The following is a 126,625-nucleotide window of genomic DNA, read 5'->3' on the forward strand; positions in this document are numbered from 1 at the left end:
AAAAGATCCAAGTAGAATCGAGTGTGGGAAGTGGGATAGACACGAGGTATTGATAGGCGTCGCTGCAGCTTTATCGCCGGCTAGGAGCGTATGATTTCTGAAGCGGAGTATCTCAGGTGATTACAAATCATGAAGGAGAAGTCAAAATCTGAGAGAATTAGAAGGACGTGATGGTGTTTCTTCACTCGGTGCTGGAGACCTTTCAACTTTGACGAAGTTACCAAGAGAATAAAAAAGGAAGATGTGAAGGGAGGCAAGCCACGATTTACAGAAGGGGTAAAACAATATTAATATGGAAAAGTAACATAGTGTATAGGACTGTTAGGAAAATTGGTTAGTCTGTGAATTATGCGTTTTTGTTTGGTTATACAGCCTAATACCCAAAAATTTAAATGATCCAGTATCAGTCCTGGTTTACTAAAGACTAAAAGGTAGTTAATAAAAAAAAAGCCGATATTAAACAACCTTTGGCTCGAATTTGGTTTGTTGAGATTCAAAATAACATTTATACCACTAAACTAAAGATACTTTAATAAAATAGCGGCCGAAATTAATATAATATTTTAGAGGGCTGGAAGCCCAAGCTACTATGGATTCTTCCAAAGGCAGGGCATGAACCAATCTTGCGACGGGCTGCATGTGTATTTATGGGGCTTAAATATGACACCAGCTGCTCTGTAGTTTATGTCGGTTTAATGATGACATTGCGGTTGAGCTTTTAGGTTCGTTTTAAGACAGTGGTTGAGATTATGATTGGGCATAAGTCGATTTTAAGATGTCAAGAATGTATTGCTTCAATTTCTTTCTTTAATATGGCGGGTATGATGAGAGAGTTTCTCTCCATCTCAGAATTTATTGAAAGGAATGAAAGCATCATTTGGTTCGTAAACTAAATTTGATCCCTTCTCACTTGGTACATTACATACACAACATTTCATAAGGTCCAACTCTAAATCAGTAAAACATTCTTACATATTTTTGGGTGTTTCTTACGAAGTGTTTTGTCGTGGTAATACAAAAACTTTTCAGTTTTAAAATTTTGATGGTGCGAGTTTCGCTTTCCACAAGAATGAGATTGAGAGATGCAACTTCTTCCTTAGAAAATTAGACATGTATCGTTCTTTAGTTTGTTAATCAAATGCAAATGTGATTAAGGAGTGATTAGGAGGACTTTTGGCAATGCTTATTTTATACATGCAAAAATTGCGCATTAAGAAGATGTCACTTATATCCATAACGTACCTGGACCTATATATATACAATCTTTAATAATTTTAAACTAGGATAAGACATGCGTTTTGCGCAAGGTGAGTTTATTTGTATATATTATCGATAATTTTTTTATATATTTGATCATTTTATTTATATATATACAATGTTTTTTGTTGTTATTATATAATATTTTTCTGATGAACCGGATCAATTTTTATTAAAAATTGTTGATCTAAATATAATGAATATATCATGGGTTGATTGGATTGGACATTAAACAAATTATGACATAAAAACTTTACTTTTTTCCACCGAACACATTCTTAAAAAAGTGAACAGTACTGTTTCTAGAGTTGAATTATTTTAACATTTATCTTCCATATGATTTTGAAAGATTTTCAGATCAACCATCGAATTGATACATATCATTTATATGCTTTTAGTCGTATGCTTAAGGAAAACTTACATTTTTTAATTTAAAGTCGTTTTAAAAAATTTAAAATATAACATATAAAAAAATCTAACATATAAGAATATATAACATATAAGGTTTCCTCATTTTTGTAATTTAAATTTGTTTAAAAAAATTTAAAATATAACATATAAGATTTCCTTATTTTTGTAATTTAAAATCATTTTAAGAAATTTGAAATATAACATATAAGAAAAAATCTAATTTTTTATTATATAGTTAATGTGATTGTTTATTTTTTTAATAATATAAAATTAAACAAAAATGAAGAAAGATGAAAAAATTGTTATCAAATCTTTATTATCCATAGTCATTATTTGTCATATATATGTTAATCATATTAGGTAATTCCGTAGCTTTTATTTAATTAAAAAATACACGCTTCTTATATTTTGGATTAATATAATGTTTCCTAGTAATTGGATTTGGACCAACATTTTTTCAATTAATTCTTAAGCTGCCACGTAAGATAAATTGTCATTCTAATTAAGTGACACCTAAGCAACATCTCTTTTTAATCACTACAAAAAATGAAGTGAATTGTATCACTTAATTTATATCACAAAATTAAATGATTCTATTTTAAATCATTTATTTGTAAATGAGACAAATATATATAATTTAACATCATTTATAAGAAAGTGATGTTTTATTAAATTATTTGGCATCAATTCAATAAAATGACATATTTTTGTTGTAAGTTGTATCACTTTAACAAAAAATGATACTATTTTACAAAGTTATATCAATTATATAATTGATGTATTGATTTTGTTGTTGACATCACTTATTAAGATGATACTAAATAAAACTGATGCTGTTGACAAAAATAAAAATAAAACTGATGCTAATAACTTTTTTTTTTAGATCAGAAATAATTGTGTTAATCGACTTCAATTAATATCATTTGTTACAATTGATACATATTGACATCACTTAGAAATTGATGCAAATATTCATAATTTTTACATCAATTATTGATAAATTGATGTAAATTATTTGCATCACCACTTTCAGAGTCATTTATATAAGTGATACAAAATTCTTTTACATCATTTATAAGTAATACAAAAATACAAAATAAATGATGTTAAACCATCTTTTTTTGTAGTGAATTAGTACAAACGTAAGGTTGGAGATTAATTTAGAACGCAGATTTACACGATGTCTTGAGCATCATATTCGACTACAGAATAATGTATGTTATTAGAGAAAATGTTTATTTTCATCAAAATTAATAGTGAATTGAATTAGTCACTCTCTTTATAGTTTTACAAAGATATAAAACTTTAACCTAAACTAACATTACCAATAATCCTTACAAGAACAAGTCCCACCCACGAACCGATGAAACCGGTTATTGTCTCTCACAATGATATCTCTCTTAACACTCCCAGACACAAACTTGAAGAAGCTGTGACAATCTCCACAGATCCTAAGGTTCTTTGTGATCCTGATGGGAACACCGAGTGGTAAAGCTAGCAAGCCAAACGCTAGAGCCAGTTTCTCACTGTGGTGCGCGACTTCCGCTGCTTTCTCCTCTTCCTCCAGATCGTAAAGAGAGAGTTTCAGGTCGGGCTTGTACCCTGCAGCCTCCATCTCATTCCTTAGCTTGGACAGCATTGTCTGGATCTCTTTGTTCATTCTGTGTGATATGTCCTTAGCTTGAAACGTATGGATTTGGTTCTTTACTGTGACCCAACTGTACCCGGTTCCTTTCCTGATTCCTACCCCTTTCATCTCCTCTCTCACGGTGTTGGCTTCCGCCCACCTAACAAACATTGGTTATAATGTTGTTTGATCATGCCATCGTGAAAATACAATCTTTTGGTTTAAATCCACTTCAATAGATTCACTTACCTTCCAGCTGCTGCAAACGTATTGGAAAGCAGAACGTGGTTGCCAGAATCTTTAGGGTCAAGTTTAAAAAGGTTCTCAGCTGCCAATACTCCGAGGTGTGGCTTACTATGCATCCTACAAGCATTCTGAAGAGCGCCCCAAACCGAGATTGTGGGTTGAATTGGCATTTTCTTTATGAATTCGTATGCTCGTTCCACCATCCCAGCTCTCCCTAGCATGTCGACAACGCATGAATAGTGCTCAGCTCCTGGCTCGATGCCGTAACTGCTCTTCATCGAATCAAATATCTCCATACCGTTTTCCACATCCCCTGCTCTACTACAAGCTGAAAGCACGGACACAAACGTCATATAATTTGGAGCCGGACCGGAACCACGTGGTGCCATTTGATCAAATAACGCCAATGCCATATCAACCTGACCCTGATGAGCATATCCACCGATCAGTGAATTCATCGTCACTAAGTTCTTTTCAGGCATCTCATCGAAAGCTTGTTCAGAATCTTCTATACATCCGCATTTTCCATACATGTCAACTAGTGCACTTCCCACAAAGATAGTCCTTTCAACGCAAGCTTTCACAGCGTGAGCATGTACCGATCTCCCCAACTCAAGACCTGCCATACCGGCACACGCACTCAGAGTGCTTGAGATCATAAAATCAGAAGTCTCAACAATCTCCTTCCTTGAACGTAGGAACAACAAAGACGCCTTCTCATCTTCATGATTCTGCACATACGCAGCCACCAAGGAACACCAAGAAACAGCATTTCTTGTCCCCATTTCAGCAAACACAGTTTCACTGCAGTGAATCTTCTTACACTTTCCATAGAAATCGATCAACCCATTACACACTGACACATCTGTATCGAACCCGCTACAAAACACAAGCCCATGCAACTGCTCACCTAGACTAAGTAACAACCCATCTGAGCAAGCATTTAGGAAAGCGCAAAAAGTTATGGAATTGGGGTGTCCACCAATCTTCCTGAACTCAATAAAAGCTCCAACAGCTTCCCTAGGCCTTCCATCAGTGACAGAGTTAGACAAAAAAGCATTCCAAGTTGCAAGATTCCTCTGAGGAATTTCATCGAACATCTTGCGAGCATCACCCCTAAGCTTGGTCTTACAATACATATCAAAAGCACTGCAGCCAACAAAGACATCAAGTATACGTCCACACTTGACAGAAAGCGCATGAATCTGTTTCCCAGTAACCGGCCACCGCAAAGAAGCCGCGGCTTTGAAGGCGCAAGGGAAGGTGAAGTCGTTAGGGAAAACACCTTCCCGTCGCATTTCCAAGAACTCAAGCAACGCGGAGGAGAAGTGACCGTTTTGAACTAGCCCGGACACGAGTGACGTCCAAGAGACGACGTTCCGGGAAGGAGTTAGGCGGAGAAGGAGTCGAGCCGAGTCGGGATGGTCGAGTTTGGAGTACATGTTGATGAGGTAGTTTGCCAGGAAGGGAGGAGGAGGCGAGTCGAGGGTCTTGACGATTCGCGCGTGGACGACACGGCCCAAACGCATAGAGCTCGTGGAGATTGCATTCGCGAGAAGTGAGCCGAGAGCGTTCGCCGTGAGGAGTGTCATAACAACCTACGCCCCCGGTTTGGGAGATCATTTGTTTCTGTTAGTGGCATTACTGTAATTTTTCACATCTTTCAACCCAACTAAAGGGTATAATGGTAATCTCCTAATATGTGAATTTGATAAAGCTGTGTACAGGCTAGTTTTCTTTCTCTCCAAAAATTTCTAAATTTCGATTTGTTTGATAAGAGCTGTTACTCCATCGCAGGACACTAGGGTTTCGGGTCTGCTCCGATGGATACGGATCAAGAGATGAGTCAAAATCCGCCTGGGTAAGTCTTAATTCGAGATATCATCACAGTTTGTATGCTCTGAAATTAGTAGGGATTGTGTCAATATTAGACATGATCAGCTTTGTTTTGGTCTGGACATGATCTTGTTTGTGCTTCTTATGTTTCTATTTTCGAACCTGCACAGATTTGATGGTGAACAAGTCCCAGTCAGTAACCACAACTTTTGGGAGAACACATTGTTTGATGGTGATGATCATGTGAAGAGAAGCTCCTTTACTCCTGGTGAAACGGATCTGAACCAACTCCCAGCGATTCCACCGGTTTCTAGTGGTCAAGGTTTGCCTTTTGCGCCTGTTGATTTCCCCAGCCCCGGCGATGTCTGGACGTGGAGAGTTGGGAGGAGAGTGAGTGCTACTGGGTTTCATAAGGATAGGTTCCTCATCCTCCCTGAGAGGCTTAAGATGAAGAATGCACCAAAGTCATTTGCCAGCAAAAACACTCTTTCTCGTTATCTCGAGACGAATTTCCCTGAGATGGATGTTAATGCCTTCTTTGCATCTTTTAGCTGGAACATCCCTGCTTTGTTTCAGCCCTCCGCCGATAGAGGTTGTTAGTAAAAGCTCTTCTTTTTTTCATTAAGCCTGCTGACATATTGATTGATTGATCATGTTTCCTTCCTTCTATGTAGTTGATGCTGCATCTCTCTTTGAAGAGACTAACAAAGAAGGTGAGAATGTTGAGGATGGGAAGAATGAAGGTTCAACTTCGCGTTACAGCCAGAGGAAGAGAAAACAGGTGCAGACACAGACTTATGAGCCTCTTCAAGTTAAACCTAAAGCTATCGGCAGGAAAGCAACCAAACAGAAGCCATCCTCTTCTTCTAGACGCTCCACAAGACAGAAACAAGGCGATGTGGTTGACTTGGAAGCAGAAGAAGAAGAAGAGAAGGAAGCAGCTGCAACAAAACCCGGCAATAGAATGAAGAAACGCAGAGGTAGCGCTGCAGAGAAACAAGAAGATGCTCCGATTCCTCATGTCTATGTTTCTCCTATGAACGGTGTCCTTGCGGTCTCTCACTCCCCTGTGGAGATCAACCCGGAAGAGTTTGACAATTATCTTAACACACTGGAGAATCTTCTTCAGCAGCAGCCTTCACAAGCAGGACAGGAGTCTTCTTCTTCTTCTTCTCTTCCTGTTACTGCAAGCTCTCCAGTGAAAGAATATGAATGGGCAGAAGCTCGGATGAAGCTTTCATCGCTTCTCGACAAAGACTTCTCTTCCTTGCTCATGTCTAATGAAGCTGCGGAGCTAGCAGCCTTGGCAACAAAACTTAAGAAAGATCCAAGCCTCTCAGCTGAAGAGATTGTGAGGTTGAAGCTTATCGAAGAGATTCCAACTTTCAGCCAAGTGTTTCAGGAGAACAAGAACGTGATAGTGGAAGCTGATAGATTCTTCTCTGCTCTCGAGCTTAACAAAGCCAAAGTCGCTTCTCTCAAGTACGAGTACAGCGATTTAAAAGACAAGCTAGGCAATATCCAGACGGAAGTTGATGCAAACTCTGAGACAATCCGTCAGATTGACGACCAAATCGCTCAGCTACAAGCTAGACGCACTGAGCTGACCCGTTGTATCAGTAAAAAGGAGAAAGAGAAAGTTGATCTGAGCTATGGGCAGAAGATGGTGGCTAACTCGATTCCAAAAGTGGTGCAGGAAGTTCAAGCAGCTAACTCCAAGAAACCAGAATGGGAGATGAAGAAAGAAAATGCTGTTAAACGCGAAGAAGAGATCCTCAATAAGTTCGCCTCTCTCAAAGGTTTTTATCTCTAAAAACCTATTAGATTCTTATAAGTATTGTGTTGCATAAGGCTAATAACACCTATGTTTCATATTTTCACGCCAAAGTGCCTCTGTAATCATTTTCTTAATGACATCTATAATAATAAAGCTGAGTTTTCTCTCACCTCAGCCCTCCACATCAGTACATAGCATGGGGCTTTTGTTGACACCTGTCCAAAAAGCTTAGCCAATCAAAACCTTTGGCAACAAACAGGTCATTCAGTATTGAGATGCGTTTTCTCCTACGCTTCGTTTTCTCTAATCAAAACTGTAGTCTATCATCTCGCTTCATATCCTTGTCGATGGCTCAGCCTTTCCTGTCACCTCTTTCCAAACTCCCCTTTCGCTTTGATTTTCTTCAGGCCCTAACCAGCAATCGAGCAATATATCAGGTTTCCTTTCTAAATCTAATACCCACCGCTCTACACTTCATTCCGTCGAAACACTTTCCAGGGTTTCTGTTTTGTTGTGTGATCATGAGACTCAAGAGATTGAAGGTAGACGACAAGAAGCTAATGAAGTATATAAAGACCCATGTCTTTAGATTGTCGAGTCTATATATGTTAGCTGTTGTCGGCTAGCTTGATAGACAAAAATATATATGTTAGCTATAAGATGATTTCTCTTACATATCAGTTTTTTTAATTTTCTGATTGTTTGTTCTTTGTGGATTTTGGCTTTCAGGAGCGACCTTATATGATTCTATGTCTACGATGAGGATGAGTTTGATGACCCCAAAACAAATATGAAACAAACGATGATATTTATTGATTACCGCCCAAGCTTCACTCTTTGTTTTGTTTTGTGTTTTTTTCCTTTGTTACACTCATGCTGATTACTTCCTAATTAATTGAGTTCTCTGTGGTTTATTATTTTTTATGTGTGGAAAGGATCTCACTTTGAGTAATAGCTCCAGCAAAAGGTACAACTTCTCTTTTGAATTTGATACTTGATCTGCTTTCATTACGGGGACTCCAAATCAACTTATATTAGGCTAACAATCTCTCTTGCCTGTTCAATTGCTATTAATCTCGATTCTGGAGAGTTTCTCGTCGTCAAACAGGTTAATTTGAAAACTGTCTGATTTTGAATACTGTAATTTTACTCTGCAATTTGTTTTAAATTCCCCTCTCTCCCTGAAGTTTGATTCTTATGATGAGTTTTTCGGTGATCTGTGGGCTCTCCAAGCTCATTCGTTCTACATCTCATCACCTTAATTTGTTTAATTACTCACGTATTCTATAATTTTTTTGGGTGTTTACTCTAGCGTTATTATTGTTGTTTTTATTGACTGGATTTTAGTTGCTAATAAACATACATGTTTCTTTGTTGATATTGTCCTCCGACTTCTCTTTCATCATATTATCTTAGTTATTTTTTCTCTACAATGATTTGATTTATTCATGACTTTCCTACTTTTGTTCATCATATTCAGAAGCTGGAAAAGAAAGTTAAGCTTCTCAAGAATCACTCACATCCAAATATAGTTGTAAGCAATAAAAGCTTTTGTATTTCTTTCAATGTTTGATAGACCCACCACGTTTTTGTTTCTTTTGTAACTTTTATTCTTTTGTGGGCACTGAAGGTATTTACGCACATTGAGAGAATGAAACTTTGAACATCTTCTTCCATATCATACTATATTCCAGAGCGTCGAAAACCATGGCGAATCCTCAAGTTCTTTTGTATGAGTTGAACGTTGATTGGCGCAAGGAAATTGCAGAGGCCAAACGTCGGTGTCAGTGTTTTGGATAGATTTGCCAACCTCCTTTATATATGGTTCCTTTACTTGTATGATTAACGATTGTTAGTTAACTTTTTAGACACAGCAACATCCTTTATAACGTATGTGTTTTTAACAACTTAGCCACTACCGACCACCACTTCCAGACTTTGGAGGTCATGTAAGTACAACTATCGACATAAACTGATCTCAACTAGCCTTCTTGTCTTATTAATTATTTTGCAGGGAAGGGATAACCAGCCTGGTGATGACATGCTTGGAGCTGGAGCGGTTAAAACCAATCCTACTGATAGGTTTAACAGTGCATCGCCTGAGAAAATACCTGATGGTGATAACGCTGGAATGCTTTAAGAAAGTGCTGTCGGCCCTGCTCTTCCAACTGTTCTGTCTCGATAAATCAACAGATAAGAAATTAAGAATGAACCACTAATGGAGGAGAAGGTTGAAGGGAAGAAGCCACACGTGACTTAACTTCACAGGCTTAGGAGAGCCAAAGGTCAGAATGGACAACCTCTACTCTTTCGCATTTCTGTTTTTAAATGTTTCCACTTTGACTTTGTCTACTGTTTCCTGAAATTAAACCAGCTGCTGGTTGTGTTTTAACTTTTAGTTGTAGTTGTTACAAGGGAAAGGTATTCGTTATATGTTCATAAATAAAAGTTCCTTTAAATCCTCTACACATAATCTGCTTTTATGTAGTTGAATAATAAACTTTAGGAATATCTAGCACAGACTGGGAACTACCAGCAAAAACATTGATTAATTAGTTGCATTATTGTTTGTTATGTGTCTGTGATATTTTTAGTAGTAAGAGTGCAACTAATATTGCAGCAATGCTGTATCAGTAGCGTACATGCTGCCCCACAATATGGGTGTTTACCAAATTGTGCCTCCCCACGTCAAATAGAAACCCAAAAACGCATCATAAATATTGATACAACAGTCTTTAATCCATTATATGGCCAGTACGGAGATTCAAGTTACATAGTAGGCTACCACTATTTCCACATGAGACTATCATTTCATCTGCTGAGTTTTCTTATAGTACCAAAGCTGACAAATGGGGCACGCCCAACAATTAGAGAAATATTACAAGCAGTTAAATAAAAAAAAGCAATCCCAAAAGGCTTCCAACAAATATATGAATTCCTTAACTCCCAGTTTTCAAAAAAAAAAAAAGAATGCCTTAACTCCCATTTTATTAACCAGTTTATGTGTTTTTTCATAACATACTTTCGTATCCTTCACTGCAATAGCACCATCTCTCTCACAAGATGACTAGAAACCCTTCCTCGAAGAACCGATCACTCACTCAAAGCTCCAAAAACACTCAGCGTGAAACGATCGCCGCGAGCTATGAGAAACTATCACATCCAACGCTACATCTAACGCTACACCTGAAGGACTGCACGAAACAACATTAATCCCATCGTGCTTTAATCACGGGCTTACCTCCAGCCTTGAAGACTATACCATTGGCTCATGCTAACAACAACACATACCACAATGCATTGTTGAAAGGCACAATATAGGAGGACGAGAAAGGTAAGATATTAATATCATATGTATGAGAACGTGTTCACATACTTGGCGTGTATGAAGCTCTATGGGCTCAGCTTCAAGCATGTAAGAAACGAAGCTCCATTATAGGTGGCAATTTATTCTGCACTACATGTTTTCTTAACTAAAAGTCAACTACTCTTAGTAACTTACAAGAGTACACAGAGCACGCAACAATACACTCATTACAAATATTTACTTAGACAAACAACTGAACGAATATAACTTACAGATGAAACTACCCCTCCCCTCCAAACCCAACATCAGCCTATCAAGACACACTCCCTCCATAACATTAATGTAATAACATGTTGCCAATATAGTTCATAAACAAAATATAACAACAAATAGAGCCAAACATGAGTCACCAAATAGGTTTAAGCTGCTATCCCAAATCATCGGAAATCTAAAAACACAACAGTTATGCTGTAAAACAAACGCACATGAGAAATTAAACAAATTAAGCAAACCAATATGTAAATATATTTAGGAACTAGATGTAACCAAAGATATAAAACCTCGCGCGGAATAAAACATCATTTGTTGTTACATAATATATACTATTTATTATTTATGGCATTATTGAAACTATTTATATATTGTTTTAAGATTTAACTTTTTATAATTTTATCACATTATATTTGATTTTCAATTGATTTAGGGTGTGTGTATTAATTTATTATCGTGAAAAATTAGTTATTGTAATAATATTAAAATCTGATAATCTTAGAAATAAAATATTAGTTTACTTTACCTTAGATTTTCTTTAACTATATAAAATTGAAATAGAAATCAAATAAAAAAAATTTAAATCATTATTTTTTTCTTAATTTTTTTCTTAATTTTTTAATTTAATAATTTTGTGTTCTCTAACAAAGAAAACGTTAATGATCTTTTCAACTCAAACCATTAAAATTTAATAAAGTTTACAATATATTTTTAGAATAAAAATAGATTACATTTATTTTTTTCAGTACAAAGTAAATTTTATAAAATTAAATATTTTAATATAAATAGTTTTAGTGTAATTTTACCCGCCCGTAGGGCGGGCCAACCCCTAGTTAGATAATAATTAAAAAACAAGACGAGACTTTCATGCAACTTCATGTTTCAGACACATCACATTACAAGTAGTAGACACTGTTACCACTACCCTGCTACTACCTTCGTGCTCCATCTTCGGCACCGTGACTGTGCCACAAAGAATATACTACCCTGCAATCCACCGTACGTGGCTAGATAGATACAGTAAGAATATACTTCGATATATGATAGAATCAACTCGATCCAATGTTGTATAACAAAGAATAGACTTTATCTAGTCAAGAGTTTACTTATGAAGAAACAACTCAAAAACTATGGCAAGAGGATTGTACACACTCAGAAAAGTTCAGAGAAAAGATGAACACAAACTTTTTGGAATGAATCTTTCAAAAGTTCCTCTTCACTCTTTTTATGTCTGCTTCTCCGTAACAACTTAACCGCTTCTCAACAACTCCAGTAATCACTAGACATGTGTCATTTGCGATTTTCTACTCTTTTGCCACGTGTTAACTCATTTTCTCTAGCAAATTCTCGTTGTTGAAAGAACCTTGACCGCAAGGTTCAAAAGCTGAAAACTAGCATTGCAGGTCATATAAAAACTCCCAAGTAGATTGCTTGTAGAGTTGCTTCCATTTAAATAGTTATTTATATATTTTATGTTACTATTATTCATTCAATTTAATATTTTTATTTTAATTTCCAAAATTTTATGATATATAAAACAAATATAATTGTTACAAAGAAATGTAATTTTTTTTTTTTTATATTTTAATAGTTATGCAAAAATACATGGACATCAAAATGTGGATGGAAAAATGTATTCATGTACGAAAAATACGTAAATAGAAAAAGTGGACATGGATGACTGGAAAAAACATAGAAAAATCTTATATACAAGTTATAATACATAGTATATCAGAATTTGTTTTTTTAGACAAACTATAATAGATAATATATTGTTAAAATAAGTTAATTTTTCTTAAACCTCTATTTCATGTTAAATGAACATGCAACCAAAGTTGTTTTTACAGTATTTGAGAAAATGAAAAGGAAGACAAAGAAGAGTACTTGTCATGTGGAATTGGGTTTTGTGTGTACGAAAAAAATTGGTTAAATAGTGGAGAGGGAGATGTGCAAGAAGAGAGTGAAGAAGAACATGTGTTTAGGTGAAAAAACAACAAAGGAGAAAGATGTAACTATTTAGTCAAGAAAAAAGGAGAGATAGTGAATATTTAGTTGAAAAGCAAAATCGACAATAAACAACTAAAAATGTGTTTCAAGTAATATGTGACACTTTGTTCCTATAAATCCATACGAATACTTTGCAAAAAAAAATCTAGCGCCTTCTCAGTTAAAGACATTTGTGAACTCATAAAACCGTCTTCCAACCGGAAAGTAATGGAGTATGTCCAGCCTAACAAGTTCTCATCCTGCCAAGTTCTAACCACGGAAGAAGAACAATTTATCTCTCTGAACATCCCGGAGAACCTACCTAGATTGTGGCAGCAATATGGTTATACTCACCTTCACTTTGGTGTAGTAAGAATTGGTTTGACCTTATATGCAAGAAAAGAACTACCATTCATAGCCCGAAATAGACTTAATCGACTCTTGATTAAAGTCATATCAACAAGCTTGCATCGGAACGGTTCAAACGACATTAAATGCAGGAATGGTATTCATAACACTGTTTCCAAACTTTAATGTTTTGTTACAAGATCTAAATCTCTTAAAGACGCTCAAGGTTCAGCTTCGACTAATCGGAGCACCTATGCAAGAAAAAAGTGTAGTAGCTACCCTATATCACAAGATCGTCTACCGAATTCAAGATCATACTCTTGATCTTATAACCATGTTGCTGCCACAATCTAGGTAGGTTCTCCCGGATATTCAGAGAGATAAACTGTTATGTGGCTGGAACTTGGCAGGATGAGAATCTTTTGGACTGGATATACTCCATTACTTTTTGGTTAGAGGACTTTTTTATGAGTTCACGAACGTCCTTGACCTAAAAGGTGCTAGACTTTTTTTGTAAATTATTCGTATGAATTTATCAGAGGAAGGATAGTTTCAGGTAGTTGATCTCGTAACATACTCGATTTCATATATATAAGAAATAAATATTAGAGGAGGAAGAAGGGTTTTTACTTTTAGGAAGAGTGAAAATTGTAAACCGAGAATCAGTGGATGAAGGATGGAAAGTAGATATTTTATGAAAGAGCTGTTTTCGAGGATTTTTAAAACAATCAGTTATAAACAATGATTCTATCGACCATAACGCAAGCATGTAGACTTTGATACCATTATGCAAATGTTAAAACTTGAAGCCAACCGAACTTCAAAAAGTCAGGAACACGTGGACGTATAGCAATGGCTGATCACTGCCAACTCACCGCTTATCAAGACCTCCTCCTCAAGGGCGTTATTTTCCCGCCATCATCGTTAACGCGAGTCTCAGTCGTCAGTTTCAGGTTGTAACTGAAATCACGAAGAAGCTCCAATGGCCGCCACAAGCAACGCCGTCGTGCTCATCGTCATACTTGCGATCACCTTCTCTTCCTCCTCCGCAGTGACGGAGACGCAGGCACCTTCTCCACTGGCTCTCACCTGTACGGAGGAGCTAGTCATGTTCTCTCCATGCCTTCCTTACGTCTCGGCTCCACCGAACAACATCTCAGACGCGCCGGATCCTCTTTGCTGCTCGGCTTTCTCCACATCCGTTCATTCCGGCGCCGGAAACTGCCTCTGTTATCTTCTCCGGCAACCTATGATCCTTGGATTCCCGTTGGATAGATCACGACTGCTTTCTCTTTCCCAGATCTGTAGCGATCTTAGCTCCGACGAATCTTTCGAGTCTATCTGCTCGCCATCAGGTTGATTCCGATTCCGATTCCGATTCTAATCTAAATTGAATCAATCTTGGGTTTGTAATTATGTGTGTGATGCAGAGTCGCCGGAGCTTCCGCCGCTTCAGAGCATTCAGTTCACAGCTCCTTTTGTTTACGGTATAAGTGAATCCATTTCGGTGATAGTTTACTTGAATTCAGAGACGAGTTTCATTGATATCTGCAGGTGATAAAGCTTCCGCATCTTCTCCATCGTTCGCCATTTCACGGGAAGCCGCCGGAATTTCACCAACCTCCGATCAACCCTCACCAGAGACAGATAGCTTATCATCAACACCAGAATCCATCATAAACGGCTCCCCAAAGATCACAAGCTTCTGCTTTCTCTCGACCATCATCATGACGCTGCCCACTTTTGATCTCTTCCTTTTGGCTTTGTGAATCTAACAAAGATGATATAGACATATACCATTGTTCTCAGAGTACATTGTTTCCTTTTAGCTTTATGAATCGTGGAACAAGAAAATGTTTAGGTTGTTCTCTCATAAGAAAGTCATTTCAAAGTTTAACACAAGTCATATAAGCTTCTAAAGCTGAAAGAAAGAAAAGAAAAGAAGCTAATGCCAGCTTAGTAGAAAACACAACATAACAGACTTAGACAGAAGCAGTGGTGACATCTTGAACAGACTGACGCCAAGCGTGAGTACGAGCTCCATCCTTGTCCACGATCTTGATCACAAAGTTTGGTGGTGCAATCACCAGCCTTGACCTGATCTCAGTTATGCATTTGTCCACCAGTTCAATGGCTTCTTCAACGGACATGTCGCTGCGGAAGTGCCTGTCCATCGTGGAGAGAGAGAAGTATGAGCCGTAACCGAATGCTCCCTTGTCAACCTTGTGAAGAGTTGCAATGTAGTCAATGTAGTATAGCGATGCGCCTGCTTCTTTGTCGTAGCCAGCCATCAGGATGTTCACAGAGTAGGGATTCTGGATTCAAACAGATTAATTGTTATAAACTAATGGACTTTTAATCATTGGAAGGTTCAGCAATCTAAAGCAAATCCCACATGTAATACTAGATTCTACCCAAAATCGGCCAGAAAGATCACAAATTAGTATGCATGATGATATCTGCTTAAGTCAGATACACAACTTCCTAGTCTTTCAAAGCAATTACAATTACTTGATATAAGGAGACTTCTAGTTTTGACTAGAGTATCATCTTTTTCTGCCGTAAGGACATATCACGGTTCAAAAGTCTGTTACTTGAATCAACCTGAAGAGCAACACTTGCGTGACACAGAACATGAAAACTTTCAAAACTGCAACAAAGTTTCGAAAGAAAGCCAAGCTTGATTTGCAAAAATTATTTCAATCATATCAAAAGAAAATATTAATAATGACTACATAATGAAAAGTTCTGTTTGGAAACATAAAACATATTTTCCAGGTGACTTAATTCAATAACTTAACACTAATGTCTCAGAATCTCAGAACTATGTGAATGAACAACCACCATAAAGAGGAGGAAGCAAAAACCAAGAACCCAAGAGCATGTCAAAAAAGCATTATACTACAGAAGAAAGATCCAATCCATAACAAGTTCAACTAAGTAGAGTATCAAAAGAGGAAAAGACAATATCTTTCTATCACCTTCAAACACCATCTAGTAACCCTAATTCCCCAAGCTCAAAACCACAATAAGAAAAGAGGTGACCTTTCTCAAAGCAGTGGCGAGCTCGCCACGAGTGAAGTTGGCAGCAGCAGCGGTAGTCAATGGGATCCCGTTTCTGAACTGATACAGTGACACATTCTTCTGTACATACTCAGTAAACTGAACCCTATACAAATTCCCACAACACGATCATCAATTGATTCAGAGAGAGAGAAAGAGAGAGAGAGGCGAGGGAGGAGGATTTACCGGTCACCAGGCTCGCCGCTTGCGGCAATGAGCTTGTGTGAGTCAAGGAGCATGATCTTGTCCTCGTTGTTCTTGTGGACAAGGATACTGTGAACCGCCGATGTATCCGCCGCCACGATAGCGAATCCATTTCCGACCAGACCGAACACGCACTCCATCTTCAGATCTGTTTTTCGCGAGACAAAAGTTGTTTTTGAGTTACTTCGATCTTTTCCGATTTGTTCTTTTCCTCCTAGTCGATGGAGATATAAGAGCTTGGATCAAAGCGACTTGAGGAACAAGACGGGTGCTCGGGTAGTAATTCTACAAGATAACCCGAACCAAACCAAACCCAACCGAACCAAATAAATCATAACCAAACCAAAGTATATGTCTAAACCATTTGATTCAAAGTTTTATCAATCCAGATAGTTCGGTTTGGTTGGTTTTAAATCGAACCAAAAAAAAAAAAAAACAAAATATTTTATTAATTAGATTAATTAAATATACTAATAATATTAAGATCTAATATATTTAACCATTTAGCCTAAACAACTAAACATAATTATACACATCTTACTTCAAAATGATTAGAATAAACAAACGAAAAATAAAATAAAATAATATGAATATGAATCTCATACATTAACATCAAAACTGAAAAATTATTTATGATATTTATATTAGATTTGAAGATAATTATATAGAAAAAATTGGATTACATCTTCTACATATTTATTGTGACGTGTGGTTTTACGTTTAAAGATAAAGAAAATAATGGTTTAGTGTCAAATAAAGATTTGTTTATATTTTTACAAATTATATTTTTGTAATTGAATTAGAAAAAAAACTAAAAAAAATCAACTCTACGGAATTGAAAAATAAAAACAAAACCAATTAAATCAAACACAAACCAAACTAAAATTAAAACCGAACAGAACATAAATCGAACTGAACTAAAACTGAACCAAACCGAAAATAAACCAAACCCAACTAATATTGGTTGATTTTGGTTAAAGTTTTCTTAGACCAAATAATCCACCAAACTGAATCCGTAATTCAACCGAAATGCCCATCCCTACCTCCATCACATGTTCTAGACGGCGTCTGCCTAAGAGCATTATTAGTAATAAATATGTAAAATTAATTCTCTTAACATAAATTTAATAATATTTAAACATAATAATACTTAAGAGTAATTACATTGTAGTTTTAAGGGTTAGCTCTAAAATTGTATTTTATTAAAATTGGAATATATTTTAGAACTAACTCTTAAAACTACAACTTAACTACACCTAAATGCTAATGAAGTACTAAGTAATCCTAAATTTAAACATTAATTATAATTTTCTAATATAATACATAATTTTCTAAATCGAGAATGTATGGATATAGTTTTGGGGTTGCCGAAACTATTTGGTTATGGTAGAAAGATTTAAGTATTTAAATATTTAGTGACATCCACATAAACTAATAAAACTATGTAGTCCATGCAAGTGTATCATATTTTCAACCTGCTGATTGTCGATTTTATGTATATTAAATTAGAAAGCAAGCAACCTGAAAAACTAAGTCTTCATAGGTTCTATGTATATTAATTGTCTGTTCATGTGTTTAAAATTTTTCTGTACTAATGAAAATGTTAGATATATATTTTTAATATTACTAGAGATGAACTTTCAATTTGAAAATTCAAATCGATGAAAATTTAAATGTTAGATATATATTTTTAATATATCTCAACTCCTTTCTTAAAATTTCGGGTCATTCTTTTGGCTTCACTGTGGCCTCTTCTTATCCTTTGAGGTTTTCCTTTGTCTCGTGGCGGGATTCGGGAGTAAACTACTGCATGCGCTTGACTATAGTCTTTCCATGCTCACAGCTAGCATCAGTTCCTTTGCGTTCTTTAAGTGCTCACCTGCGTGGTTTTCTTGTTTTGATTTCAACGAAGATCTCTCATCTAGCACATGTGTTAGTCTTGCATGCCTCCTCCATTGTCATTTATCGGGTTTGTCTTCGGCAAATATTTTCTAAATGGTATTTTCCTTGTCGTCAAGTTTTTCTTGTGGTATAAGAAGAGTTTGGACCTACGAACTATATTGTTGTTGCTTGTTTCTCCAATTAAATTATAAATTGTAGTCCTTAATAATGGGTTAGGTTAGATTCTTTGATTTTGGGGCCTTGTTTTAGTCTCTAGGATCCGAAATGCTTTTTAAGCAATCCAGATATCAAGTTTCTTTGTAATCAAACTAATGGACCACCACTTCCGTTCACTCGGCCTCGGCCTGTAGTTCCCATCTCATGCGACATGTCGTGTGTTAATTTTTCGGAGACTCGAAATTCATGTGTTACTGACCATGCAATCATCACATGACCTTTTTCTGTGCTTTGATTTCACTCGCACGATATAACGATATCGGGAATCACTTCTAGTTAAGTCATCAATCATTTTACTAGACCAGTTCAAGCACACTTAATTTTAGAATTTTAAATGAGTGTGTGCCCGAAAAATAAATTCACGCCAAATCAATTTTTTAAGTCTTTCCACTTATACCAGGAATCGCGATGTCACACAAACCTTCGCTAGTTAATGATATTTGTATTCATAGCCAAAAAAAAAAAAAGTAAACAAAATGCATAGAGAGGAAGGAACTTAAACAATCACAAAAAAAAAGCGAAAAACAACCGAGAAAAATAAAAAAATATGCTCTGTTTTTTTTTTTTTTTACTTTTGTTCACACCACACAAAACCATCACTTGATATTTTTGTTCAACTTTGAATATTCGCAACGACCAAAAGAAAATTGAGAAAAAAAAAGGATGTGTTTCTTGGAGTAGAAGAAACAAATATCATTCAATGTGAAGGAAAAAGAATGAAAACCAGACGATTAAAGAAAAGAAAAGAAAAGAAAAGGGAGCAGCTTTAGGGGCCACGAGCTGGAGCAAAGCAAAAGCAGCCGCCAGGAATTTGATCTTCAGGTATCATACCGCCGCCTTTACTGGTATCAATTCCTTCAAGCATCTTCACCACTTCCTCCATCTCTGGTCGTCTCTGCGGATTCCCATCCCAACATTTCTTCATTATATTCGCCAATACCGTCGGGCAGCATCTCGGAATCTCCGGTCTCATATTCTGTTAGAAAACAAGTTTCAGAATTTTGTTCTACGAAAACGTACGGCATTTTAAGGGTTGTCATAGGTCAAAACTCACATGTAAGACAACAGCTGAAGAAACATCGACAAAGCTAAGATCAGGATAAGGCATTTCACAGCAGTAGATTTCCCATAAACATATTCCAAAGCTGTAAACATCACACCTTCTGTTGTATGGCTTGCCATCTATAACCTACGAAGAAACTCTAATTTTATATGATTCCTGTTTTAGAAACAAACAAAGAGACCGTAGAGAAACTGTTACCTCAGGAGCCATGTATCCAAGAGTACCCGTTTCTCCAGTCATGTCCTTTGGATTCAGAGCTTCCACTCTCGCTACTCCAAAATCTGCTATTTTCAGATTACTTTGAACATCCAAAAGCATATTCTCTGTTTTCACATCACGGTGCACAATCTTCTCTGAGTGCAGATAGCTTAGCCTGCAACAAGCAACACATACTGCGGTTTTGCTTTTTCAGTCTTCATCACAAAAGTCTATATTATAAGTAGTTGTGTTAGAAAATTCATTGATTTACCCTCGAGAGAGGTCGAGAGCGAGTTTGATAACAACTTTAAACGCGAGTTTCTTGCGTCTATTACGGATCAAGTACTGTTTCAACGTTCCACCAGAAACATATTCCACAACCACACAACAAGCTTGTTGAGGTAACGAGTTTTCTGAATCAGCTGTTGGTATTTTCAGATTCGTTGTTCCCATTGATGCTCCAACAAACTGTTACATTCACAGATGAAAATATATCCGATCCATACACTTTACTCACTTATGTGACCTAACAAACTTATTTTAACTGACCTTAGTGACATTTGGGTGGTTTAGTTTGTGCCAAACAGTGACCTCTTGACGAAATAAAGTCCGATTTGTTTTGCTTTCTTGACCATCATCTTCCCAATCAAGCACCTTCACTGTCATTACTCAATGAAGGACCAAACAAAGTCATAATCTATCATAAAACCTACTTGACGTTTTTTTTTTTTTTAAATTTACCTGCAACAGCTTCACCATCATAGATGCCTTTATAGACCGTCCCAAAAGTACCACGAGCAATAACATTCCTTGTTTCCAACTTAGCCAAATTAATCTCCCACTCTTCCTCCTTAGCTTTATGAGTTATCTCAAGGTTCCTCGACCAAACCCTACTCAGATGTTTCTCAAGCTGTTTATCTAAACTCTTCAAATCGATCTTGTCTGCTCGAAAGATCCTGTCTTTCTTCCCAACACCTCCTTCTTCTTCTTCTCCTGATCTCTTCTCCATGTCTTGAATTCAAATCAAAGACTCCAACACAGACCACACAACTTTCAGAAAACAAAAATTCTAACTCAAAGCTTATCTTTTCATCATTATCATCACAAAATCAAGTTTTTCTTCGGAGTAATATATAGCCAATTAAATGAAACTAGGCGGGAGTTATATAAAACAATCTTTTGATAGGAAGGTTAAACAAATGCGACCAAAATGATGAAAAAAGTCTAGACTTTTAATCAGAAAATACTTTCAACAAACTAAAGATCATGCATATGCTCTCAAACTCATTTTTTTTTGTGAACCAACAAAAAAATTCTCCAAAAGAAAATTTGAACCCTACAATACGAAAAAGTAAACCCTAAGAACACGTTTGCTTACTATACGTATGATCTATCTAATCTAACACAATAATGATCAGGGGATATTGATACTAAGACTCATCAATAAAGAAAACAAATCCAGAAGTCAACTGAATCATGCAGTAGGACATGCGGAAAACAAAGAACCAGAGACATGCAATAAGATTGTTGAAAAATTCTCAAAATCGAATTTTAATGATGGCTTCCGAATTGTTTCTCAAAAATATCCTCTTATTTTTGGTGTGTGGATGAAAAAAACAGAGAATATCTCAAAGAGAGAATCAAAGAAGAGAACAAACAAAAGAAGGCTTAGGAAACGTTGGAAGAGAGATGGAGAGTAAAAGACGGAATGAGAAGCTGTTTCTTTCATGCAGATTTTGTGGAGACGTTTTTATTTGTTTCTATCTCAAATTTATATATCAACAAACAACGCAGATATTTCATCAAATATACGTATCCATTGTTTTGTTTTAGATTATTATTTTTCATTTTTCCATATTTATTTTTACATTATTTTTTATAACAGTTCCAAAAATTAATTGACAATGTATATTTTACTATGTTGTGGTCGGGGTTCGAGAATACTGCAGGTAGGTAGAGCCGTTTGTTATGGTCATCTGCTGTAGAGAGCGCTGGTCCATCGAAGATGTCATACATATAGAACCGTCCGTCGATCCAAGTGTTTCGGAGGAGAGCGTCATGTTAAATCATTATTCGTGGACCTGTTCATCAATATCATCATATGTAATAAAGTTAGAAATTATACGATAATATAAATCCAATGTTATAAAATGATTTTCTTATTAAATAGTTGACCAATATCGAAAGTTTTCATAATATAATATGTGAGCACAGCAAAAGCTAGAGATGATTATGGCTCTGAACAGGGATGTGTTTTTTTAATACATATATGTTGAATTAAAGTTAAATTATAATAAAAGTCATAACTCAATGTAATTCAGAATTAAAATTATTTGATAGAAACGGTAGATTTATGTTAGGAGTGAGCTTGATGTAAAAAACCGAGTTACTATATTTTTCAAAATTATTATTTATTAATATTTTTGATGTATAAGTTGCAGTTACATCTTATATATTAAAATATAAGTCATGACTTCTTTCATGTGTGGTTTTTTTTTTAATTTGGACAATCACTTAGAAATCTTATTAAATGTATTTTATTAAGACTAATAATACATAGAATCTTTAAAATACTTTAATCATAATATCTTTTGATATCTTTTCATTTTAAATATAAATATATTTATTTTAAAATTCTAACAAATCTGTTTTAAAATATTTTTACAAGATCTTCATTTTCGAAATTATATTTAAATATTTTCACTAATTTCAAAATTAGTTTGAAATATTATTATATAATAAAAAATTCAGTAATCATTTATAAAAAGAAAAATAAAAAAATTCGGTGATATTTTATATATTATATAATCATAATCAATCATATTAAAAGAAAATCTAATACGTTGGTAAAATGGGTTAACATTAGCAAACTATATAATACATGTATAAAAATTAACATGTATTTCTTTAAAGATTATAATATAAAATCTTTGTAACTACTTTAATCATAATATATTTTCATTTTAAATATAATATATATTTATATATTATATTTTCAAAATTCTAATAAATCCTGTGTAAACATATTTTAACAATAATTTAATGTATTTTAAGTTATCGTTTGTAAAATGAAAAATAAATAAATTATATCCTATTTTATCTACTTTATAGTCATGATCATGTTAAAATACAATTATTATACTTAAATATGATAAAATTATATTCAATTGATAAATTTATAAATTTTATATTCATAAATATAAATTATTTATTTTAAAAATATAATATGATGATAGAACGGCTTAAATTTAGCAAACTATATAATACATGTCTAAAAATTAACATATCTTAGACTTTTGTAAATACAATAATATATTATCTAAAATGAATAAGCATAAAAATATTAGTAAAAATAAATACATCTTTGAAACACGGGTCAGAATTTAGCATAAATTAAATACAAAATAATTTTCAAATATGTTTTCTCATAAATATATTAATTTGCTTAATAACTAAATACAAATACAATAAGATAAATATATAATAATAAGTAAAAATACATACGGTTTTAAAAATTGACTAATTATAACATGTAAATTATAAAATTATTTAATTTGAAATAGTTATATAAAAATTTAAGTATATGATTAACGTTAAAAATATATACCACTAATGTTTAAAAACAATAATTTATGTATAGAAAAGTGAAAACAAACATCTGCGCGATTGCGCAGGTCAAAATCTAGTATTATTTAAAACTAGACTAGACTTTGATCCGCGCATCCGCGCATGTGTTATTTTAATTTGTAATGTTAACATTTATAAAAATGTTCGGTTAGTAGATGTTTATATATGTTTATTTATTTTTGACCTTTTGATTTTTGTTTTCTTATTCAGTAATATAGATAACTTATTTTTTCTATTGGATAATTTATATATTGTATTTGCTTATAACTTTTCTAAATTAGTATTGTTTTTAAGCTAATTTTATTATGGTTTGTATTGAACGTATTATTTTTGCAAATGTTTTTTGGCCGAATCACGTGGTCTACAAGATTATTTTTAAAATTTTAATAATATATTTTACCGCAAAGTGAGAATTATGCATATATATATATACATATATATAACTGAAAAAGAGAAAGCATAATTAAACATATATAATAACAAGTAAATTAAGACATATATTAAACAGATTGAAACATAACTTAAAATAATAAAACAGAAATATGGGCGGTTAGACCAGCCACTTAAACACAAAGCATAATACTAAAACGAGAAAAAGAAACAAGAAAATATGATTGAAACTTTATTTATTAAGAACTTACTTAAAAAGAGATTGTAGCAATGTTCTCGATTAGGAGGACATGAGAGAATGAAACAGAGGATATGAATGAAAGAGTAGGAGAATGAGAGAATGAAAACTTGGTTTACAACTGAAGCAAAGATTCCTTTATATAGGAGTTTACACGGGTGAAATTATGCATCAAATAAAAATCAAAATCAAAATCAAAATAAAAGTGGCATGTATGCATAATTCCACTAGCAAAAGCTTGCTCCATTAAGCTTCATAATTGTTTGATGTCTGCTGGAAGTGGAACTTGGTCTCATGGCTACAGGAGATATCACTTATTTGATGTTTTGAATTTTTATCGGGTATTGCGACAAGAGATAGTGGAAAATATTCATAACAATGTAACCGTATCTGACAGGGTTGCAACAAAGATACGTTTTAGATTTTGAGGAGATTTGCATTTCTTGGGGAGAGAGATTTAAACTCCACTGTTACCAAAAAATTCTTCATTGATATCTGGCACTTGGGACCCTGAATCACTCTCTGAAGTACGAGAGATATGATCTCACATTGACGGTAGAAATTGTACGGAGATAGCCTTAATTTCTTCTTCAGATTTTGCACCTGACAACATTGCTAACATTTTTGATTTTTGAGCCAAGAAGTTGTCTCTGGTGTTTGGTTAAGTGTTTGGATTTTTTAGTTTTATTCTTTTATCCAGGTAAGAATATTTGACGGATAAAGGTTTGAGGGAATTTTGTATTTATCCCACCATTTGACTCTGATTTTTCTTCGGATAACAGAAATTGGATCAGAAGTAAATTCAAGGGTCCATGAAAATACCCAAGGAAAGTGAAATTTTGAATGGAAGAGGGCTAGTGGGGGAAATTTATTTTCTTTTTCAGACGGAATGAAATTTGTCATGAAGATTTGGAATGATTTTGGATATTGAGTTTAAATATTTCTGTGACAAAACCAAAGTAGTTCCACCATGGTATGAACCAATAGGAAGATTTGGATAAGTTACAGGTAGTGTCAAATAAGATCAACCATGTGTGTTTGTGTTTAGGAGATTGGATCAAAAAAGAATTGTAGCATGCTTGGCAATAATCCCAATATTTTAAGATCTTCTGGAAAATTTAGATTCTCGTTAAGATCATATTCCCAATCACATGGCGCAATGATTTTATGGATTTTGAAGATGGAATAAGCAGCATCCGTGTGGTTTTCGTTTAGATAAAAATGTTTGAAGGACACTGAATTTTTCATTTTCAAAATGCTTTGAAAGAATAACACAGTTTTATATGTATTATGTGGTTTAAAGAAATTGTTTTTGCCAAAATATTTTCCGATTGTTAGAAACGGATCATTGTTTACAAAAAATCCCTTTTCAATATTTATAATATTTTGGTATGTGTGTTTTTCAAAATACTCCGATGGAGCGGTTTGGGAAATCTCCTTCAAAATAATTTGTGAATTATTTAAAGGTTTTGAAACCATTTTTGAGGTCTGGTTTTCTCTTGAAATCATTTTTGAACGGACCTCGTTATATTTTGAAATAGATCGAGAAGGAAGGTTTTTGGAAGATTCTCCTGACTCTTGCTTTGAAAAACTAAGTTTTGAAAGCTTTTTGCAACTGCAACATTTGATTCATGATAGCTTTTGGAGATTGGAGAGATTTGAGGTTTTTGGTATTTCTTCCTTTTTAGCACTCTTTTTTTTGTTACTGAGATCCATGGTTCTGTTTTTGGGTGAGTATTTGTAGGTTCGGGTTTTTTCTGATATTAGTTCCAGGGAAATTTTATTGCCTTTGTCAATCATCTTCTTAACTATTAGCTATTCTATTAATATTAAGACAGAAATCCAAAACATAAATGAGATCTCCAAGGAACCTTTGTAATTGAGTTTTATCAATAATTTTGTCTGGAAATTTATTTGCAAATTCTAAAGATCTTTCAATAGGGGTTATCATACCTTGTGATATGTAGTGACCTAAAACTTTGATCTTAGTTTGAAATAGAGACATTTTTTGTTTTGGAAACAACAAGACCATTTTTTCTTGCAACGTAATAAAATATTTTGAGATTTTTGAAAGGTTCATCAATAGAATGTGAAAATAGTAGTATATCATAAATGTAAACAATGCAAAATTTAGAATAATTAGAGAATATATCATTCATGATTCTTTGAAACTCAGAAGGTGCATTTTTTAAACCAAATGGCATTACATTCCATTGGTACTTACCAAAAGGGACTGTAAATGCTATTTTATAACGATTATTTCCAGATATCTGAATTTGCCAAAATCCTGATTTTAGATCGAAATTTGAGAATATGGGGGCTGAGTAAAGTCTTTGAAGTAAATACTTTTATTTGGTACTAGGTCCTTGTCCGCGCTACGCGCGGATAGTATTTTGTTTTTTTTCTTCATATTTTTGTACTATTATGTCAATTGTTTAGTTTTATAAAATGTTATGTTTTTATTGTAAATTTGGAATTAAAAATCTAGTTTTTCCTTACTGTAAAGTAAGTTAATTTTTTTGAATCTTACCACAATACATTATACATAAAGAGAATATAGTTGGTCTTTATATTCTTATTTGGTGTAATATTGAAAATTTTGATGGTTTTTTTAAATTATATATATTAGGATTGATTTTCGTGACTATATTCTATAATTGTCTAAAAAAATTGTTTGTCCTATATAGACATCCACATAAATATGGACTTCTGATAAATTTGTTCATTGAGATATTTAGTTTCACTTTTAACTTTATTCTCTTTTTTGACATCCTCATGCTAGCTTGTGGGGCTAGCCAACTTGGTGCAAAAGGGTTTACAAAAGCTGATTGAGATGCGCGTGATCGGACACCTTTTGCTAGGCTATTCATACGTAATTTTAAAGCTCTAGGAATATAAGCAATAGAAAGTTCAGAAAATTCTTTAGATACAGCATGTATTTCGTTGAGCTCCGAGTCCAACACAGGCCAATCTTTCTCCTTTTGAATAAGCATAACCAGTTGTTCACAGTCGATTGAAAGACCATCTCTCTGTGTCTAAACTTCAGTATCACTTGCATTGCCCATAGCAAACCTTCAGCTTCCGCTTACAGTGGTGATTTGGTGCGTGTATATCGGTCCTTACTCCAAACAGCATTGGAAAGTCACCATCCATTAACACAAAGTCAAGTCAAGATATGTCTCTTTCATTTATCCAGGATGTCTAGCAGGAGCGTTTCTTTGCGAAAGAACAGTTGTGTCTGTTACCTCAACTCCCATGTCAATCTCCATAATCTTGTCTACACGTTGAGTTATCCTCCAACACTATGCTTCAATTTTATTCGCTAATGGGAAAAACATAATTCCTACGACACTATTAATGATTGTTTTTTTTGTTAGACCGATACGGCAAACTTATGTTTTATTTAACAAAACTCTTATTTTAATTTTGTATTAAAGAATCAATTATATTTTATATTATCCATAATTTTAGTAAATTTACTTATTTGTCATGTTTTTATTAGGTTTTCGCTAAATCATTGATTTATTATTTATTTTTAGCTAAGTCACTAATTTATTAATTTAAAAATACCCTTAATTAATATTATATATATATATATATTAAAATGAATTTTTTATTAGTAATATTAAATTTCTATTTTATATTAAAATTTAGTTAGTTTTTCTTATTTGTCATATTTTATTAGGTTTTAGACTTTTAGATAGGTTATTGATTTATTATTAATTTCTAACTGATTCGCTAATGTGTTAATTAAAAGAATACCCTTAATGAATTTTATATATAATTAAAAACGAATTTTATTTTAATCATATAAAATTTATATGTTATATTAATATTAAATAAATGATTTTAAAATAATATAATAAAATTATCAAAAAAATTTAAAATAAGATAATTCTTATTTATATTTTATAGCTATCTGAAAACAATAATTTTATTATAAAAGTTAAAAAGATACAAAAAATTATAATTAAATATTATTCAAGAAAAAAATATTTATATAAAGATATTTTCTAAACTATTTCTAAGATATGAGTGTTTTAAAAAATTTAACACGGGATGTTTAGAACACGGGATTATGCTTATGAGAGAGTGGCTCGGGAATGGGCTTCGAGATGGGTCGTCATGAGAGAAAGGTAAATGGGGGAGACGGCGATTAGGTTATTCAGAGGATGAGAAAGCTGTGTGCGCTTTGGCTTGAGTCTCAACAATACGTAGATTGATGGGATTAATGGGCTGGGCTGGGTGAAAGTGAATTATCTGAGTTTGGCTTCACTTCGGCTGATGGCGCAAAACAAAAATACGGAGTCGGAGAATGAGTTAGCGCACAGGAAGCCCGATCGTGATTTTAATTTGAAGCCTAATCTGGCAGTGACGTGGCAATTTGATTGGCCCTGATTATTTTGAGCATGTGGCTAGCTTTAGGAAGCTTAAAAATAGTCCCTTTTATATAGTGGTATTGGATATCTAATCGACTTTTAAAGCAGTGTTTAAAGGTTTGTAATTAATTACTAATCTTGGGGTTCTTCTTTCAATTTCAGAATTTTTATTTACATAAAAAGCAGCACGAGACCTAGGGGATCTTGATTTTGAAATTAATCATTTTTCTAGAAGATCTGAATTTTTTTTTCTACAATGTTTTTCTAAATCTGAGTTCATTTGAATTGGACGAGCTTTTGTGGGAATCTCATTTTCAAGAAAATTTTCATCATAAGGTAAATCAACAATATGTTGTTTTCGATTTCAAAAAGCAGTTGGTAAATCCGAATAAATTTCTTTCTCAAATAGTTTATTTAAGTTTGAATTTTTTTCCTTTATATATTTTGAATTTAAGGTTTCTAAGGTCTTTTGAAGTAAAACTTCTGATTTTAAATGTTCTAGGTGGAAGGTTTTACTATGAATTAAAGAGTTTAGAAAGTTTTCTTGTATATAACAAGCTTTTATTAAGTTTAGACTTCGCTTTTTTGGTGTTTCGAGGAATTTAAAAGATAATTTTATATTTTGATTTTATAGGAAATTTCATCATCCATAACCTTATATGGTGTGATAAAATTAATAAATGGAGTTCCTAAGATAACATTTTGATATATATCATCTGTGAGAACAAAAACAGTATAATGAGGATATTTTCTTTTAATATTGAAGCTTCTACTTTAGATGTTATACGAAGTTTAGAGTTATTTGCAGCAGATAGCTTTTCTTTAGTTTCTAGATGAATTTTTTTTGGAACAAGCCCAGACTTGATGCAATTAAGATTTGGACCAGTGTCGAACAAAGCCATTGTATCAATTTTGTAATTTTCAGAAAAAAATAAATGCTAACTCTAATTTTATATTTTTGAGAAGTTATTTTTCGTAGAACGAAAAGGAAATCATTAGGGGCCATATCTAGACATTGAATTTGTTCTTTGAGATTTTCATTTTTATTATTTAAGCAATCATTTTCTTGTTCTTCCGACCTAGAATCATGACGATCTTTGATAGAAGATATAATCGATTAAAAATATTCAGAATTTTGTTTTTGTTTTCCTTTGAGGATTTTTAGATCATTTTTTACTTCTTTGATTTCAATCCTAAGATCTTGTATTGTTTTTTTCGAGGTGTCTTTCTTTCTTTTGTTGAGAATGGTGGTGAGATCATAAGAGGATTTGGAGGAACTTGGACCATGGGATTTTGGGGAATTATCTATGTTTTTAACATCTTTTTCATTTAAGAGGAAATGATTTTCTCAAGTAATTTCTGTTTTAGGCTTGGATCAGAAATGGAATTTAATATTTCAAGTTGTAATTCTTGATCTTTAGTGAGGACATAGATATTCTTTTCATTTAACTCTGAACTAGATGATGAACTATTTAGTTCATCAACCTGGAGGGCTTTTTCAGAAGCCATAGATGGGTCAGAGTCATATGATGGAGAAGAATCATCTAGTAGAAGATTAGATATTTTAATTGAAATTTCTTCTCCGAGGTTTAGTTCCCGGATTTTGCGATTCAAAGGAAATTTTTTTGAAGTGTGACCTTTCTTATTGCATTTGAAGCATGTAAGTTTTTTATAGAAAGTTTTTTTTGGCTGGAGTTTCCTTTGAAGGAAATTTATTTTGGGGCTTTTTCCATGAATTCTCACGACTTCTATAACTCTTATAGTTTCTAGAATGTTTTCTAGACTTATTTTAGAATACTGGTGTTTCTTGCAATCTCCTACACAAGATTTACTACCATGATTGGGGTCTATTTCAAATTGTTTACAGAGTGATCATAATTCTAATTTCTTTCTTTTGAGTTCCCATTTAAGATGTTTCTAGAGTTTCGGGTCTTGGCATATCCTAAAACTTTCTTGTTGACAATACTGATCAACTCACCATAAGTGAAATCATCATAATCTATTATTTGGGTTCCCATGGAATCTCTAATTTTTTTTCTAACTTTGTCTCCTAAGAGAGTAGGAAGGCCCACTAGGAATTTTTCTTTCCAAAAAGGTTGGTTAGACTCCTGACGAAGTAAGACTCTAGTAAGAAATGTATTTTTGTACCATTGGAAATCACTTAGTTTTTTGCATTTAAGATTTGAAAGGAGTTCAACATTTTTATCTCTAAGGACCGAGGGATCTCCTATAAAATGCAATGTTATGGCTATGACTAAAGTAGCAACAGCATCTTGTTGAGAATTTTTGAGATAATCTAGGATTGGCACATTATCTTCATCCATTTTAATTGAATCGAGGATTTCTGTTCGTTGCTGATTGGTTAGGAAATTATCCCACCATCCTTTAAGCTGTCCCGAAAAACCAGCTATGAGGAGTTCAGCTATGGTTTTATCCTCATTTCCTATTTGGGTTCTATAGACGTTTGCAGCCATTGTCATTTTTTGGAGGAAAGATAAAATATTATATTCAGATATACCATCAATATTCCAGTCATAGAATGATGATGAGTTAAACCTAGATTGTTCTATTGGTTGGATTTGTCCCTAGATCAGGGGCTGATATTAATTGACGATCTTGATGGTTTTGCGAATCAAGACAGTTTATTTTTGGGACATAATTTTGATCAGAGCATTCACTAATGTCTGAATCATTGGCTAGAGGGTTTATTTGGATTTTGGAAGTACGAGTGTCGAGGATATCAGAAATATGTGGCATGCTACTATATCCTATTTAGCTTTCCTTAATTGACTTTGGAGAGCACGAATGAATTCTAAGTTTGTGTCTTGGTAAGTTTTGATACTTGAATTGAAAATTTGGAAAGGTTTAAACATGGGACTTTTGTTTTTCTTTTCAGAAGGAGACTCCATCGGAATGGGGTTTTGATTTTGGATTGATTTCTCAATCCTATCTAGTTGCTTGCTTATTGTACCAAGATTAGTGTTTGAAAAATTGTTTTGAACAATGATATTTTTTACATTATCGTTATCATCTTCTTGAGGTCGTTTAAAAGGAATTTCTTCAATTGGGGTTCCTAACCAATCTAGTTTTATCCCTTGGGAAGGAGGATGGTTGGAGAGAATAATTTTACCATTAGCAAGTGTTTCCCATTCAGGAGTTTTATTGCGACTGGTAATTGGATTCACTGTTTTACAAAAAGGGAAATTTATATTGATCTTAGAAGTATAATCTTCAAACCAACTAAAAAATAATTTTTTACCTTATGTTGCTTGAAGATAATTGTAAAATTCATTCTGAATATTATTTCTTTCTTTTAAAAAGTTCTGGAAGAACCAAAACCTTTTTGACTATTATTTTCAGAGTAAAAATCATCTCTTAAAAACTCTTTGTCAATTGAAAATTATTTTTCTAAAACATTTAATTCATTTAACATGTTAAATAGTTTACAAGAGTTGAAGAGTTATATATATATAGGAGTTTAAAAGAGTTATATATATAACATAACAAGAAATGAGCCCGTTGCAACGCAACGGGTTTTTGTTTGATGTTTTAATTTAATAAAAACCATAAAATAATAAATCATTATAGTATTGTGATTGTTTTTTGCATATATTGTTTGAGATTTATTTTATAATTAAAACCTATTTTCACACATAAGTTCAAGTTAATATTTTTGTATTTTATTATCATGGTGCATAGATGAGTTGTTATAAATTTTATACTCAAGATTAGAGAAAATACAATACATAAACATTTAAACTGAACACAATCCGAAATAAGAAATGAAAGTTAAATACACCAATCAAATCAATGACAACATTATACATGAATTTAATGTTTTTATTAAATAAGTCTTTAAATTTTTTTTTTGCTAGGACTTTTTTAAAAAGGAAAACATTATATTTTATAAATCTCCTTTTTATTTACAATTAAAAATTACTTATTTTAAAAACTTTGATTAAGATTTTAGAAAACGTAAATTATTGTCATATTACCTATTACAATTATCTTCTCTTTAGAATTTCATAAAACAAATATTGCTATCAAATAATTATTTATCGTTATTAATAAATATTTTTAAATTGTATTTTTACAATTCATATCAATACTAATTTTACACTTCTTTTGTTAATTAAATAATTTTTACTATCATGTTCAAAATCAAACACTCTCATAAAAATAATATCAAATAAAATTTTACAATTCTCTTTTGGTTAGGACTTAAAAATGTTACACAAATTTTTTTGTGTATAAAAAAGGAAAACAATTATCAAATATTCTTTTACAGTTTTGTAGGATATTAGAAAAAGAAATTAATATTACGTAAAATTTTACTATTATATTTTGTCTAGGATATAAAAAAATAAATTTTCTATCAAATAACTATTTCCAGTTAATATTACCTATTTTTAAAAGTTTCAATTTTCAAATCTTTTTTTTCAACATCATTAATATTTTTACAATTTTACTTGTTAATTGAATATTTGTTACTATCATGTTTATCATTAAATTGTTGAAGTAAAATTACTATTAAATAAAATTTTACAATTCTCTCTAGTCACGACTTAAAAAGAAAAAGAAAAATTTTTAATTGGTTAAGATTAAGAAATTTTTTTTTTAAAAAAAAATCTCTTTTATTTAAGATTTTAGGAAAAGAAGAAGTTATTTTCAGATAATGGAAGTTTTTATTGACACTAACTTTTTAATTGACACATATCACAATCATACATATCAGGTAAAATATTTGAAGTTAATTTTGGTTTATATTTTTTAACACAAAATTATTAAAAAGTAAAGTTAGTTAATTATAAGAAAAATAATATTAATTTATGTTTTTAATTTATTTACGCTTTTAAAAAGAAAATTAATTATTTTATTTCTTTTAGATTTTTAAACAACTATTTTATTTTTAATTGAAAAATCTGTTTAATTATTTATATATTTTTTCTTCTACATACAAATACATATTTAACATATTTACACATACTCATGTACGACAATACCATCAAAATTAAAAGTTATGCTAGCATCATAAGTTGTAGTAAAGATAATAAAAAGTTGAGTTGTATCAAGAAATTAAAAGAAAATACTCAGGTAATACTTTTCATGTAAATACTATTGTATTTTTTAAAAATAGTATGTGGAATCTTAAACCTAAATATATATGTAAAATATTTGTAGCTATTTTTTGTCATAATTTATTAACATACAATTATCTATTAAAAAAAGAAAGTTATTATTTATAAGAAAATAACAACAGTAATTTTACAATTTTCCTTTAATTACCCTTTAAAAAAAGTAATATTTTTTATTTTAAGGTTAGTTTTTTCTTCATGTTTTTATTAAATAATTGATTGTACTTGTAGGATTTTAAAATTCGTTTTTGTTTAACATTTTTTTAAAAAGTTAATGTTTATCTTTTATAATTCTTTATCTTTAGTATCTTTTGAAACAAACATTATAATGAAAAATAATAATATCAATAATAATAATAATCATAATAATAATAATAATAATAATAATAATAATAATAATAAGACTATTAAATAATATTTATAATTATTTTTTAAGAAAAATCGTTTTTTATTATTTTAGTATATATATTTTTGATTATGACATAGTTTAACACATATCACATTTTTAAATATATAACTACCATGTGTCACAATCATGTTAATTAGCAATTTTGAAAAACCAAGCTCAATATAATACTTTATAATTATATTTTCATTAAAAGTTTTGAAAAGAAAAATTATATTAAATTATTTTTTTAATCTATTTTTTACGATTTTGAAAAAGGAAAATTTCTAAAACAATTACTACTAAATATTTTTAAAAAATCGTTTTTACTATTAAATAATTTTTAAAAGTAGTTTTTTCAAAATTTGTATATTATCTTATTATATATATTTTTAATCATTATATATTTAAACACATGTTACAATATTAGAATGAATATTATTATCAATAAGATATTTTGCAATTATTTTTTGATTAGGATTTTAAAAAAGGAAAATTACTATTAAATCATATATATATAATAAGATTTTTAATAAAATTCTTTTTTGTTAATATCTTAGTATATATATATTTTTAATTATGAAATAGATTAACACATGTCACAATCTTAAATATATAATTGCCATGTGTCGCAATTATGTTAATTAGCAACTTTGAAGAACCAAGCTTTATATAATAAGATGTAGTAATTCTTAATAAGAATTTGATGGATTTGGTCAACAAAAAAAAGAATTTGGTGGATCGATTTTTATAAATATTTTTGGAAACAATTGGGCCTAACTATTGAGCGAATTATAGACATGAAAATATATTTGTAGTATAGTCAAAGAATATTTGTTTTACTTGATTTTAAGAGAATAAATTCCAAGTTTTATTAGCTAACTAGAGATTTTTTCCGGGCTACCTCCGAGATTAGACAAATATAAATATATTTAATATATATTAATGAACGTATATTACATCCTTTGTTATAATATATAAACCATATATTGAATTAAAAAGGAGTAAAACTGACAATTTATCAATTTTACAATAAAAAATACATGTAGAAAGATGAAGAAACGAGAAATGAATAAAAAATAGTTAAGTAAGTTATAAAAAATAGTTAAGTCAAAAGTTTTAAAGATTAAAATTATGAATGAGAAAATACTTAAGAATCATAAATGTGAAATATAATTAATTATAAAGACCAAAATGCAAATAAAAAAAATGAAACTTCAAATTTAGAGTTTTGAGTAGTGAAACTTCAAATATGAAGTTTCACTTCTTAAAATTCTAAATTTGAAGTTTTGAAGTTCCTTTTTGGAGAGCAAAAAACTCTATATTTGGAGATATATAGTTTCTTTGAAGATGCTCTCAAAACTCTAAATTTGAAGTTTCATCTTTTTATTTGCATTTTGGTCCTTATAATTAATTATATTTCACATTTATGATTCTTAAGTATTTTCTCATTCATAGTTTTAATCTTTACAACTTTTGAATATTTTAAATATTTCAAATTTATTTTTATAAATTTAAATTTTTACACATAATTTTTTTAAAAATTAAAATAAGATTTATTATATTTTAAAAGTAGAATTAGACAATAAGAATATTACAAAAGAAACTTAATAGATTTTGTTTTAAGAAGATACATGAAGACATAATTATTACACAAATTTATAATTTTATATTTTAATATAAGATTTTATTAGTTAATATTACTATAATATTTTTATATATGTGTTAGTTATCTATAAAAGTTTTATACATTTATATTAATTATGAGAAATATAAGGAGTATAGTGTAAATTACAATTAATTTTGAGGTAAAATTTGAAGTTTTGCTTTTGGAAAATAACACCAAAATATAAGATTTTATTAGTTAATATTACTATAATATTTTTATATATGTGTTAGTTATCTATAAAAGTTTTATACATTTATATTAATTATGAGAAATATAAGGAGTATAGTGCAAATTACAATTAATTTTGAGATAAAATTTGAAGTTTTGCTTTTGGAAAATAACACGTTAAAACTTCAAATATAGAGTTTGCAAATAGAGAGTCTTTTCGGAGATGCTCTTAGTATGCCTTGAATATTATTTCTTCGTGCCACTGGACCTTAGAAAAAAATTGATTATTTTATAACTGTATATATCTATCTTATTAAAACTCAAGTACAAAATTGGAGTGTTTGGAGACTTGAATAGGATTTTTAAAAATTTGGAGTGTTTGGAAACATGGATTGCAGTCTTTTAAAAAAAAATATTTTTGTTTGAAAACAAGGATAGTAGTATTAAGAAAAAAAAGTAATAGGCTTATGTTTTTTTTAAAAATTGAAAGTTATCTAGGCCACTTTTAAAATATACCAAAATGGGTCAATCTAATTCCCTAAAAAAAATTTTTCTAAACTAACCATAAAACAAAATTAAAACTTTATATACATATTTCAAATCAAAATAATAATTCAAATTTGATTTATATCAAAAATTGATTCAAAAATATACATATATTCAAAAATGGATTTTTACTAAACTATTTTTCAATAACCATTATAAAAAAATATTGTCAATATATATAAGAAAAATATAATACAAAGCCCAATTTGAAATACCAACTCAAATTATGGTTTTCATATTTCATATTAAGTTTTAAAAATATAATATATGTAATTATTTATATGATGGTATGTATAAAATACTATTAATTATATGATTACTTATATGATGGTACATATAAAATACGATTAATTATATGATGATAAAATACGATATATAATAATGACTAGGGATAGGCTTTTGGATACCCATACGGGTTTAGTTCTGATCGGTTTGTATTTTGAGTTTTCGGGGTCAAAGATTTCAGCCTTATTAGAATGTTTCTAAATTTTGGTTTGAGTTCGATTTGGATCTTTGCGGGTTTGGTTTGGGTTTGGATAACTAATTTAAATTATTTTTAAAGTCTTAAATCATTATATATTTTAAATTTCTCAAAATGTATAAATAAAATAATATATTACGTATAAATTTGAATAACATATGTCATAATACTTAAGCTTAACATATCAATTGGCTTGATTTAAAATTTTGGATACGAAATCAATAATTATTTTAAGTATTTTGGTGATTTGAGTATACTTTAACTATTTCAGATATTTACTTTTGACTATCTATATATATTTTCAAGTATTTAAACCAATTTAAAAGTATCATTTTTGATGTTTTATATACGTTAAATCTAAAAATAATTAATATATATAAGTATATAAATCTATTTTTAGATAAATTCGGATACCCAAATACTTCGGTTCGGATCAGATTCGGTTCTCTAAATAACAAAATTTTGAATAATTAGAATATTTAATCAATTTATGTTTGGGTTTGATACTATATCTTTGGATCGGTATCGGTTATGTTCCTCGGATTCATTTTTCCAAATCCTAATAATTACATGAAAAACAAATATCAACATATTTTTCAAAATATACACCCACGCGCCTACGCGGGTCAAAATCTAGTTTTAATTAAAGCAGTAACAACGTTCTTTTTATCAATAACAAAACCAGTTATTGATTTTCCTCCAGAAATGGGTACGGTTATTATTTTTGATTTTTTATGAACACTCAATTTCTCAGGATTTACCCAGTTGCATAAACTCAGTTCTACTTTTGGAAGAATCTCGATCGAACCTGCAAATAGAAGTGTGAAATGGTTTATGAGATTCAGTTTAGTTACAACCCTTGCTCGAAAAATCGGCTGTGGAGGCCGATTATGCGCTGGTTCACTGTGGCGAATTCAACTTATACGGTGAACAAATAAGACAGTAATGATGAAGTCAACCCCCTACGATGGCGCCGAGCGTAGGTATCAACTGCTCCGCCGATCACTGCTCCAAGTCGAACAGTAATGACGAAGTCAAGCGGCTTCCGCGCAACGAGGCGCCTATAAAAGAAGAGTAAGTTAATAGAGAAGAAAGGGGGGACACAGAAAACCACTGAGAGAGAGCAGCTATGATCGCTGTTACCGGATTTAGGATTCAACAGTGCTTTATCCCCCATACTTTTGTGATCAGTGTGAATGTAGTATCAAAGTTACTTGATATGGCAGCTATGATCGCAGTTTCGGTTATCATCCCAGTTGTATAAATCTTGGTCTAACTTTTTGAGATTTGCAATGATACTAGGGTCTTTACTGATGGAAAAATAAAATCGTTAGATATCATTTTGGAAGTGTTTGACCATTTTGCAAAGATCGCTAGTCTGAATACTAGCATGGAGAAATCAAGTATAAAATTGGGCTGGAATTCAAGATGTTGTGAGACATCGAATGGAGGCAAAAAAAATCCTTTTTCAATGAGTGCTCTCCCAATAAGGTAACTAGGCTCCCATATCTCACAAAGCAAATGAGTCCGACGAATTACATGCCTTTGTTGGAGAGGATTCGACAGAGAATGCAATTCTGGACTGTGAGATCTCTCTCATGGAAAAGAGAATGAAACTTTTTAGCTCGGTTATTGGAAGTATGACAAATTCTGGCTCATTGCTTTCATGTTACCCAGGAAATTTCTTCAAGAGATTGACAACTTATGTTCAGCGTTCTTGTTGTCAGGGCCAACATTGAGTAACTGGAAGAAAAAACTATCTTGGGTTGATGTTTGCTGTCCAAAAGAAGAGGGTGAAATTGGTTGAAAACGCCTCAAGGAAGTTAGTAGAGTGTGTTTTCTTAAGCTTATTTGGAGATTTGCAACCTTCTCTTTGGGTAAAATGAATACAAACATATCTCATATGCAAGAGCTAATTTTGGGCGGTTCGGGACACACAGAGTGGTCCGTGGAAGGGTGAAAGCTACTAAAGTAACAGGGAGCAAACATCTCTTGGGTTCGATGTTTGTCCAAGCTTGGTTGCTTACATGATATAATTGGATCTCGGGGATGTATTGATCTGGGCATCCCAATAAATGAAAATGTGTCATCCACGCTAACAAACCAAGGCAGGAGTAGACATCGTACAAAATTGCTCAATGCAATTGAGGATGAGATGGAAAAACAGAGGAAAGGACGAGTACACACTGTGAAGGACATCAACTTATGGAAGCATAATGATTATATTTTCAAATCAATTTTTAGTAAAAAAAAAAAAACTTTGAATCTTATCAGGGAAACTTCTCCAAAGGTATGGTCAAAAGGCATCTGGTTTTATTCAACGCCAAAACATGCGTTTTGCACGTAACTGGCAACAAAGAATAGACTACTCTATACGGAAGATAGAATGTTGCTCTGTAACATGAGAGCTACTGCAACTTGTGTTCTCTATAATGATCTGCTTGAGTTTCTATATCACATGTTTTTATCTGCAGCTACTCAGTGGATGTTTCAAGCTGGCTCAAGACCTGCTCACCATCCATCCTTTTACTACTCCAGTCTCAGCACATTTAACTCTAGAGTTTTAAACGGATGTGCGATAAAAAAAAAGTAAGTCAACTTTGGTGACATAAGTAACTAAATTAATTCTTTTAAGTCCTTCCGTATGTTACAACTCGAGATGTTACACTTGTATCTCATCGATAACATCTGAAACTCCTCTCCTAGTAACACGCTGACGATGCTCATCAGATATGTCTTCCAAATTTCAATTGATATCATTTGGCGGGAATGAAATGCAAGAAGGCATGGGGAAGCAAACACGTATATCCTGAATGGTGAAACAAATTGCCAAGCAGATGTTGGTTTCTCTTGATCCAAGCGATAGGAAAAGAAAAGCATAAGGAAGGACTACAAATTTAGTTTTTCTTTGTAAACTATTTTGGTCTTTGACTAATTTGGCATTATCTTATGGACAAAATTTGATCTTTAAAGCTTATTTACATGTGTTACGTTTAAAAATTTTAAAATTATATTCTCAACTTAATTAGTTAACACTTAAACTGGTTGGAATGGATTAACACGTGATGTAGAGTTTTTCTTCATCCTACGGTCCAGTTTTCAGAACATTGTGAATGCACGACGATTAGGTAACAAAAAAACACCATCATGTTAAAATGTATCTTAATAAAGACCACTTTTAGAATTATCATATGGATATTCCATGGGCAAACACAAACCATTTTATAAGAGAACTGAATAACGCAGTAATTTCCAGTGTAGTAGAACGATGTTATTATGGAAAAAGAGTCATTCACATCCTTTGGAAGGAGGCAATAATTTGGCTTACACTGCTAGCTGTTTTGTCAGCTCTATCTGTATCTCTTCCGCCATCTTGACCACTTTGATGATCTTGAATTCGCCCATTTTCTGCCACGTTCAAATAACCTCCCTGACCTTCTTTAGCAAGGGACTCTGCAAAAGTTAGAACCAGGTTTAAACTCAGAGGACCACTGAAGCCGTTAACAAAGACAAGACTGGCCATGATTATAGTATACACGATTAAGATACATAACAGCAGTATACAAGATGAAGGGTGCATATCACAAAGATATCAATTGCTTATTTATAGAACATTCACTAGAATGTAACAAAGCCATCAGAATACCTACTTCCAGTAAAATTACCACCAGAGAAAACAACCAGCTTTTCATCACAGTTTTCGACCTTACACAGAAAATAAGAGTATGTATCAATATCTCAATCGAAAAATGAGACATTTAGTTCCATAGTGAAAAGGATGTATGGCCAAAATGCACTAGACTGACCTTATCAGAATGCCTTGGAAGCATGTCAGAAATTGCAGCACAATTAGGTAAGAAATTAAGGAACTCCACGAGCAGATCATCATGACCCTTGAAGAGAATAGTAACCTACACAACAGACGATAATCAGAGAAGTGCACTACAACTAGCGCTCTAACAAATAAGATAGGAGGCAGAAAGTTCATAAATTTAACCCTCTTTAACATATATACCTCTTCGTAGACATCAATGATGGACTTTCTTTCCTTTCGATACATCTCCATGATGTCTAGAAACCTTTTATACGCATGTTCATCACTTGAGAACCTTGCCTGCAAAGGTAATAATTAAAGTAAATCATAACTGGTAAGAGAAAATCAAACATTACTTCAGTATTTAATTTACACAACACGTACATTACATAACATACCTTAATCTTGGTGACGAAACCGAAAGCATCTTGGAAACCTACCCTGGTCTTCGGTTTCTCTTCCTCCAACGGAAGGGTTATTGTATACTTTTTGGGTAAGAAAGTATTAAAACCTAATATTAGGTCGTTGTGACCATTGAACAAAACTTTTATTCTTTTAATGACACCATTATGGTCGTCTCTGCAACCAACATGAATAAACACAGTAAAATCAACAATACACGAATACCTTCTGTTGAACTGTATTGAAAAGGACAAAGTCAAACTAAATGGGAAGAGACGAGAGGCCGGTAGGTAATATACCTCTGAGCTTTAAAGTCCTTCATGACCTCAAGGAATGTCTCATATTTCCCTATGTCGTCATGAAAAGTGTTCCTCACAGCACTGACATAATGCAGTGCATCACGTATGGTTGGAGATTGCCCGTTTCTGCATTCCGTAAACACATGTTACTAACTTTTCCAAGAATCAAATTGCATCTACTAGACTTAAGAATCAAAAACAGCTTAATCAAAGAAAAAACCTAAAAATGATAGGCCTCAAATGCAAACTCACAATCTATACAAGTCGAAGATAAATTTGAAAAGAGGAAATGAAAATTTGGATAAGAGAGAGAGAGACTAACGTTTCTCCTCGAGAAGTGTAACCATCTTCTCTATCTCTCCTCATCTTTGGCAAAACGTTAAAGGTTGAAAACCCTAATCTTATCATAAAAGACTTATCAAAAGATAATTTGTGGTGTTACTTCGTGGGCCTATTTTCCATGTATCTCTTTTCTCTGGGCCTTAGAGCAATATTTATCAATAAGAACTTTAAAGAGTTTCTTAAACAAAAATATAAATATTTCAATAATATATAATTAGATAACTGAAATTAATTACAAAAAAAAAATTCAACCAATCTATAGTATACAAGTGTCATATAGAGTTCTAATAGAATTCTAAAATATCCTTATATTAGAATTTTTCTACACTCTCTCTTCTCTTTCAATTATTATTACTAGGTGATTTCCCGTGCTCATGCACGGATATAAATATTTCTAAAGTAAAAATATATTATAATAATTGATTGCTACTTACTTTTAATTTTAAATTAATTTATAATTTATAAGCATCATTTTTATTAATAATATTATATTACTTTAATTATACATATGATTTTATATATGTTATATCTAATCGATATTATTGTTTTTCGATCGATTTAGTTATCATTTGGGTAAATTGGATTGCATCTATGAATTCAACTGTAATATTTTTTATCCAATAAATTAAAATTTTTAATTTCTTATTTGCATTTAGGTGGTGGTTGTCTTAGATATGTAAATATATTTTATAAAGATTATGTATAACTTAAGATATATTGTGCTTAGAATAAAATTAAAAAATAAACTAAACTGTCTGATTCCAAATTACGTAAATTAATATAAAATGATAATATTTTGAAGTCTCATGCATATATATAAATTTTAATATGGACATAATTGTAACAGTTGGTTAATATTTTATTTTCATTTTAATATGTTTTGAGTTGTCCTATGATTTATATTTATAAAATAAATTACTATTCTTATAAAATTATATATTCTTATCGTAGTTAAATCTATGATTTTAGATATAAGTTGGATTAGTCAAATCACTCATGTTGTGAGTATATTGAGTTACATATATTCTTTCAAATTCAAAATGAAGTGTAATTATTTTTTATTCTAATTAAGTCAAATGTGCATGTATTTCGTAATATTTCTCAAATTATATGTTGATGTTTTTTAAAAAATATTAGAAAATAAAGTGATGATCAATAGGAAGTTACATGCGTAAGTAACTGATACATTTTTAAAAGCTCATGAACACATATCAATATTTATAATAATAAAACAATAGTAAAATATTCAATAAATTCTAAATAATTTATGCCTTTGATTTATTGAATGGAAACTAAAATTTATTTTAAATAATCTTAAAAATTAGAATCCAGATTTGCTTTGGTATTTTGATTATAGTTCTATTAAGTTCCACAAACATAAAAACATAAAATTTAAAAATAAATTTAATATTAAGAAAAAATAACTTTAATAATGATAAAATATAATATACGTACCATATAAAATTATTTTGTAACTATTTGATCAAACGACATTTATTTTTTTAAAAAAAATTGGTTTTTAATATCTTTTAAAAATAAGCAGTAAAAAATTGTGATTTTATTTAAAAATTATATTATATAAGTAAAATATAATTTATCAATATTTTTTTGTTGTACTTGAAAAATATTATAGTCAACTAAATATATGAAAAATAAATTAAACATTACAATATTACAATTATAAACTATTCTTAGACAATTAAACATATATCAGTTTATGTTACTTAATTATTTTATGTAATCATCTAAGAAAATATATAGATATATAAATATTTTTATTACTTTGAAATATTTTTTATTGTTTAAAATTCTATTTTTAAATAAATAAGATTTCTTTTTCTAATATCAAGATTATATGTGTAAATTGTTTTTTATTGAAATCACATTATATAGAAATTTATAATTTTCATCTAGGAGAATATAGATATAAGAAAAATATTTTATTACTTCTATATTATATTTTATGTTATTTAAAAGTATCTTTTAAATGTAATATTACTATTTTGTGAACTTTCTTTTTTTATGAAATCATATTATATATTTTCGTTTTTCAATTCCTTTTTTGAGTTTATAAAAAGTTTCCTTTTTTTATTATATGTGTATATTTTCCTGAAATTTTTTAAAAAGAAACTAAACAAAAAATAAATAATAGTATTTAAAATGTAAATTAATTCATTAAAGGTATCATTGTAATCAACCATGATGAGAGTTAACGTGAGAGCGACACATAAGAAACTGACTTCTCAAATAATATAATAGAGATTATTTTTTAATTTTAAGAACCCACACTAAAACTTTTTATTAAAGATGCTCTTAATGACTCATTAATTATGTTATTTGTCTATATAATAAAGACTGGAAAAAATTTAAAGTTGAAAACCCTTATTCATATTTACACTAGTGGTCGGGTTTTTTTAACGTTCGATTTTAGTTTGAATATTTTGATTTGATACTAAGTGAGAATCATTATTTTTATGTTCATTTGACATTTGTTTACGTGATTTTCTAGATAAAAAAATCCACAATACAGTTGCTAGACCATTTCGTATAAGACAATATTTACATATAAATGTGGTGTAGAAATATATCTTCAAGTGGCAGTGACTTCAATTGATGGCATATTTTTAATTTAAATTATATATATATATATATTTCAATTTTTAATGTTCGTAAGATATGTTTAAAATCAATTTATACATATATATTGTTCTAACAGATAAAAAAATAAATTTGAAAACAACATATATTACTGAAATTTAGAATTAATACAACGTGACATACATCTTAACGATAATTTTATTATTAAGTTTTTATTTTTTGATAGTTGAAAATATAAATATATTAATATTCACACAAAAATATATTTGTTAGAAAAATATGTTTAAAGTTATTTTTACTATTTTTCTATAAATTATTTTCATAGTTTAAAATGATAATATACAAATAAATATTTTTTTTTTTTAAAAACTGCAATATTTTCATCAATTGTACTTTCTATATGCACATTTTTAAAAAAAAGTTAATTTCGACAATGCGGAAAGAAATAACTAATTTATAGTAACATGAATAATATTTTAAGTTAGATACCATCATGACAATCTAATATTGATAGTTTCTATTTTTAAATATAAATGTCTGTTTGAATCTATTTCTCAAAAAACAAAAAAAAATATGTTTGTTTTAATCTTGGCAGGTATGTGAGAAATATTATGATAAACCAACAAACTCGTCGGGCGTATCTTATTTTAAGTAATGTTTAAAAAAAAAAAAAATGTTTGTCTGAATCTTGGCAGGTACGTTAGAAATATTATGAAATAACAACAAAATCGTCAGGCATATCATATTTTAAGTAATAATTTTGGTACTATCTCAGTGCTCGAGAATATAATACGGCAACATATGGCTACTGCTGCTACTAAAGCTTGATTGGCTTGAAACTCAGCAGGTGGTGGACACCAATTTGATGAAAATGCAATCCCATATTCCTCTACAACGATGCCTGCACAACAAACCTTAAATGCAATCTGAGATGTTCAAGTTCCTGATATTGGCACTTTATCTATTGGAGTATATACGATAGTTAATACGAAATCTTCCTTGTAAGGAATGTTTACATAATCCTATAGCTAGGTTACATGGGGATATTTCTCTGTACAAGCTGTATATATAGAGTTGATCTCTAACGTGAATAAGACACAAGAAAACCTTCTCTATTCTCTGCAACTATTTCACATGGTATCAGACACAAATATTTTTGTGATTTATATGTTGTCTTAGTCTTGATTCCTTTTTGATTTCTAAACGACTGAAAACTTGGTTCTGCGATATGGGCGATAACAACATGACTGAGAACTCAGCTGTTTGATCTGGAGTCACGGTACCAACGATGGATATTCAAAGGCGTACGATCTTGCCGTATGATCTCACCGAAGCGACAATCCAGGAAGTGTTATCTCACATCATTTTTTACAAGGATGGCTATCAACCTTGAGACTGCTTTGAGCTCAATGAAGAAATTTGGATTTGTAGACGGGAGTCTTCCCCAGCCAGCTGAAGACTCATCCGACTATGAAGATTGGAAGACCATCAATGGATCAAGATGACGATTGACCAAAGGCTGCGATTGAACATCTCACACAAACCCTTGCTACAGACTTGTTGGAACACATATGCAGACGATTTCGTGTGACGAACGGACCTCGTGTTCAGCATCTGAGGAAGTAACTTGTAAACTGCCATTAAGCTGGTGTCATGATCGAGACATGCCTTGGAAAACTTACAAAGATTTGGGACAGTTTGGCATGTTACCGTCCAATGCTGAGCTGTGTTTGCAATGGATGTACATGCAAGTTCAGTGTAACCTTAAGGCTAAGGGCACAATGGGAGGAAGACAAGGTCCATGACTTTCTGATGTATCTTGATGAGAATGTGTTCGGAACTGTTTGTTCCTTGCTACTTATGCAGGAACCAATTCCGAACCTTGAACATGTGTACCTCAAAGTGATTCAAGATGAGGATACTCGGGTACAGAAGCGACTAGGCGTTTTTGTTGGGATTTGTCGTTTGATTCAAAGGAACCAATTCCGAACATGTGTAACCATATTGTGAGGAATTGGGATTTGTCGTTTGATTCAAAGGAACCAATTCCGAAAGATCAAGATCTTAAAACCTCTAGGGTTTCACATGAACATGGAGAATGATATTATGCTAGAGGCAAGTCTGAGAAAAAAAATATTGTGAGGAATGTTAGGGTCGGTTCTAGATCACACTCAGGGTCTAGAATTACCTGCTGGTTCTGAAAGAAGTAGGCATATACCAGAATGACTATTATGTTACAAAGAAGAAGTATGGCGAAGAATCTGAAGAAGCGGTTGTGATAGATCCTGATTGAGAGGATGATGCACTATCGGTAACAGATACACAGCTTCATGATAAATTGTATCTTAATAAAGACCACTTTTAGAATTATCATATGGATATTGCATGGGCAAACACCAACCATTTTACAAGAAAACTGTATAACGCAGTAATTCCAGTGTAGTAGAACGATGTTATTATGGAAAAAGAGTCACTCACATCCTTTGGAAGGAGGCAATAATTTGGCTTACACTGCTAGCTGTTTTGTCATCTCTATCTGTATCTCTTCCACCATCTTGACCACTTTGATATTCTTGAATTTGCCCATTTTCTGCCACGTTCAAATAGCCTCCCTGACCTTCTTTAGCAAGGGAATCTGCAAAAGTTAATTACCTTAGAACAAGGTTTAAACTACGGAGGACCACTGAAGCCGTTAACAAAGACAAGACTGGCCATGATTATAGTATACACGATTAAGATACATAACAGCAGTATACAAGATGAAGGGTGCATATCACAAAGATATCAATTGCTTATATATAGAACATTCACTAGAATGTAACAAGCCATCAGAATACCTACTTCCAGTAGAATTACCACCAGAGAAAACAACCAGCTTTTCATCACAGTTTTCGACCTTACACAGAAAATAAGAGTATGTATCAATATCTCAATCGAAAAATGAGACATTTAGTTCCATAGTGAAAAGGATGTATGGCCAAAATGCACTAGACTGACCTTATCAGAATGCCTTGGAAGCATGTCAGAAATTGCAGCACAATTAGGTAAGAAATTAAGGAACTCCACGAGCAGATCATCATGACCCTTGAAGAGAATAGTAACCTACACAACAGACGATAATCAGAGAAGTGCACTACAACTAGCGCTCTAACAAATAAGATAGGAGGCAGAAAGTTCATAAATTTAACCCTCTTTAACATATATACCTCTTCGTAGACATCAATGATGGACTTTCTTTCCTTTCGATACATCTCCATGATGTCTAGAAACCTTTTATACGCATGTTCATCACTTGAGAACCTTGCCTGCAAAGGTAATAATTAAAGTAAATCATAACTGATAAGAGAAAATCAAACATTACTTCAATATGTAATTTACACATCACGTACATTACATAACATACCTTAATCTTGGTGACGAAACTGAAAGCATCTTGGAAACCTACCCTGGTCTTCGGTTTCTCTTCCTCCAACGGAAAGGTTATTGTATACTTTTTGGGTAAGAAAGTATTAAAACCTAATATTAGGTCGTTGTGACCATTGAACAAAACTTTTATTCTTCTAATGACACCATTATGGTCGTCTCTGCAACCAACATGAATAAACACAGTAAAATCAACAATACACGAATACCTTCTGTTGAACTGTATTGAAAAGGACAAAACAAAATGGGAAGAGACTAGAGGCCGGTAGGTAATATACCTCTGAGCTCTAAAGTCCTTCATGACCTCAAGGAATGTCTCATATTTCCCTATGTCGTCATGAAATGTGTTCCTCACAGCACTGACATAATGCAGTGCATCACGTATGGTTGGAGATTGCCCGTTTCTGCATTCCGTAAACACATGTTACTAACTTTTCCAAGAATCAAATTGCATCTACTAGACTGAAGAATCAAAAACAGCTTAGTCAAAGAAAAAACCTAAAAATGATAGGCCTCAAAAGCAAACTCACAATCTATACAAGTCAAAGATAAATTTGAAAAGAGGAAATGAAAATTTGGATAAGAGAGAGAGAGACTAACGTTTCTCCTCGAGAAGTGTAACCATCTTCTCTATCTCTCCTCATCTTTGGCAAAACGTTAAAGGTTGAAAACCCTAATTTTATCATAAAAGACTTAGCAAAAGATAATTTGTGGTGTTACTTCGTGGGCCTATTTTCCCTGTATCTCTTTTCACTGGGCCTTAGAGCAATATTTATCAGTAAGAACTTTAAGGAGTTTCTTAAACAAAAATACAAATATTTCAATAATATATAATTAGATAACTGACATTAGTTATAAAAAAAATTCAACCAATCTATAGTATACAAGTGTCATATAGAGTTCTAATAGAATTCTAAAATATCCTTATATTAGAATTTTTCTCTACACTCTCTCTTCTCTTTCAATTATTATTATTTTTTTTTTAATTCTAAGAACCTACACTAATTTTTTTTATTAAAGATGCTCTTAACCGACTCAATAATTATGTTATTTATCTATATAATAAAGACTGGAAAAAATTTAAAGTTGAAAACCCTTATTGATATTTACACTAGTGGTCGGGTTTTTTTTTTAACGTTTGATTTTAGTTTGAATATTTTGATTTGATACTAAGTGAGAATTGTTATTTTTATGTTCATTTGACATTTGTTTACGTGATTTTCTAGATAAAAAAATTCACAATACAGTTGCTAGACCATTTCGTATAAGACAATATTTACATATAAATGTGGTGTAGAAATATATCCTCAAGTGGCAGTGACTTCAATTGATGGCATATTTTTAATTTAAATTATATACATATATATATATATATATATATTTCAATTTTAAATGTTCTTAAGATATGTTTAAAATCATTTTATACATATATATTGTTCTAACAAATAATAAAAATAAATTTGAAAACAACATATATTACTGAAATTTATAACTAATACAATGTGACATACATCTTAACGAAAATTTTATTATTAAGTTTTTAGTTTTTGATAGTTAAAAATATAAATATATTAATATTCACACAAAAGATATTTGTTAGAAAAATTTGTTTAAAGTTATTTTTACTATTTTTCTATAAATTACTTTCATATTTTAAAATGATAATATACAAATAGATATTTTTTTTTAAAAAATGCAATTTTTTCATCAATAGTACTTTCTATATGCACATTTTTTTAAAAGTTAATTTCGACAATGCGGAAAGAAATAACTAATTTATAGTAACATGGATAATATTTTAAGTTAGATACCATCATGACAATCTAATATTGATAGTTTCTATTTTTAAATATAAATGTCTGTTTGAATCTATTTCTCAAAAAACAAAAAAAAAATATGTTTGTTTTAATCTTGGCAGGTATGTGAGAAATATTATGATAAACCAACAAACTCGTCGGGTGTATCATATTTTAAGTAATATTTTTTTAAATAAATGTTTGTTTGAATCTATTTCTCAAAAAAAAAAAATGTTTGTCGGAATCTTGGCAGGTACGTTAGAAATATTATGAAACTAGGTGTCTTACCCGCATATGCGGGCTTAATCACTTTACAAATATTTATTAGTTTATTTTTTTGTTAATTCAAAAACCAGCATAATAACTTATTATTTATGTTTTTAAAAAATTAAATCAAACATATATATATATGAAAAAAATCTACCTACATATATATATGTTTAAGTAAAATTTATTAAGGATAGACTTTAACTATTTAATTTATTATAATTGTTTTATATTTTATTTTTAAATCTTATAATTGAAAAATATGTTTTAAGATAACAACCAATATATAAAAATTATCTTATTTTAAAAAAAAAAGTAAATATTATTTATAAAAATTTGTTTTTGATTATATAATTAATTATATATAAAATACATTAAAGGTAGTATATATATTAATCGTTCTAACTTTCAACGTGAGAGCTTTGTTGTTAAAAATTATTTTGCAAATAATAATATAGATGAGATATGCAAGTCTGCAACACATCTATAATTCATTAATTTCGGATATTATATACTTTGTTTAGAATTTGATAAATTTGGAAATAGTTAAAATATTATATTTTTATTTTAAATTTGATGAATTTGGAAATAATGAAAATAATACATTTTTCTTCTAAAATTATGAACTTACGATATGCATAAATCTTATGTACGTATATGTATCCTGATTCTCTTCTCTAAAAAGTAGCAAATATGATTTTCTGTGTATAAATTATTATTTTTTACTATATACATATGTCTTATGGACATGCATCAAATTAGATAAACAAATAAATGATTACTAAGTGTTTTGCCCGCACATGCGGACATAATCATTTTACGAATACTTATTATTTTATGTCTTATTAATTCAGAAATCTGAATTATAAAACTCTAATTGGTGAACATGTTGAAGGAAAAAAATTATGATGAATTCTTTGTTCCTCAAAATTTATACCAGTTATGTTGAAATTTTAGTCACATTATTGAAAGGTATATCCCACTTTTAATTCTAAATTCTCCATTGAGGAATGAATTTATAAGAAAAAAAAATCCCAATGCAATTTTGATAAGGAACAAACTGAACAAAAATTCATATTTTTTTTATATTTTTTCAATTCTTCAAATGAAATTTTAGTTTTTATTTTGTTCATTTTTTCATTTTTCTAGTGGTGACCAACTGAAGCTATAGTATTTCACGGATTAAACTTAATGTTTTAAATTAAAAGCAAGAAAAATTACTTTGAACTCAGTCACAAGTTAAGTTATTATTTATGATTTTAAATAGTAAAATCAAACATCAAATTATTTATATATGTCAAAAAAACGTTCATCAAAATATATACTTATTATTGTGTTAAAAGTTTTAAAACACTCATATATTAGAAATAGTTTAGAAAATATCTTTATATAAATATTTTTGTTTGACTAATATTTAATTATAAACTGTTTTATATCTTAGTTTTTTAACTTTATAATAAAAAAAATATTGTTTTCAGATAGCAACACATTATATATAAGAATTCTCTTAGTTTTTAAATATATTTTCACAATTTTATTATATTAGTTATAATTAATTATTTAATATAACATATAAATTTAATATTATTAAAATAAAATGCGTCTTTTATTATATATAAATTTCATTAGATTTTTATGAAAGTTAATAAATACTCAGCTAAAAATTAATAATAAGTCAATGACCTGTATAAATGCTTAAAACCTAATAAAATATGACAAATAAGAAAATAAGAATTCTAATATAACATATAGATTTAAATATTATTAAATCAAAATTCGTTTTTAATTATATATAAATTCATTACGAGTATTTTTTTTAATTAATAAATCAGTGATTCAGCTAAAAATTATTAATAAATCAATGATTAAGCTAAAACCTAATAAAACATTACAAATAAGAAAAATTGACTAAAATCATGGAAAACATGACAAATAAGCAAAATCAAAATAATTATATATCTAATTACATATTTTATAGTTATATCTAATTACATATTGACCCTCGAGATACTCTTAAGTTGGCTGAAACAGAGTCTGCCTTATGGGCCGAGGCGCAGATTAATCATGCACAAAGAACTGATCAGGCCCGTTCAGTAGTAACCGAGACGGTTCCAATTATCCCTGGTCGGTGGTGCTTTACGGATGGATCTTAGAAAGAAAATGATAGGTTTTCAGGACAAGGATGGTGCAGCACTCTCGAAGGCTTTGATAATTTATTGGGAGCAAGGAACACTAGAGTGAGTCAATCACCACTTCATTCGGAGATAGAGGCACTCATTTGGGCGATGGAATGTATGAGGAACTTAAGACAGTTTACTGTCACTTTTGCGACGGATTGTTCTCGGTTGGTGAAGATGGTTTCTGAACCCGACGAATGGCCCGCATTTGCAAGTTATCTCGAAGATATAAAGATCCTGCAAGGTAGTTTCCACAGCTCAGAGCTCATCCATATTCCAAGGACGCAAAATTCAAGGACAGATAGTCTAGCACGTAGTGCAAGAAGGTAACCCTCGTTCGTAGTCCATAAGGATACAGAGCTACCAGTTTGGTTTACAGAGTCTATATGAGTCTGTTTTGTTGCTGACAAAAAAAATAGTTATATTATCTAAATTAATAAATTATGAACTCGACTAAAACTATTAATAAATTAATGACTCAGCTTAAACATAATTAAAACATGACAAATAATCAAAATTAACTAAAATCATGGAAATCATGACAAATAAGTTAAATCATTTCATAAATAATAGTATAGATAGATAACAACAAAATCGTCAGGCATATCATATTTTAAGTAATAACTAGATTTTGACCCGCGCTTGGAAAGCGCGGAGTTGTTGGATTATATTATAATACAAAGTTTTATTATATCGAAAAACATAATTTTTAACAGCTATATAATCTACAAATTAGTTTATTTGAGATTTTATATGTACACTTTTACGTAAGTTTCTTTTCGACATGAGAATTATATCCGGATCAAAAAAACAAACCGAACCGACTCAAAATTATAGGTTTAGTTCAGGTCCGGAGAAGATAACCTATTGGGTTTTTTTTTACCCGCAGGTCTTTGTTTGAGTCCGGGTCCTACCCTAGACCCGATCATAAGTATGTGTTTATTATGTATATTTGGATATTTCAAATATGTTTCCGGTATTATAGATATTGTTTTTAAGTTTTTGGTTTACGATTAGAGTTTTGATTTCAGGTAAATTTTTCAAATTAAAAAAAAAAGGTTTATATATATGATATGAGATTTTAGTGGAAATGTTTATATATGATATGATTATTAGAATGTACACATATATGTCTTGTAATTTATCTTGCTTTAAATCATATATTATATGATAAAAGTGATAATATAAAATATTAGTTTCAATGATTTTACGATTAAAAATCAAAATGATAAATATAGTAATAGTAATGATTAAGATTTAGGAGTGAGATTTAAATAAATAAAAGAATTGACTAAATTATTGTTAGAGAAATATATGGTAATATATTGTTAGTACTTTATATTGGCACTTTATAATATATGGTAATATATAAAAGAGATGTTCAAGTTCCTGATATCACTTTATCTATTGGAGTATATACGATAGTTAATACGAAATCTTCCTTGTAAGGAATGTTTACATAATCCTATAGCTAGGTTACATGGGGATATTTCTCTGTACAAGCTGTATATATAGAGTTGATCTCTAACGTGAATAAGACACAAGAAAACCTTCTCTATTCTCTGCAACTATTTCACATGGTATCAGACACAAATATTTTTGTGATTTATATGTTGTCTTAGTCTTGATTCCTTTTTGATTTCTAAACGACTGAAAACTTGGTTCTGCGATATGGGCGATAACAACATGACTGAGAACTCAGCTGTTTGATCTGGAGTCACGGTACCAACGATGGATATTCAAAGGCGTACGATCTTGCCGTATGATCTCACCGAAGCGACAATCCAGGAAGTGTTATCTCACATCATTTTTTACAAGGATGGCTATCAACCTTGAGACTGCTTTGAGCTCAATGAAGAAATTTGGATTTGTAGACGGGAGTCTTCCCCAGCCAGCTGAAGACTCATCCGACTATGAAGATTGGAAGACCATCAATGGATCAAGATGACGATTGACCAAAGGCTGCGATTGAACATCTCACACAAACCCTTGCTACAGACTTGTTGGAACACATATGCAGACGATTTCGTGTGACGAACGGACCTCGTGTTCAGCATCTCAGGAAGTAACTTGCAAACTGCCATCAAGCTGGTCTCATGATCGAGACATGCTTTGGAAAACTTACAAAGAGTTGGCACAGTTTGTCGTGTTACCGTCCAATGCTGAGCTGTGTTTGCAATGGATGTACATGCAAGTTCAGTGTAACTCTAAGGGCACAATGGGAGGAAGACAAGGTCCATGACTTTCTGATGTATCTTGATGAGAATGTGTTCGGAACTGTTTGTTCCTCGCTACTTATGCAGGAAGCCAGGAACCAATTACGAACCTTGAACATGTGTACCTCAAAGTGATTCAAGATGAGGATACTCGGGTACAGAAGCGACCAGGCGATGAACGACATTAGGGGTGGGCACTTTACCCGATATCCGAAGCCGCACCTGAACCCGATCCAAAAAACCGGAACCAAAATCCGAACCGAAGTAGCAAAATATACTAACGGGTATTGAATTAGGAGAGATTAGATATCCGAACCCGAACGGTAATATCCGAACCCGAATGGATATTCGACGATAACCGAATATATGTATAATTAATCTTATATTTGTAGTTTACATCTTTTATTTTATATAAATATTTATATTGATACTACACATACTTTAAGTTTATATGATATACATACAATTACAGAGTAAATAATTTACTACTCACTTAAAATGCATGTCAAACTTTTTATTTCAAGAATTAACAAAAAATTACATCCAAAATTTAAAAACAATAACCAAATTAATGTCTTTTTAGTTTCAAAATGTTATGTCCAAATCTATTAACCATCCAATCTATTAAAAATAAAAAAATAGTGAAGTGAAAGTTAATCCCTCCGTTCCTAAATGTAGGATGTTTTACAGAATTTTGATTTTCCAATATAAAAGATGTTTTTATTTTTCTAGGTAACTTTTACTTTATTAAAAACTGTGTAACTAATCATATTTAATAATTTTTAAATACCATTAATTGGTTGAATATCATTAATTTATAGTTTTACAGATACTTTCAAGACTAAAAGTAATTTTTTTAATATGTGTGATTTTACCTAAACATCTTATACTTAAAAACAGATGGAGTATATTTTTAAATACAAGAATTTGAGAAATGAAAATTTTAATATTTTTTTTTTTAAATCTAAATATCCGAACCCGATCCGAAATAATCGAATCAGAACTAAAAATACCCGAACCCAAGCCGAAGTTTAGAAATACCTGAACGGGTTCTACACCTCTATACCGAAATACCCGAAAATTTAAAATACTCGATCTAAACCCGAACGGGTACCCGAACGCCCACCCCTACCGTACCGAGTCATAGAGTTGTGTTAGGTTGGACTAACCTAAAATCAGATTCAACATGTCACGAATATCAAACATATTTTATTTCATATATATAAAACACGAAGATCACAAGCCTAAAATATTATACATAAGGGTCCATGGATGCAGCCAAAAGCAAAACATATATTCATATATCTTGAAAACGAGTCTTTAGCAAAAGATTTCCAATCTACACTAGCTCCTACAGTTCCGCGGGCGCTATGGTCCTTTCTACTGGTCACCTGCAAAAGGATATGAGGAGGTTCTCACACAACAGTACCAACACGAGGTACACACCATAAAAACATATAATAATCACACAATCACAATAATCCGGGTGTTAGACTAGTCTTGCTATCCACTTAGCCCATACAACGTCTCAAGCCTCAGATCCACAAAATGACACCTAGACCGGTACGGCTTTCATAGCTCAGAAGCCGTCTCTGATGTCAAGAACCTGCATTATAAATTTGTTAACAAAAAATTAACCATGACTCACAGTGATTAACAGATGTGGCTTGACTTTCTGATTCCGGAAGTTGACCAAACCATTTTTCTCCCCTCCAAATCTTCGTCTTCGTACCGTGATGTTAATCCCAAAACCCAACGTCAATGTCTTGAATGGACTGGTCTTGACTGATCAAAACTCCGAAAGAACCTTCTTTCTCTTCTAGACAGTCTTTCGGAACTTCCTGGCAGTTTATCGGTCTACGGAAATGTCTATACTTCTAAAGAACCTCACTTCTTTCTCTCTCTCTCTCTCTCTCTCTCTCTAACCCACGTTTTGGAGTTTCCTTGGTGTGTCTCATTGAGTGAAAATGAACCAGGTAGCTGGGTATATATAGAAGTTGCCAGCCAGGAAGAATGAGCCACCCGATCGCATGTGTGTCATCATGCATGCTTGTGGTCGCATGCGTGGCGACACATGGGCGTCCACATGCCCTGATGCATGCTTCCTTTACATTCCAGGAGACACCACCACGTCCACATGATTCTCAGCATGTTTGGGGTTCATGCGTCGCGACACACGGCCACTGGATGTCAGTTCGCATGCGCTATTCGAAGATACTGTGACACCTCGTGCTTCTGCTTGTCAAGCTGCATGAAACACTCATTCCTGCAGAGACATGTCGTGCTTCGTAGACAGATAGCTTGCTAAGTGATTGACACCACTTTCTGATCCCTTGTGTTGTGACACCTCGAGCTTCTCGGTCGATTTGCGCGATTGCGACCCTTCCAGCATATTTTTGACCTGTGATCAATCCTGAATATTTTCCCGTTCCTAATTTTATGAGCTGAATATTTTTAATAAACTCCAGACTAACTTTAACTTTGAGGGTAAATATTTCCCGAGCCTTCGGCTTCTCCGAAAAATTCCATAATACCAAAATTAGGGTTTTTGTCCAACTTCGGGGTTTTCCATTGATACTATTCCGAGCTCTGTATTTATTTTATTTTTATTTTTTTTTAAAGACGGAGTATTACAACATCTGTCTGTCCTTGGTTTAAAGGATGTATTTGAAGAGTCTATGTCACCTTCGGTATCAGAGATTCAGAAGGAGCAAGACAAAGATGTATTTCAGGGAGAAGTTGGTGAAAGAGGAAGCTGAAAGGCTTGAAAGATCAGATACGACGATGAATCTGATCATTCTTAGTGTGGGAGATCATGTGTTAAGGAAGATCGAATTGTGTACTTCAGGTGCTTCTTCATGGTTTACACTGGAGATGTTTTACCTTTCCAAGACTTTACCGAATATAATTCACTTGGAGCACAAATTCTATATCTTCAAGATGGTTGATACTCAGGATATGGATGAGAATATCGATGGCTCTTGTGTCTTACCTGTCAAGCGTGAATGTAGCTATGTCAGGGGAGGTGCAAGGTGATTATGTTGTTGAATTTGCTACCTTCACATTTTGGCTCTCTCAAGGAAACGCTTAAATACGGCAAGGAAACATTATCCTTGGAAGAGGTGACGGGTTCTGCAAGGTCTAGAGATCAAGATCTTAAAACCTCTAGGGTTTCACATGAAGATGGTGAATGATATTATGCTAGAGGAAAGTCTGAGAAAAAAGATTTTGTGAGGAATGTTAGGGTCGGTTCTAAATCAAGCTCAGGGTCTAGAATTACCTGTTGGTTCTGAAAGAAGCAGACATACACCAGGAATGACTGTTATGTTACAAAGAAGAAGTATGGCGAAGAATCTAAAGCAGCGGTTGTGATAGATCCTTATTGAGAGGATGATGCACTATCGGAAACATATACACAGTGTCATGATAAGTGGGTGATTGGTTATGGATGTTCTTACTATATGACGTGTAGGAGGGATCGGTTTCACATGTTTAAAGAGCTGACTGCGAGACAAATACTTCTTGGTAATAATTGTGCGGTAGGAGTGCAATGGATTGATACAATCAACAAAGCTTATGGAGGGTTGGTCAAGACACTCACAGATGTCACTCCGTGGAGACGCTGGCGGTGGTGTACTACCGATCGATATCGACTCGTCTCATCAGTCGATGCTCAGAGCAATCGTCTCCTCGGATACTTTTTTTCTGAAACAAAGCAAACACGAAAATAAATAAAACTGACAATGAAAACTTATCAATGGGTTGCCTCCCATTAAGCGCTTTGTTATAGTCCTTTGTTTTCTGAAGATTGTTTTGTAAAACTTGTTATTTCTCGCAAAAAAATTCCGCAAGAATGTTTTTCCGATCATTTCATGTTCGGATAGAATCCCTATCATTCCTTTCCCGAAATGATATATACGAAGTTTGATCTCGTATCTTTATTTAAACATGCTCGGCTTATGCGGCATAGTTTCTTCGACATTTCTGGCTCGTATTTGCTCAAAGCATAATTTCTCTGAAGATTTTAACAGTTGATTTCATCATTGCGACTTTCAAAGTGACTCTACGGGAGTATCCAGGCTATTCAACAAGAATTGCAGCAATTCGCCAATCCTAAGTCTAAGTAATCTTTTAAGTTGTGAAAATAGTTAATGAATTTTGATAAAAGTACTCTTTAGTTTATTCAGTATTTGTTTACATGTGATACTGAAAATGATTAACTATAAAGCGTTAGTAAAACTTTCTACTGCAAAACAAACATCCAAATCATGATTAGATCGCACTAAGACGTCGTTAATCCTCACGAGTCGCGAACAAATCAACAAACGTTACTAATATCTGCATATAAAGACAATGTATGCTTTATATTGAGGTCTTGTTGTGAAAAGTTGGAGTCTTTATTACATTAAAACAAGGCTGAGGACCGAGAAAGTTTCCACCTTTCCTTATTGCTGTTCAGCGACCGTTCGAGACTCTCGTCGCTTCTTCTCTGGTAGGGTTTTTGAGAAACTCAAGGAGGAGGTAGCATTCATGTCTAAAGAGCTCGAGAAGCGCCTTCTGGAAGCTGGCAAAGCTCTTCTTCTTCTACCGTCTTCTGTTGATACGCTTCTTCACCTTCTCGACGTGAGCTCCTTTTGTTACATTCTCTCCAAAGAACCCAACTTTTATACTCTTTCCGACCAAAGAACACAACTTTAGTATTACTAGGAGGATCAAGTTAAAAAAAAAAACTGTATTTTTTTTATGTGCTTAAAATTTGAAACATGTTTTGTTGAATGCTGCTTCGATTTTGTTAGAGTTATCTTCTGAAAGCTCGTTCCTTTAATTTGTATGCAGAAACTGTTCATCTGCTTGGTAGAGGTGGAACAGTCACCTCCTAGCTCGATTCAGGAAGCACTCTCTCCGTTGAAGAAAGCATTAGTCGATGAAAGACTCTTCAAGCATTGGAATGTCCATGTGAGAGTCCATGTCGCTTCCTGCTTCATCCAGGTTACGAGAATAAATGCTCCCACTGCTCCATATGTTGACGAACAGATGAGGGTAAGTTACATTCTTGTTTTTTTTTGTAGTTGTTTTCATCTTAATTATGAAAATATAGTCAGTGACTGACAGCTTTCTTTTGTAACCATTTGGGGGCAGGAAGTATTGAAGCTAATTGTATCATCATTTGAACATCTAGATGACAAAAATAGTCTCTCCTATACCAAAAGCACTTCCATCCTTAACACTGTGGCTAAGTACGATGTCTCTTATCTGATGTTGGATCCTGTGTATGATGCACTCTGTATTGAGATGTTCCAGCATTTTCTCAAGGCCTTAAGGTAAAAAAGCTCATTAACTGTCTACACTGCTGCTTGGAATAACTGAGTGTTGCTTATATTTCATTTCCTTTCCAGGGATGATCATCCAGTGGAAGTATTTTCGGATATGGAGAACATTATGACCCATGTTTTAAAAGAAAGCGATGATTTGCCTCCAAAGTTGCTTGCACCAATTCTGCATTATGTCAACGAGACTGATGAGGTCATGCATCCATCCATCCATAGCTTCTTAGTCTTGTTTCAGCAACCAATATATGCATGCATCTTTTGTTTTTAACTCTTTCCACTTCTCTTCCCTTAGGTTCCCTCAATATCACGGAGGTTGGCAGAAAAAGTTCTGCTAAACTGTTCTACCAAGTGCCAAACATATCTTGCTGAAGCAGTGAAATCATCAGGTGTTTCTTTAGATAAGTATAGTAATGTGGTGGCTTTCATATGCGAAGGTGCATCCAGTGTAAGCTCTCTCTCTCTCTCTCTCACCTGTTTGTTTCTCTGGCAGTTGTTTTTACATGCCTTGTTAAGTATATTTTCTAATCGGCAGGATAAACCAAAGAAGCAAGATGATGATGAGCCTCAACAACTTGACAGCAATGCTATCAACAGTGGTCTGGATGAGGAAACTGGTCGTGCTGTGAACCAGAAGAAAAAGGAAAGCTCGATGGAGGCCAAACCATCTGCTGCTACTGCTAGTGCTTCTCAAGAAATAGGTACGGCCCAAGCTAAATTGACAAAGGAGTCTGGAAAGAAGATAGCTTCTGCTAGTAATGCCAAGCCTAGTGTTCCTCCTACAAAGAGAAGCACCTCTGAGATAAAAGCAACGAAGCAGTCAGAGAAACCCATTTCTTTGGGTAATAACAAAAAGGTAAAGATGTTCCCTGACCTGTATTTGAGTAATTTACATGGCTGCCTGCCCTGTCCTTGTGCTGTTTACGAGTGTACTTTAATTGTGTTTCAGACAATCGTTTCCTCTGGAAAGTCAATCTCAAAGTCAAAGACAGAAGTGAAGCAACAACCATCAGAGAAAACTCTTGCTAATACAAGCGCAAAGAGAAAACACAGTCTAGACACAGAGAAAGTATGTTTTTTTCTTAGTTTCACTCACATATAGTAACTGTTGGTCATATAAAGGAATGCGGAAAACAATAGTTAGCTATGCATGCTTGCAGCTTCCTATCACTATGCATGGCTCTGATCGAGTTCTTTCTATTTAAATCTTTGTTCTGATTTAATTCAATGGCAGGCATTTGATGACCGAAAGTATGATAAAACTTTAGTTGGATCAAGAATCAGAGTCTGGTGGCCACTTGATAAGATGTAAGCGTTATTTTCTCTCTGCTTCCTTTGTGCTGAACCTGGTTGCATATTTATATTTGTAAATGAGCTATATCACATTTTTACTGCAGGTATTATAGAGGTGAAGTTACTTCATATGATCCTTCCAGAAAGAGACATATGGTAAGGCCAAATTATATCAGGCTTCTATATAAATATATATATCTTGTTTGTTTGTGCTACACTTTTCTTTCATATGGTTCTGTTTTTTTTATTTTATTGTTGTATGCTGGTTAACAGGTTGTCTATGAGGATGGAGATCAAGAAACTTTAGACTTAAAAAATCATAACTGGTATCTTGTGGAGGCATCAAAATCGTCAAAGGTTTGTGTCTGACTTTTCTGTTTTTCTTGATGTTGGGAGTAAGATGGTTAACTGTCATTTGATCTTCCCAATCAGCACAAGGATAAACAGAAGGCCGCAGAAGTTTCCAACCGTGAGCAAACTGGTGCACCTAAGAGGAGGCTGAACCTCTCACTTCCTCCTGACGAGGATCCTGCAGAAGCTGAGACTCAGGCACGCAAGCGAGCTCGAGTCCAAAGCCACAGCCTCCATAAATCTCATGGTGAGATGGAGAAGCCCACTGCAGAAGGAGAACCCTCTTGCCACCATCGCAAATCTGGTTCTGAGCTTGGACACTCTCAAACTTGCTCTATCACACATCAGTTGGGTAAGGTCAAACAGAGCATCACAGACACGATAAACAGTGTAAGAAAGTTTGGCTCTGAGGTCGAAACAAAGGAACAGACTATTGTTGACATGTTAACCAGTGTGAGACAGTTTGGCTCTCAGCTGGAAACAAAGGAACAGAGCATTGTTGACATGTTAACCAGTGTAAAACAGTTTCGCTCTGAGCTCGAGACAAAGGAACAGAGAATTGTAGACACTTTAAACAGTGTACAACAGTTCAGATCTGAGATCAAGAAAAAGGAAGATAACCTAGTAGCTTCGCTGCATGAAGTTGACGTGTTAGGTAAGTAATCTGTCTTTTTTTTTTAATTTATTGGCTGTGTACTTTGGTTCTTGGTCTCTGATAATGTGATGTTGGAACTAACAGGGGAGAAGATATCTGGAATCAACAAAATCCTCAACTCATAATCAAGTTTAGGGTCAAGAAATGGGATCAGAGACTTTTGCAAACCCATTTTGTTCAACGATGGAGTTTAAGTAGTTGACCAAAGAAAAAAATCTTTTGTGTAGCATTCTCTCTAGAGACATTTTAATTTTGGAATTCTCGTCTAAAATATGCAAACTAAACAGTGACATTATGGTTCAGCGTATGCTCTAGTTCGGGGTTGAACTGTGTGTATATCCTTTCTTCTCAGCAGTCAGCACCGTCTTGGTTCTCTGCTATTACTTATTCTCAACTTATCCACTTTTTAAATGTTTGCAAATTTTCTTTTTTTTTTTTGTATGTCGATTTTAAACGTTTATAATTGTTAAAATTCTTCTATTGCTACATTTTAAAACTTATCGATGTGTTATTAAACAGCAGCATACTGAGGGAAAAAATCGTCGGTATGTCGTCGGAATAACGCTATTCTGAGGACATACTGACGAAAAAAGTCTTCGGAAATTCATATTTTCTCGGAAATCCCTCGGAAATTTCCGACGGAATTTCGAGGAAACTAAATTCCGAGGAAACTCCGAGGACAATAAGTTCGTCGGAACGTTCCTCGGAATATACCGAGGGACGCCTTCCTTGGAATATTTCGATGGAATTCCGATGGTCCAATCCTCGGAAGTTTCGACGAAACATTCCTCGGAATGTTCATCGGGAATTTTCGAGGAACGTGGCCCTCGGAAAATTCCGAGGAACTTCTTTCCCTCGGAAATTTCCGAGGAACTCTTCCTCGGTATATTCCGACGACTTTTTCCGAGGAAAAGTTCGTCGAAAATTTCCGAGGGTGCTTTTCCTCGGAATTTCGGAAAAAATTAATTTTTTTAAAAAAATTATTTTTTAAAAAAAAATTAAAATTTTTGAAATTTAAATTCGAAAATATAAAATTAAAATTAAAATTAAAATTGAAAATATATTAGATAATATTCAAAGTTGTACAAATAAAAATAAAACATTCCGAGTTTTTGAAAAGAAAAAAAAAACTACGGGTCTTGAATGTTCGGGAACACCTCGTTCGGGTACATCCTCTTCATCATCTCCATCATTTGCTTGTTCAGCCTCTTCTGTGTCTCATAGCCCGCCTGTTGAGCTGTCATCTGAGTCTTCAACGCAGATATGCGATCATCCTTGTCCTTCAGCTGAGCCGTAAGTACTTCTGGATCAACATAGGGCGGTGGGGGTAGGTTGTATGGTGTAAGAATGACTGGCCATAGAGAATACTGTCTTCCACTCTTGCCAAACGGGCTGAAACCATCAGTACATAATCCAAGGTAGACATTTCTTCTCTCATACGCAAAGTCGGGATACTTTGATTGGAAATGCTTCCACGCTTTTGCATCTGAAGGATGTCTGATCTCACCATCTGTTGAGTGCTCCGCATGCCATCTCATTGGTTGCGCTGTGCGTTCAGAAAGATACAACCTCTGCAACCTTTTCGTCAAAGGCAAATACCACATCCTTTTATATGGCACTGGAACTCTTCCACTCATATCTTTATAACGAGGCTTCCCACAAAATTTGCATGAAACCCGCTGTTCATCTGCCCTCCAATAAATCATGCAGTTGTCTCTGCATACATCTATTACCTGATACGATAAACCAAGACCAGCTACGAGTTTCTGAACCTCGTAGTATGAGCCAGGAGCTACATTATCTTCGGGTAGAATACCTTTTACATAATCAGCAATCACATCCACACAGTCTTCAGCCAAATTATAATCCGTTTTAATGCCATCAATCTTGTAGCAGATGATAAAGCTGAATGACCATCTCTGCAACCTTTGTACAATGGTTGCTTTCCAGCATCCAACATATCATAAAATCTCCTAGCTTCTGCATTGGGTAAATCTTCCCCTCTAAAATGATCATTTACCATCTGCTCAGTACCTACACCATAATCTACATCCGTTCTAATTGGTTTTTCTAATCTAACCGCTGGCTGAGGTTCGCTAGTACTACCATGTTCATAATCAGTTTCCCCATGATGATACCAAATTTAGTAACTTCGTGTAAACCCACTCAAATATAGATGAGTCCAAACATCCCACTCTTTAATAACCTTTTTATTTTTACAATTAGAGTAAGGACATCTTAACATACCTGTTTTTGCTTCCGGTTGTCGGTGAACTAACCCCATGAATTCGGTTATACCTCGTTGGTATTCTTCCGTAAGCAATCTCGTGTTCGGATCCAAATGAGGTCGATCGATCCAAGAACGAAAATAATTTGAAGAAGACATGTTTTTTATGAATCAAATTCGTGTGTAAAGAGAGTGAGAGGGAGGATGAAGATATGGAGTGAATGAAGAGGAAGAGGGGTGCTTATATTTATAGTTGAAATTCTGCCGACAGACCGAGGAAATTCCGACGGAATTCCGATGCCAACGGCTAGTTCGTCGGAATTTCCTCAGAATTTTTAAAATCCCCCAACAGCTCTCCAACGGCTCTCTAACGTCTATAATATTTCCTCGGAATTCATCGGTTTTTTCCGAGGAATACAATTTTCTTCGGTATTCCATAAGAATATTCCGACGAAATGATGTTTCCTCGGAATTCCGTCGGTATATTCCGAGGAAATTCCGAGGAAACCAAATTTTGTGTTTCCTCGGAATATCCTCGGAAATTCTTCGGGATATTTCGAGGATTTCATTTTCCGTCGGAATGTCCGTCAGAATACCGCTGTTTTCTTGTAGTGTTAGCTTCGAAACACCTTGGTTTTCATGTTCACGCACGGTTTGAAACGTAATTATGTCAAGTATGTACTATTCACATTACTATTTTGAAATTTAATATTCAAATTATTATGCACGAAATGATATAAAAATGAAAAATTGACGAGTTGATTCTCTGTTCATTCCGTATTCTATATGTTTAAATGTATACTACTTAAAAACTTCTCATTGGAAAAAATGAGAATGCTTACCAAAAAGAGAGAGAAGATCCTGATTCCATAGATGCACGAGTTTAACATGGTTTTGTTAGCAAAACAATTATGGCAATTAGTTCAATTTCCGGACTCTATGTCAGTTAGGATGTTGCGTGGAAGATATTGTAGACTTATGGATATTTGAGACCATTTCTCTTCAAAATTTTGTTTTTAAAAACATAAACACTTGGATAATTGAAATATATTCTTAACATTTGCCAAGTAACAGCCCAAACAGAAATTTTCTACAAAACCAAAATAGTTATTTTTTTAGAAATTACACTAATTTAAATCAATACTAATCTAATCAATTTTAAATATTGAGTACTTAGCAGTTCATTTTAACCGATATTTTTAAAGAAAAAATTGCAAAATTTTGTATCAAATATTATGTACAAGCATATTTATAAGAGGTTATAAAACCTACTTAATAGAATAGATTATATATATATATATATATATATTTATATTTATATTTATTTTTCTTTTGAAAAAAAGAATAAATTATATATTGGTTTCACTAAATCTTAATTATCAACATATTAACAGTTGTTACGAAATCGGATAAGACTGATCCAACAATAGTAACACAAATCCAAACAACAGTATATCTAATCAAATATTTTAAATTAACAATAATTTGGATTTTCAGTTTGATGAACTAAAATGAAAAGGAAACATAACCAAGTTTCAACGATGGTCAAAATCTAGGACAATATTATTCCCAAGTCTTTAAGAGTTTAATCTGCCCTCAATATTCTGAAACCCGACCTAGATCCACGGTCGAACCGGAAATCTAGTTATCCTATAAATAATTTGGTTTGAGTTTTAACAAAAACCATTATTTAAAAATTCAATAAAACTCATAAAAACAGTTAAACCCATAATCAAGCTACTAGTTGAACTAATAGTTGACCCACTAGGTAACTTTTACCTTTTTATAGATTTTTAATTACGTTCTTAGAATCTATTTGTATTCTAAATAGGAAGTTAGGTTTTTAGTTTTCTGTAATATTTTCTTCCTTTGTTGTCATCTTTGTATGTTCTTTGACACTTTTTTATGTTTTTGATTTTTTTGTCTATAGTAAATCTCAGTTAAGACACGCCCTTTATAGTTTTGATTTTTATTTGTATTTTTTAGATTTTGATAAAATTTCACCATACTATTTATAGAAAATGAAGTGAACGATGTTAGAGATAACAAAAATTTATTATTCAGACATTTTAACACTTATGAATTTGAAGTCTTGATTTTTTTTATTATATACCATAACTCCTAATTTGTTACAAAAAAAATGTTAAATAGTCTAAATATTTTTGATATTTTGTTTGTAAAATGAAAATAAAAACAAAAAATAACTAAATTTAAGTATTTTTATATATTTTAAAATAATAAAATATTTCTTATATTTTTCAATAGATAATATATTATTATATAACAAAATTAGTTTATTTGTTAATCAACGGTTCGTTCGCGGTCGACCCAATATCCGGGTCGAGTTTAAAAGCCTTAATTTCCCCATTCAAGTTTTTCATTTGCAGACACCTCCCAAGCTACATTATCTTCAAAATATTTATGGTATGAGATGAAAGTAACCTTGTTCTAAATTATCATCTAAATAGTTATGGCATGAGCTGAAAGTACCCTTGTTCTAAAGTCCAAATCGGGAAGTCGTCTTTGTTGCAAGCAATCGAAGATAAGCCAGGCTATATAACCGCACTGGACCAAAGTCTCTTTAATTTAAAAGTTCTTTTTTTTACCCCTTCAGTTAATAAACCCAATATTCAGAAAATAAAAAAGAAATGAGGTGTTCACAGCTTGCAGTACTTGTTGAACCATACAGCAATGTTGAGAAAGCTTTCATAATCCGTCTGCGGTCTGCATAATAAAACAATCACAAGATGATTTAGCTATGAACAAACGTTCTCATAGAGATGCTACAGCTATAAACAATATAAAAGAAGACAGCATTTGTTTGTTTGTGTTTGTCTACCTGTCTAGGGGATGATTGTCATTGGGAAAGACTAACACTTTAACCTCAACTCCTTTCTCCTTTAAGGCTCTCACGTACTATACAAATCAAGAATACATGAATAAACAATATTACCAATAATGTTTTGGATCTGCAAAGTTGAAAGAGTTGCAGATTGATCTTACTTGAATTCCGTTTGAAATGGGAACACGGAGATCCATAGTTCCCAAGAGAAACAAAGTGGGTGTTTTCACCTGCACAAGAAGGATCATTAAATGAATGTCTTCAAACTTATCGAAGAAGAACGGAAGTGGTGTGGTATTGACCTTTGAGATGTGTGATATGGGAGACATTTGATGAAACCGAGACATATCTTCGGGTGATGGGGCTTCTGTATAGTGAGTCTGGTCACCATAGGCTTCAAAGAAACACCAATCAGGTATATCCGTAATCCCAACCATTGACGCAAGGTTGCATACAGGATTTCTTGCAGCTGCTGCCACAAATTTATTCGGGGCCTATTGCAAAACTTTGGTATAAGAATTCTATTCCGGTGCCATAACTTACAAAGGTGAGTGAAGTGAACTACATTACCTGGCCAATCAAGTGTGTGGTGAGAAACCCACCATGAGAACCACCTAGTACGGTTATTCTAGACGGGTCTGCAAGTCCCATTTCAACAGCGTGGTCTACAGCCGAGAGCACATCATTCACGTCTTGTGATCCAACTTTTCCAGGTAGAGACTGCAAAGCATCTTCCCCAAATCCCAACGAACCCCTTTCAACCCAAATGAATCACCAAAAAAACAAGTTAGGATCTCCAGAAGGTTGTTTATTAACTAATGGAGATGGAGCTGTATATGAACCTGTAATTTACAATCAGCAGACTGTATCCAATTGAGGAGAGATATGCCAAAGTCTTGGAGAAGCTGCAAGGTGCGACCGAATGAGGGCCTCCATGGACAATAACAACTAAAGGATCACATATCCCATTCTCCTTGGACTTTGAAGACGATACATATATAGCTTCAATTGGTTTTTTGGCCCCTTGATCATATGGAAATTAATTAGTCAGAAAGTTTATCAACCAAAAACGAAAACAACAAATAAGATTGAGAGTTAAAGTACCTTTGGTAAGACATTCAGAAACATTACTGACTGGAACTTTGAGAATTTTAAACTCAAGAGATGAAAGCCCAGACGTGACCTGAAGCGGTGGAAACAAAAAAATTAGTACAGAAAAAGATTAACATCATTCGAATTTAGAGGATTTGGCTAATACGATTTAACCTTCTCAGAGCTTTTAAATATTGGGTTTGGGATATCTAACCACTGCCATGAAGGCCTCCCAGCTGGATCAACAACTTTCTTTCCATATTTAATTTCAGGAACACTCACTGGACTGCTACACACTACTCAGGAAAAAAAAAAAGAAAAGAAAAACATACAGATGTTCCAAACCTGGTGTGTGTTTTAAGTTTAAGGTGACATTGTCACAGTTAGTAACTGAGATTAAGAGTTAAAGATGTTACCGGCAACAATATCATCACCATCTAGCGCAAGAACGCTCCATGAACAATCTGAATCATTAGGGCTGGCACGTGACAGTTCACCACTGTAATTTTTCTACCATCAGTTAGCATAGCAGCAGAAGAAGATAACTTGGAAACTTATCATATCTATTCATCAGTCACCTTAGCATATTTAGGCTGAGTATTACCCTACAACTGTGCCAGTAGGAAGACAACATAAGAGTATGTCCATCTGACAGCCACGGATCACTCAGCAGGCCAGTAACATAGAGTCCAGGGAAACAACCATCATCAGCACAATTCACAACTGGAATCTGCATTACAAGATGTATTTGAATATATCAAATAACAGTTTGTGATTTTTTTAGTTTAATTGCCACTATAAAGACAGATTCATTGGTGTAGAGAGAGTAGTTATAAGTTGTTAAGAAACAAAAAGTGTCCAGCTCATAGAAAGTTTGAAGCTTCTATAGGGAGAAAAAGGTACGTATAATCTCACCAGATCAACAATATCAGTTGACTCAGAAAGTTTCCCATCACTTGGCCAGTTAATCTTATGAAGTGACTCGGTTCCCCAATGCGCCCCGGAATCAACAGCGGTCTTTGCGGATAAAAACAGAAGAAACTTGCCATCTTTGCTGTGAGAGAAGGAAAAAGATGAGAGTAAGTTCTTTAACTGGTCATAACTAAAACGAACATTGCACGTTAACACTACTACAAGTAAGCTGTGTAAGATGGCTCAGTTGTAAACAGAGTAGAAAGGAGAACAAATGCTTTTGGTAAATACATAATTCAAAAAATTTCATAAGATGTAAACCTGAACAGTGGGGAAAAACCGCTGCTTATGCTCTTGGTCAAATTATGAATAGGGAATGCTTCCTTTGCATTATCTCTGGAACACAAGTAAACGCAAACTCTGTAAGATTTTATCGGAAATTAGGAACTATCAAGTTGTCTTCTAGTGAGTTATAGTAACCACAAACTCACTTTGGTTCATCCGATCCAGCCGAAGCGTCTCTAAACTTTATTGCGTATATGGAACATGGTCTGTTGTAGCAGTACTTAATACCAAACTTTCTTTTATCTCCTAACCATCCGGCAAAAACTAAATACTTAGCTGAGCCTTTACTGCTTGGACTCCAAACAACCTGTCCAACACTTATCGATCTTGGAACTCCTTTGATATGCTCGACCTCTCCACTGCTAGAGAGACGAGAATTAGAAAATGTAAAGAGTAACTATTCTTGTTATTATTTTTATGAAACCTGTCAACATTGATAACAAACAGGGCAGGCTGCCTTTTTCCGGCATATGCTTCTCCCCATTCCTCTTCCCAATCTCCTTGACCTTTCCAGCTTCCAATATCCTTGTCCAAACCAACATTGTCTTTCGTGTAATAGCCTAGATGGTCAAATGTAGGTTTGGGAAGAGATGGTTCCTCAGCAACATAAGCAACACAAGTCTCATCTGAGTTCCAAGAGATTCCTTCAAACCTGCATCATACATACACACACACACAAGCCTCACTCAATTTTTCTACTTCCCCAAGACATTGAATTTGAAATAAGCCAAAAAAAAAGAAAAGTAGAGTACCATCCATCAACGTATACAGAGCCATGAACTTTCTGTGGAATATGAAACTCCTTCTCTAGATGAGAAGAACTCCATATCTCAAACTTTGTAGGAGATTCTTTATCATCAGGATTCCGGACTACAAGGAGCTTCAGACCCGAAGGAGAGGGGACAAAAGCAGATGCGCCGGTCATCTCCACAGGAAATGGCGCCCAGTGAAAGTTTACAGACAGGTTACTACTCTCTTTTGAGATATGTCCAGATAACATAAACTTCCTCCTCTTATTAGCCAAAAGGTTTGCTTGACTCATGGCAACCATTGCCTGAGGACCTGCAGTATAAGTGAATATTTTTTATTCCAAAGAAGAAGTTTGATATGTGAAAGGTGGTTGGTCATTCATTACCAGAACCAGAGTTAAAGATCCAAGCTTTGTCAATGCTGGGAATAGTTATAAACTCTTTGATTAACTTGGACTGTGTTGCATACTCTTCCTCACTAGTTTGGTCTAATTCCTTAACCGTGTCAGTTCCATAAGAATCCATGGTTAACTGATCTTGTAATCCAACCTTTGCAACTGAAACACATAAATTGCAAAACAGTTCCAGTAATCAATCATATTCATCATCCATAGTTTTAAAACCAACAACCAGTATACAATCAGACATCATTTGGATCAATTGTCGATTGAATCAAAGAATGAAACTTTACAATTGAAAACCATCAAACAGAAGAAGAAACCTGTCGTGATAACACAGATCGAGAGACAAACAGCGCAGAGAAAAAGGGCTTACGAAGATTGAAAGAGTGATGATGATACTTGGGAGATGAAGATGAGAGGAACGGAAGTCAAATTCCAAATGATGGAGAAAGTGAGTGAGTGGGTGGGTGAGTAAAGATTCTCGACATCTAAATAAACAAAATATAATAAATTACGTTGTGAACTTTCGACGTTGCATTATCTTAATATTTTCTTTACCTTCAAACTTTTTTTAGTGGCAATTTATAAGCCCTCAAATTGTAAACACTACAAATAAACATATCTTTGAATCCACAGAGCACTCGCGTTCGGGTAGTCGAATGGATTCGGTTCGGGTCTATTCGGATTTCGTTTTTTCGAGATTAAAGATTGCAGCTCCATTTGGGTATTTCTAAGTTTCAGTTCGGGTTCGGTTTGGATCATTACGGGTTCGGTTCGGATTCGGATAACCCATTAAAATTATTTTTAAAATTTTAAAATTCATTATATACTTTAAATTTCTTAGAACCTAAAAAAAAATAATATATTACATACGAATTTGAATAACATATATTAAAATACCTAAACTTCACATAAAAATTTGATTTGGTTTGAATATTTAGATAAATAATCAATAGATATTTCAAGTATTTTTAGTGTTTTGAGTATGTTTTAGCTATTTTAGACTTTTTTTTAATTATTTGTATATATTTTCAAGTATTTTAGACAATTTAAAAGTGTCTTATATATTTTGGGTGTTTTCAATAGCTATTAAATCTAAAATATATTTATACAGGGGGTATAGAAATCTATTTCGGATACATTCGGGTACCCAAAATACTTTGGTTTGGATCAGGCTCGGTTCTGGTTCTTTAGATACCAAAATTTTGAACCCATTCGGATATTTAATCAATTTTGGTTTGGGTTCGATACTACTTTTCGGATCGGGTTTGTTTCTTCGGATTCAGATTTTTTGCCTAGTCCTAGTGACATATATGAGAAGAAACAGATTAACAGATTGATAAATAAAAAAAAAAACCAGAGAGATTTAATGTGGTTCACCCCTAGGGTTACTACGCCAACGGGCAAAGAAAATACTTTATTGATGGATGCGAGTTTTTCAGAGTACACTTCGTGCTACAGAATAGGGTAAACCCTTCCTGACTCAACTCTTCCTGAGTCAGGAAGGTGTCGTTATCGGAGGTCGGCTTTTAGGGTTGGATTTTGGATGGAGCTATTTTCCCCTTGTCGCTCCGTGTACCTCCGTAGATGTCTAATCTGTGCCGTCGTCGCTCTCCTCCGAGCTTCAGTGTTCTTTTGCAGGTGTTAGTGGATGAGCTCCGGTTGGATTCGACATCTGAACCCGTCTTTTCTTCATTCCGGAAGAACTGAAACTCATGCTCTTGGAGATGTTGTTTCGTTCTGTTCCGGCGGCTCGGTTTTTGGAGTCAAGACTAGGAACTCGTGATGGAAGGTCTTGTGTGGCAGTTTACGCACCAGTTTGGTGGGGAACCCGTTTCTGCGTTTGAAAAGAAATCTGCAACTAAGGTATCTTCTCATTATGTGGTTCTTTTGGCTTGGAATCCATATAATAAGGCTGGAGTACGACTGATATCTGGACGGGACTTGAGGGTGAAGTATGCGCCTTGGCGTTGAGTTGGTATGATCCAAGTTCTGAATGTCAATTAAGTGGTGATCTCCAGCAAGGTCTTAGTTTGGAATTCATCTGTTAAGTCTAGTTTTCAGTTTTAGTCAATGCTCGTGTAATTAGTGGTTTAAGGGACAGTTCATTTTCACCATTTTGGTAAAGTGAATTTGTTTCCATGGTGGTCAAAGTGATAGGTAGTTAGATGAGGCAATGTAGGATCCAAATAAGTGATCTTAGATGATGCTACATCTACTTCCATATATCACATTGTGGTTAAAGCCTCTTGAGGCATTGTGGTCAAAATTGTTTGTATCAAAACATTTGGCTAATGATAAGTTGATGTTGAGTTAAAAAAAAAAAAAAAAAGAATAGGGTAAACCCTAAAGATATATATATATAAGAAAGAGTTTAATGAAACTTTTCATATTTCTCGGATTTGGCACATGATCGAACGATCCGCGCCGAAAGGATCGATTTATCTCCGCCAGGGATCGACAGATCCACACTTCTGGGATCGACAGATCCCTTACACAGATAGGTAGATTCATGACTACTAGATCGACCGATCTACGTCAGCTCGCAGATTCAAAGCATATTTCAACAAATCTCCACTTTGACTTTGATTCTGTTTCGTTTCATAAATAAATAAAGTAAATATTCAATGATTAATTTGATAGACTATCGCCAAGCTATGAAATTAATCAACTTTGTTTTATTTTTGACAAAAAAAGTTATCATAGCATATATAAATATAAAATATAAAAAGTTAGAAAGTGCATATTTTATGGTTTTATGCAAGATCATTTTATGGATATGCTCTATTTTAATAAGAAGTTTAATTTCTTTGCAATGGCCTATGGAGGCTAAAACATAAATATATCCAACTTCACTAATTTATATTTTTATTACTAACTATTTAATTTTATTTTTATTCCTAACTATAGATTTTTATGGATAATTCTCCTAAATAAACAATTTTCAATTTTTATCATAAAAATAGACCCTAAAGAGGAAAATGATCAAAATGTTTTATTTAATAGGTAAAAAGACCTTAATACCTTAGATATATAAAAACAAATAAATAATAAAAAAAATTATAGTTTCAGATAATATGTTTTCAAATTTAAACTTTTTTATATTTTTTTTTCATTTTGATTTCATTTTTTATTTTTGTAATTCAAAATACTTTTTGAAACTATTTTTCAAATTTTTATTTTCGAATTTTTAATATTTATTTTTTATTTTATAAAATTTTAAAATTTAATCCCAAATTTCCACTCTTTTATTCTAAACTAAGGTTTAGATTAGTTAACCGTAGGGATATAAATGTATATTTACATTTTTAATGAATATTTTGGTCATTTTAATCTTTAATTAGAGTATATATTTGTGACAATGCTTTTTTAGTGATATCCTAAGATATTTATGTATATATATTCCTATATTAACCTGACAGTGTTTTGGTGTTCTCTGTGGTTTTGCTATTATTGTACTACTTTAACACAAAACCTTATGCTTGTGATCCATCGACATTACTTAAGTATCCTCCTAACAATGAAATGGATGCTAAGTAAACTTCAACGAGGGTTTCAATCGATTTTCATAAGATCTGTATAAATTTGTGTCTCTGTAATTATGTGTTGAGACTTGAGAGATTGTAATATTTGTTTTGCACGAGAAAATAAGGTATAAATAAAAAGCTATAACTTGGTTTTCAAGGAAACAGGAAAACCATGTAGAACAATCAAAGAGCTTACAAATCTAAACAAGTTACCAAATCCAACAGCAACAGGTATGTAATACAACAAGCTACCTTCAACGATATTTATTGTATCAAAGCTACAAATAGACCACTGATGCTTCAAAACCCCGGTTCATCATTCGTAATTTGGTTTATTGTTTTCGAAGGAAGCCGAGACAGAAATCATTCTCCATACGCTATCGGAGACATCTCAAGCGACTACTTGAAGCGAGTTTCCGTACACCGGTTTATCTCAAACCACAAGTCCACAACTCTGGCAAGCGGATTCACATTGGCTGGGACAAAGAAGAGAAAAGACAACAACACAGCTTCAACGCTCACATATGATCAACCTGCAGGATCTGTGAGCATATCATTTGCTAAGCCCACTTTTGGGCTGACAATAAATGAAGACAAACCGAGCTTTCTTAAACCGCAAGTTTCTCTAGACTCCTCTGAGAAGATACGGTGGTACGATCTAAATCAGGATCTTTCATGATATGACCTCTTTTAAGATTTGAAGAAAGCTTGAACGGAGGACTGAGAGTGGTGCCAGACTCAGTGTTCGAAGACCCCCAAGATGTGTGTTTAACTTCTAATGTGAAGTTTAATTTGTTTATATTATTATCACAAATTGAACGTTGGCAACATGGTCGGGAGTTAAAAAGGTAGCCAATTCAAAATAAGTTTATTTGGTTCTGTGTAATCCATATACCAGTTGCACATACATACACATTTGTTTACTACAAACACAAATACCGAATTAAACATCTACTTCAGTGGTCACTATACTTGACTACGAAACAATGGTTCAATGGTCTAAGAATGAAGTTGCAACATTGTTATAAAATCGCTTTTGAGGTTCACACATTTCCTTGCGATTTTTGCGGTTACCGTACCGTCCTCCAATCGATTAGATCATCGATGCTTTCGGTGTGTCTATTTTCTTTCATTGCGGGAATGAAACAAGTAGCCAATGTCCTAATTTCTTGAGACCGCATAAAACAGATAGAATTTGCTCCAGTGCTGAGCTCCACCAACAAAACTCCCAAAGCGATATATCACAATCGTCAAATACCTTGGCTTGATATTTCTCATCCAGCTCTATGTTTGTATACATGTTTCAGAATTCAGATAATGATGCAGCTGAGTGCAAAATATGAAAAACTCTACCGACATCAGTAGCAGTACATTATATACTATATAGAAATTGAAGATACAAGTCATAAATAATATCCATGTAGGATTTAACACTATAAAACAAAATATGACAAATCAACATTATAATTTAATATCTTAAAAATTTCAAAAGAATTCAAAAAAAAATTATTAAAAAAATAAAATATAGCTCAAAATAAAATAAGATAATCAAACAAAACAAAAATATTAAAAATTAACTTTATAAACAAAATATTTATAAAATTAACATAAACCCTTTACTAACAAAATAATAAATTCTAAAAATGCAATATTTTCTAAAAATACAATTTCCAAGGACTTTAAACTATATTAGTTACAAAATTTTCTTAAGATATGACTAGGAACTTTTTCACATAGAATTTAAAATTATCAATAAAAAATATATAAAATCAGTATCTTATTAAATATTTTGAAATATTAAAATTTCAAAAAAAAATGAAAATTACTATAAAAAAATATTGTAAACACGTATCAATATAAAATAAGGTACAATAAAAAAAATTAAAAATCCTTGAAAACTAATTCACTTAATATATACTTCAAATTTGAAAATTCATGATATAATATAATTACCAGAAAATATGTCTTAAAATGCAAAATTTTAAATAATGCAAGATTTCAAGAATATAGACTACATAAATTTAAAACATATATGATTTCCAAACTTGATGTTATATTCCATTAAAAGTATTCGTATATAATTTAAATCCAACAATGTTCTATTAAATAGTTAAACTAATAAATGTTTTTGAAAAAATATACCAATTTAGCTAATGGAGGATATTAGGCTTGGGAATTTTATCCGAGATCCGGATTCGATCCGGATCCGATCCAAAAACTCGGATATCTGGAGGTGTCGAATCCGGATCTGGATAGTAAAATGTTGGATCCGTCAAAGCCGGATCCGGATCCGGATATATTGATTTTTTTAGTCTGGATATCCGGATCCGTAAGTTTTATTAATAACTATTTCAAAAATAGTAGTATCAATATATAAAAACAAACTTTACTTAATATATTTTCATTTTTATAATAGTATATGTAAATTTTATGTAAATTTTGTAATATTATACATAGAAATAATCAAAAACATTATATATTTTTTTATTTTTAAATTATGTTTAATATTTTATATATATTAATATTATTTATTTATTTATTTTAAGGATCCAAATCATGATCCAAATATCCGCCGGATATTACAATTTTTAGAAGGATATCCGACACCAGAATATCCGAGAACCCCGGATCTGGATAAAGATCCGATATAGAAAAAATCATTTTGTTTAGATCCGATTTTTAAAATACTTTTTTCCAAAAAGTTGCTTGAAAGACACAATACATATTATGATCTTTCAAATTTTTTTAATTGCACATACTTAGAAAAATATTTTTATAAATTTACCAAAACAAATTTTCTTAAATGTATGAAAATTACGTAAAACATAGATTCAAAAGATATAATCCATGCATAGCGCCTAGAAAATATCTAGTTGATTATATAATTGCTAAATGATTCATTGGTTTTTCTCTTGCAATCCCCTATATATTATTTGAGAAGCATTGCAACATTTTTTTGTAGCCACAAATCATCACTAGAACGATTCTTAGAAACCTTAGAGAAATAGGTTGGTCCATTTAAATATATAATAAAAAAATTTATTAAACCACAATAAATACATTATTAATGTGATTCATTATTTCCTTAAATAAGATTATGGAATTGCCTAATATGGCTAAAGTATATATGACAATTAATGAATTTTAATAATAAAGATTTGATAAAAATAAGTGTGTATTATAATTATATTTTTAAATTTTTAGCTATTAAAATAAATTAAACAATAATAGTAATCATATAATAAAAATTAAAAAAAATTAATTATATATTATATTTTGAATTTTTAAAACGAGTATAAATTACTAAAACTATCAAAAGTTTTACATTCAAATTTTATGATCTATGATTTTAAACTTTTGTTATCACATGATACGGTATTACAGGAATGCTTCATCCTTGGAACCGATTCGTTTCTTCTTCTCCGTCATATGGCTGGAGGAGTATTATTTCTGCTAGATCTCTGGTTTGTAAAGGACTAATTAAAAGGGTGGGAACAGGTTCGTCTATCTCTGTATGGAATGATCCTTGGATCCCAGCCACTCGCTCGAGTCCAGCAAACAAAAATTTTCCCAACTTTTATCCAGACCTCACAGTGGATTCCCTCATTAATTCGGAATCTCGCTCATGGAATTTACAGGCAATCACGACTCTAGTGGATCCTACGGATGCAAAAATTATTGAAAGTATTCCTTTAAGTAGGAACCAGTTTGAGGATAGGAATGGATGGCATTTTACTACTAATGGAAAATATTCAGTCCGATCAGGTTATCAAGTGGAACGAGTCTATCCTGATAAGGAAAAACTACCAGATTTTTATGGCCCTACAGTGGATATACTTAAAGCTTTCTGTTGGAAAGTTCGGTGCCCCCCAAAAATAAGACATTTTTTATGGCAACTTCTCTCGGGATGTATATCGGTAATGAAAAATCTCAAGGCAAGAGGGATACAAGGAGATATATGTTGTGCTCGATGCGGAGATCCGGAAGAATCAATTAACCATGTATTTTTTGAATGTCCGCCGGCACGCCAAGTGTGGGCATTATCCAAGATTCCATCGTCTCCTAATATCTTTCCTATCACCTCATTATTTGCTAATATGGATCATCTTTTTTGGAGAGTTCAGCCAAAGATGGATGACCATCAGTTTGCATGGATTTTATGGTATATTTGGAAAGCCCGAAATAACAAAGTTTTTAGTAATCTGGATATTGATCCGAGGGATACTCTTCAATTAGCTGAATTAGAATCATCACTTTGGGCAGAAGCACAGGTGGGAAATGATCCTACGAGGGAGCCTTCGGTACAGACCAGTTCCTCCCTAGCAACACAAGGTCGATGGTGTTTCATAGATGGTTCATGGAAAGATAAGGATTCTTTTTCAGGGCAAGGTTGGTATAGTACTTTACAGGGGTTTGATGGTCTGTTAGGGGCAAGGAATGTAAGGGCATGTCTTTCACCCCTCCATTCGGAGGTAGAGGCTTTGATTTGGGCAATGGAATGTATGAAGAATTTAAGACAGTTACAAGTAACGTTTGCGACGGATTGTTCTCAATTGGTGAAGATGGTTTCAGAACCAGAATAATGGCCAGCATTCGAAAGCTATTTGGAAGATATCAAACTTCTCAAAAGAAGTTTCCTCAACTCAGACATCGTTCATGTTCCTCGGACGGCGAACCTTCAGGCGGATAGCTTAGCACGCAATGCTAGGAAACAATCGTCCTTTCTCGTTCACATGGATGCGGAGTTACCAACTTGGTTTACAGAGTCAACATGAGTCTGTAAATTCTTTGCTGTCAAAAAAAAGTTATCACATGATACAAATAATTGAAAAATAGGATAAGTTGAAAGTCTCATTTAATAAGTATCAAAAATAAAAGATATATAAATATATGTATCATTTTAAATTAAATTATAGGCCATATAAAAATACATAAATATCGTAATTTTGAAATTTACTTTGAACATTTTTTTGATAAAAAATTTGAAAAAATATTGACAACTTATTTTTTTAAATATTATAAATTACTTAAACCATTATTCCCACAGTGAAAATTTTGTTATCACTAATTTAGACTTTTTGCTATAACGGATACAAATGATAAAACAAAATATGAGCAAAAAGCATCATCTAATAAATATTAATATTAACATATACATTATATATGTTACTATCATTTAAATTTAATTATATATCATATCAAATAGAAAAAAATATTTTTTTGATTTATTAAATTTATTTATATGTTCGCACCAATTTAATTATATAAGTAGTAGATAATGACTTTTTAATTATTCAATATATATTTATTATTTTATAATCTGCTATAAACATATAATATATAAAATAATTTATATATATAATGTTCATCCCGCGTAGGGGTGTCAAAATGGATCATGACCCATGGGTTGACCCAACCCAAGTTAACTCATTAACCCAAATGAACTGTTTATTTTTGATCCAATGGGTTAATAGGTTAATGGGTTAATGGCAGTGTTTTGAAACCCGACCCGGACCCGCGGATGAACCGGTAAACCCGGTGACCCAGAAAAAATCCGGTTTGGGTTTTATGAAAAACCCAATATTTAAAAACCCGCAAAAATCCGCAAAAACCCAGTAAAATCCGGAACCCGATACCGGTTGAACTACCGGTCGAACCAATAAATAACTTTTACTTAATTTTTTAAGTTTTTAATTAAGTTTTTAGATTATATTTTATATTCTAAGTTTTCAATTTAGAAGTTAGGTGCTGACAAAAAAAAATTAGGTTTTCCTTTTTCAGTTTTATATTTGTGATTTTTAGATTTTGATGAAGATTTCAATTTCTCTATGCCACCTGAAGAAAATGTAGTGAACGATGGTAGAGTAAACCAAAATTATTTGATGTGATTTGGTGTTAGTTTATTTCTGTTATTGATATTTTATTACAATGATCTTTTACTTTTGGTTTATTTTGTATTTGAAGTTTAATTTATTATTCAATTAGACATTTAAGTATTTATAAATTTTATGTATTGCTTTTTTTAAATGTCGTAAATCTTACTTTGTTGGAGAAAATTTTAAATAATCTAAACTACTTTTTGATATTTGTATGTCAAATGAAAATAAAAATACAAAAACTAAAGTTAAGTATTTTCTAAAAATTTTAAACATAAAATATATACATATCCAAACTATTATTTTATGTTTTAAAAAACATTTAAAAAATATTAAACTTTAGTTTATATATTTTTATTTACATAGATAATATATTATTATATAATAAAAATAATTTATTTATTAATCCGCGGTTCATCCGCGGTCGACCCAGTAACCCAGTAATCCGGTAAGCCGTCCGGTTCAGTGTCCGGGTCGGGTTTAAAAACATTGGTTTAATGGGTTTATTGGGTTCGGTCAACTTTGACCCATTTTGCTTTTAATTAAAAAAACCATGAGTAAACCACTCAATTCTAAGGTTTGATAGAATTGGAAAATCATGAGTTTCTCAAAAGTTCAATCATTTATTCGGTGGTAAAATGTGTTTCCCGCCAAAACCGCAAAAATAAGTTTTTCCGCTAAAACCGCGAAATTACGTTTTTCCGCTAAAACCGCAAAAACGTAGTTTCCTGCCAAAACCGCAAAAACGCGTTTTACCGCTAAAACCGCAAAAACGTATTTTCCGCCAAAACCGCAAAAACGCATTTTCCCGCAAAAACACATTTTCCCGCAAAAACACGTTTTCCCACAAAAACACGTTTTCCACAAAAACGCGTTTTCCCGCAAAAACACATTTTCCCGCAAAAACGTATTTTCCCGCAAAAACTTGTTTTCCCGCAAAAACGTATTTTTCGCAAAAACGTGTTTTCCGCAAAAACGCGTTTTCCCGCCAAATCCCAAAAAGTTGGCTTCCCTCCAAAACCGCAAAAACACATTTTCTCGCCAAAACCGCAAAAACGCATTTTCTCGCCAAAACCGCAATAGCGCAATTTCCCGCAAAAACGCGTTTTCCCGCAAAAACACATTTTTCCGCAAAAACACATTTTCTCGCAAAAACGCGTTTTCCCGCCAAAACCCAAAAACGTGTTTTCCCTCCAAAACCACAAAAAACACATTTTCCGCAAAAACCACAAAACGCGTTTTTCCACCGAAACTGCAAAAACTCATTTTCCTGGCAAAATGCGTTTTTCCGCCAAAACCACAAAAAACGTTTTCTCATTTCGATGAACTTGGTCTTAACTTAAAAATAATTCATTATAAAGATGTTGGGTTGATGGGTCAACCATTAACCCATCTAACCTATTTAATTTAATAGGTCATGGGTCAACCCAACCTATTTATTAAATGAGTTGGGTTGACCCATGATCCATTAACAGTAAACTCATTTGGGTTATGGGTTGGGTTGACCCATTTGACCCATTTTGACACCCCTAATCCCACGCAAGGCGCGGATCTTAACCTAGTATAGTATATAACTTGATCACGACGATATTACATACTCAAATTTTGTTTAGTTAGTTGCAATTTTAATAAAGCATTGTATAGCGTACAAAATAATTATAATTCACTCTATAACTAATTGTCCTAACTTATCGATATACCATATGACTTTTATATAATATTGCTATTTTGTCTTTCTATCCTACCGGCAAAACCTGCAAACAAAAATAATTTCTACTAATAATTATTAACAATAAAAGTAAATTGTGGCCTTCCAACATTCGCACACTTTTTGCAAATTATTTTTATTTGGTAAATCCATAATAGCTTTGTGAAGGAGAAGATTGTTTGCAAAGTCTTTGGCGGTGATGGAAGGGAAGCATCGGAGATTTGAAAATCTACATATGCGACGAGCCATTCTAAGTGCGGCGCCGATATGACTGAACTCTTGCCGATTCAACTTCACATGTACATTTTGCGAAAGATATTTTTAACTATTGTAAGTCACGGTTACAATTATGTTACATTCCATTTGACGATTTTATTATGTTCCATTCCATTTGACAATACTATTTTAGCATGTTCCATTCCACTTGACGATTACTAAAGAGTGTTTTATTTTGTTTAAAAATATAGTTTGTAATTTTCTTAAGTTGACATTTGGGTTTGGGGTTTATATATGGGTTTAAGGTTTAATGATTAGGGTTTAGGTTTTAGTATTTAGAAGGTGAGGGGAAATGGTTGGGGTCATCATTAACTTATTCCATAGAATCATAGACATTTCATAATTTCATCAATATATACTATGCTATTTATTTTGTTTTATTCTATTTGGGTTTATGGTTTATATCATTATATGTGGATTTATGGTTTATATTTGAGAATTCGGGAAAAAAAAAAACACGAACTTTACACGAATCGCCAAAAAAAAATCTGTACTCGAGTCTGGCCAAAAAAATATTGTACATTTATTATTTTTGTAGTTTATTAAGCAACTTAAGATTGACTGGCCATTTTAGCACACTGTGAACCCACAGTTAAGACAATGTTAAATATTGGCGTTAAGCGAAACGACTTTGTTTTCAAATGAGATGAAACAACGTCGTTTTACATGATTTGAAAATAAAAAGAAGTACACCTGTGGATTCCAACTCGGGTTGACTAAGACAAATGGCAAGGTATTTTACCACTAGGCTAGTGGCAGTTTCAATTGAGTTACTAACACATTTAATTTTATTTGGTATTGATTGTATATAAAAAATTCTTTAAAAACTTTAAAAGATCTTTAAAATTCCAAAAATTTGAAAAAACAAAAAAAATTATAAAACTAATTTTGAAATTAAAATTAAAAATATAAAAATAAAATTAATTTTGAAAATAAAATTAATTTTGAAATTAAATTAAAAATAAAATTTTATTTGTTCTTTAAAAAATCAAAAATCTTCCAATTTTCTTTTTTTTTTATATTCCAAAAAAATTAAAATTTCAAAGAAAATGCAAAAAATTAAAATTACAGTTATCAGCTAAAAATTAAAATCACACTCATAATGGGTACAATATTTATTTTAAGCATTTTAATTTAATTTTAATATGTGGGTATCTTTTTATGTCTGTACAATAATTTCAATTTTTAGCAATTGTTTAAAAAAATTGAAAATTTTGGAAGATTTTTTATTTTTCTAAAGAAAGAATTAAAATTTATTTTTAATTTTAATTTCAAAATTAATTTTAGAATTTTTTTATTTTTTCAATTATTTGGAATTTTAAAGATCTTTTAAAGTTTTTAAAGAATTTTTTATATTCAATCAGTACCAAATAAAATTAAATGTGTTAGGAACTCCATTGAAAGTGCCACTAGCCAGTGGTAAAATATTTTGCAATTTGCCCCAACCAACCCGAGTTCGGATCCAATGGTATACTTCTTTTTATTTTCAAATCATGTAAAACGACGTTGTTTCACTTAACGCCAACAATAAACGACGTCAAATTTTTCTGTTAATTTGCTGATGGCGTGCTGAATTGGCAAGTCAATGAAAACATTGTTAATTAATTCTAAAGTCAATGAAAGATTTGTGTTTTTTTTATCAGCTCAAAAGTTCCTTTTTTTTTTGGTAATTCCTGCAAAGTTCGTATTTTTTTGGCCGAATTCTCGTTTATATTTGGATTTAGAGTTAAAATTTAGATTTACAGCTTATATTTGGGTTTAGGGTTTATTGATTAGGGTTTTAGGTTTAGTATTTTTAGGGGTTGAGAAATAGTTTAGTACATAAAAGTTAGATTCACATACTACTTGAGTGATATGGAATACACTCTTTACTAAAAAAGTTTCTATTTATTTGAGGTAAAGAAGTGTTTGACGTAGCTGATTTACGTAAGGTGAAATAGTGGTGCTTCACTCTTATCCATAACAATAAGTGACGACGTCATGCACTCTCTCTTTCTTTTACCGGAGACTTACTAGTGAAAAGGATATAACCGAATAAAATATGAGACAAAAACTAGTTACTTAATAACGTTAAAATCAATGCTATTTTCTTAATTTTCATTCAGAATTTAGCTACTGAGCAAATTCTCCCAATAATAACTAATTGATTATAATGTCAGGACATGCCTCGTCATGTATTTTCAGATCGCAAGCGACGTGCGTTAAAACGTTTGCATCTCTAGCAAAATAAAGTCACTATGATCTTTAAATCAGTGCAATTGCTTTAGAAAAGAAAATTAATACATTGACATGATTATGACCCGATTTTATATATCCAGCTCAACCATTACAAGATTCACAATGATATGATCGTTCCTAAAACGTTCAATATTTAAATGCTTTTAGTTAACAACACTTTCGATGATTATTTGGTATACATTATTAAAAATAAAAATAAACAAGATTAATAAAAGTTATTATATAACAATAAACGAGATTAAAATGCTATTATGTATCTTTCTGTTTCTAAATAAGTGTCAATTTGATATTTTTTACACAGATTAAAAAAATAATTGAAATGTATTTAAATTGTTATTAATTATAACTTTTTTACCTATAATATTTTAGAAAAATAAAACTATTTATAAAATCAATGTTGTTTGCAATTAATTTTCAACTGAAAGTAAATATAATTTGCATTAGAATTCTAAAATTACATTTTTTGAATAACAGAAAAAAATTGTTAAAATAACATTTATCATGAAATAAATAGGTAGCTGTTAAACCAATAGTTCGTCCAAGGTTGTTGTCTAAGACGCATTATCTTCCAAAAGTCAATGGATCGAACTCAAAGACGTGCATGGTGAATGTCCAAGACTTAAAAAAGCAACTTTATAGTTTCTTTTAGATATAAATCAAATTATATGCGTCAAAACCAAAACCAAAACCAAAACCAAAACCAAAACAAGAACATTTCTTTCTCCTCTGTTTTGTTTCAAATGGTTGATCAAACTACGGATGTGGTTGTACATGTCAGTTCTTCTGGAGGAAATATTTTCCGACCAGACAACGCATTGACCCCAGAACCTAGGAGACAGACACACTTGTCAGCTCCTGCTCCTGAGAAAAAACTGACTCTTTTTGCCTTACGACTCGCTGTTCTTGAGAAGGTTGTTTATATATTACAATATTCTTCTGTTTTTCTTTTTAAATTTATGAGTCTTTTTTCTCAAGTTTTTAATGTGTTCTAACCACAGATTGCTTCACGGTTGGGATCTTTAGGATTCGTATGGGCCACCGTTGTTCTTCTTGGTGGTTTCGCCGCAAGTTTAGAGACATCAGATTTTTGGTTTGTTACTGTGATTCTTGTTGTGGAAGGAGCTCGGATTTTCAGCAGAAGTCATGAGCTTGAAATGCAGCATCAGTCTAAATACACAATCTCTGGAATCAACACCTTCCGGTTACTTGTCAGACAAATTATCAGAATTTTCCGCAAGAAAGCTCAAATTGCTGGGAACAACGCTAGATCATCGGTTCAGGAAAGTGAAACAGAACAGCGGACTGGGAGGCAGATCGAGCGGACCAGGACATGGACAAGCTCAGATGTTCCTATGTTGCCTTACACAGGATGGGTTTTTGTTTCAAGAAACGTGAGTCGAGTCTGCTACTGGCTCCAGATTGCTTCTGCTTTCGCTAGCATTATCATCTCCATGATCAAGCTCATCAGGCAAGATTATGGAGGTAATGAACTGAAATCTAGAAGCACCAATCTTCACTCGTCTTTAACTCTCTTCTACTCTCTAGCGCTCGCGGAGGCGCTTCTCTTTCTTGTTGAGAAAGCTTACTGGGAATGGATGATCAGCGTTTACAAGATTCTTGATAAAGTGAATCAAGAATGCGGTCTCGAGAGGTCTGGAACTGATTCAGTGAGAAGATTCTTCTACAACGCTTACTCGAGATGTCTAAATGGGAGCATCTTTGACGGATTGAAGATGGATATGGTCGTTTTCGCCATGGAGCTTTTGGTGTCAAATTCTCCTGATGAGCAGCTCACTGGAGCAGAGATTCTCTATAGATTCTCAACAAGCCAAGACTATTCCGTTGATACCCTGCAGAAGATTGGGACTAATCTAGAGATCATAGAGAGGTTGGTTGAGATGTTGAATTGGAGAAACAAGAATCAAGAAGTTATGAGAATGTCATCTGCAGAGATTCTCTCAAGATTAGCTAGTAAGAAGCAAAACTCTCTGAGAGTTGCAGGGATCCCCGGAGCGATTGAGTCCATCTCTTCTATTTTAGATAGCACGAGAGATTCGGGTCAAGCCACTGATGAGATTGGAGAAAACAGTATCAATCAAACCGATCGCTGGACGTTCAACAATCTTGGACTGTTGATTTTGAAAAGGCTAGCTAGAGATCATGATAACTGTGTGAAGATTGGGAAAACAAAAGGGTTGCTTTCAAAGATCATTGACTTCACTTATGCTGAGAAGAGGTTGCTGAAAGATCCAAATCTTGCGGCTAATAGAATCTTGGCTGTGAAACGGTCATTAAAGCTGTTAAGGAAACTGGTGAAAACAACGGGTGCAACAGGGAGAAACTTGAGGAGAGATATCTCTGGGATTGTCTTCACAGTAAGCAACATTAGGGAAACATTGCGCCATGGAAAGAAGCAGCCTGGTCTGCAGAAGCTTGGTGCAGAGATCTTGACTTCCCTTGCGCTTGACGAAGGTGCAACTGAGAAAATTGGCGGCACAGGCGGGGTTCTAAATGGACTTCTCTGCATATTCTTGAATGATGATATTCCAGGGAATCAGACTAGTGGCGTGAGAGACTCTGTTGGTGAGACTATAGCAATGCTAGCTCAAGGAAGTCAGAGCAATTGCCAACGCATGTTGAGATCAGATGATGTTCTTCAGCGCCTTGTTGAGGCTTTGAACAACCCTTTGATTCGGTCGAATGCAGCGAGAATCTTGAGGAATCTATGTGCATATACAGATCCTAATCAAGTTAAGGAACAGCTGAAGGAAGTTAAATCAGCTGGAGCAACAGTAAGTCTTGATGATCTTGATTAGATAGAATTCATTATCATCACTAATTGTTATCTTGTCACACTACAGGTTCTTAAGGCAATAATGTCTGAAAAGAGCAAACCTCAAGAGGTTATGGTGGGATTAGCACCGCACATTTTCAGGTTAATGAGTGCTGAAGAATCAAGAGAATTGTTCGAGGAAGCGGGAGTAACCAAGGAAGAAGTAGCCAATGCATTAGTCAACATTCTCAAGAGACATGAACAGCCAGTGCCAAAAGTTCCAAGAATCAGGAGGTTTGCAATTGAACTAACCATTCAGATGATGAGAACTAATCCTGAGACGGTCAAGACTTTCCTAAACCTTGGGATGAAGAATGAATTAGAGACAGTCCTTGAGACTGCAGCTGAGGTTGAGAACTTTGATATATTCTCGGGCACGGTTGGCTTGGCACGCCATGGCTTAACGATCAATGAACTCACAGAAGACGCAATACGGTTATTGAGTTAGTCTCAGACCTCACAGCCACATGGAATAAAAAGTTTAAACAACATTGACTTTGTCTCAATCCCAAATTGTCTTCAAATCATTGTCTTTGCTCATCATAGTGTCTTTAAAATGTGTATCAAATTGGCCCATTTTCTTATGTTCGTTCTCCACATCATCTGCTTTGCTTCCTGGAAATGGGAGCAAAATACATGTGAGATGCATCTATATGTTTATAAATACGATTAGTGATCAAAGTATAGGTAAGATGATGATCTCGTTATATGTTCGTAACTAGAGGATAAAAGATCTTTGGTCAAAGCCAACAAGAGATGATTTTTTTTTAACAAGACTGACTAGGTCATGAATATATTTATATAAATCATAACTAGATGATATAACTTGTCGTGGCAAACCGTTTAAACACTTAAGCTTTCCTTTCTAATTTTCCCAAACCAAAACAAAATTATCTAGTTTTGAAGAAACTGAGTAACCAATGTGGAAACCGTTTCGTAGGCAGAACAAATCCCACAAGAAAAGAGGCTACAAATTTACTTTTAGTTACAGAAAACTTTGTTAAAGAGGTAGGAAAGGATAGAGTTTAGAGTAAAATATTAGAGAACGAAAGAGAATACGAAGAATGGAGAGAATAACAAAAAGTATATGTATATTGCTTATATACAAGAAGATACATATTTATACGAATATAGAATTAAGATATAGAATACATAAAAGATATATTTTCATATAGGAGAGAGATTAGGTCATCTTTGCATGAAGGAGAGAAAGTAGATAGTTCATGCAAAGGCTCACGTCTGGGACTTCTGACTGGCTATCTCTAAAGCCACCTAAATGACGAAGAAAAAAAAGCTGGATATTGTCGTTTCTTTGCTGAGAATCAGACAGTACCTGCTCTAGAGTGGTTCGCAGGACTTCAAGGACATTACATTGATAACTTCACTCGACTCGTCTGATCGTCTCCCGCGTTGGTCTTCATAGAAACTAGAGCAACGGAGGCCGATCTATGGAACCTTAAACAAGCCCCAAGCCCAGAGACAGTCAGAGCCGGTCCTTGTTTTGGTGAGGCTACAAGCTAAAAATAATAATAATGTGGCTACTAATGTCTGAACCCCTCACCTCCACCAAAGGATAGAGGCATTTAACCATTGGACTAAAGTTACTTTTGTATAATTTGGTGGCCGATATTTTACATAATAATATAAAGGCCGCAAGTCCATGCTTCATTAGCTTCACAAGGGCCGGCTCTGTGTACAGCTGTAGGCAGGAGCGGACCTAGGTAACAACAGGGTGGGGCAAGTGCCACACACATAATTTTTATTTTCCATTAGTTTTCTTGAAAAAACTTAGAAATTCATATGGTTAATCTTCATTGCCCCATGCACCTCTCTTTGGAAATTAACTCTAACTACTATAATTTTGCTACATAATATATTATGCCCCATATTATTGTAGATGCTAGATCCGTCCTTGGCTGTAGGTTATTTCGAAGAACTGTGATTTTGAAATTTTTAAGCTTGATTACTGTGAATTTAGTGCTATAAAAATAAATGAGGTTGTGGACAACACTTACAACCACTACCAATCACACCCGATAATTACTTTTGGACGTGGTGGTAGTAGTTTGAGAAAATCTAGAAATTTAATAATTTGTATTTTCATAAATTAGGATTGCAAGAGCTTTTTACGTTACATAGTTTTTATCTTTAAGATTATATAAAGAACCGGTAATTTGCTTTGTCGGAAAACATTTAAACTAATTAAAAAAAACTGCATAGAAATAGTGAAGTACACATGTCACTCATAGAATTGCCAACTTACTTCTGTTTTATAATGTAAAAGATAGGCCATTAAACCAAAATGTTTCAGTAATTCGAGTAAATCCAAACATACTATATTTTAGCGACAAAGAAAATCTGTTTTTTAAAGCCTGGTTACAAAAAAAGAACGAAAATCTATTTTTGGTCAACAAAAAATCTAAATATTATAGGAAATTAAATATATGGAGATTACATCTGCTGACCAAAGAATTCCCAAAATATATTATATCATATATAAATATATACACTTAAGTGTTTTTCAACTATTCAATTATTTTTCATTCCCAAAGTCGAGAAAAAAAAACTAGTTAAAAAATGGCTTCATACAAATGTTTCGTTTTTGTGTTGTTGTGCCTAACTGTTAACTTGATCTCTTGTATGCAACAACAATTAACAATTATTATATATCCATGTTTTTTCTTTATGTTTTTCTTTAAATAATTAATTAAAGTTTTGTAAATATCTCAGGTGCTGCGGATACTTGCGATTCACCCAGACATAGTCTTTTTGTGATAGGTCCTTGCTCACAAATTCCAAACTGCAATAATAAATGCGTAGAATTACACTATTCTGGCGGAGAATGTTTTAAAAAGTCCAGCAGCGCCACCGAACTATCATGTGGCTGTTGTGTATAATTCATAATGTTATGGAGATATTAATTATATTGTGGAACTGTTAGTGCTTTAATTAATAAAAATATATATTGTACTATTATTTTTGGTTTAAATCTGATTTCCTTATAATTTGAAGCCTTCTTACTCAAGAGTACATTACTCTATAGGATACTTTTTTGTCTTTTTAACACTGTAAAATACAAACTCTTTGTGGAGCACATTCAAGGAATCCAATGAGTGTTTTGGACAAGAATGCTCTCCTGTCTAGCGAAAGGGAACATTGATATTCTAGTTAGTAGCTAGTTTTTTTTTTTGAAAATATTCTTCAAATTAAAAGCACGAGAAAGCAAAAATTTAGTGGGATCGTGTGACCCCCTAATTTAATCTTATTTTTCTGATCGGAACGATAGTTTCCACCATTCTTTCTCATTAAACCCCTAATTCAGTCCTTCAATCGTAAGCTATTCCACATTCCAAATCCCTCTGTTCTTCACCTTATACAAACTCAACGAATCTCTGCTCCTCGCAAAATTCACGAAACCCACCGGTAAATCGGGGCTGCGTTTCCGTTTGATTTATGTGTTACAGTGTCTCAGTTGATCTTTGGAGCGTTGGTTGTGTTTTCGCTGAGATTCTTACCGGTAGATCACTTCTTAAAAGGAAGAACAGAGGCGAGAAAGGAACCAAAGCGATATATAAATACTACTCATTCCAGATAGAGTTTTTAATGAGTTTTTGTGTGTGTTTGTTCTGTGTAGATTGAACAACTTAACAAAACGTATAAACGCTTTGGTTCACCAGATGAAGAATTCTGGGAAAAGAACAAGCTTCGTTCTCAAACTAAGATGTTCAGACCACAACATCAATATGAGCGTTGTCTAAGAGAAAATTATAAAGATTTTCTTAACTATAATAGGCTTTATCACGCTTCTCTCAGGAATTTCATATATTTTATTTAATACTAGGTAATAACCCGCGCCTTGCACGGGATGTGATTATTAGTTTCATTATTTTTAATAAAAAAAACAATAAATCTGTTTAATCTGGATATTAGTTAGGTTTTACGTTTTTTTGTTTTTAATCTTCTAAAATATAACTATTATTTTAAATTAATATTCATTTTAGTTTATTTGGTTAAAACATTTGATTTTTAGGTTTTTTCGGATAAAAACCTAAAATTAATATTATATGTTTATTTTTATATTATAAAGTTTAGATAGTCGTCATGTCGAACCAATAGTTTCATATTATAGTTTTTAAACAGATAATAGTTTAAGAAAAAGAAAAGAAAATTATTAAGACAAATCATTTAACTACAATTTGGTCAATAGTGAAAGAAACATTAAGAAAAAATATTTCAACTTTCAAAAAAATTAGATACTTCAGCTGTGGTGAATACTTAGTTATAAGATGCTCACATCAAGGTGCACATGTATATTTATGTAAAAAGTATATAAAAATAGTTGAAAAATATATAAAGATATTGTTAATTAATATTAAATGATATTTTTGTTTAGAATAATACATGAAAGATAAAATTAAAATTTATTTAAAATAAAAAAGACCTTGACATTGGTCATTTTTTTATCAAAAGAAAATAAAATTACATTCGTAAATAGGGGTGGACACATATCAAGTATCTGGATATTTGGAAGCATTTTGTCGATTCGATTTTTAGCCACCTAGATATTCGGTGACTCGGATATCCGAAATGTTTTAGAATTTTAAAGAATATTCGATTTGATTGTAAATAAAATAAAATTTTAAAAAAATTTAATAATAACATTTTATTACAAAAATAAAACATTATATAACCTTTTAATTCTAGTACCTAATATAATAAATTTATATTGTAAAACTGATATAAAGTATAATATATATAACATATATATATTCTTTTCATATATGTATATATATGCATATAACATATCAAATTAGATATATGTTCCTAAAAATATTGGTATTAGTGATTTGTTTCTTTTTTGGATATTGTATTTTAGTATTTGATTTGTTTCGTAGAGTTTCAAATATCAAGATTTTTTGGTTCAAATCAAAACAGATAACAAATCGAATCAAAATTTATGAATATTTTGCTCAATTTTATCCGTAAACAATAAAAATAATATATATATAGTTTAGCTTTTGATTCGTTATCTATTTTTATTCGAACCGAAAAATCTAGAGTTTTATTGGAACTATGTATGTGAGTTTTATATTAAAAAAAATCATTAATATAATTATAGTGTGAACACATTTATGATTATAGTGTGAACGCGTTAGCATATTTATTATCAAATCATTGTGAAGCTGCCACGTGTCTATTATAATGTGAATGTATTTATTACAATGCTTCTCTTTTAATATATAAGGGATGATATTTTTGTTTAGAATAATACATGAAAGATAAAATTAAAATTTATTTAAAATAAAAAAGACCTTGACATTGGTCATTTTTTCATCAAAAGAAAATAAAATTACATTCGTAAATAGGGGTGGACACATATCAAGTATCTGGATATTTGGAAGCATTTTTGTTGATTCGATTTTTACCCACCTAGATATTCGGTGACTCGGATATCCGAAATGTTTTAGAATTTTAAAGAATATTCGATTTGATTGTAAATAAAATAAAATTTTAAAAATAATTTAATAATAACATTTTATTACAAAAATAAAACATTATATAACCTTTTAATTCTAGTACCTAATATAATAAATTTATATTGTAAAACTGATATAAAGTATAATATATATAACATATATATATAATTCTTTTCATATATGTATATATATGCATATAACATATCAAATTAGATATATGTTCCTAAAAATATTGGTATTAGTGATTTGTTTCTTTTTTGGATATTGTATTTTAGTATTTGATTTGTTTCGTAGAGTTTCAAATATCAAGATTTTTTTTGTTCAAATCAAAACGGATAACAAATCGATTCAAAATTTATGAATATTTTGCTCAATTTTATCCGTAAACAATAAAAATAATATATATATAGTTTAGCTTTTGATTCGTTATCTATTTTTATTCGAACTGAAAAATCTAGAGTTTTATTGGAACTATGTATGTGAGTTTTAAATTAAAAAAAAATCATTAATATAATTATAGTGTGAACACATTTATGATTATAGTGTGAACGCGTTAGCATATTTATTATCAAATCATTGTGAAGCTGCCACGTGTCTATTATAATGTGAATGTATTTATTACAATGCTTCTCTTTTAATATATAAGGGATTTATTTTACTTTTATTTAAAATAATCTGTCGATCAAGATTCTTTAGGAGTTAATGGTATTGTCTCCTCAAGCTTTAAATCAGCTTATCATGGTATCATTAAACCATAAGATTATCTTTCTTCCTCCAATCTCAACTGCAGTCTCCTGCTACGACGCCGCTTTGCATTCTCCGATCAGATTACGAATACGACGGATCCACTTTTAATCGCTAACGCCACTCAAGAGTTATATTTTTTTGCAGATTCAACACAATGGCAATATCAAAGCTTCATGAAAGGAAATTAAAGTCAAATGATCTCAAATACAGACAAAGGTAAGAACCAATAACAATCTTTTTTTAAAACACCAGAATTCCACTAAGGATCAACTGGACTAACTTATGATAATATATTCTCAATTAAATTGAAGCTCATGTCATATACTCATATGTATTGTCTGATTGTTGCTTACAGTTGGTCGACATGTTAATCCTTGGGTTTAAGGTTTTGATCCAGTCGTATCAGTGTGGGATTAGTTTTTTACACACGAAGATACAATAAAGCTAATCGGGAGTCATATCAGTGTAGCTTCTGATACGTATCTCCTGCTCTTTAATTTCTCGATCACGTTGAATAGGTTGATTAGGAAAGGGATCTCACCGGTATTAAGGGAAAAGGTTTGCCTTTCTCTTTCTGATGCTGCCAAGAAAAGTCCACCGCCTAGAGAATTATTACAGTGATTTGAGCAGGCCGAGACGGAAAGGCCACATTGACAACACAGCAGATCGATCGTGTGAGTCTGATCTTTTCCGGAGTCTCAATTTTTTTTGTTCTTCAGGGAAATTGATGTATTTTATATTCAGTTAATTTTCCAGGATACATTGGTATTGTTTTAATTGGTTATAAGCTCTGTTTCATATTGTAATTTGATGTAGTCTCAAAAGCATTGAAAAAAGAAGATGCTGTTATGGTTGGAAATTTAGAATATTGTTTCTTTTCTTTAGGGACTGTTTGTTTCACCATTTGTCATCTCCATCCAAATGATTCATTTGTATGATCTATTCAGATGATCTATTCAGATTTTTGTGATTGTTTGTTTGTCCATCCATATGGTTCATCTAGATGAATCATCTAAATAGATCTTATGTTTGTTAACTTTGTTTCTTTATTTTCATTTCAATTCAAATGAATTTAGTAAATAAATTATCAAAATACCCTTGTGTTGGTTTAATAATATGTTTGAATATGTATATCAATTAACATAAGTATATTACTTTTTAATATAATGTAATGGACTTCCAATTTTTTTAATAGCATAAGCCCATTATTTTTTTTTCTTAATTTACTGCTATATATGTTTCCAAACAACACTATATTTTTTTTAATTGCTATCTATGTTGCCAAACAAAAAGTTAAAGTACTTCTACTTTAATAAGATAGATTTCCAAAAGTCATCCGGATGATACATCTGAATGAATTTCACTTTTAGTGTCTAAACAAACAAAACCCTCATCTTCATCCAAATGACTCATCCAGATGGAGAAACAAACGGATCCTTAATGATTTGGTCTTTAAACCCTTTTTCTTTTGATGATATTAAAAAAAGCTTTAGCGGTCCATGTGAATTCGTGGGTGTGTTGCCTTGGTTTGATCCTCCAAGACATGATACCGTAATACAATATCAACATAAAGATGATTACTGGTTAATATCTGTCTATTTACTTCTATTTTTGGCTTTAATCTTATGTAGTATTGGTTTTCTTATAGGGGTATTGCCAAATAGACTCGACATAGGCTTAGCATGGGATCAAACATGTATCCATCAGCATAAGCTTCTCTACTTGGTAATCACAAAGACGAAAGCCTAGCTTATGTTCCCGTTGAACGGTTTTTTTGTTCATGAACATGCTATCTCTCTCTCTCTCTCTCTCTCTCTCTCTCTCTCTCTCTCTCTCTCTCTCTCTCTCTCTCTCTCTCTCTCTCTCTCTCTCTCTCTCTCTCTACAGCGATGTTTTGGTTTATGTTTCAGCCAGAGCAGAAGTACGAGATTGTGAAGAAGTTGCAAGAACTGAAGCATATATGTAGGATGACTGGTGATGGATGCTCTCCTGCTTTGAAGAGAGCCAATATTGGTATCGCTGTTTCTGCTGCTACAGATGCTGGACGAGGCACTTCTGATATTGTTCTCACCAAGCCTTGACTCAGTGTTATCATCAGCGCGTTTTAACCACTCAAGCTATTTTCCAAAGAATAATGAGCTATACAGCCAGTGCTCTCTTTTAAGCTATAGTTTTTCACTGTATTCTCTCTTCTCCAATCTCACTTTGTTTTCCCATGTTTTTTCTAACAGATTTATGCAGTCTCAATCACCATTCGTACAGTGTAAAGTAAACAACCTTGCATGTATTTTTGAACATCTTTAAATCTTCATGTTTACGTCCTCTTTGTACCCTTTTATAGTTTGGGTTCATGCTCATTGCTTTAATATGGATAGTGAGTTTCTCTCTTTTTAAAACTTCCTCCAAGTGCTTTAAATGTTAACTGCTCGACATGAATAATCATGACTATCTCAAAGGAAAAAGTCATGCCTTCTCCTACACCAGATAGCTGGAAAATCAAATAAATCTTTGCAACTGGCATTGTCTTTGGAGGCTATTGGCTTTAGTGGCCATATTTTTCTTTTGTGCTGCTTACAGAACCAACTTCTACCCAGTATCTAAAATATACACAATCTTTCTCTCTCTCTCTTTTATTTTGGTAAAAATGTTAAAATATACACAATCTTTCTCTCTCTTTTTCTTCAATCAACTTCTCCAATATCACACAAGCATGCTCTCTTTGTTCTTTTCTTTTGAGAACGCTTCATGTCAGAGACTTGAGAGGCAATGAACATGAAATGATGTCCGCTTTGTACTTACAAGTCAGTGTTATGAGTCAAACCTTTATACTCATCACTTGATCAAGAGGTAAGTATTTTGTAGAACGACCTGGTCTGCTCTTACTTATTGCCTTCTAATAACAAAATCTGTAAAGCATAAAACATTTTTTCATTTCTACTTGCTTTTATTTACCGATATGCTGTGTGAAAATATTTTTCTGCATTTCTTTTAGAGGAGTATTCTCAATTCATATTTACTATATGCATATGAGTAGTCATCTCTGTGTTTCTTGCTGTACCGTCGCAAGAACTTGCGAGTCAGAGTTCAATACAATTCAGCTTATTTATGAATAATTTTTGTTAAATTCTCTGAGTATTAACTAGGGTCATTTATAATGTTGTCCAGAATTTGAGTGTCATTTATTAAGTGCCGGCTTCCGAAAGTATTTTACATTGCTATGGTTAATGTTTTTGCTTCCTTGGTTACAAATATGTTCTATACTAAATTAACTTTATATTGTACGCTGATTTTTTTTTTGAAACATGTAATAATTATTAACTTAAGATACGCTTAGACTTATACCGATGAACCCATCTGAAGAATTATGCTTACGACGAACCTTAGAGCAACTCTAATGGTGGGTTTTAACCATGCAGTTGTTAAGTTATATTTGGTGTATGTATATAAAAGTATAATAAAATTCTTGGAAACAAAACCAATAATATCTTATTAACATATTATTGATTGGATTTCCAAGAATTTTAGTATAGTATTAAGAGTGCATTACCATTTAGGACACTTTTTTCACTTTTTGACATGTTTAGACACATGTTGCTGGAAGGACACTTTCTATTATGTTTTGGTAAAATCTGGACGAAACTGCCCTTCGCTGAGAAATCTGATTCAAAAAAGTAATTGTGTATTTTTTCTATTTAGTTAGTGGGGACCAAATTTAGTTGACTTTTTTGGTGGAGTTATGAAAGTAGGTTAATAAATAAAATGAACAATTTACAGCCATTGGATGTGAAATAGATTAAGAAATCCAACGGTAGAAGACTATTGCTATTTCAAGACTTTAGTTAGTACGTTTATAAAAGAAGAGATTTTTATCTGCCGTTGGATATGGAAGCAAAAGAAGATCATAGGGCTAAGGCAATTTGTACTTTTTTTTACCCTATCATGTTTAATTCATTATTATTTCAATTTCTAATATATAAATAAATATATAATATCCATATAAAAATTTATTTATTTTTTTCTTATTATTTTGATATCCATATCCATATATTTTATACTTTAATGTTTAACTAAAATTTTCAAATTATAATTTATTGTCCATGTATTTCGTGTACGTGGACAAAATAAGTGTGGATAAAAAAACTGTGGATGGGAGAATTGATATTGTGGACAAAGAGATGTTCATGTGAGTAACTGAAATGGGGATGGTTGTTTGTAGATACATATCTTAGGGTGCAATATATATATATATATATATATATATATATATATATATATATATATATATAAGTTTATTTGAGTTGAATAGGGTCTAAAGTGCACTAATAAAAGTTTGTGGCTAAATCAAAAGAACCTTTCTGCATATTTTAAGAATCTTGGGATGAAAGCTTGAATAACCAAAAATTCAGGCACCACAGTTGCAAAAACTCATTTTGCTTTCTCTCAAACGAATGAACCCACATCAAAGTTTATTGATCTTCACGAATTAAGAATCAAAACAATTTTTTTTGCTCATGATGACAACGTCTGGTGCAATTTCAAAAGCTGTTGTTGACGCATGCCTAATACAATAATACCCACAAGCCATTTGCATCAATTACTTGAATCATCAAAGATTTTTCCAGATTGACGGCCTGGTCCCAGCAAGATCCCATCAAATCGCTGCAGAGACAAACAACTTCGTTTAACGACTTCAATCTGCGGTCAAATCTCTAAGCCTTTGTCTCCTCTACCGTGGATTTCATGTTTTTTCCACCGCTGATTTCATGTCTCCTCCGCCATGTATCCTCCGCTGCAGGTTTCATCGGTGATGAAAAATTCTCTAATCGGATTTGGCTCTTGTCCACGTCCATCTCCCAAAGCTTCTCCATCAAAAATTCACACACCGTAAGTTCTGGTATAACCTAAGAGGCGAGGAGTCATGTGTCTTCTCCATCAAAATCTCACACACTGTAACCTCTGATATCGTTTACAGTAGGGATAAAAGTGATGAGAGAGGAATTAGGGCTAGGAGAGAAATCAAATTTGCGGCGAGACCTCTAGAATCATGGAGATTATGAAATTGAAGATGAAGGAGAAGAGGTTAGGAAATTAAGAAAGTGAATCTGAATTTCTAAAAAAATAAAGATGGAGAGAGAATAAAGGTTCTGTTTTATAATAAATGTTCCGTTTCGAAAACTCAAAAAATGTTTGGTTTATCAATTTATTTTTAAAACAAAAAACATAAAATTCTTATAGTTGGGATTTGGAAAAGTGAGATGAGTTAGAGTTAGAAGAGAGTGTAGTTAGTTAGAGGGTATGTAGGACATTGCACAAGGAAGATGTGTGACTCCAGCAACAAGTGTCTTAATATGTAATATGAAAGACAAAAAGTGTCTTAGAGAGTAAAAAATTCTAGTATTAATTAAATAATTATTATTATTTATACATACACTAATATGTAACTTAAGAACTCAATTTTAAAAAACTATATTTGGAAGTGCTTTTATAGGATTGCGTAAATTACTATTTTATAAAACCAAAGTCTTATTGTTTTGTCAACAAAACTGTTTGTCGTAAATATTATCTCTGGACAAAGTCTTATTTTAATTAAAAAAAATTTGGCAGCTGTAGTGTTTTATAATTACCTGGTTCAGTTTGATATTTCTCAATTAGAAGAGTAGATATGGTTTGGGTGGTCTACCCAGGAGGCTTTGATACGGGTCCTACATTGACCTTGTTGAGATATAAAACAAGGCGACTTTTGCAACTTTTCTGCCTTCCTTCCCCAAACGATTCAGACTTTCACTTACTAGGATCCGTGCCGTTTCAATCTCACTAAAACGACGTGCAAGTCACTTGTATCCATGTTGAACGCTGTGTCGTCTCTCCCCCACAAAGCCGCCACTGTACAAAGCGCCTACGTTTTCATTTTCCGGCCCCCAAATCATTTTATACTTTCCCGCCTTGCCAAATCTCTTTCTAAATCGTTTCATCAGCTGCTGCTAAACGAATCGACACAAACCCTAAAACCGCAGAATGTCGACGTGGCAGCTATTACCCGATTCAAGCGGCGACGGTTTCCGGTGGGATGCAGGTGGCCGGATTCTTCAGTCTGGCAAATCCGATTCTCCGGCAACCACAGCTCCCCCTCTACCTTCCATGGCGGATCTCTTGCTCCGAGGTGATTCTTTTCTCTTCAGTCTGGGAAATTGACTATTAATATTTATTGTTTGATGAATCGCTCATGTGAGGGAGGTTAAATAAATAAATGATTGTTTGATGGAAAGGATGCTCGAAACTTATAGAACCAGAGGAATCGAAGCCAACAATGTTCACGACTGCTCTGGGCAAATCTGTTGCTCTTAAAGACTCTTCGCTTTCCAGAGCCAAATCGATTTTATCAGATTCAGGTACCCTTTCTTTTAGTTTTACAGGAAGGAAACCTCTTTTATTTTCTTAGACATGTGTTAGATAATAGGTGAAATGCTTTCAGAAAAACGTTTTGAATGTTCTTTGTTGTTAATTTCACGCTGTTTGTTGAGAAGAAGGAATCAACTTACTATCTTACTTTGTCAAGTGGATGACTGACTATTAAAATTGACATTTTTTTTTGTTGCTAACAGCTGATGATCTATTACTTGCCTTTCTATTTGTGTAGACGATGTCGCTCTCTCCAGGGAGAGTGGGTTTGGTGTTCCCAACTCTTGTTTCCAGACTGCTTCTAACAAGAAGGTTAACGTGTCTTCTGCTGGTATGGCAAGAGCCAAGGCATTGTTAGGACTAGAAGAAGAAGATGAGTTTAGTGTATTCAAACACGTGAACCACCGTTTGCCTTCTTCCCACCAGCAGCAACATGGGTTAAGGACTCCTGAGACGTTTGGTGCTGAGCATCGTTCTGTAACTCCAGGAGGACATAATGTATCTGGGAAAAGATGTGAAATTTTGAGTTCATCTCCAAAGGTTCCTCAAACAAAGTTTCAAACTGCTGGTGGGAGATCATTGTCAGTGTCAGTCGAAGCCTTGAATCGTGCCAGAAGCCTTCTTGGGGACCCTGAGTTAGGGCCTTTCTTTGACGATGTTGATCACTTTGTTACACCCCAGAAAGATAAATGGATAGGTGGTGATATTGCTCATGAGAGCAACAAGCATACATCTAATAGTTTCATATCTCCTCTTCAATCTTCTTCAAAGCAATTCAGATCAGTCAAATTGGAGGACGTAGCTTCCGGGGTTAATTTGATCAAGAAATTTGATGCGGCTGTTGATGAGACACATGGTAACACGCCTTTAGCATCTGATAAGGCAGTTACTAATACCATGGGAACCGGTTTCATTCCAAGATCTTCACAATTTGGAAGGCAAGCTCACCAGCCACTTGTCGATATCACAAATCGCAATGATATAGCTCATGCTAACAGTAACAATAGACAAGAAAGTAGCCAAAAGAAAAGACTGGGAAAGACAGTCTCCGTTCCTCCTTTTAAAAGGCCGAGAACCTCCTCCTTTAAAACTCCTCTAATGAAAAATGACCAGCATCCTTCAAATGGTAATATATTCAGGAAACCTTTTTTTTATTTGGTTGCCTCTCAGATTTATAACTGTTGGTGTCCTGTCTATTATCAGGTTTTTCTGTAGTATCTTGTGATACACAATATTCCAAAAGGGTGCTTTCTACAAGAACTGAAGAAAGGTCTCCAAGAATATATATCAAGGATTATTTTGGAATGCGTCCAAGAGCTACGACCAAGGTATACCTCTTTCGTCCCTTTCACATGTTCCGGTGTTATATATATATTTACCTTATTGTTTTTCATTCACTCAAACCACGCTTACGGGATGTTTTTAGATGGCTGTGCCAGAACATGTCAGACGAATCAAATCAAGTAATGCAGATAAATATGCATTTGGTGATGTCTCTTCTTCAAGTGTGGTGGGAGCTGAAACTTTTCATCAGATGTTGGCAGAATCTGGTGCTTCCTTACAATGTGCATCTAGAGAGTAATTTCTCCGTTCCCTTGAAATGCTTTAACTTTTAAGTTACCCATCTTGTTTGCATATTGTATCAGACGTACTAATGATCTTGCACGTGACTCTAATTTTATTAGATAGACAGTCAGAGTGAGCAATAATTTCTACATCTATTATCTATTTATCTCTACATGTATATGCACTAGGTGGGTCACCAATCACTACAGGTGGATAGTTTGGAAACTCGCATGCTACGAGACATACTACCCAGCCAAATGCAGAGGAAACTTTCTGACGATCACCAATGTCCTCCAGGAACTAAGATATAGGTTTCTCCATCGTTCAGTATATCTTTTTTTTTTAACTTGTTATTACTTGAACTAATGCAAAGTCTAACATGATTAATCTACCTACATAGATATGAGAGAGAGGTCAATCATGGTCACTGCTCTGCAATAATGAGGATTCTGAGTGGTGATGCTCCAGCTTCTTCAATGATGGTGCTCTGCATATCTGCTATTAATCCAGAGACTCGAGAAACACATGGTTCTGATAGTGGCAACAATGTGAAAATAGAACTCACTGATGGGTGGTATGAACTTGCTATTGTTGTATTCAAACCTGTTTTCTTGCTTTCTTTCCTCATGGATTTTTTCTAAAAATAAAATTCACAGGTACTCGATAAATGCTGCTCTGGATGTCATGCTGCGAAAACAGCTGAATGCTGGAAAATTGTTTATTGGGCAGAAGCTTCGGGTAAGTTATTTCTTGCAAGCTTTAAATATTTTGTCTGGCAATACATATTTTTGGTCAGATCATTTACTTCCAGCATGCTCACGTTCTTATTACTTATTTGAAGATTCTTGGGGCAGGACTTTCTGGCTGGAGTACCCCAACATCACCTCTTGAGGTTTCTTAGACTTTGAATTTTCTTTTAGACTTTTAGTTAAAATCCTCCCATGTTGGTTTCTTCATGATTGCATTCACCCAAACTTTCAGGCAGCGATTTCGAATACAATCTATTTGTTGTTGCATATTAATGGGACATACAGAGCTCACTGGGCGGACCGACTAGGATTCTGTAAGTAGCTTTATGCTGTGTACCTCACTACTACATCCTCTGAGTTGCTTATTTCATAGCATTTTGTGCTTTCATATTGTTTTACTTATATTGTCTTTTGATCTCTTCTTCAAGGTAAAGAAGTTGGTGTCCCTCTGGCTCTCAACTGTATCAAGTGCAATGGGGGCCCTGTGCCTAAAATGTTAGCTGGAATTACACGAATATACCCTATCCTATACAAGGAAAAGTCAGTATAAAAGAAAATTCTGGCAGTATACTTATGGCAAAGAGACTTATACTTGCTTGGTATTACAGGTTAGGTGAAAAGAAGTCAGTAGTTCGATCAGAGAGGATGGAATGGAGAATGATCGAGCTGCATAACCAGAGGCAAGTTTCTATTATTAGCTGTAGAGAACAACTTTTAGTGACGTTTATGTGATCAATTCAGAATATGAATCTCTTGTCTATGGAGTGTCATCAGTAACTAACCAAAGATTTAAAGGTTCCGTTACATACAATCTGTATATGCTAACAAATCTTCTGGCCTTTCTGAATGTGGAGGGATATTTCTATTGTTCTAGTCAACAGACGAGCTACAGTTTGCAGTTCTTCTCAAGCTTACTTGTCATTTTTTTTATGTTCTGTTTGACTGTAGGCGCTCAGATCTTATAGAGGGTCTTATATGTGAGTACCAGGGAGGAATCAATGGTGTCGACAGCCAGAACGATACTGACAGCAAAGAAGGAGCCAAGCTCTTTAAGCTGTTAGAGTCTGCTGCTGAACCTGATTTCCTAATGGCAGATATGAGTATGGAAGAGTTGAACTGTTTCAATAGATATAAAGAAAAGTTTGAGGTAGAATACTGTGAATCTTTCTTAACAGGTCGTTTCAGTTCTAAATTAAATTAACTGTTTCAATCTAAAACCTCAGGCGGCCATGGAGAAAAAGATGGAAAAATCAGTTGCAAAAGCTCTGGAAGACGCTGGCTTAGGTGAAAGGGATGTCACTCCATTCATGAGGATTAGGCTTGTTGGACTGACGAGCTTAAGTTATGATGGACACCCAAATCCAAAAGAAGCCATTTTAACAATCTGGAATCCAACGGAGACACAGGTATATTGAAAATGCCTAGTCTCTGAATGGTTCCAGGCACTTTTTCTAATGCGTTATATAAGTTTACAGAACCTTTGCCATATGAGTTTTAGATTTCAGGGCGAGTTCGTATCAGAAATGCGACCACATGGTTGAGAAAATTTTGTTTCTTGTAGACTCATAAAACAGTTGCCACTTACTTCCACTGTGACAGAGAACCGAGTTGACAGAGGGGAAAATATACGCAATGAAGGGGCTGGTACCAATGAACATAGATTCAGAAACACTGTACTTACATGCCAAAGGATCTAGCTCAAGATTGCAGCCTTTGTCTCCAAAAGCTTCTGAAAGATTTCAGTAAGTTGTTTTGTGGCCTTTCTGAAGACATACCTAAATCTATCTCATTCTGTATGTTTATGTTTCAGGCCCTTTTTCAACCCCCGTAAATCGATGTCATTGTTGGATCTTGGTGAAATTCCTCTTGGAAGGTTGATAGCTTTTGTTTATGTTCACCCTTTACCAAACGTACTTTTGCTTATCTAACATATCTTATATAATCATCATCCTTTTAGTGAATTTGATATGGCGGCGTACGTTGTATATGTTGGAAATGCGTACACGGATGTTGACCAAAAGAAGCAGTGGGTGTTTGTTACAGATGGATCCTTACAATATTCAGATTCAGGGAAAATCGCAAACAGACTTCTCGCTATAAGCTTCAGAACATCATCCATGGATGACCTCCACAGCCCCCTCATTAGCCATAATCTTGTCGGATCTGTGGTAAAACTCAAAATCTTGTTAATGCAATCAATTGGCAAGAGCCTTTCACATTGTTATAATAAATGTTGTTTGGCAGGTAGGGTTCTGCAATCTAATAAAAAGAGCCAAGGATGTGGAAAACGATATGTGGGTTTGTGAGGCGATGGAGAATTCGGACTACTTCTTAAACGCAGATGCTCCTTGCCCTTCTCACCTTAAAACCAGCAGTGGCCATATCCAAATATGGGCTAACCTCTCTTTTTCTAAATCCGTCCGTTCTCTTTCTATTATTTATTATATAATCTTTTACCAAATGCATAGATGATTTGGATTCAGTCATTCTTCTAATAGCTGCTCTTGTTTTTTTTTTTTTAATTTCAGATCATCGACCAACTTCGGCAGAGAGCTATACTTATTGTCGGTGCTTGTTAATCATATCATGCACAAGGTGTATTGCATACATATATTATATATTTTGGGATAGTTAAAGCCAATTAGATCCGTGAGTAACGATAAACATAAGGATATTTTTAGTCCCCGTACTTGGTAATCTCCTCAAAGACAACATTGTAAGAAAGGTGTCGTGTGTTTGTCATTTGAACTTTGAGTCTCTCTTGGGGTAAATTTAATGATTTAGGATTCACCAAGTCCCACTAGAATTTTGTTTTAAATTTTTTTTTTTTAATTAAACTCTACAATAGTTGCTCTTAGTCAAAATTACATATCTCCCAAACAATTTTTTAACTCAGATTGAACTGATAGCTGGACTGGGTTAAGCTGTAAATTGGACAGATATCTTGGTTGGTGGTTGCATAAAATAGCGAGGTGGTCTATTTTATCTAATTTATTAATTTAGAATCCTATTTTTAATCTACTATAAAGAAGTCATATTAAGAGCATAAATTAATAACTTAACAACCTAACCTAAATTTACTCAAATATAATGTTTTTCTAACAGAATACAATATACGTCTAAATAATTATATTCCAAATAGAAGTCATTATTGGTATACATTGTACAATTATCATTGGTATTTATAAATGAATAATCATTGTTAGATGCTTATGTCAGATTTCTACCTAATCTATCTATCTATATCTATATTAATAAAATGGACTTTTTGAGGCTCCATAGAGTATCCACATCAGCAAAAAAAAACTTCTCCCGAAAGATGACACATATCATAAAATATAGTTTTACATTTTAATATTACTAATTTTCGAAAATTACAAATAATATGTAAACATACAGCATAAAAAATAGAAAAACTACATTAAACATATGTAAAATTGTAGTTTTACATTTTAATATTAATAAAATTGACCTTTTGAGGCTCCATAGAGCAACCACATCAGCAAAAAAAAAAATTTTCCCGAAAGATGACACGTGTCGTAAAATATAGTTTTACATTTTAATATTACTAATTTTCGAAAATTATAAATAATATGTAAACATACAGCATAAAAAATAGAAAAACTACATTAAACATATGTAAAATTATAGTTTTACATTTTAATATTACTAATTTTCGAAAATTATAAATAATATGTAAACATACAACATAAAAATGAAAAAACTACATTAAACATATGTAAGATTACCATTTTTCACTTAAAAAAAGACGGCTTATCTCCATAATGTAACATTACCGTTTTATTAAAAAAAACAAAAAACATTATATATAATTTCGAAAATAATAAATATATGTAAACATACAACATAAAAAATGGAAATACTACATTAAACATATGTAAGATTACCATTTTATATTTTTATTTTAAAAAACAATATGTAAAAATACAAAATAAAAAATGGAAAAACTATATTAAACATATGTAAGATTACCATTTTTCACTAAAAAAAAGACGGTTTATCTCCATAATTTAACATTACTATTTCAAAAATAATAAATAATATGTAAACATACAACATAAAAAAATGGAAATACTACATTAAACATATGTAAGATTACCATTTTACATTTAAAAATAACAATAATATGAAAACATACGACATAAAAAAAAATAGAAAAACTACATTAAACATATGTAAGATTACCATTTTTCACTAAAAAAAACGGCTTATCTCCATAATGTAACATTACCATTTTATAAAAAAGAAAAAAAAACATAAATATAACTATTTGACTATTTGTCCAAGTTCTTCTATTAAACACTGTCATTTTACATTAAAAATGGAAAACTACATTAAAATCTAAACATTTATCTTAAAATATAAAATATAGATATTAACTAAATATAAATTATAAGAAAGAGAAATACTCAATATATAGAAAAATAAATAATGAGTAAATATTATAAATATATAAATATACGAATTATATATACAATTATATATACGAGTTACTTATTAATAATAGTAAGAATTATCCAAAATCTGAAAATATAATTTAAAAAAAGAGATAATATACATATATATATATTGTATTGTTATCTGAAAAGGTCTTTTAGTGAAAATTTAAAAACATAAATTATATAACTAAATATTAATCAAATAAAATTATTAATTATATAATCAAAAATAGAATATTGAGTTATCCAAAAACTAAAATTATAATTAAAAAAAGATAATATCTATATATATTGTATTTTTATCTGAAAAAAGTCTTTTAGTAAAAAGTTAAAAAACATAAATTATATAATTCAATATTAATCAAATAAAAGTTTTTAATTATATAATTAAAAATAGAATATTGAGTTATTTTAAGATTTGTTTTAATTGATTAAAACGAAATTAATTTGAAAATAAATCGAAATTTTAATTTATTTGATAAGATAATTGATTAAAATTAATAATAGTAAGAATTATCCAAAATTTGAAAATATAATTTAAAAAGAGATAATGTCTATATATATTGTATTGTTATCTGAAAAAGTCTTTTAGTAAGTTAAAAACATAATTATATAACTAAATATTAATCAAATAAAATTCTTAATTATATAGTTAAAAATAGAATATTGAATAATCCAAAATCTAAAAATATAATTAAGAAAAAATAATTTATATATATATATATCTATCTTATTAAAACTCAAGTACAAAATTGGAGTGTTTGGAGACTTGAATAGGACTTTTAAAAATTTGGAGTGTTTGGAAACATGGATTGAAGTCTTTTAAAAAAAATATTTTTGTTTGAAAACAAGGATAGTACTATTAAGAAAAACAATAATGGGCTTATGTTTTTTTAAAAAATTGAAATTTATCTAGGCCACTTTTAAAATATACCAAAATGGGTCAATCTAATTCCCTAAAATTTTTTTTTCTAAACTAACCATAAAACAAAATTTAAACTTTATATACATATTTCAAATCAAAATAATAATTCAAATTTGATTTATATCAAAAATTGATTCAAAAATATACATATATTCAAAAATGGATTTTACTAAACTATTTTTCAATAACCATTATAAAAAAATATTGTCAATATATATAAGAAAAATATAATACAAAGCCCAATTTGAAATACCAACTCAAATTATGGTTTTCATATTTCATATTAAGTTTTAAAAATATAATATATGTAATTATTTATATGATGGTATGTATAAAATACTATTAATTATATGATTACTTATATGATGGTACATATAAAATACGATTAATTATATGATGATAAAATATGATATATAATAATGACTAGGGATGGGCTTTTGGATACCCATACAGGTTTAGTTCTGATCGGTTTGTATTTTAGGTTTTCGGGGTCAAAGATTTCAGCCTTATTAGAATGTTTCTAAATTTTGGTTTGAGTTCGATTTGGATCTTTGCGGGTTTGGTTTGGGTTTGGATAACTAATTTAAATTATTTTTAAAGTCTTAAATCATTATATATTTTAAATTTCTCAAAATGTATAAATAAAATAATATATTACGTATAAATTTGAATAACATATGTCATAATACTTAAGCTTAACATATCAATTGGCTTGATTTAAAATTTTGGATACGAAATCAATAATTATTTTAAGTATTTTTGGTGATTTGAGTATACTTTAACTATTTCAGATATTTACTTTTGACTATCTATATATATTTTCAAGTATTTAAACCAATTTAAAAGTATCATTTTTGATGTTTTATATACGTTAAATCTAAAAATAATTAATATATATAAGTATATAAATCTATTTTTAGATAAATTCGGATACCCAAATACTTCGGTTCGGATCAGATTCGGTTCTCTAAATAACAAAATTTTGAATAATTAGAATATTTAATCAATTTATGTTTGGGTTTGGTACTATATCTTTGGATCGGTATCGGTTATGTTCCTCGGATTCATTTTTCCAAATCCTAATAATTACATGAAAAACAAATATCAACATATTTTTCAAAATATACACCCGCGCGCCTGCGCGGGTCAAAATCTAGTATTGTATTGTTATCTGAAAAAGTCTTTTAGTATAAAGTTAAAAAATATAAATTATATATTAAAAATAGAATATTGAGTTATTTTAAGATTTATTTTAGTATAATAAATATAATATACAAAAAACTTTTCAAAAATTTATGAAAATGTTTAAGTCCGTATTGTGGGCAAAATCTATATATATAAAGAAATGTTCGCCTCTCTCCCGTGAAGCCACGTCATCAATTCGTGCGTTCTGGGAGTGACACGTGTCTCATTTTATATTTAAGACCAAAATAAATGAATGCAGTTAAGGGTAATTGAACCCAGCACCTCTAGCACTGGTAATTTCTCTTAGAACCACTAGGCTAAAGTCACTTTTTATAAATACGTGGCCGCGAAAATACTTATTATCGTGTCAGCTGGAAGCCCATGCTTCTTCTACTTGTGGCCAGGACCGACACTGAACTGACATCAAGATGAAGATCGTGAAGTTAAAAACTTTGCTCCAAACAGTTTTGCAATGTTTCCAACCTTTATAACTTGATGCATATAATATATATCAAAATACATTTGTTGTACACGCTTTTATTAGTTTTGCTTTTAAAAGAAGGTATTTACAGTTATAAATGTTTTGTGCCAGTGAAGTAATGGTTGAAAAATCTCTATACATATGTCATTTCAAAATAACACTCAACTTCTATATATAGTCAATACATATGTCCATGTTATATTCTAGACTAAATATTTTCTCTTTTAAAAATATAGAAAACAATTTTTTTAGTCTACAAGCAAATGTTGTAGAGCAAGTATGCATTATACAAAATAATATATATTTAAAATCCATACATAAAAACATAAAAGTTGTTATATGCCTCTTTCTGACACATGCACACTCCACTATGAATAAGAATTAAAAAAAACAGTATTGTCATCAAACTTTATCACAAATCCACATTTGTACATCTATAATTATGAGTTGGACAATTAGTTAATTTGATACAATACCAAAGCAAGAATAATCGAAAAACAACTATACCACCGCATACTAATAAGTAAGACATAACAAATAACCAAATTCTTGAATCTTAAAACAAATTTCAACTCGATCATTTAGTGAATATCAAATTAACTAATATCCCGCCCGTAGGGCGGGCCAACCCTAGTACCTAGTAAAGTAGTGTTTCCTTCCTCCTGGTGCTGTCACGTCATTAAGTAGGTGGAGGAAACGCTGCCACGTGTCCCATTCTTTTAAAAAACTGCATTCGTACGGCTTTGCGGTCTGTTGGGCCCAAATCATCTCTTTCTCTAGCCCATAAGGGTATACTTGATGAAACACGGCGTTTTCTAATACACTCTTTCATCTTCTTCTTCACTCTCTGAAACAATACATGTAACGGAGTTATCCTCTTTAATCTCACAGGTCTCCAGCGGATCAATCCTTTCATGAGGAGATCCTTATCACAGCAGCTCATGCTACCTTCTATGAATTCAACATTGAGATCAGTCAATGGGTAAGTTGCAATCACTAATCGTATGAGGTTGTTGACGTCTGCTTTGTTACTGACTGATCTGTGTGGTTTTTTCCTTTTCAATCAGAGCCGTAAGGATGTTGAAGGGTCTTTGTTTGTTGTCAAAAGGTGAGTACTTTAGGTCTTCAGCTATGAGTGATGTTGACTTTTATCTTCTAAAAATCTGATTTTGTTTTGTTTCAGAAGTAAACAACAACCTCGGTTTCAGTTTATATAGCTACGTTAAGTTATAACGTATGTGTGTGTATATAGTTACATAATATATCATCAGTAATGGAATCAACCCAAAGGCAAGTCTTACTATCTATCTATTCGATGGCTATGCCCATCTCTCTTCCGGTCTCCTTGTGGTCTCCTTGTGTTCTTGCCGGTCTCTCCGCCGGTATGGCTATTGGAATCGTCGGCGATGCCGGTGTCAGGTAATTGATAAAACCCATGTTCTCTTAATGATCATGTTTATGAAGCTGAACAGAAACGTTATTGTGATGTGTGTTGCTTGTCATGTGCCACTTAGAGATGTGTTTGGCTTTGTAATAATGTGACGTGATTTTTGTGTGGTTGCAGAGCGAATGCACAACAACCAAAGCTCTTTGTGGAATGATTCTGATTCTCATATTTGCTAAAGCACTTTCGCTGTACGGTCTTATTGTTGGTATCATCCTCTCTTCTCGTGCTGGTCAGGCTAGAGTCGAGAGAACTCTGAAAGTGTCTTAATGTTTTTGATATTTTTTACTTTCAATATTTGTGGAATTGTGAGCTTTGAGTTCTCATGAATAGCAAGCAAAAAAATCATTTGATTTTGGTTATAATTTGTACACTATATGGAAAACATCAAATAAGTGATGAAAATGCTTTAATGATTTGATTCCTTAAAACATCAAACCATAATTTAATTATGTAAATATAATAGAATTACAATATCATTAAACGAAACAAAACTTGATTGAAAACTAACAAAAAAGACATAATTAATTTGTAACAAAATAATACTCCCTCCGTTTTTTATTATAAGTCGTTTTGAAGCTATGCACATAGATTAAGAAAATCATTAATTTCTTATATTTTCGAAACAAAAACATCATTAATTATTTACCTAACCACAATTTAACCAATAGAAAAATAGAAGATATATTATCATTGGTCAGACAACATTAATTACTAATAAATGTTACATAAAAAACCGAAAACGACATATAATTTGGAACAAAAAAGTTTCTCTAAAACGACTTATATTAAAAAACGGAGGGAGTAGTTATTCAGTACTCGATTTTAATTCTTGGACCAATAACAGCAAACTGCAATACCCGCGATAATGATGAGTCCCACAACGCACGCGGTAATGGCTAAGAATGGGATGGAAGTTGGATCCATTTTCTTCCTTTTTTTCGTTCACCAAACTTTTCAGTCTATATAAAATTTTTTCTCTTTTTCGTTTTGCCTACCAATCAATTATATATATATATACATGTATTGTTGATTCTGAATTTAAATTTTTGTGGGTAAGTCACAGAATTTTGGAAAGTTTAGATTTCTTATAAAGAATTAGTAGAAATTGGAAATATTTTGCTAGAAAACAAAGTACATGGAAATTTTTTATGTATTGAGTCTTAGGTCCAAGATTCTTCTATTTTAACAAAGGTTTCTATCCTAAAATATAGATACACAGAATATACGATCATATCCAATCATAACTAATGTAGATATGTACATATCTCAATACCCTCTATTAAGTTGGAGAGTGTAGGTTTTGAACTCCAACTTGATAAGAAATACTGAAAATCCCTTCTTTCTTATCAAGTGCCTTCGTCAAAAATATTGGCATGTTGTTTCTTTTTCGAAACATGTTTTGTTGTAACAAAACCTCTCACGATCTCATCCCTTAGATATTATTTGAGAAGTGATTTGTCATGTGTCATCATCACATTTATTTTGAAAAAAAAAATACTGTGACATAAAATACTAACAATGCTGACATGACTTGAAGTTAATTGTGTCATGAACATTTATATTTAATGTTGATTTATATTTTCGGTAAAGTTTTTGAAATATTACTCATAGATCATCATTAATAGTAGAAATAGAAATAAATAATATTTAAAATATTTTAAAATATTTTTTTTTAAAGTTATATCATTTTATTACTAAAAAAGTTTTCAAAATTTATGCAGTTTTTTTAAATTGTAATTTTCTAATCTCAATACCATTAGTTTTTTTTAATATCTAAATTTGTTTAGAAATATGATTGAGTAAAAACTTTTCAAAATTAGTTATATATATATATATTATTAAATATTTTTGTAAATATTATTAAATATTATTAAAATAAAGCAAATAATAAAATATAAAATTACCGAAATGTTATTTTAAAATATAATTTAAATTTTAAAAGTGGTGCATGAAAACACCTAATATCCTATGAAATGTTACTTAATTCCAACATGCTTTGTCCTTTTATGGAAAATGGGATTAGCTGCTCATATGAATAGCTGAAGTGTTATCGCAATGAATCTTAATTGGTTTGTGTTTGTCAAAGCAGACGCCAAATGTAGTCAGTAGACTCTTCAACCAAATCATCTCTTTAATTGTATCCGACATTGCTTTGTATTCTGCCTCCGTCTACGAGCGAAAGTCTATGTCTTGTGTTGAATGTTTTCCTAGAAACCAGTGACCCAACTAACAGAATAAACCATGCCGTTTAAAAGATCTTCGTGTGATGGAAAATGCTCCTCAATCTGCATCACACCAAGCACTCAAAGTTAAAGTCTGCATTGCCTTAAAGTAACATTATACACAAATTTTTCTGAAGAATTTGCCATTCCATATCAGATATTGTACCACACAAATGTCTGCATCCCAATGCTCCTGTTTTGGAGCTTGCATAAATTTGGAAAGAGTACAAATTGCTTACGGCAACTCACGTCTAGTATATGATAATAGTTGTGATAAAAAAATTTCTTTTTAACAAACATTACAATATAAAATGAAAACTATTTAATTCCACTAAATAGAGTTTTAAAAGATGAACTTTTCACCAATAATCAAATGTATATTTTGTTTATTTTTATGAAAAGCAACATAAAAGAAAATATGGAAAACACACTTACAAAAAAATGACAAAAAAACACCGATGAAGAAATTGGAGAGGGAGTTATAATGATAGCTAACCTTAAAATATATTTTTTTCAATTCTCTGTAACTTCCCCCGCCGCCTCCCAACTTTCTTGCAGTCTCTCCGGTGACTGGCGGTTTTCGCTGGCGCCGGAGGGGCTCTTCTTCCTTTCTAGATTGTTTCTTTTGTTTTTCCTTCTCAGATCTCGGTGTCTTGTGGTGTGGTTTCATCTACAATTATTGTGCGACATCGTGCAAGAATTCAAAGCGGATCTAAGGCGCTGGTCTTGTTCGTTTTTGATTTGTATTGCCTTGTTTGGTTGTGTTGGTCTCTTCTTAGGAGTGGTGTTGAAGCGTTTTTCTTTTAGCAACAGGTTACTCATGTTCACAGGCTTTAGGTTACGTTTTGGGTCTCGTCCTCATGATAAATTATTGCTACACGATGCTTTTCTTTAAAGCAGTTTAGTTTTCTATAATAATTGGTATTGTAGTGCTTTCGTCCTTCTTTCTCGTTTGACGAGTTGGATCTAATTTTATTTTGGGATTGGTTATGGTTTCCATTGTTTCATTGAGTCTGTGATTCTGCGGTGGTGATAGTGGATCTGAAGCATCAGTCCAGGCTATCCATCTGATTTTTACTTTGTAATTCGAGCTTGTATGGTAGCTTGGCTGAAGCTAATTTTGGACAAGTTTGATAAATGCAATGAAGAAGAAGACCTATCTAGATGATGAGAATGATTGTCATGCTTTCGCTAAAGGTATTAGAAGTCCGTCTGCTATTGTGGGAATGGGAACACCTAATCTATTTATTTGAAACAAGACCAGTTTGGTATAGGTATAGCTAATGTGGCATTTGTGATTGTCATTGCTAGCTTTTGGTGTGGAAATTCTCTGTCGTTTTGTCATTCTTCTATGGTGTAACATGTTATAAATCAGATCAATAAAATAAAGTGTTAAAAAAAACCTTAAAATATTTTAAAACTTTGATAATATCAAAGTCAATCATAGTCATAGATCTAAAATATATTAAACATAATATTTACCAATTTGCTTGATTCTCGTTTATGTAATGTGAGGACTTCATCGCTGCAAACTTTAGTTTCCTTCCTGGCTAAAATGGCATGAAATGTTTTTGGCTGTAACAATATGAGACACACTAAAATATGATTAGTTACATATATGTTGCGGCAAGAAACGATAATCTCGAAATCAACGTCCCAGATTGTATCTTCTAAAGAAATTTTCTAGCATTAATATCAGAAAAATCCTAATTAGAAAACTCTCGAGCAATGACCACATCATGCGGATAACCTCAAATTGGACTACCCTTAAGTTGGATAGACCAATCCAACTCGCCATCAGGCGACCGGTCCCGGTTAACCCGCTCTTAGCTATTTCTACGAGTCTCGATCAAACTGTCTCTTATTTTCTCGTATAAGTTCGATTGAAGAATCAATCATATAAAACGATAATGATTAACTTAACACCATAGTTATCTCGACTATACGATTAGTTTTCACTATTTCGTAAAACTGACATCGTATGGAAGGCGATCCCTTCAAAAGAAATAGTAAAAACGTTTCAGCTTGAAAAGTCAAAAATGCGGCAAAAGCTCACTTACGATTTTAGATGAGAATAAGTCTAAAACTACTATGATGGTTTATCAAATATTCGCGAAAGAAGATAAATGTCAAGTTCAGAAGGATAATCATGAAGAACGAGAAAATAAAATATTTCCGCGAAAGGATAAACTCGATCATAGGCAGAAAAAGAAAGGCCAGTCGACCTAGCAAGCATATATAAGGAGAGCTAAAGTGAGGAGCGCCGTGATCCAGAAATTTAGGAGGATTTAGAACTTCGGTGGCAAGATTAGCAAGTCTCATACTTAGAACGTTTTCCGCTTTGTTATGTGATTCTCCACTGTTAACGATTTCATGTTCATCCTATTTTTGGTGAAACTCTGTATCCCAATTCATATTATTCTATAAAACGCCTCTGTGCAATTAACCATCGATATTTTGTTATCTTTTTCTTTTTCGTATTCGTGTATTTATGCAGATAATCCGAATCCTAAAAGAAAATCGAAAATCTTGTCTTTCCCTCCATTAACTAAAATCGACAATGTAACTTTAGGTTTCCAAAACTTGGTTCTAGAAAGAAGGGAGGTTGGATTTTCCAACTCAAGGATCATCGAACGATCAATAAGCTATATGTCTAACCTAACAGGCGACTACACCATCTCATAATGAGTAGGCTCGCGAAATTGTCTCAACCAAAGCAGGTATGACGTGGCAAACTAAACATTCATGATTGGTTGATTATTTTTAAAGTACGTGGATACCTGGAACATTAAGAAAAATATCCTTTTGGTATAGTGTAGATTACGGTTATTTTTTTATCGGCTAAGTCAATATTCAGAAGTAATTCATTTATTTTATACATTTTTATAGTAAGAAACCGTAGATGAAAGATAAAAGAATAATAATAATAATAAAAATGGAGGGCCTAGAGAAGGAGCTTAAATGTTTGAAAAATGAACTCTTAAAATAAATGTATTTTCTTATTATTTTTTAAAACGTGTTTGACTGTTACTTTTAGATAATTTCGACTTAAGGAACATAATTTGTGTAGAATAAATTTAAATTTGTCACTTGGAGAACATCACCATATTCATGTGTCTTGTGTTGTTCAAAATCTTTAAAATTCAAATTGTAGTTGGGATTTTAAGATGTTCAATTATAATATTATTAGATTAGAAGGTGGTATAAATAAATTACTATACACATTTATATTTTATCGCATAAGAACATGAAAACACCTATGTATACATAAAATTATATACAAAAATATATACATAATTTATCTCTTTTTAATTTTTAAAACATTTATGATGTAAAATATTTTTTTTTGAATAACAAAATATAAACTAGTTTTATATAATGATAATTATCAAATCAACAAAATTGATTCTTAATTTATGGTTAAGTATATATTAACAAATTAAATTATTCATTAAATTTAATAAAAACTTTATAACACAATAGAAATTATTTTTAGATAATGATAATTATCAAATAAATAAAATTCATTTTTAATTTGTGCTTAATTATATATTAACAAATCAAATTATTCATTAAGAATAATAAAAACTTTAGCCGCTCTAACTTCTAAGCTCAAAGGTGAATAACCATTTCGCAAATAGTAATATAGAATAAAATTATTAAATAAAAATTTAATTATACAAAAGGATAAAAGATCTAGTACATATAAATAGTTAAAAACTTTTATCAAGGTAAACAAAAATATTGTCTTCTTCTTTGATTGCAGGTTATCCAAGTAGGGAAGGGCTTGGATTTGATCCATCCTAAAACAAACTTAATCTGCTTATTCTGTAATAATAATACAACAAGATTTGTTCTACTATTCTTTTTACAGACACTGAATTTTTTTATTCTTTTGAATTAAACAAAAGACACAAGAAGAATTAGTCTTAACTCCAGAGACCCTCATTACTCAGTTCCGTTCGTTCACCATTTGTTTTGACAATGTACAGAGAAGTAAGATCATCTCTCTGGCTCAATTTTCATCTGAACCGTAGGTTCAGAACCTTGACACATATAACCAAATAACAATGTAAGTAGATATCACACAACAAAACTTCACATTGTTTATATTCTGCAATGTAAATTTTTGTTTATGTTTTTGCTTACAGTTGATGCTCTGTTGCTGATAATCTCTGAAACCCATATGAACAATACTCTGCAGATCGTTTTCCCAGAAAGCTGGCGCCTAAGAAAACACAAAAGTAAGCTTTTCAGAGGAAGCAATACAGTAAGACTGTATACAATATAGGCGGACATTAAAGTACCTCAGCTTGAACAAATCCTTCACTAAGAATGTTCTTGCCAACAGGTAAATACTCTGAAGGAAATCTTGACTCTGAACAAGATAATGATTCTCCCAGCTGCAACATCTAAGACATATACATAATCTACTCATCAGATACAATTACAGAACATTCTCCCAGTCTTTGTTATGAATGAATTAACATAAAGCAGAAGAATACCTCTGCAGATAACATAGCATTAGCAGTATTGAACTCCGTTCTTGGATTTATAGTTGCTAACTTCATAGACAAGAACTGGAGAAGTAAACAAGAGATTCAGGTATAATAAACACACAGCCCCATGTTTAAGAAACATATAAAGCGGATTACTATTAGACAGTATACCTGGACTTGTCTTTGCAATGACTCCACATAATTGATAATCTCATCAAGCATGACGGCTTTTCCAGTAATCCGGTTGCAACCAGGGACCAAATCTTGAAGCAACTTCATTCTCGCACTAATCTTTTCTCTTCTCGCCTAATTCCAAACTTGAATGTCACAAATCACAAACCAGCAATATTTACGTTTTCAAGTCATATTTGAGTTTTTTTTCCATACCCTTTCAGCGATACTGTGGCTATCAGTTGCCTGACCTCTTCTTGCTCTGACATGTATATAGTCCTTGTATGGCTCAGAAGGTTTCTCCTCGTCCTTGTTTTCGCTCTTTTCAGTCTCATTCTGCTTGCCAGCCACAGCTGCATTGTTCTCTTCCTGCATCTGAACATTAACTCAGAAACATTAGAATTTAGAATTCAAGAAAACGAATGAATACACATTAATTCCCAAGACTAAAACCTTGGAGTTGGAAGCTGGAGACTCCTTCCTCTTCCTGGAGTTGGGTCTGGTCTTACCTGTTCCAGAAACCGAACCTGGATCCAGTAACGAGCTCTTGTTGCTCTCCTGAACCTGACTGTGTCCGAAGTGACCGAGATACGGGAATCCAACAGGGAAATTGTCGGAGATTGAGTGGAGTGATATCTCTTGCGTGTCGCAAAACCTTCCAACAAAGTCACTGATCATCATCGCGTCGTTTCCATCTCCAAAGGGTAATAAGCAGTTTAGGTTTTCCTCTGTTTCCTTATCCATAACCAATCTAAAGACAACAACAAACTGCAGACGAGAATGAGAAAAGTTTCTACAGAATCGACAGGTAAAAATCCGGAAAGGAACAAACTTTGTAGATGATTCTTTCTTCTGAGAAAAAAAGGTGTTACCTTTGTTCAACTTCGTCGAGTTATGTAAAGGATGGATCTATTAATTCGGAAATGGGACTGAGACAAGAAAAAGAAAAGAGGCTTGAAGATGAGCAATCACGGAGCAATCAAAGAGGAGACGGTGACGTTTAGCGATGAATGTGGGTTTCAGAAACTGACAAAAGAACAGTTGATGCTCACAGATCCCTGTGTAATGATTAGAGAGAGACATTAATTAAAAAAACCTAGTATTAACGAGTAGTTGAGTACAGTAATTAAGAAGTTAAGACATTTGGGGTTTGGTTTGTTGTCTCCAATCTCTAAAGTCAGTAACTGAGAGTTGACCGTGGAACGTTTTTAGATCTTGAATATGATACATGTGTTTTTAGTATTGAAAATAGATGATAACCTATTGAGTTTTTTATAATAATGTTTTTTATTAAATAATTTAACATTTTTTAACATTACAATTTTTATCGATTGTAAAATAACGAATACAAATGTTGACCTCTTAAATGTATTATCGTTGTTAAAGATTTAACGTACATTTTAATTATCTTTAAGATTTCATATGCACAAAAGAAAATTAAGTTTTACGGCTGATACAAATCACAAAAACAAGATAGGCAACATCGATTGTAAAATGATGAAAGGGGATTAGATTTTCTGTTCTCGATTTGTTTACTATTTGACTCTATATAAGTAATTTCATTTTCTACCTCTGCTTTCGTTCTCTTTTATGTTTCACTAATATGAGTTTTGTTTTTTTTTTAACTTCTTCTGTGAATTCACTGAATTACATAAGTGTCAATTTAAAAAGACAGATATCTGTAAAAATTAGTTCAATTCCATATAAATATCTAAGAATCAATTTTTTGGAAGAAATCACCGGCACAGGTTAGTGTTCAAATCTAATATATCAAGTTGTTATAAAATACTAGAGGCTTTTCCCGGGTTTACGCCCGGGATATTCGTATAAGTTTTAATTAAATTAAAAAAATTACAATAACATTTGAATATAAATTGTTATATATACTACAATCAATTTTAAACTATTAAATTGGTAAGAAATTTAAAATCGTTTGAATTTATTGATTGCCTTGTGTCTAAAATATTTCATATAATTTAACTCACAATTTGTTATTAAAAGAAATCATATATAGAATGATCAGTAAGATGGGTCAAAGTTAACTAAACCTTGTTATACTTTAAAATTCATTTATTTTATTAATTTAGGTTTTGTATAAAGTAATTGTAAATTTAAAACCGATTTAAACTTTGTTTTAACTTTAGAATTATTGAGTTGTAATACCATATTGAGCAGTTTCATAACAGAAATTAAATTGAATTAAAAATACATAATAAATAAGGATAATGTTTTTCTCCAAATCAATTCATGAAAATACATAATAAATAAAAATTATAACAGACCAAACCAAGTTTAAGATAATTTTTTAAATAAACCATCACCGAAACTTTATATTTAAATCATATAAACCAATAACAACTCTTTAAATTAAAATATTCCGGCCTCGTCACAAAGAGATTAGTCTTTACTTTTATGTTGATTTCTACCTTTGGTTATTTATTTTAAAGTTATAATCTGGTGTTCTTTAAAATTTATATATGGTGAGGATTTAGTTTAATATTCACAACTTTTAAATTACTTATGAAGATTGTTGTTGAATGAATATAATTTGAAGAAGTGGTCTAAGTCTAAATCCTTTAACAACTCTCCATGATGTGTTTGAGTCTCCATTTTACACTCTTTTCATCGTAACTGTTACCAATGAAATGTGTTCAAACTTTCAATCATCGTAATTACTACCAATTTCCGAGTTTAATTTTAGACTAACTACATATGTTGTTTTGAGCCCAGTTATTCATCGTACCATGTTACAAAAAGAACATACGAATTATTTGAAAAATGTAATCCATTGGAACAAATTGACAGTGATTAGTATCCAATATATGGTGTAAGATTAAATACTTTCAACGGCGGACAAATCTCACACACTATCTTCCTAAATTTTTTATGCTTTTTTCTGCTAAAATTTGGTGCAATTGTCTTTTTAAGTTCTTTATGTATCTTAGCTAATTTATTAGTCAAATAATTTATAAAAGGTTCCCAACTTGGATTTTGATATATAAACTTTATGTGTATATATGGTCTTGAAAGTCTTCAGAAACATTTAATCTTTCTATCTTTTTGTGCAAAGATCACTTTGTCCCCAAACAATATCTTCTTCTTCTGAGATTCTTCCAGACATCAGCAATAACTCAAGAGAGAGAGAGAGACTAAAAGCTTAAAAATCACGAAACTTAGTGGATAGTTATTAGAAACCTAAAATAAAAATTAAAAAAAAGCTGCAATGGTTGCAAGAATTACATCCTCCGACCATGTATTCAATGGATAGAAACAGCTGAAGCTCAGGGATACGCGTTGCTAAATCATTTAGACTCCCTTGCCCATGTCATTTAGCGCCATTACTTAATTTGACAAATACTTTTGAAGATTGAGTATCATTGTATCTAGAGGGAATTTATTGGAAACTGTTTCGGGTTTATCAGTTAACCCATGCAAAAAAAATTAAGTCTTCAACAATCTAGAAATAAGTTTGATTTAAAAAGAAAAGGACTAAACAAAAATATTGCTATAGATCTTTTACAACTCCCGAGCACAGAAAGGAGTTTGTTTTTTAAGTTATTACCTCAGAAGCTGGGATCTCTATGTTTACAGATGACCCAAGCTTAACGACAACTTCAGAAACAACTTCGTTGGAGAATCAGCTTCGTTGGCGAATTTGGTATCATCATCTCTTTCGTTACCACCGTACTGAACCAGGATCTCCTCTGCAAGAAAGTACCTTCATCAAGCCACAATGCATTAATGTTATGGTAAAGATTGACTTTTAGAGCATAGTATGGGGTTCTTACTTAGAAGAGTCTTTGTGACATTAGCTGGAGGAGTCACAACAAACTTGCTCTTCGTTCTTCGTGTTAAGAATGGAGAGAGGAGAGTGCTGCCAGCTTAGAACCCATTATATAACTAAGGCACAAGATCAATACATCTCAAGCTAGTTTGTAAAGATCGAGCCTTTTGGATTAGGTTTCTCTTTGTTCCATGAGCTGTGTGTCTTCGTCCAACATCGTCTCCGGATTCTTCTTCTGCACCATTTATTTTATTGAATCATTAGAAAGTGCTTTCCATATTCAATATGAAAGGGTAATAATATTTTTTTAGTTCTTTCCTGTTGACATGAGCATGGAAGAAGTTGAGGGATATCATTACTATGGAAGCATTAAGAAGTTGGGTGGTAATATGGAATACAATTTGCTTACTCTTTAGGTTGTACGTGTACCAACAATCTCCTTCCCCGTGATCATGTCAAGGACTGGACGTTGCCGGAGATGATGCCCAACGATGAGTTTCATGTGCCCAATAAATCTAAAACATTAATGCACCTAATACAAAACGGGGAGGAGAGGTCAGAACTGTTGGGGAATATTCAATAGATCCCTTTTGTGGAGACCAGTTTCATCCCATCTATAATTCAATTCTCAATTTTATAGTCTATATGTAATTATACTACAATATAATTGAATTCCATTTTATTAGTTTAGTAAAACCGTATCTGATTTTTTAATTTAAAAATATTTACATCATTTATATGGTTTTAGTAGAACCATCTAACAATATTCTCCAAATTCTCCAAAACTATTAATAGTTTTTTAACATTTTAGAAAACATTAATTTGTCTCAAAATAAATCTATCAAGCTGATCAACGTTGATATTTTTATTTGATATTATTTTTAAAAGGGTAATAATATTTTTTTAGTTCTTTCCTGTCGACATGAGCATGGAAGAAGTTGAGGGATATCATTACTATGGAAGCATTAAGAAGTTGGGTGGTAATATGGAATACAATTTGCTTACTCTTTAGGTTGTACGTGTACCAACAATCTCCTTCCCCGTGATCATGTCAAGGATTGGACGTTGCCGGAGATGATGCCCAACGATGAGCTTCATGTGCCCAATAAATCTAAAACATTAATGCACCTAATACAAAACGGGGAGGAGAGGTCAGAACTGTTGGGAAATATTCAATAGATCCCTTTTGTGGAGACCAGTTTCATCCCATCTATAATTCAATTCTCAATTTTATAGTCTATATGTAATTATACTACAATATAATTGAATTCCATTTTATTAGTTTAGTAAAACCGTATCTGATTTTTTAATTTAAAAATATTTGCATCATTTATATGGTTTTAGTAGAACCATCTAACAATATTCCCCAAATTCTCCAAAACTCTTAATAGTTTTTTAACATTTTAGAAAACATTAATTTGTCTAAAAAAAAATCTATCAAGCTGATCAACGTTGATATTTTTCCTTTGTAAATAATTTTATCTAGGCTATGTATTTTAAAAATAGAGATAAAATTTGTAAATGAACGAAATTATTCTTTAGAAAGATAAAAAAAAAAAACAATTTGTAAAACGAACAAAGAGGTTGAAGTTTTTCTTTTCCTCTCTAGCTTTTATCTTCTTGATGTTTTTTATCCGTCCTTTGAAGTGATTGCGTATTTGATTGAGCTGTCAAAGTAAAATTTTGTTGCGAGTGAAAAAGCGAGTTCAAGATGATTTTAAATATTTTGTGCTTTTTTTTTGTTCATAATAATTTGCTAACGTAATTACTTCTGTTTCTAATTGAAAGCTTGCAAGTTATGGAAATTTGATGCATGAGGGTGGCCATAATAATGCAGCCGTGCCGCTTCTAATTTTGGTCCATTCTGCATTATACAGGTTTGGTAGAAACAACATCCTGCTCTAATATATTTATTAAAAACAACGGAGTTGTTCATTTAGCTCACTAAACAAAATATTATAATATTCTGTTCGTATACAAATCACATAATAAGACGACAAAAGATGTTACGGTAGTATGTTATAGTGTTAATGGCATAGAGACGACCAAAAGATATATCTAGAGATATCATGCCCATATACTAAGGGGAGAAAAAGAAATCTAAAATAGTAAAACCAAATATTGTGTCGCAAAAATGAAAGCTAGGTTTGATAAGTAGAAAATGAGAAGAAATTAAAGCCCACACTTAAGCACACTGCAAATGAAAGAAAAACTTGAAGCCCATACATAATTGAAGCCCGTCTGACGTGTAAAAAAGCTTGTCTCTGATTGGTTCGAATATAAATGCTGACATGGCACGCTCCCTGCACTCCTTATTCGGCTTTTAGTAGTGTTAGATAAGTGCAGACTCGAAATATAAATGCATGTCTAGTATATATTCATAAGTTCGGTCTAAAAATCATCTAGTTCTTGAACAACAAAACAAATTACTTATTTTATTAACCTATGGGTTTGAAGCTTAGTTACTTAAGAGTATACCGATAAAAAATACATATAATACTTTACCATTCTAGTATATGTAAACTACGTATAAAGTAAGAACTGTTTGATTTATTAAATGATAAACGAGAAAACTTATAATAAATAGCTAAAATCTCTCATTCTTACAATTATAATAGCTAGACAGGATATTAAGAAAAAATAAATATTAGGCAAATGATTAATTCTCTCATATTTGAATGGAAGTGACTGGAATCTTGTCATGATATTTAATTAAAAGTTTTTAGAAATAAAAATCAAGACTAAAAAAAATATATATATATAGTGCTTACAATATTAAAAATCACTTCGATATGAAGAAGTGTATTTCTCGGATTGTCAGGATCAAATAACATATTAAAAAGCACATATTTAAAAAATAATTTGTATACATAAAAGTATATACATTAGAGTAAACACATAAATCAAAACCAATAATTTTGTTTATTTAAAATCATGTTTTTAGTAAATAAATCAAAGCAAATCATTTTACTTATTTTATATGGTATATAATTAAATTTTAGTGATATTGACATAGTTATATATAGAGTATATTTTAATATAAATATTTAGTCTTGACATTTCCTACTCATATGATTTTATTAACATTTGTATATTTTCTGTAACCAAAATTTAAACTATTAATCACAAAAATTTTAAAGTGAGATTTATTAATACAAATTTCAAAATTAAAATATTAAGATATCAATAACTTTTCAATGCAAATTTTGAAATTAACATATTAATATATTTTTTATATAGTATATAATTTAATTTTAATGATATTAATATATATATATAAAAAAATATTAATATCTATTAATGAAACTTCATATTCATACGATTTATGATCATTTGTATCGTGGTTGAAAAAAAAAAAAAGTTAAACCATTGATCACAAAATTTTCAATGTGAAACTTTTACCATTTTTAGTAATTTTTAATTTTTTTGAAAATTTTAAAATATAACATATGAAAAAATTTAAATTTTTATTATATGTTTAATGTAATTGTGTAATTTCTTTTAATAGTATAAAAAAAAAAAAGAGGATACCAAAATTGTTATCAAATATGTATTATTCATAATCATTAATTGTCATATATATGTTAATCATATAGGGTAATTTTGTTGCTTTTATTAAAGAAATAACTGAAAATATTCTTTTGTACACTACTAATCAATTTGATAGTTAATTTAACACTACATCCCCCATATATTAATCTTAGAGCATTACAACATATTTTTGTAGCCACGTGTTATCACTAGGTTGATTCTTAGAATCCTTAGAAAAATAGGTTGTTCCATATAAATATATATTATATTTTTTTATTAAATTAACTATCAAATTGTTTAGTAGTGTACAAAAGAATATTCTCAGTTATTTCTTTAATAAAAAGTGTATTATAGATTTTGTATTTACTTACTAATGTGTTATGATGTTACTAGTTTCTCAGCTACCACTGTCCTTAAAAGCTATATTATAGATTTTGTATATATTTACTGAAGTGTTAAAGTTTAAATGGTTTCCCTGCTACCATCTGCAAAAACTATATTATAGATTTTGTATTTAGTTACCGATATGTTAAGGTCTATCTGGTTTCTCTGACACCATCCGCAAAAGTTATATTATAGATTTTGTATCTACTTACTGATGTGTTAAGGTCTGATTGGTTTGCCCACTACCACAACAATACACAACTTTTGCAATTGGTAACGATTATTGGCATTTTACAATAATCACAAAATAATACTCCCTCTGTTCCTAAATAATCCATGTTTTAGAATTTTCACATTTATTAAAAAAACACTTAAAATTTTGATAATAACTGTATGATTTTCTGTGTTTAGCTATATCCTATGATTTTGAACCAATCAAAATTCAGTAAACACAATTAATGTTTTTGAAGTTTACGATTTACCATTATTACATACATTGAAAATGTAAAATACGGATCTTTTAGAAACAAAATATTTTTTTAAAACATGGATCATTTAGGAACGGAGGGAGTATATTTTAAACCGTTCCAAATCTCTTAAAATCAAAAACTGGTTACCACTAGCGTTTACAATTGTGGGTAGTTGCGAGTGGGTAAAGAAATATAAAAATATTTTCTTAAAATATTCTAAAATTTTAAATTAAAAATTTATATATTTTAACTAAAAATATATAAACACATTTTGTATTTTAATTTATTCACTAACAGTATCATTATATATTATAAAAATCTAAACCAAAAATATTCACTATAGTTATTAAACCTTAATATATTATATACATATATAAACAAATAAATATTATTACAAAGTTTTAACATAATTTAAAAGTTTTATTGAAATTATAACTTTCATCTAAACTGAAAAAATAAAAATAAATGTAATATTATAATAATTATGTTATATTAATAATTATTATATTTTATCTTATTATTATGTTTTTGATATTTTTATAATGTTATAGTGTTAATATTAGTAATTTATTATTAAAACGCCAACCATAAATATCTTGCAAACGTATCCATTTTTAATTGTTTTACCAGTCGTATAAATCGCTTAATAACATTTAAAACTGCAGCTTCCCAGATTCGCAAACTCATGTAATTGCACCCACAGCCGCTGTTTCTCAACCAACTAGGCTCTTATTGGCCATAATTAATGTGTATAGGTTTCCACATTGTTGGGACCAATAATTAAATTTTGCATCTAAATCAATCCGGGAAGATAGTGGGCTGTAAGGAAAAAGAATGGTCCGAAGATCGGGCTCGAGTCAACATGAGGAAGCACGCTCGACCTCGACCAAGTCACAAGAGATCCTGAGGAATCCACAACTGTATGAAAGATATCGGAGAAAACTTACAACTGAAACAAGTATGAAAAGTAGACGAGAGAAAAGAGAAGGGCATTCATGCTTTGATATGCCCACTCACTATCGGCCTTCAGCTCTCAGCTTAACCACTTTGATTTTGTTCTTTAGCTTTGTTCCTAGCCTAGTCTAATTTCGATTGCCTTTTACTACCTTGTAAATCTAATATATTAATATATAAATCCATTTTCGTCAACTTAAGCATAATTATTTCTTTGTGTTCTAAGATATAACTGCCCACAAATTCTTTTTACCTAATCTTTTACAAACAAAAACTACCAAATTCTTTGTATTGGTTTTAAGGTTCACAGATATTTTAATATGAATAAAATATAAGAAGACTAACAACACACATAATGACTTTTGTAATTACTAGAGGTGGTGGTGGTATTGTCCTCTGAACTGAGAATACAGAAACGGCCTTTGGTTATGATTGGAATCTCATTGAGATGAATTGAGA

At 32.1% G+C, this 126,625-nt stretch overlaps 12 protein-coding genes across 21 annotated transcripts; 5 read left to right on the forward strand and 7 right to left on the reverse strand.

Moving 5' to 3' along the window:
• Positions 1-2,865: 2,865 nt before the first annotated feature.
• Positions 2,866-5,200, reverse strand: LOC106411027 (pentatricopeptide repeat-containing protein At4g14850). The gene is made up of 2 exons (XM_013851737.3): positions 3,545-5,200; positions 2,866-3,455 (listed from the first exon to the last, which is right to left on the reverse strand). The coding sequence occupies exons 1-2, from the start codon at positions 5,131-5,133 to the stop codon at positions 2,990-2,992; spliced, it is 2,055 nt and encodes a 684-aa protein (XP_013707191.2). The 5' UTR covers positions 5,134-5,200; the 3' UTR covers positions 2,866-2,989.
• Positions 5,201-5,247: 47 nt separating this feature from the next.
• Positions 5,248-9,620, forward strand: LOC106432920. Of its 4 annotated transcripts, none has more exons than XM_048772158.1 (8): positions 5,248-5,402; positions 5,548-5,969; positions 6,052-7,176; positions 7,330-7,696; positions 7,884-8,121; positions 8,635-8,688; positions 8,785-9,103; positions 9,169-9,620. In XM_048772158.1, exons 1-4 carry the CDS (start codon positions 5,365-5,367, stop codon positions 7,347-7,349), a joined length of 1,605 nt encoding a protein of 534 aa, XP_048628115.1. In that variant the 5' UTR covers positions 5,248-5,364; the 3' UTR covers positions 7,350-7,696; positions 7,884-8,121; positions 8,635-8,688; positions 8,785-9,103; positions 9,169-9,620. The 4 variants fall into 4 exon arrangements, with proteins under 4 accessions (XP_048628115.1, XP_048628116.1, XP_048628114.1 ...); XM_048772159.1 differs by having other exon boundaries at positions 7,330-7,591; XM_048772157.1 differs by lacking the exon at positions 7,330-7,696 and adding an exon at positions 8,243-8,262.
• Positions 9,621-13,903: 4,283 nt separating this feature from the next.
• Positions 13,904-14,834, forward strand: LOC125597421 (non-specific lipid transfer protein GPI-anchored 25-like). The gene is made up of 3 exons (XM_048772160.1): positions 13,904-14,420; positions 14,496-14,552; positions 14,620-14,834. The coding sequence occupies exons 1-3, from the start codon at positions 14,048-14,050 to the stop codon at positions 14,832-14,834; spliced, it is 645 nt and encodes a 214-aa protein (XP_048628117.1). The 5' UTR covers positions 13,904-14,047.
• Positions 14,835-14,838: 4 nt separating this feature from the next.
• Positions 14,839-16,645, reverse strand: LOC106410855 (proteasome subunit beta type-2-A-like). The gene is made up of 3 exons (XM_048772161.1): positions 16,315-16,645; positions 16,111-16,234; positions 14,839-15,380 (listed from the first exon to the last, which is right to left on the reverse strand). Exons 1-3 carry the CDS (start codon positions 16,470-16,472, stop codon positions 15,048-15,050), a joined length of 615 nt encoding a protein of 204 aa, XP_048628118.1. The 5' UTR covers positions 16,473-16,645; the 3' UTR covers positions 14,839-15,047.
• A 2,341-nt stretch (positions 16,646-18,986) lies between these two features.
• LOC106410695 (serine/threonine-protein kinase STY13) lies at positions 18,987-21,536 on the reverse strand. Of its 2 annotated transcripts, none has more exons than XM_013851294.3 (6): positions 20,453-21,498; positions 20,261-20,370; positions 19,983-20,179; positions 19,712-19,886; positions 19,505-19,639; positions 18,987-19,426 (listed from the first exon to the last, which is right to left on the reverse strand). In XM_013851294.3, exons 1-6 carry the CDS (start codon positions 20,718-20,720, stop codon positions 19,217-19,219), a joined length of 1,095 nt encoding a protein of 364 aa, XP_013706748.2. In that variant the 5' UTR covers positions 20,721-21,498; the 3' UTR covers positions 18,987-19,216. The 2 variants fall into 2 exon arrangements, with proteins under 2 accessions (XP_013706748.2, XP_022575106.2); XM_022719385.2 differs by having other exon boundaries at positions 19,205-19,426; positions 19,505-19,632; positions 20,453-21,536.
• Positions 21,537-37,309: 15,773 nt separating this feature from the next.
• On the reverse strand, positions 37,310-41,651 carry LOC106372770 (paired amphipathic helix protein Sin3-like 6). The gene is made up of 7 exons (XM_013813055.3): positions 41,567-41,651; positions 41,245-41,370; positions 40,942-41,122; positions 40,745-40,843; positions 40,536-40,640; positions 40,380-40,434; positions 37,310-40,182 (listed from the first exon to the last, which is right to left on the reverse strand). The coding sequence occupies exons 1-7, from the start codon at positions 41,608-41,610 to the stop codon at positions 40,022-40,024; spliced, it is 771 nt and encodes a 256-aa protein (XP_013668509.2). The 5' UTR covers positions 41,611-41,651; the 3' UTR covers positions 37,310-40,021.
• Positions 41,652-44,262: 2,611 nt separating this feature from the next.
• Positions 44,263-49,526, reverse strand: LOC106405465 (paired amphipathic helix protein Sin3-like 6). Its single transcript, XM_022704534.2, has 7 exons — positions 48,208-49,526; positions 47,886-48,011; positions 47,588-47,768; positions 47,391-47,489; positions 47,182-47,286; positions 47,026-47,080; positions 44,263-46,819 (listed from the first exon to the last, which is right to left on the reverse strand). Exons 1-7 carry the CDS (start codon positions 48,291-48,293, stop codon positions 46,659-46,661), a joined length of 813 nt encoding a protein of 270 aa, XP_022560255.2. The 5' UTR covers positions 48,294-49,526; the 3' UTR covers positions 44,263-46,658.
• A 7,258-nt stretch (positions 49,527-56,784) lies between these two features.
• On the forward strand, positions 56,785-62,110 carry LOC106400228 (sister chromatid cohesion protein PDS5 homolog C). Its single transcript, XM_013840609.3, has 14 exons — positions 56,785-57,095; positions 57,536-57,696; positions 58,436-58,686; positions 58,900-59,103; positions 59,203-59,384; positions 59,460-59,586; positions 59,686-59,838; positions 59,926-60,246; positions 60,340-60,459; positions 60,625-60,698; positions 60,788-60,839; positions 60,957-61,040; positions 61,116-61,689; positions 61,774-62,110. Exons 1-14 carry the CDS (start codon positions 56,785-56,787, stop codon positions 61,812-61,814), a joined length of 2,655 nt encoding a protein of 884 aa, XP_013696063.2. The 3' UTR covers positions 61,815-62,110.
• Positions 62,111-66,457: 4,347 nt separating this feature from the next.
• Positions 66,458-70,848, reverse strand: LOC106401462 (acylamino-acid-releasing enzyme). Of its 3 annotated transcripts, none has more exons than XM_013841985.3 (17): positions 70,631-70,848; positions 70,243-70,413; positions 69,860-70,169; positions 69,532-69,759; positions 69,254-69,466; positions 69,084-69,158; positions 68,766-68,904; positions 68,429-68,580; positions 68,267-68,349; positions 68,025-68,146; positions 67,863-67,941; positions 67,601-67,781; positions 67,329-67,512; positions 67,061-67,252; positions 66,920-66,988; positions 66,756-66,832; positions 66,458-66,640 (listed from the first exon to the last, which is right to left on the reverse strand). In XM_013841985.3, the coding sequence occupies exons 2-17, from the start codon at positions 70,379-70,381 to the stop codon at positions 66,574-66,576; spliced, it is 2,310 nt and encodes a 769-aa protein (XP_013697439.2). In that variant the 5' UTR covers positions 70,382-70,413; positions 70,631-70,848; the 3' UTR covers positions 66,458-66,573. The 3 variants fall into 3 exon arrangements, with proteins under 3 accessions (XP_013697439.2, XP_013697437.2, XP_013697438.2); XM_013841983.3 differs by having other exon boundaries at positions 69,254-69,469; XM_013841984.3 differs by having other exon boundaries at positions 69,254-69,469; positions 70,578-70,801.
• A 13,450-nt stretch (positions 70,849-84,298) lies between these two features.
• On the forward strand, positions 84,299-89,691 carry LOC106400029. The gene is made up of 4 exons (XM_048772185.1): positions 84,299-84,793; positions 84,881-86,674; positions 86,744-89,353; positions 89,446-89,691. The coding sequence occupies exons 1-3, from the start codon at positions 84,548-84,550 to the stop codon at positions 87,161-87,163; spliced, it is 2,460 nt and encodes an 819-aa protein (XP_048628142.1). The 5' UTR covers positions 84,299-84,547; the 3' UTR covers positions 87,164-89,353; positions 89,446-89,691.
• Positions 89,692-98,614: 8,923 nt separating this feature from the next.
• On the forward strand, positions 98,615-104,447 carry LOC106398396 (protein BREAST CANCER SUSCEPTIBILITY 2 homolog B-like). Of its 2 annotated transcripts, XM_048772181.1 has the most exons (19): positions 98,621-99,099; positions 99,206-99,328; positions 99,577-100,464; positions 100,542-100,666; positions 100,765-100,916; positions 101,093-101,215; positions 101,305-101,478; positions 101,561-101,642; positions 101,746-101,796; positions 101,886-101,967; positions 102,082-102,193; positions 102,262-102,333; positions 102,602-102,800; positions 102,877-103,059; positions 103,253-103,395; positions 103,464-103,526; positions 103,611-103,821; positions 103,898-104,071; positions 104,182-104,447. In XM_048772181.1, exons 1-19 carry the CDS (start codon positions 98,955-98,957, stop codon positions 104,230-104,232), a joined length of 3,153 nt encoding a protein of 1,050 aa, XP_048628138.1. In that variant the 5' UTR covers positions 98,621-98,954; the 3' UTR covers positions 104,233-104,447. The 2 variants fall into 2 exon arrangements, with proteins under 2 accessions (XP_048628137.1, XP_048628138.1); XM_048772180.1 differs by lacking the exon at positions 104,182-104,447 and having other exon boundaries at positions 98,615-99,099; positions 103,898-104,125.
• An 11,658-nt stretch (positions 104,448-116,105) lies between these two features.
• On the reverse strand, positions 116,106-118,121 carry LOC106384858 (transcription factor bHLH77). 3 transcript variants are annotated; one of them, XM_013824772.3, is made up of 8 exons: positions 117,916-118,121; positions 117,497-117,811; positions 117,260-117,412; positions 117,044-117,178; positions 116,879-116,953; positions 116,681-116,785; positions 116,523-116,601; positions 116,106-116,419 (listed from the first exon to the last, which is right to left on the reverse strand). In XM_013824772.3, the coding sequence occupies exons 2-8, from the start codon at positions 117,785-117,787 to the stop codon at positions 116,376-116,378; spliced, it is 882 nt and encodes a 293-aa protein (XP_013680226.2). In that variant the 5' UTR covers positions 117,788-117,811; positions 117,916-118,121; the 3' UTR covers positions 116,106-116,375. The 3 variants fall into 3 exon arrangements, with proteins under 3 accessions (XP_013680226.2, XP_013680223.2, XP_013680224.2); XM_013824769.3 differs by having other exon boundaries at positions 117,260-117,418; XM_013824770.3 differs by having other exon boundaries at positions 117,260-117,418; positions 117,497-117,794; positions 117,916-118,106.
• Between the last annotated feature and the right edge of the window lie 8,504 nt (positions 118,122-126,625).

This window comes from Brassica napus, unplaced genomic scaffold, assembly GCF_020379485.1.
Source record: "Brassica napus cultivar Da-Ae unplaced genomic scaffold, Da-Ae ScsIHWf_1459;HRSCAF=2050, whole genome shotgun sequence".
NCBI lineage: Eukaryota > Viridiplantae > Streptophyta > Magnoliopsida > Brassicales > Brassicaceae > Brassica > Brassica napus.

Coding starts and splice junctions, on each gene's coding strand:
- LOC106400228 (XM_013840609.3), top strand. CDS start 56,785: ATGTATTTCAGGGAGAAGTTGGTGAAAGAGGAAGCTGAAAGGCTTGAA. Junction 59,104..59,202: donor ATGTTGACGAACAGATGAGG/GTAAGTTACATT, acceptor ATTTGGGGGCAG/GAAGTATTGAAGCTAATTGT. Junction 61,041..61,115: donor AGGCATCAAAATCGTCAAAG/GTTTGTGTCTGA, acceptor CTTCCCAATCAG/CACAAGGATAAACAGAAGGC.
- LOC106432920 (XM_048772157.1), top strand. CDS start 5,365: ATGGATACGGATCAAGAGATGAGTCAAAATCCGCCTGG. Junction 5,403..5,547: donor ATGAGTCAAAATCCGCCTGG/GTAAGTCTTAAT, acceptor GAACCTGCACAG/ATTTGATGGTGAACAAGTCC. Junction 7,177..7,883: donor TAAGTTCGCCTCTCTCAAAG/GTTTTTATCTCT, acceptor TTTGGCTTTCAG/GAGCGACCTTATATGATTCT.
- LOC106410695 (XM_013851294.3), bottom strand. CDS start 20,720: ATGGAGAAGAGATCAGGAGAAGAAGAAGAAGGAGGTGTTGGGAAGAAA. Junction 20,371..20,452: donor TGATGGTGAAGCTGTTGCAG/GTAAATTTAAAA, acceptor GAGTAATGACAG/TGAAGGTGCTTGATTGGGAA. Junction 19,887..19,982: donor GCTCTCGACCTCTCTCGAGG/GTAAATCAATGA, acceptor TGCTTGTTGCAG/GCTAAGCTATCTGCACTCAG.
- LOC106372770 (XM_013813055.3), bottom strand. CDS start 41,610: ATGAGGAGAGATAGAGAAGATGGTTACACTTCTCGAGGAGAAAC. Junction 41,371..41,566: donor TACACTTCTCGAGGAGAAAC/GTTAGTCTCTCT, acceptor TACGGAATGCAG/AAACGGGCAATCTCCAACCA. Junction 40,435..40,535: donor TTCCAAGGCATTCTGATAAG/GTCAGTCTAGTG, acceptor TTTCTGTGTAAG/GTCGAAAACTGTGATGAAAA.
- LOC106384858 (XM_013824769.3), bottom strand. CDS start 117,787: ATGGATAAGGAAACAGAGGAAAACCTAAACTGCTTATTACCCTTTGGA. Junction 117,179..117,259: donor GCCACAGTATCGCTGAAAGG/GTATGGAAAAAA, acceptor GTTTGGAATTAG/GCGAGAAGAGAAAAGATTAG. Junction 116,602..116,680: donor AAGGATTTGTTCAAGCTGAG/GTACTTTAATGT, acceptor GTGTTTTCTTAG/GCGCCAGCTTTCTGGGAAAA.
- LOC125597421 (XM_048772160.1), top strand. CDS start 14,048: ATGGCCGCCACAAGCAACGCCGTCGTGCTCATCGTCATACTTGCGATC. Junction 14,421..14,495: donor GTCTATCTGCTCGCCATCAG/GTTGATTCCGAT, acceptor TGTGTGATGCAG/AGTCGCCGGAGCTTCCGCCG. Junction 14,553..14,619: donor CACAGCTCCTTTTGTTTACG/GTATAAGTGAAT, acceptor TGATATCTGCAG/GTGATAAAGCTTCCGCATCT.
- LOC106410855 (XM_048772161.1), bottom strand. CDS start 16,472: ATGGAGTGCGTGTTCGGTCTGGTCGGAAATGGATTCGCTATCGTGGCG. Junction 16,235..16,314: donor AGCGGCGAGCCTGGTGACCG/GTAAATCCTCCT, acceptor GAATTTGTATAG/GGTTCAGTTTACTGAGTATG. Junction 15,381..16,110: donor TCGCCACTGCTTTGAGAAAG/GTCACCTCTTTT, acceptor GTTTGAATCCAG/AATCCCTACTCTGTGAACAT.
- LOC106398396 (XM_048772180.1), top strand. CDS start 98,955: ATGTCGACGTGGCAGCTATTACCCGATTCAAGCGGCGACGGTTTCCGG. Junction 101,216..101,304: donor CTCCAGGAACTAAGATATAG/GTTTCTCCATCG, acceptor CTACCTACATAG/ATATGAGAGAGAGGTCAATC. Junction 101,479..101,560: donor ATAGAACTCACTGATGGGTG/GTATGAACTTGC, acceptor TAAAATTCACAG/GTACTCGATAAATGCTGCTC.
- LOC106401462 (XM_013841983.3), bottom strand. CDS start 70,381: ATGGATTCTTATGGAACTGACACGGTTAAGGAATTAGACCAAACTAGT. Junction 67,942..68,024: donor TATTTAAAAGCTCTGAGAAG/GTTAAATCGTAT, acceptor CCACCGCTTCAG/GTCACGTCTGGGCTTTCATC. Junction 66,989..67,060: donor CCATATCACACATCTCAAAG/GTCAATACCACA, acceptor CTTCTTGTGCAG/GTGAAAACACCCACTTTGTT.
- LOC106411027 (XM_013851737.3), bottom strand. CDS start 5,133: ATGACACTCCTCACGGCGAACGCTCTCGGCTCACTTCTCGCGAATGCA. Junction 3,456..3,544: donor ACGTTTGCAGCAGCTGGAAG/GTAAGTGAATCT, acceptor AATGTTTGTTAG/GTGGGCGGAAGCCAACACCG.
- LOC106400029 (XM_048772185.1), top strand. CDS start 84,548: ATGCGTCAAAACCAAAACCAAAACCAAAACCAAAACCAAAACAAGAAC. Junction 84,794..84,880: donor GACTCGCTGTTCTTGAGAAG/GTTGTTTATATA, acceptor TTCTAACCACAG/ATTGCTTCACGGTTGGGATC. Junction 86,675..86,743: donor TTAAATCAGCTGGAGCAACA/GTAAGTCTTGAT, acceptor GTCACACTACAG/GTTCTTAAGGCAATAATGTC.
- LOC106405465 (XM_022704534.2), bottom strand. CDS start 48,293: ATGATAAAATTAGGGTTTTCAACCTTTAACGTTTTGCCAAAGATGAGG. Junction 47,490..47,587: donor GTTTCGTCACCAAGATTAAG/GTATGTTATGTA, acceptor TTACCTTTGCAG/GCAAGGTTCTCAAGTGATGA. Junction 46,820..47,025: donor TGGTGGTAATTCTACTGGAA/GTAGGTATTCTG, acceptor TAACTTTTGCAG/ATTCCCTTGCTAAAGAAGGT.